We start from the raw sequence: 144,179 nt of genomic DNA, 5'->3' as shown, positions 1-144,179 counted from the left end.
CAATACATCATTTGTTTCTATTATAAAATTCGTCAATGGAGTAGAAGGAGTTGGCCACTAGTAAGTCTTTCAGACTTCTTTTAAACTGATCTTCATTTGTAACTAAATTTTTTATGTTGCTGGCAAATTATTGAAGATCAGTGTTCCTGAGTAGTGGACCCCTTTTTGAACTAAAGTAAGTGCTTTTACGTCCTTGTGCAGATCATTTTTGTTCCTGGTATTGTATGTATGAACTGAGCTGTTTTTTGGAAAAAGAGATATATTATTTAGGACAAATTTAATTAAGGAGGCAGTAGTTAGTATACCCAGTTCTTTGAAGAGGTTTCTACATGACGTCCGTGAATTTACTCCACAAATAATACGTATTACATGCTTTTGGACTCTGAAAACTTTTATTTGACTTGAAGAGTTACCCCAAAATATTATACCATATGACATTATGGAATGAAAGTAGGCAAAGTATGCAAGCTTTTTCATTTTTATGTCGCTTATGTTACCTAATATTCGAATTGCAAATACAGATTTGTTAAGGTGTTTCTGCAGCTATGTGGTGTGTTCCTCCCAACTGAATTTATTATCAAGTTGTAATCCCAGGAATTTAAGACTGTCAACTTCTTCTATCTGCTCTTCTTCATACTTTATGCATATACTGGGTGGAAACCCCTTACAGGTTCTGAATTGCATATAGTGAGTCTTTTCGAAGTTTAATGTCAGTGAGTTGGCTTTAAACCATTTATTAAAATCCATGAAAATATCATTAGCAGATCTTTCTAGAACTACACTCGGCATACTATTTATTGCAATACTTGTGTCATCTGCAAACAAAACGAACTCTGCTTCTGGCAGTGTAACTGATGAGAGATCATTAATGTACACAAGAAAAAGCAATGGCCCTAAGATGGATCCTTGTGGGACACCACATATAGTTTCTTCCCATTCTGATGATGACGACTTAATTCACTATTCCCTTGCACTGACACCCTTTGTTTCCTGTTAGCGAGGTATGACTTGAACCATTCTGCAGCACTGCCCGTGACACCATAGAATTCTAATTTATTTAAAAGGATGTTGTGGTTCACACAATGAAATGCCTTTGACAAACCACAGAAAATACCTACTGCTTGTAATTTGTTATTCAATGAATTAAGTACATTTTCACTGTAAGTGTAAATAGCCTTCTCGATATCAGAACCCTTCAGAAAACCAAACTGTGTTCTTGATAATATGTTATTTGTGGTCAGATGGTTGAGAAGCTGCCTGTACATTACTTTTTCTAAAATTTTTGAGAATGCTGGCAAAAGTGAAATCGGTCTGTAGTTTTATGGTATCTCTTTATCCCCTTTCTTGAATAGAGGCTTAACATCTGCATATTTTAGCCACCCAGGAAATGTCACAGTTATAACTGATTGGTTACACAAGTAACTTAGAATTGTACTAAACTCAACAAGAACATGCCTTAATTAACTTTGTTGATATTTCATTATAACCGCTAGAATGCTTTGTTTTTAAAGATTTTATTATGGAAGTTATTTCTTTTGGTGATGTGAGTGACATATTCATGTACCTGAAGCTATTTGTAAAGGCTAGTTTCAGATATTTACTGATCCTGACAATCCCATTCTATCAGTAACGGATATAAAGTACTTGTTAAATAGATTTGCCACACTATGCCCATCGGTTACTAATGTGTCATCTACCCTTAATGCTATTTGCTCCTGTTCCTTTCTGGTTCTACCAGTCTCCTCTTTCACTATATCCCATATTGTTTTTATTTTTTTCCCTGACATTGTTATCTTCTTCTCGTAGTGCATTTGTTTAGATGTCTGAATTACTTTTTTTTTAAATATTTTACAGTATTCTTTGTATGTAGCTAAGTCATCAGCATTGGAGCTATTCTTGGTCGACAGATACATTTTCCTTTTTGTCTTAGAGGAAATCTTTATTCCTTGTGTAATCCATGGTTTTATTATAGACTTCTGTATAATTTGAGTAACTTTTAGAGGAAAACAGTTTTCAAACATGATACTGACATTATTCATGAATGTGTTATATTTTTCATTCATGTCATCAGCACTATAAACATCTTTCCAGTTTCTAAAACACTCAAGTTTTGGTTGACTGACTACTCTCCTGTACTCCGATTTAGCAGTCTTTGTAATCTGCTTAGAATTTAGATCTAAAACAAGGAGCTGCATGTCATGATCTGATAGTCCATTTATTACAGGTTTTATGATATGATTTTGTTCCTTTGATTTGTCTATAAAAATGTTATCAATGGCTGTCCTTGAGGATTTAGTGATCCTAGTTGGAAAGTTTACAGTGTGAGTTAGATTGAAAGACAACATTACTAACTGCAGTAAATGATTACTGGAAGATTGCATTATAAAATCTGTATTAAAATTACCAACAATCAAAATTTCTTTGTTTCTTCCTGTTAAATAACCCAAAAGAGCTTCTAGATGATTTATGAATAGATTATAATTTCCTGCAGGTGCTCGGTAAGTAGTTACTATTATATAGGATCTGTTATGGAACTCTACTTCTGTTGCACAGCCTTCTAGATGCTGCTCTAAACAGAATTTATTTATGTCAATGTTCTTGAATTTATGGCAGTTTTTAATAAATGTGGTAACTCCTCCTCCATCCATATCTACTCTGCAGAAGTAGGAGGCTAGCTTAAATCCTGAAATACCTAACATATCTATACCAGTGGTCACTTGATGTTCAGAGAGGCAGATTATGTCAATTTGGTTAGATGAATTCATTTCATCAATGCAAATGAGTAGTTCATCGACTTTATTTCTGAGTCCCGGAATGTTCTGGTGTAATAAAGATAACTGATACTGCATACTAATGGGATTATAATTGCTTTGGGGAAGAGGAACTGGCAGTTTCTGATTACTTTCTGTTAAACATTGTTTAAATGGAGGCTGTATGCTAAAATCTGACCCCTGTTCATCTGTTTTCTCAAACTGTGTGTGTCTGCCAATCTCTCTTAAACCTGTTTTCTTTCCCCCTTCCCTATCCTAAAAGAGGCATCCCTCTTACATCTGTGACCACTGGTATTTTACCACTTGTGACAGTGTCCCCCCTTAAGTTTTCTGCAATCAACCCAGACAGTTTTCCCTTCCCTTTCCTATTGAGGTGAAGGCCATGCCTAGTGTAGTCCCACTATCGATAGCATCCACAGGAATCAAACCGATATGGGACCCTATATCCGTCCTAAGCAGCCACTCCAAGTTCACCCTCCCGACGGAAGAGTTCAAATAAGGCCGATCATGGCGTCTCAACACAGACACAAATCCCACACTCGTATGCTTCGTTGCTGATGCTATCTTCAGCAGGTCACTCTCTATGGAATATTCAGAGTCTCTGTCAGTGCTATTTCCCGGACCACCCACTATAACCACGGCATACTCCTTCGTGAAATCTTTGCATAAAGAACCTACATCCTCTCTTACCTGACCCAGATCTGCACTAGGCTTCAAAAAGTTTGTGACCTGGTACTCTGGACCTACATTTTCCTGCAGTAGTTGGCCAACACCTCTACCATGAGAGCTACCTAACAACAGAACTTTCTTTCTCTTTACAAATTTCCCTACCTTTTTCAAGACCTTGAAAGCTTGTTGTGCCCTTTCTACAGCTTCAGCTACACGAGACTCATCCGATTCTGACTGAGGCAACAGGTCAAATCTATTTTCAAGATTTATGACAAAGCTGTCTGATGCTCTCCTTTGCCTGTTCCCCCTATTACCTGTTGCCACTTCCCACCTCTGTTCACCCTTCTCCCTCTTTAACCTGTCCAGATCCTCCCTTGCCTTGTCTAGGTCAGCTTGAAGAGCTGCAATCTTCCCTTCCTGTTCCAGTATTTTCCTATCTCTACTGCAGATCCTACAATACCACTGGTGAGCTTCATTTATGTCCCCATTTCCCACGCCACTACATTCGCCCCAATGAAAGAAACTACAGCACCTATCACACCATACCCCGGAACTAACGATCCTACGGCATATCACACACTTCTCACTTATGGTAAAAACAGAAATCGTATAAACTGATGTAACTACTGACTAAAACGTAAACAAAGGACCCTAGAAACTATTCAGGCAGATATAAATAAATTGAAAGAGTACTGAATAAAAAAAAGCTGGTGATATTACATATAAGTTTAATTCGCTGTTTACTTACGATACGGGCGCGTGAAATTAAGCCTAAAATCCGTGCTATAGGCGCAAGAGGGAAAATAAACTTCTTACCCCGTTTAATCTTCTTTAACAATTCACTAACACTTCCACTAATGTAACAAAACTTATATTTATACCCACAGGAAACGTTTACCTATAAGTTTAATTCACTGCTTACTTACGATTCGCGCGCGTGAAATTAGGCCTAGGATTCGTGCTACAGGCGTGAGAAGAAAAATACGCTTCTTACCCCGTTTAATCTTATTTTATACTCCACTAACACTTCCACTAATTTAACAACACTTAGTTTACATTTATGACAACTGTAAACGTTTAAAAACAGCTTAATAACTGCTTAATGAACTGTGGTATCGTGTTGAAGCTGCATGGGCAGCTGTACCTATACACGCCATCCAAGCACTGTTTGACTCAATGCCCAGGCACATCAAGGCCGTTATTACGGCCAGAGGTGGTTGTTCGTGGTACTGATTTCTATGCACCCAAATTGCGTGAAAATGTAATCACATGTCAGTTCTAGTATATTTGTCCAATGAATACCCGTTTATCATCTGCATTTCTTCTTGGTGTAGCAATTTTAATGGCCAATAGTGTACGTTTTACTTTATTCTATCTCAAATTTTCAATATTCCATTACATTGTATAATCCTTTTTCTTTAAGAGACAAAGGAGTTACAGACATTGGGTGCGAGTGGACATTGATTGAAATCTTTCGGCAAAGTTGAAAATTTATGGCGGACCGAGGTGTTAATCTGAGTCTCCTGCTTGCTAGCCAGATGCTCTGACCACTACGCCATCCGGACACAGTGATCAGAGCAGCTCCATGGACTACCCTAGCACGCCTCCCATCAGATCTAAATTTGCAGCTTATCCACACACTACTTATGTTGTGCGCCTTGCCCTTACCCTATTACTCGTGGCATTTAGACGATTTCCGGAAGAGTTTGAGTCCGGTGTGCATCTGCACTGAAGAGATCACCGGTCGTCTCGCCATAATTATGCACATTTCATCTACTATTCATGGTTGCTGGATTGTCATCTGCCTAAACTTAAGTTTCCTTTATAGTCTGCTATTTGATTTCTAATTATTTGTCCAAACAAGATTAGTACTAATGATACTTCATTATGTAGCCCCAGTTTTTCCAGATGCACCCTTCTTGCGATTTTGGGAGATAGTGTTAGCCACAACAAGACGAAATTTATTGCAAAACTGTCTCTTATTTCCCTCAGACCTCCAATAATTCTTTCCATTCTCTCCCTTAGTACAGTATTTCAGTGACGTAGTACCATCAAGTTATATTCATATCTTCCTATTTATTTTGTGAATTACTCAGTTGCATCACAGTATTTCAGTGACGTAGCACCAACAAGTTACCTTCATATAGTCTTATTTATTTTGTGAATTGCTCAGTTGCATCATTCACTCAAATTTCGTGATATTAGATTCCGATGTGTGCACATGAACGTGAAAACAATTGTTGACGTCAGTTCTTAATCAGTTCTGAGAAGAACAACTCTGTCTCTGAGTTTTTCACATTAATTCACCTTCGTTCTTGCTACTCATACCCATCTCAGTATAAGTTACGCCATTCATACCGTTGCTACAATCATCTGGACATAAATAGTCGTATTTGCGTTTCGTTGCAGCAATACCTAATTACACTCATCTCTCTCTCCAGTTTGCAGTACAACGTTCACACTTACAGCTTTCGATATTGCACTTCATAAAACATTAGCTTAATTTTTTAGTGCTAGTTACAGCTTCCTGCTTCACACTTTGACCGTCTCGTCAAAGAAATCAGAATCGATGACTAGCCTACTTTCAAAATTATTTTCGAAGAGGTCGTAATCATAACAATATTCATTAGTTTACTCATCCTGAGCGTTAAGGGGCGATCTGGTTTAACAACTTGAATGAAGTTGAACTTATTACCCGAAATCGTTTGTGAACAATTTTTGTCGTCGACTACCTGTTTCGGTAAGCATAACCATTTACCGAAGTCTGAAGGTAGTAACCATACTTACCGAAACATTACTCGACAATAAAGGTTGTTTACAAGCGATATTGGATAAGAAGTTCATCTTCTTTCAAGTAACTAAGAATATTTTTTAGAAGACTGCGCTAGTCGACAATACAATTTTTGTGTATATGGTACAGCGCCGGCGGATGTGGCCGAGCGGTTCTAGGCGCTTCAGTCTGGAACCGCGCGGCCGCTACGCTCGCAGGTTCGAATCCAGCCTCGGCCATGGATGTGTGTGCTGTCCTTAGGTTAGTTAGGATGAAGTAGTTCTAAGTTCTAGGGGACTGATGACCTCAGATGTTAAGTCTCATAGTGCTCAGAGCCATTTGAACTATTTTGCATATATTAATGACTTGCGCCTGTAATTTAATGGATTACTCATACTATCTATCTATATCCGGATCCCGCTGCAGCTACTGCCGCGTCAGGGTGGTGACGAGTCCTCTCCATTTGGCTCGGTCCTCCGCCCACTTTTCTTCCTCCACTTGCTGCCAGGTCACACCTCTCCTTTTCACAGATATTCTCACTCCCGTTTTCCACCTTCTCTGGCGCCCTCTGGGTCTTTTTCCATATATCTTTAGTTCTTATATAAATTTGGGGAGTCTCTGTCCACACATCCTCTTAACATGCCGGCACCATCTTAATCTCTTTTTTTTCAATTTCTTTTCTCATACTTTGTTGTTTAAGATCCTTTCTGAAATCTACGTTCCTTTCTCTGTCCATTCTTGTTTTTCCCTTAACTGTTCTGAGAAATTTCATTTCCCCTGCTTGCAGTCTGCTCCAGTCCCTTTCTGTCATTTTCCATGTTTCTTCTCCATAGGTGACAACAGGGTAGTAATAACTCTTATACATAAGGAGTTTTGCTCATACTACTTTCCCGAATATTGGTGTGACTTGTGCAACTTTCCAGTCTCTGGATATGGATCTTTCGTCGAGCGTGTGGTTGTATATTATTGTGGAGTATGGAGCTATTTCACCAGCATACTCTGAAAGCAACCTAATTGGTATACAATCTGGACCGGAAAATTTGCTTTCATGAAGTGATTTAAGTTGTTTCACTACTTCGAGGATATTTATTTCTAAGTTACTCCTGTTGGCAGCTGTTCTTTATTCGAATTCTACAGTATTTACTTCCTCTTTTTCGATGAAGGAATTTCGGAAGACTGTGTTTAGTAACTCTGCTTTGGCAGCACTGTTGTCGATGGTATTCCCATTGCTATCGCGCAGAGAAGACATTGATTGTGTCTTGCCACTAGCATACTTTACACACGACTAGCATCTCTTTGCATTTTCTGTCAGGTTTCGAGACAAAGTTTCATTTTGGAAACTATTATAAGCATCTCGAAGTCCGCGCTAAATTTCGGGCCTCTGTAAAAGATCGCCATTCTTGGAGATTTTTCGTTCATTAAATATGGCATTTTTTTCGTTGTCTCTGCAACAAGTGTTCTGAAGCGTTTCGTGTACCAAGAGCGATCAGTTCCGTCGTTTGTTAATTTACTTGGTGTAAATCTCTCAACTGCTGTCGATACTATTTCTTTGAATTCAAGCCACATCTGGTCTGCAATAACTTTGTTAATTTGGAAGGAGTGGAGATTGTCTAACAGGAAGACGTCAAGTGAATGTTTATCTGCTTTTTTGCACAGGTATACTTTTCGCTTATTTTTGGAGGATTTAGGAGTTAAAACATTCAATCTCGCTACACTGAACCTGTGTTCACTAATCCCTGTTTCCTTCTTGATGCCCGTTATTAACTGAGGATTATTTGTTGCTAAGAGATCAAGTGTTTTTTCACAAATGTTTACTTTTCGCGTGGGATCATGAACTAACTGCTCGAAATAATTTTCAGAGAATGCGTTTATCACATTTTCGGATGATGTTTATGCGTACCGCCGGATTTAAACACGTATTTTCGCGAACATATAGAGCGTAAATTAAACTCACCACCAACTATAATTGCATGAGTTGAGTACGTGTTTGAAATTAAACTCAAGTAATCTTTGAATCTTTGAGTTGACAGGTCGATAAGAGGATCCAGTTATTATTTTATCTCGGTTTCCAAGAATGACCTCTGCCCATACTAACTCACAGGAACTATTTACTTCAATTTCGGTACAAGATAAACTACTTCTACCAGCAACAAACACACCGCCGCCAACTGTGTTTAGCCTATCCTTTTGCAACACTGTTAGGTTCTTCGCAAAAATTTCACCTACACCTACCTCCGGCTTTAGCCAGCTTTCGGTGCATATAACGGTTTGAGCATCAGTGCTTTCTATTAGCTATATGTATATGTTCTTTCGGATAAGACCGAAGGAACAGACACCATGGTGGATCGTGACAGTCGAGAAGAATAAAATTTCAATGAATTACAAACATCAGCTGTGTACAGGACGTTGATAGAAATAAACTGGCGGAGTTGGAAATGTGTGCCAGACCGGGATATCTGCTTACTAGGCACGCACCGTATCCTCTAAGCCGCCGCGGACACAGTAATTAGCGTGGCTGCGCGGACTTATCCTAAGCACGCTCTCCAGCAGACCCACATTCTCAGCTTACTCCACACACTACGAAATTAGTGTTGCTTACCCATAAACCTCAACGCTCATGGCAAGGACTATTCCCGCACGAGGTCGAGCGGGAAATGATCCTTGGCTTGTGATCGCCGAAATTGCGAGTGTATGACTGGGGCGTGCTTAGGATAAGTCCGCGCAGCAGCACTGATTCATTATGTCCTCGCAGGGTAACACAATACACATATAGCTAATACACTCCTGGAAATGGAAAAAAGAACACATTGACACCGGTGTGTCAGACCCACCATACTTGCTCGGACACTGCGAGAGGGCTGTACAAGCAATGATCACACGCACGGCACAGCGGACACACCAGGAACCGCGGTGTTGGCCGTCGAATGGCGCTAGCTCCGCAGCATTTGTGCACCGCCGCCGTCAGTGTCAGCCAGTTTGCCGTGGCATACGGAGCTCCATCGCAGTCTTTAACACTGGTAGCATGCCGCGACAGCGTGGACGTGAACCGTATGTGCAGTTGACGGACTTTGAGCGAGGGCGTATAGTGGGCATGCGGGAGGCCGGGTGGACGTACCGCCGAATTGCTCAACACGTGGGGCGTGAGGTCTCCACAGTACATCGATGTTGTCGCCAGTGGTCGGCGGAAGGTGCACGTGCCCGTCGACCTGGGACCGGACCGCAGCGACGCACGGATGCACGCCAAGACCGTAGGATCCTACGCAGTGCCGTAGGGGACCGCACCGCCACTTCCCAGAAAATTAGGGACACTGTTGCTCCTGGGGTATCGGCGAGGACCATTCGCAACCGTCTCCATGAAGCTGGGCTACGATCCCGCACACCGTTAGGCCGTCTTCCGCTCACGCCCCAACATCGTGCAGCCCGCCTCCAGTGGTGTCGCGACAGGCGTGAATGGAGGGACGAATGGAGACGTGTCGTCTTCGGCGATGAGAGTCGCTTCTGCCTTGGTGCCAATGATGGTCGTATGCGTGTTTGGCGCCGTGCAGGTGAGCGCCACAATCAGGACTGCATACGACCGAGGCACACAGGGCCAACACCCGGCATCATGGTGTGGGGAGCGATCTCCTACACTGGCCGTACACCACTGGTGATCGTCGAGGGGACACTGAATAGTGCACGGTACATCCAAACCGTCATCGAACCCATCGTTCTACCATTCCTAGACCGGCAAGGGAACTTGCTGTTCCAACAGGACAATGCACGTCCGCATGTATCCCGTGCCACCCAACGTGCTCTAGAAGGTGTAAGTCAACTACCCTGGCCAGCAAGATCTCCGGATCTGTCCCCCATTGAGCATGTTTGGGACTGGATGAAGCGTCGTCTCACGCGGTCTGCACGTCCAGCACGAACGCTGGTCCAGCTGAGGCGCCAGGTGGAAATGGCATGGCAAGCCGTTCCACAGGACTACATCCAGCATCTCTACGATCGTCTCCATGGGAGAATAGCAGCCTGCATTGCTGCGAAAGGTGGATATACACTGTACTAGTGCCGACATTGTGCATGCTCTGTTGCCTGTGTCTATGTGCCTGTGGTTCTGTCAGTGTGATCATGTGATGTATCTGACCCCAGGAATGTGTCAATAAAGTTTCCGCTTCCTGGGACAATGAATTCACGGTGTTCTTATTTCAATTTCCAGGAGTGTAGAAAGCACTGATGTTCAAACCGTTATTACGGCGACCACAAGCCAAGGTTCATTTCTGCGCGAATACACACATACGCTCGAACTCATGCGGGAATAGGCCTTGCCCTCAGCATTGAGATTAATGGGCAGGCAGCACTATTTTCGTAGTGTGTCGAGCAAGCTGAGAATGTGGATCTGCTGGGGGGGGGGGTCCTTCTGAACAGTAAGTTGCAAGGCATCCCAGATATGCTCAATTTTGTTCATGTTTGGGGAGTCTGGTGGCCAGTGGAATTGTTTAAACTCAGGAGAGTGTTCATGGAGCCACTCTGTTGCAATTCTGGACCTGCGGGGTGTCGCATTGTCCTGCTGGAATTTCCCAAATTCGTCGGAATGCACAATGGACCTGAGTGGATGCAGTTGATCAGGAGGATGCTTACGTAAATGTCACTTGTCAGAGTCGTATCTAGTCGTAACAGGGGTCCCATATCACTCCAACTGCACATGCCCCACATCATTACAAAAACCTCCACCAGCTTGAACAGTTCCCTGCTGACATGTAGGGTCCATGGATTCATGAGATAGTCTCCATATCCGTACACGTCCATTCGTTCGACACTGAAACGTCACTCGTCCGACCAGGCAACATGGTTCTACTCATCAACAGTCTAGTGTAGGTGTTGACGAGCCCAGGCGAGGCGTAAATCTTTGTATTGTGCAGTCTTCAAGGGTACACGAGTGGGCCTTGGGCTCCGAAAGCCCATATCGATTATGTTTCGCTGAATGGTTCGCACGCTGACGCTTACTGATGGCATAGCATTGAAATTTGCAGCAATTAGCGGAAGAGTTGCACTTCTATCACGTTGAAAGATTCTCTTCAATCGTCGTTGGTTCCGTTCTTGTAGGATCTCTTTCCGGCCGCATCGATGTCGGAGATTTGATGTTTTACCTCATTCCTGATATTCACGGTACACTCGTGAAATGATCGTAAGGGAAAATCCACACTTCATCGCTACCTCGGAGATGCTGTGTCCCATGGCTCTTGCGCCGACTATAACACCACGTTCAAACTCACTTAGATCTTGATAACCTACCATTTTAGCAGCAGTAGCCGATCTAACAACTGCGCCAGACACTTGTTGCCTTATACAGGCGTTGCTGACCGCTGCGTCGTATTCTGCCTGTTAACATATATCTGCGTTTGAGTACGCATTCCTATACCGCTTTCTTTGTCGCTTCAGTGTATGACTAGGTACATGATTCTCATGGCTTGCGATGCCCCACACGCACGTGTGTAGCAGAATGTATATGTTCGTTCACGAGATCTAGCTTCTATTTGCGGTTCTATATCTGTGCGTAAAAGACGTGGCATATCGTGTGCAAATATGTCAACGAAAGTAATTAAAGTAACCTCTTTGTAGTTGCTGGCCCTCTTGAGAAAAAAATGACAGTCACCTATCCTGCGGCAACGACAATAAATAATTAAAGTAAAGATAAGAAAATGACTAAAATTGAGAGAAGTCTGAAAAATGACCTTAAACTTGCGGACCTTGGGCGCAGTTTCTGAAAGCAGAAATAACAAAGCATTTACAATATTAAAAAGTCTAAAAGCGACTAATATTGCAGAAAATGTCCAAAATCGCGTTTTCTGGCGGATGAACTGTACCTGGATGTCAAACTCGAAAGGCAGATGCTTACGCAGTGCTCTCTAACCGCAGAAACAACGGGAAATGCCGAAAAATGATATAAAGAGCAAAATGTGTAAAACTGTCTTCGCAGGATTGAAATCCAAGACCTACTGGACGTGAAAGTATGAGGAGTCAGTTATTTTTGCATAAGATAAATGACAAAGTTTGTCGCCATCAAAACTTACCATAACCGGCTGGTTCTACTTCCACACCATGTGAACTTAATGTATCTTCCAGTTCAAGTTAGAATTTTGCGCTATCTCTACATATGTGAAATGTATTTTTGCTATTTACAACTTCTACATGGAATTATCTGATACAGAAAAAATCGATCCCTAGATCTGCCTGTGTCTGGCCGGATACTACCAACTGACGAATCTGTTTACGTCTTGTTAGTTAGTTACATGTTCCACAGACTATTTGAAGGATTTTTTTCATCGGAATGAAGTGGAACAAGTCAGTTTACAAGGTATGTATACACGATCAGTCTTAACATTAATGAACCCATTATTTTACTGCAATTACACTTTTTTCAGGCTACCAGTTTTTAAATAGAAATTCATCGGGATTGTCCAGGAGAAATAATTTTAGGTTAAATTGCAAGGTTAATTGCAAGAGGACGTGCTACTGGGTATTAGAGGTACTGGTGTGTACAGCAATCTGGACCACCACCTCTGAAGGTCTCGGTGTATGGTGGTACAACATGCAATGTATGGTTTCCATGAGCAGTAAAAAGGGCGGAAATGATGCTTATATTAATCTCTATTCCGATTTTCTGTGCAGATTCCGGAGCTCTCGGAACCTCGGTGGTGCAAAACTTTTTTGATGTGTGTAATTTGAAAAACATCATTAACTATTTTCTCTGTTTCTTTCTCTCTAATTTTATTGGTACACTCGTATCGACCGCAAAATGTACCAGTCCTCTCTGTTGAATGTTAAATGGAAGGTCCTTCACATATGTATAGAGTAGGAGTGGACCCAGAATTGAACCCTGTGGGACCCCCTTTGTGGTTTCTCCCAAGTCACTAATAATTTCTATTCTTCCAACGTTGTTTGAATTATTCACCACAACCTTTTCCATTCTTTTGTTAAGTACGATTCAAACAAGTAGTAAGTAAAGCAATCGATTCAATAAAACTTGGAAAATCAGAAAAGAAAACAATCAAAATACATAAACCCCTTTCTGTGCTATGCAAATCCTACTCGACACTGCTACCAGTGAGTGGAGTAAGGAATGAAATGCATTTACTGTTTAGTAGAGTGTAAGCTATATTAGCCATTGAGGAAGATCGTATTGTAGTTCCTTCGATCAGTCGTCTCATGAACGCCAAAATGACATTTCTTGAGATAAGCGACAACGCGGTAGATAGTTAAAATCGCTCGCTACAGTTAACGCCATTAGACTTTATGGGATACCTACAGATTCTAAATAGAGTAGGCTAAGGAACTTACTCCTCTGCTTGCATCGATCTACGATAGTTCTCTGGAGAAACGAAGCGCTCCTAGGTCATTCCCGTGTCCAGGGAGGGCCGTCATAAAGACGCACACGATTTCAAGCCTATATCTCTGACAGAGGTCTGTTGTAGAATTGTTGAATACGTTTTGTGCTCGCATGGTGTGACATAACAGGAAGACAAAACTTTCGTCTGTGGAATCAAGAAAGATTACGTAAACAATGACTGTTTGAAACCCATCTCGCTTTATTCGATCACGAGATCGACAAGGCAGTAAATACAGGCGTCCAGATTGATGCTGTGTTCCTTGACTTCCGGTAGGCGCTTGATACAGTAAAACATTGACGCCATGTTAGCAAACTACTAGCGTGAGGAATATCTAACCACGTTTGTGACTAAACAACTCGTAGCAAATAGGATACAGCATTTCATTCTGTAACGGAGGAAAATGTTCTGACTTAACAAGTAACCTCAGACGTATCCCAAGGGAGTGTGAAAAGATCGTTACTGTTCGTAATACATAATTTACAAATCGACTAGTGGATGAAGACGGAAGCTCCCTGAGTCTGTTCCTGTGTGATGTTTTCGCTAAGATAAAAAAAAAAAAAAACTGTAGCAAAACGCAGGAACACGAACAGTGGAACGCTTGTAACAGGGATTGGCATTTAATCTTCATTACTGTAACAAATGTAACGCATTGCGCGTAAATACGTAGAAAGATTGGTTATTGTTTGATTACACAACTTCGAACAATCAATGGTAGCAGTCACATATATTAAATATCGAGAAATACGCGTCCGGAGCGATTTGAAGTGGTACGGCCATCTAAAACTAATCGTAGGAAAGGCAGATGTCAGACTGAGAAAAATCCTCATGTAGTGTAGTCCAAGCGCGAAGGAGGTAGCTTACAAAATCCCTAGTTTCCCCGAAACTTCAGTATTGCTCATCTGTCTGGGATCTATACCAGAGATAATTCATAGAGCAAATAGAGAAGATCAAAAGAATAGTAGTGCGTTTCTTCACGTATTCGTGTTAAAGCAAGAAGGAAACGCTCACCTAACTCGAGTGGCAGACGCTTCAGGAGAGGCGTTGTGCATCGCGATGTGATTTACTGTTAAAATTCCGAGAGTAATTTTCTGGAAGAGTCAGACAATATGTTGCTTCGTCCTATCCATATCTCCCGAAATGACCGTGAACGTAATGTGATAATGGTACACGAAGTACCTTCTTTCACAGAGAAAAAGAGACTTGCGGAATATACAGGGTGGTCCATTGATCGCGACCGGGCCAAATGTCTCACGAAATAAGCGTCAAACGAAAAAACTACAAACACGGAAACTTGTCTAGCTTGAAGGGGGAAACCAGATGGCGCTATGGTTGGCCCGCTAGATGGCGCTGCCATAGCTCAAACGGATATCAACTGCGTTTTTTAAAAATAGGAACCCCCGTTTTTTATTACATATTCGTGTAGTACGTAAAGAAATATGAATGTTTTAGTTGGATCACTTTTTTCGCTTTGCGATAGATGGCGCTGTAATAGTCACAATCATATGGCTCACAATTTTAAACGAACAGTTGGTAACAGGTAGGTTTTTAAATTAAAATAGAGAACGTAGGTACGTTTGAACATTTTATTTCTGTTGTTCCAATGTGATAATGTACCTTTGTGAGCTTATCATTTCTGAGAACGCATCCTGTTACAGCGTGATTACCTGTAAATACCACGTTAATGAATTAATGCTCAAAATGATTTCTGTCAACCTCAATGCATTTGGCAATACGTATAACGACATTCCTCTCAACAGGGAGTAGTTCGCCTTCCGTAATGTTCGCACATGCATTAACAATGCGCTGACGCATGCTGTCAGGCGTTGTCGGTGGATCACGAACGCAAATATCCTTCAACTTTCCCCACAGAAAGAAATCGACGACCAATCCACCTGTCCACCTTCAACCGCACGCGAGCCATGTGCCGGACATCCATCATGTTGGAAGTACATCGCCATTCTGTCATGCAGTGAAACATCTTGTAGTAACATCGGTAGAACATTACGTAAGAAATCAGCATACACTGCACCATTTAGATTGCCATCGATATAATGGGGGCCAATTGTCCTTCCCCCATAATGCCGCACCATACATTAATCCACCAAGGTCGCTGATGTTCCATGTGTCGCAGCCATCGTGGATTTTCCGTTGCCCAATTACGCATATTATGCCGGTTTACGTTACCGCTGCTGGTGAATGACGCTTCGTCGCTAGATAGAACGCGTGCAAAAAATCTGTCATCGTCCCGTAATTTATCTTGTACCCAGTGGCAGAACTGTACATGAAGTTCAAAGTCGTGGCCATGCAATTCGTGGTGCATAGAAATATGGTACGGGTGGAATCGATGTTGATGTAGCATTTTCAGGATCGACGTTTTTGAGATTCCCGATTCTCGCGCAATTTGTCTGCTACTGATGTGCGGATTAGCCGCAACAGCAGCTAAAACGCCTATTTGGGCATCATAATTTGTTGCAGGTCGTGGTTGACGTTTCACATGTGGCTGAAAACTTCCTGTTTCCTTAAATAACGTAACTATCCGGCGAACGGTCCGGGCCTTTGGATGATGTCGTCCAGGATACCGAGCAGCATACATAGCACACGCCCGTTGGGCATTTTGATCACAATAGCCATACATCAACACGATATCGACCTTTTCCGCAATTGGTAAACGGTCCATTTTAACACGGGCAATGTATCACGAAGCAAATACCGTCCGCACTGTCGGAATGTTACGTGATACCACGTACTTATACGTTTGTGACTATTACAGCGCCATCTATGACAAAGCGAAAAAAGTGGTCCAACTAAAACATTCATATTTCTTTACGTACTACACGAATATGTTATATAAAATGGGGGTTTCTATTTAAAAAAAACGCAGTTGAAATCATTTTGACCTATGGCAGCGCCATCTAGCGGGCCAACCATAGCGCCATCTGGTTTCCCCCTTGAAGCTAGACAGATTTCGTTCTTTGTAGTTTTCTCGTTTGATGCTTATTTCGTGAGATATTTGGCCCAGTCACTATCAATGGACCACCCTGCAGAGATTGATGGAGGTGTATACCGGACTGAAACTATGTGTAGGATTATAACCGGTATGCGAATCGTAATCTTTGTTGAGATCTTAAGCTCTTCCAGGGAAATAACAGTAATTATTCCACTGGGGTGCCCAGCCAGGTGGCTAAGCTCTTTGCCCCATGCCTTACTGTGAGTGAAGCCACTGTCCCTGTTGATCAGACTGTCGGTCGCTCTTTTATCAATAGCCTCCTTTCCAACACGAAACAACGAACAGAAAAAGTTTGACTGTTCTGCCAGTGGACGACTGCAGACAACTTGCGATAGAAGAGGTCGCATTTGAGAACCGAAAACTGTACAGGACGTAGATAGAGCGAAATGCAGTTACGTCAACTGCCGTCTGTTTCAGGCGGGACGACGGAGAAGAAGAGCAGAAGAAGATTCCTTCCGACCAGCCGCCTCCATACGCCGAGCCACAGCCTCAGACTGCACCTCCGCCCAGTACTGCCAACGTTCAACAGCCAGTGTGTACGTATACGGTGCTAGTATCCAGTGGTAAAAGAAAGATACTGCTTAATATTTACTTTCCTTTTTCCATCCGGAAACCAATAATAGTTTTTCAACCTAGTGTTAGGCCATGTTCAGGGCTTCTTGTCCAATCCGTTAAAATTGCATCTCGTTACCATGACACCATTTGATCACTTTTGTTTTCACCGGAGCCACGCCTTTTCTTATGCGGTTCAGCGTCCTCCACGTTTTCCAGTTTGTGTGGGAGACGCCAGGCACTATACGGTATTACGAGAGCTTAGTCGTACAGGCTCGCACTCAGTGCCAAAGAGCAGGATGTAGACCATCGATGGTTTGTCTGAGCCTCTCTGTGAATTCGTGAGGTGTTCTTCAGCAGCTGAGACTCGCAATGCCAGAAGCTTAGCGAAGCTTTGGTGTGGGTCCGCTTTTCATACATCCTGTTGTGATTAGGCATGCTTCAGTAAGGTTTATGTCGACCTTCTTCGCATGGATAGACCCAGTCCATGCAGGGCAGGCATGTCCAGCGGTAGGGAAGGATAGCGCTTGGCCAGTGGTTTCTGGATAGTAGGTTTTGCTCCCCATTTGCTGTTTACGAGTTTCCGCAAATTATTCTTACTGGTAGCCACATTCTAATGGTTATTTTCGCTGTGGTATCTATGTGTCAGGGAACTTTCTAACGCCACACCCAGATAATTCAGTTCATCTGTATGTTCCAGCGTGGTATTATTCAAGAAAGCATTGTGCTTCCGCTTTGTTTGCCGAGATCGAAGGTGGAAAGCTCTTACTTGAGACTTCGAAGGATTCGGTTTAAGGGAGTTACTTTCATAGTATTCTGATAAGACTGTGAGTGCTTTCTCCAGCTTCTGCTCTACCTTCTCGAAAGTCCTCCCCTGAGCTGTGATTGCCAAGTCATCTGCATACAGGAAATGCTTAGTATGATTTGGTACTGGCTGACCATTAGTGTAAAGGTTAAAAATGAAGGGGGCCAGAACGCTTCCCTGGGACAGCCCATCTCCTTCGTTTCCCTATCAGGTCTTCTTTCCATCGAGAACGACACCAAATTTTCTGTTTTTGGAAGGGAGACTCAATGATCTCGACAAAATGGCAATCTATCAGTTCGTTGCAGATTGTATAGAAGAGCAACCGTGTGGAGAGCTGAGATCGACCAATGCTAGCCCTAGAATCTTTTTACTTTCGCACCTTTCTTCTGTGTGTTCTGTCAGGTACAGAAATCGGATGGTGCATACTTTGCCGGACCTAAAAGCAGCTTCTTGAGGGATACGTTTCAGGTCGATAGAGTCTGCCATGCGGTTGAAAATGAGCCTCTCATGCAATTTGTACAGGTGAAAAAGAAATGAGACAAGACCATGCTTTCTTTCGAGGCTTCAGCAATGCCTCTATCCTTGCCTTTCCCCACGTCTTGTGGATATTGTTAGTTTTGTGACAATGGTTGAAGAGCTGCAGGATACACGTTTTTGCGCCCAGGCCAAAATGTTTTATCTGCTCCATGCACATACAATCCACCCCAGCCGCTTTACCGTTTTTCATAGTACTGAAGCCCTGGTTGAGTTCTTCGTAGTGAAAGGCATTGAGAACGTATGGGTTTTCCATTATAGGATCCAGCTGATTTTTAGTTTTTGGTGTTTTGGATTGGACTTTTCATTCGAGAGCAGCTGGAGGGCCAAAAGCAGTCTGGAGCCTTTCTGGAACACCGCTGAGCTTTTTAATAAGATTCCAGGCTATTTTGCTCCTGTTTGTCATGTCCATCTTTTGCAGAGTCTCAATCCATCTACTGTGCCTCGCTTCACTTAGTATTTCCAGCAGTGCTATACTGAATATTACGGTTTCTTCATGGAAAGGGTCCTTCTGATATAATTTCTCATATTTAGCATGGAGCTTCTTAGAACCATGTGAGAGTCCTGGAGTGAACTGCCGTGTGCAAACGCGTGGTGTATGGTGTCTTGAGATTCTTTGCAATATTTCTACAAATGCCTAGTAATATTCATTTGGTCTTCCTAAAGTTAAATCTTCTGCAGAAGGGCACTGCAGTGGTCTTAACTGTGGCATATACCTGTATCCCAATTGATATGTGCTGGGTTCGAGGAATGGGCTGCTATACCATTTTAATACAGCAGCGTTGTAGCCACGCTACCATATTTTACACAGCCGGCCGGTGTGACCGAGCGGTTCTAGGAGCTTCAGTCTGGAACCGCGCGACCGCTACGGTCGCAGGTTATAATCCTGCCTGGGGCATGGATGTGTATGATGTCCTTAGATTAGTTTAAGTAGTTCTAAGTTGCAGGGGACTGATGACCTCAGATGTTAAGGCCCATAGTGCTCAGAGCCATTTGAACCATTTGAACCATATTTCACACGTAAAGGAGTAGAGAAGTTTTGGGTCATGCTCACACCTCCAGCAGATGACCGTTCTCATTTGTTCCGTTGTAGCATCAGTTAATGCTGCGGCCGTTGAAATTCCCTACTGCGGATTTGGCATTTTGGTTGTTGACCTTTTTTTTTTTTTTGCGGTAAGAAAGTAATTTCTTTTACTGGAAGTTTGTACGCAGCTGTAACTGTGAAGTTTTCCACTTTCTAGTTTTCGTATTTCAGTGCCATTATTTGGGGTTTTATCGACAGAGGTCACGATTACGTCTGGTATAATGAATTTGGCACTGCCGTGTTTGGGGTCTGGTGCTTCCACAGTAATCGCATTCCCTGTATTTCTTGCATTTTCGCTTCGCCGCCCCTGTGAGTTTCTTGAACGCATAATACGACCCGTTTATGTGTTTGGCAGTGTGACGACAACATGACTTCTTTGGTCCTTGTCATTACCTCGAGCTTTATATTTACAGTCGTCGCAGTTGACTCTGAGAAGTGCCTATTTCGGATCTCGTCAACGATGAGGTCATTAGAGACTGATTACAAGGTCGGACTGAACAAGGTGAGGGATCGAAATCGGCCATCCCATTTCACAGTAAGCAGCTTCGTATTCATGTAAAGCGATGTGGGGAAATCAGGAGAAAACTGAATCTGGATGGCCCTACGGATATTTCAACCACCGTCCTTCCGAATAGGAATCCACGGGCCACCTTCCTCGGTACCCTGAAAACAAGTTCCAGAGAAACACCTTAGAGCATTTGTCGCCACGATGTCACACGAACACGTGTTTCTCTAACAATAATGCATGTTCTCCCGCGTTCCTCGCTGGCTGAGAGTACTGCACTGAATTTAAATATTCTGTAGTTTTGTTGGACATATTGTATACAAAAACAGCATATGCCTACAAAATTGCACAAGTTAATTCATACGCATACAGGTGAAAGCGATTACTATACATATTTAAAATTGCAGATAGTTCATACATTTAAATATTTATATAATACACTTCTTATATTTAAACATTCTTCAATGGAGTAACATCATTCATGCGTTAAATATGACTTTAAAAATTTTGCATAGTTTTTGACATCAGTATTCGTTTGTATGTGCTTGTTAAGTCTGTTATAAAATTAAACACCCACGTGGACAATATCTTTTTGCTACGTGGATGCGCTGATTTCCCTCAAATTTAAGTTCCCGTTTTGTTTGGCATAGTGATCATGGATACAACACTATTTTTGCAGTCTCCTGTCCTCATCTGTTACATTTTTTTAAAAGGAAGCAATAGAGAAGAAAGGAAGATTAGGATTCAACCTCCCGTCGACATCGAGGTCTTTAGAGACGGTGTAGGAGCTCAGATTGTTTCAAGGATGGTTCAGAAATCGGTCGCGCCCTTTTAAGGAAAGGAGCGATTTAGGGAAATCACGTAAAACATAAGTCCAGATGGCCAACGCGGATATGAAACGTTGTCCTCCGGAACGCCATCCCAATATGCTAACCACTGCTAACCAGTTCTCTACCTCGCTCGGTAAAGAAATAAACACAAGGTTTCCGTTACATATATACACGGTAAAGGAGTAGTACGTACTTAAACAATACTCTAGATGAATCTCTAAGTTTATATCCAAACACTATCCTAACGACAATTTGTTGCAGCCTGAACTTGCAGATAGCTGCTTCGTAGTTTCCCCAAAATGTGACCCATAATTTAAGGCGAGAATTAAAGTAGGCGTGGTATGCACCCTTTACTGTTTTCTGCTTTTCTCACTTTCAGGATTTTAGTGAACAAATAAGACAGCAAGTTTGCTCAATTTTGAATCAAATATTGTTTATGCTTATTTCATCTAATGTTGGTTTGCAGGTACAATCGTAAGAATATGGTTTCTACACTCTTAGCATCTGGTTTATCGTTGTGAGAGGTAACCAAGATGTACATATTATTGTCCGAAGTATGTACGTATGCTTGTCCCAAGCATCGCGAGATTTTTTTGTTTATTTTATGGTGGTTATTCTGTGCCCAGTAGTTAAGTTGTTTTGTGACAGTGTTTACTAGTACCTGTAACTCTTTTTTGTTTCCCCATTTTAACAGAACTATGTGTGTTTTCTGCTAATGTGACAGTTTTATGGGCTCCACATTTAAGCTCAGATTATTGATGCGTAAAGGAACAGAAGTGGTACATTTCCAAGCTTTCAGGTATACCATATTTAATTAGATTTTACTCTGATATGTGTTCAGAAATAATTTCAACATTTATATTAGTGTGCTGAATGCTCGCAAACGATTACTCAGGAAGGAACTGATCCAGCCGTTGGATAGACCGCAGACTTCACAAGCGTCGACAGCGGAATCTTATGATCTGCCATTTCAAAAGCTTCTGATCGCTTGTAGTTGGTGAGGTCGTGTGTTTGGTGTCTTGTGCAGTGGTGGCGACTGAGGTGGTGATCGGGCCTGAGTCGTGCTCCCTGGTGTGCCCCTTCTGCCACGCGGCCGTGAAGACCCGGGTGGACGCAGTCAGCAACAGCAGGACACACTGCAGCGCCTGCATCCTGTGTCTGGTGGGGTAAGGCGCTCTTACACCTGTTGCCGCTCGCGGGTTTATCATGCTTTCCTTACTATAGCATTTCGTAGTTATCGCTTTGCTTTTTTCTGATAGTGCGGTTTTCTAAACGCAAACGACGTTTTAACTTCGGAAGTAACATATGAACCGGCCTTCACACGTTCAGTAATACTGTCAGACCATCAATATATTAACCGTCTGTGAGCGCGTATTGACCTATTGTCGGTACTTGAAGTATTGATGGTCTTCAATGTGTTCTCAGTATTGTAGAACTATAGACCTATATCTCTAACTTCGATCAGTTGTAGAATTTTGGAACACGTATTATCTTCTAGTATAATGACTTTTCTGGAGACTAGAAATCTACTCTGTAGGAATCAGCATGGATTCCGAAAAAGACGGTCGTGTGAAACCCAGCTCGCGCTATTCGTCCACGAGACTCAGAGGGCCATAGACACGGGTTCACAGGTAGATGCCGTGTTTCTTGACTTCCGCAAGGCGTTCGATACAGTTCCCCACAGTCGTTTAATGAACAAAGTAAGAGCATATGGACTATCAGACCAATTGTGTGATTGGACTGAAGAGTTCCTAGATAACAGAACGCAGCATGTCATTCTCAATGGAGAGAAGTCTTCCGAAGTAAGAGTGATTTCAGGTGTGCCGCAGGGGAGTGTCATAGGACCGTTGCTATTCACAATATACATAAATAACCTTGTGGATGACATCGGAAGTTCACTGAGGCTTTTCGCAGATGATGCTGTGGTGTTTCGAGAGGTTGTAACAATTGAAAATTGTACTGAAATGCAGGAGGATTTGCAGCGAATTGACGCATGGTGCAGGGAATGGCAATTGAATCTCAATGTAGACAAGTGTAATGTTCTGCGAATACATAAAAAGATAGATCCCTTAAAATTTACCTACAAAATAGCAGGTCAGCAAATGGAAGCAGTTAATTACATAAACTATCTGGGAGTACGCATTAGGAGTGATTTAAAATGGAATGATCATATAAAGTAGATCGTTGGTAAAGCAGATCCCAGACTGAGATTCATTGGAAGAATCCTAAGGAAATGCAATCCGAAAACGCGGAAGTAGGTTACTGTACGCTTGTTTGACCACTGCTTGAATACTGCTCAGTAGTGTGGGATCCGTACCAGATAGGGTTGATAGAAGAGATAGAGAAGATCCAACGGAGAGCAGCGCGCTTCGTTACAGGATCATTTAGTAATCGCGAAAGCGTTACGGAGATGATAAACTCCAGTGGAAGACTCTGCAAGAGAGACGCTCAGTAGCTCGGTACGGGCTTTTGTTAAAGTTTCGAGAACATACCTTCACCGAAGAGTCAAGCAGTATATTGCTCCCTCCTACGTATATCTCGCGAAGAGACCATGAGGATAAATTCAGAGAGATTAGAGCCCACACAGAAGCATACCGACAATCCTTCTTTCCACGAACAATACGAGACTGGAATAGAAGGGAGAACCGATAGAGGTACTCAAGGTACCCTCCGCCACACACCGTCAGGTGGCTTGCGGAGTATGGATGTAGATCAATACATACTGAACGTGTGAGCTCAAGTATTGACCATTTGACAGTATTCTCCATTCTTATGATGCTTACAGAGCTTCATGAATCAACCACAAGGCGGTAGTGTGCACTGTTTATGATTTCACTTCGCCGTTGTCTAGGCTACAGTAAAGCAAACCACTGATTCAATTTTTCAAGTAGTTTTTTAACTATAGTGGTAATCGTTGTATATACCAAATTAGGATGGTCAACGGAGGATTCTCTATGAAACTGCTTACGTTATGAATTTGAGAATATAGTACAGGATGGTGAATTACAAAGCAGTTCGGAAAAACTCTTCCACTACGAAAACTACGTCAATACACACATAAAAAGTTTTGCATCACCTCGGTTCTTAGTGTTCCGGAACAGAAAATTGGCTTAGAGATCAATGTAATCATCATTTCCACCCTTTTTATTGCTCATGAAAACCACGCATTGCATGTTGTACCACCATACAGCGAGACCTTCACAGGTGGTGGTCCAGATTGCTGCACACACCGGTTCCCCGAATACCCAGTAACACATCCTCTCGCTTTGATGCATGCTGTATTCGTCGTGGCGTACTATCCTCACGTTCATCAAGGCTCTGTTGGTCCAGATTGTCCCACTCCTCAACGGCGATACGGCGGCGATCCGTCAGAGTGGTTGGTGGGTCACGTCGTCCAAAAACACCCCTTTTCAATCTATTCGAGGCATGTTCGATAGGGTTTATGTCTGGAGAACATGCTGGCCACTCTAGTCGAGCGATGTTGTTATCCCGAAGCAAGTCAGTAGAAGATGTGCACGATGGGGGCGCGAATTGTCGTCCATGAAGACGAATGCCTCGCCAATACGCTGCCGATGTGGTTGCACTATCGGTTGGAGGATGGCATTCACGTATCGAACATCCATTACGGCGCCTTCCATGACCACCAGCGGCGTACGTCGGCCTCACATGATGACACTCCAAAACAGCAGGGAACTTTCACCTTGCTGCACTCGCTCGAATGTGTGTCTAAGGCATTCAGCCTGACCAGGTTGTCTCCAAACACGTCTCCGACGATAGTCTGGTTGAAGGCATATGCGACACTCGTCGGTGAAGATAACGTGATGCCAATCCTGAGCGGTCCATTCGGCATGTTGTTGGGCCCATCTGTACGCGCTGCATGGTGTCGTGGTTGCAAACATGGATCTCGCGTATCATGCAGCCTATTGCGCGCAGTTTGAGTTGTAACACGACGTCCTGTGGCTGCACAAAAAGCATTATTCAACATGTGGCATTGCAGTCAGGGTTCCTCCGAGTCTTAATCCGTAGGTAGCAGTCATGCACTGCAGTAGTAGCCCTTGGGCGGCCTGAGCGAGGCATGTCATCGACAGGTCCTGTCTCTGTATCTCTTCCATGACCGAACAACATAGCTTTGGTTCACTTCGAGACGCCTGGACACTTTCTTTATTGAGGGCCCTTCCTGGCACAAAGTAACAATGCGGACGCGATCGAACCGCGGTATTGAACGTCTAGGCATGGTTGAACTACAGACAACACGAACCCTGTACCTCCTTCCTTGTGGAATTACTGGAATTGATCGGCTGTCGGACCCCCTCCGTCTAATAGGTGCTGCTCGTGCATGGTTGTTTACATCTTTGCGCGAGTTTAGTGACATCTCTGAATAGTCAAAGGGAGTGTGTCTGTGATAAAATATCCACAGTCAACGTCTATCTTCAGGAATTCTGGGAATCGGGGTGATGAAAAACTTTTTTTGATTTGTGTACTTTTCATGTATACTTTGTAGGTGGGCCAGGTAGTCTGGTGGTTAACTGTGTAACTGTTACCTTGCAAATTAATATACGGGATCAAAAAGTCAGTATAAATTTGAAAACTCAATAAACCACGGAATAGTGTAGATAGAGAGGTAAAAATTGACACACGTGCCTGGAATGACATGGGTTTTTAGTAGAACCAAAAAAAGGAAAGTATTGCGAGGCGCTTGAAAGATCTCTTGCACGCTTCGTTTGGTGATGATCGTGTGCTCAGCCGCCACTTTCGTCATGCTTGGTCTCCCAGGTCCCCAGACCTCAGTCCGTGCGATTATTGGCTTTGGGGTTGCCTGAAGTCATAAGTGTATTGTGATCGACCGACATCTCTAGGGATGCTGAAAGACAACATCCGACGCCAATGCCTCACCATAACTCCGGACATGCTTTACAGTGCTGTTCACAACATTATTCCTCGACTACAGATATTGTTGAGGAATGATGGTGGACATATTGAGCATTTCCTGTAAAAAACATTCTTTTTGCTTTGTCTTACTTTGTTATGCTAATTATTGCTATTCTGATCAGATGAAGCGCCTTCTGTCGGTTATTTTTTGAACGTTTGTATTATTTTGGTTCTAATCAAACCCCTTGTCATTCCAAGCATGTGTGTCAATTTGTACCTCTCTGTCTACTTTATTCCGTGATTTATTCAGTTTTCAAATTTATACTGACTTTTTGATCACCCGGTATTCAAGAACTCTCAATCGGAAACTAAGATTAACCTCTAGTAGCTGGGGGTCAAAGTTGTGTAAAATTTTGCAATTGATACCATGGCTGCCTTTTCACTCTAAAATTATTTATTTGTAAAAACGAATATTTCAGTTTTGACCGTGTGGCCACTATTATGCGGAAATAATTGCACTTTAGCAAATGTCAAAACTTAAAAATCATCTAACAAGACGTATTTCAGGAGCTTGTTTCATTATATTTTCCTCCCAATTACAGGCTCCTTGTGTGTACTGCACTCTGTAAGTTGCATTGTAAACATGTTGTTTTTATTCTGCTCAATTTTTGCTTACTTTCGTAATGTGAGGTGGGGTGAATGTTTCCATATTTGTTTTTGTTTCATACAAAGCAAAACCTAATTTCGTCGCATGGTGTTCTGTAGACTCTCACTTACTTGTTACTGTTTACAAGTCCGTGTGTGAACTGCTCTATTAAAAAGCATTGTATGTATTTTGCCCATATACTACTTTAGTTTTGTTCGCGCTTGTGTTTCATACTTCCTCGCATTTAACGGTGCCCTTCAAAATTTTCATTGGAGAGGACTTGTTGCCATTAAAATGTACTCTTTATAGTACCTGTTAACAACAGGTGAACACATTTGCGTAACTACCGTTACATTTTTTTTGCTCTTACTAGAAAGAATGCTCTAGTCACTAAGACTACAAAGTATACTCATCTACATCTACATCCATATTCTACAAACCACCGTTAAATGCATGGTACTCTGTGGCGAGAAGCAACACCATTCAAAGACGAGTTACATTCATTCCGTGACAAGGTGTAATAAAGGTGAATACCAGTTCTATTAAAAGTGCTAACATGGTTATCCATTTTATGCGACAAAAAGAGGGAAGAAAAATAATATAGAATACGAGCAATAAACAGACAGCTATTGATAAACTTGCAGCGCTCCAAGTGGCCTGACAGTGAACCAGGTTCGTACTGCGGGAAGTCCCCATATGAGTTCACCCACGTGGCCTACACTACTTGCCCGTGACCAAAGGAGTGCTGAGGAACCAGCACGAGCGCCTGTGCTCCTTGAGACGGTGTTGGAACGGCCTGCCTTAGACGAAGACGAAGGAAGTGTCGACTACAAGATTTACCTTGCTGATCGACTGTGGACGCGAGACAGCGCTCAAACATGTAACAAGGAAAATCGCCAAACAACTATGTGATTTGAAAAGTTATTTTATTTTATTTTCATAAGCAGTTTCAGCTGTTCAATATGCCATCTTCAAGAGTTGTTGTCAAGTCTTCGAAGGATGCACTTGAAATACGAACTCACGACATTCAGATGATGCTGGTTCCAGTATGCCAATATCGACACGTATGAATGTATATAGAGGAGTTGCATATGGGTACTGAAGATAGCATACTGAATTACCGAAACTGGTTGTGAAAATGAAACAAAATAACTTCTAAAATCGCACGGCTGTTTGGCGATTTTCCTTCTTAAATACAAGATTTGTGTTCTGCTGGAAGGAATACGTCACGCCCAAGAGAGGTCAATCTCCAGCAGAACTTTCACTGTTATATGACTTTATCATGGTATTGCTTATAAATACAATCTTTTGGCCACTACTGCAAGTTGTCTGCATCAGGATGATATAATTTGTGAATCAGCTAAAAGTTGCACCCTTTTTATTTCCTGAACGGTTCAGTGTACTGAAGCGATGTCCTCGACAAATGATAGCATGCGGTGGGGCACGTAAGTTTGTTGTGTGGCTAATACTCTTAACTGTTTTAACAAAAGAGATACTGAAGCAAGTTTTTTGTATGGAACAATGTATTAAAGGTATTTAAAATTCTTCTGTCAAAATCACATATTTAAGTCACCATACGCGATTTTTTATGTTTATACAAAATATTGTCAGTCGTATGTAATGAAACATATTTACAATTTGGTCTGCTTTACAGATATAGAAACAGTTATTTACAAAATATACTGAGGCGCGATTTTACTTTATGTAATTTATGTTCAAGTTTCGCTTGCAACAGAAAGTGGTGTTTGATTGAACATTTCTGAGGTATTTCTTAATTTGGTACTACTAGTTGTTGCCTAATCTCACGTTCGTTAACAGCATCACACGTTCCTTCATATGAAATACGTCATAAAATAGAACCATTATCCTGGCTAAACAGGTCAGACGGGGTAGACAGAAAAATTCTCCAAGGAACCAGAAGATGAAAAAACAAAACAAATAGAAAACAAAATAAAGAAGAAATATAGTGAGCAGTACCATGCAACAGAGTAAGGGGTGAGTGAGTGAGTCGGTAATAATGTGGAGAAAAGGTGGAGGATATATATATATATATATATATATATATATATATATATATATATATATATATATATATACAAGAAGAGAGAGAGGGAGGGTGTAATTGAGTATTTTTTAAAAATGTTTAACTGTTTAATGATTTTGTATAGTGTCTGTATTCCAACATGTACTTGGTTATTAACAAGCTGTTTATTGCGTGTTGGAGCTTTGTATATCTGCCAGTTTTCTTGAAAAGGGAGGAACTGTCTGTTTTTACTGATTTTTATAATCTGTATACATTTTTCTATTTCGTTTAGCCTATGACATTCTTGTTTGTGGCAGTTTACAAATGTTGAATGGTTTGTGTGGTATTTCCATAATCAGATGTGCTCTTTACGCCTTGTGTCAAACGTACAGGCTGTCAAACTCATGTGGATAATTTCGCAAACTGTGCAACTGAGTTGGAAGATACCAGACTGTTGGTACGTGACTGGTTTTGCTTTTAGTTTTGGGGTGTGTTTCTGTACTGAAGTATTTGTTTTGTAGTCAACATTTGGGCCCAGCGTTTCAAATTTATTACCTATACTGACCGTATAGTCTAATTTAATCATTTTCAAAATTTCCTGTAGATTGTTCCAGTTTACAGGGTTGATTGCTCCCCTGAGTCTGCGACAGCTGTGAGCATGTGGGTGCTATTCTGTCATTCTGCACAACGGATTAATCTGAGATGTACCCTTTACCCTGTGTCTCCTGCAAGATGCAATTTCCACCCCCACACTACTACAGAAATCAGACAGACGCTCTTAACGTTCTAAAGAGAAATGTCTGAAAAAATTTCAGCAATAACTATCTTCTGGAGTCGTCTGCTGAAAGGAAATGACACAAAAATTCACAAAATTTCTTACGTAACTAGTCAGATACTTGGGTACTGGAGTAGTGCTAGTTAGTGTAAGAAAAACATGGAACTAACGAAAATTGTTATTTATTTTGCTAAAATTCTGAGAAATCACAATGGCACATTTAGTTATGAACAAGCTATTCCCGGTTTCTTTTCGGAATGTGAAGTTACCTCTTAAGGATAGGATTCGCTAATGAAATTTCTATATAAAGTTTGATTGTTATTGACTCGGCAGAATGGATGAGAGCTGTGTCTACTTAACTTGAATAATTATCCGTTATGATGTTGCTAGGTACGGTCAAGGCTGTCGTGTGTGAAATGCAGTGAAGTGTACTGTTGTGGAGGAAATATAGGGCTTGCAAGAGCTGTAGCGCAGAATACTGTAAGCTGCGATGACTGCTGTCTGCGCCGCTCGCTGCTGACAAATACAATAACTCTCGTTCTATCTGGATTGACCTTCGCCAATCAATCTCTCCCTACGCCTTGATGAAGTCAAGGACTCCTATTCGCCCCTAGTCTAACTACTGGCATGGTACACCGGTCAGATAACCAGTCCACCACAATGCCACTTAAAAATTTGCTCGCAGGCGTTTAACTATAACTCTGTCCATTCACACTGTACAATAAGTGTGGCGGCCAACACATTGAACAACGCTTAATCGCAAGGACTCACTATAGAGTTGCACTCCAATTTGCTCTCGACAGAGGTACTCTCCCAGTGAAGTACTGAGGAGAGACTTGTTCCTCGCTCTTTGAGTACATGTACGAGCGCGCACGCTCTCGTTACGTGTTCTCGCTCATAGAGCGACAACAGAACGGCCCCTCTTCACGCCAGACGTGAAGGGGTATATCTTTCGGTCTCTCCCATTACTCCTTCAGCTCAAGGCGTCAGGAATATCGTCTGCCAATAGGCATTGCTCTTCAAAACGGGAGAATGACGTTTCGTTTAAGGCGACCAATCCGGAAATCTGTAGCATCGGCGTTTGGCGTTTGCTGTCTCCCTGTGAAAATCTCTGAAACTGCGTGCTATATTTGTAAAGAATGAGTAGGCTGGGCGCTCCCACACAATGTAGCGGAATTTCCTTTTAAGCCGAACACGGGGTCGTTCTTCCTTTCACTCGAGCAAACGCTGTCCGCTCCACGGGCGGTCGAGGTTGACTCGTCCTCTGAAGGGACCGGTCTCCCAGCGTGCGGTCTGCCTCTCTCGAACTAAAAGCTCCTGTGACCGTCGTGTCTGGGAATGTATGTGTGTACGCCAGCCTAGAGTATTTCAACCAAGGTACGCTCACTTGTTATTTGCATATCGTTTACATGAATTCATGTAACATTGACTGTATATTATCGAGTTTGGGTTCGAAAGAAGCGTCTTGATGTGCGGAATATGATTGTGAGGGCGGAACATGTAAGCAATGAAGGTCAGGAGACCAGGACGTCATACATAGCTATGTAAATTTTTCTGTTGAAATGGTTCATCTGTAGTGTCTTTATTTTTCTGTTTACCTACCATTGTTTCTTTGTACTCATTTTTAATGCTATCTTAAAGTGTTTTAGCGGGATCTTACTATGTTTAGTATGTATCTGATTGCAGCTTCTCTGTGATTCTGAACATGGTCTGCGGTTCATTTATTTTTGTGTCTTTCGTTATGGGTTTTCTAGAGATGCCAAATGGCTGTGATTATTTTCTTATAGTTACATCCTTGATGTCGAATATGTTTTCTTTTTATTCTTGTATTGTAAACTTTATATTCTTATTTATGTCTGTGTCTAATTGTTGTATTTTGCTGTGAAGATCATCTAACCTGCATATTGATGAAGATATCTATGATGTACTTCTTTGTAGCAGAAATCGAAAGCTCTTGAAAACACGAATACAGTGATATAACGCTTGTTGATACTGACATTCAAAAATATTCCAGAAATGTGCTGAAACAAAAAGGAAAGCGAGCCGGAATCAGCTATTGCCGTATGAACTCTGACTCTCAAGCCAGGCATCGCTCTGCATCAGGGTTTTCAAATATTTATTTGTAGGCAAAAAGGCTTTTCGTTTGACCATGACAGAGTACACACAAAGACACTTGAAATAGTTTTGCCATCCCCTTCTGATACGGTAGAAATTAGCATTCAGTATTATTTAGATTCGTGCAGTTGACGATGTACTAAGTGTTCACTCAAAGCAAAGTTCTGACGCTGTGGCTGACGGGAGTAGTTGTTTCGATGGAAGTCGAATGGCCTTCGTCGGTACCCACAGCTTTCGTGGAGCACTTTGGCCAACAGACGACGCTGTGCTCTGTCAGTGCATCAGACTACTCGTAAACGAATTTATCAGTTTCGGTTATTGGGGAGTGGATGCCCTCTGTACATGATTGTAATCACAGGGTGGCTTTAACACAGAACAGTATGGCTACAACAGTGTCATTGTGCTACTGCACAATACTGGGAACTAACGCGGGTGTGAACAGAAATAGGGGTATATCAGTCCCAATTCATGTAATGCCATTCGACTTCTATGGAAACGACGGCTCCCGTCAAACGCAGCTCCGAGAGTCTTCTTAGAGTTAGTAATTAATATCTGGGTCGTATAAAGTAGAACCAAGAGAAAATACGTTCTGTCGTAGTAGTGCAGGCCTGTATTCATGCTGTATATAAGACGGAGTCTGACATGAATATACATCGTAACAGCTGATTCCATGCATTTTACTTTTCCGCTTTTGCACATTTCTCAGATACTTTTGCAAAAAGTTTCAACATCAACCTTACCGACTGTTATGTCACCGTACTCGTCTTTTCCAAAACGTTCCATTAAAAAAACATATTTACTTCAATGTCTCAGTTGATACAACATTAAGAGTAATACATACATCAAAACAAAGAACCCTATCATACACGTATGCCAGGAACCTGATTTCGGTATTTTGAACCATTCACGAAATTAAAGGGATTCACCCTGCATTTACTACTGGGGGAGTGCTGCGCAAGGTCATTCATCTGCCGCTACCCTATGGCATGACGTTTTATGCAACCCGCAGTGTTACACACACATTAAAACAAGTTTTGCATCACCCCGGTTCCCAGAACTCCTGACGATAGAAGTTAATTGTGGATATTGTATCACAGACCCATTCTCTTTGACTGTTCAGCGATGTCACTAAACCCGACCAAAGATGTAAACAACCATGCATGAGCAGCGCCTATTGGACGGAGGGGGTCCGACAGCCGATCAATTCCAGTCATTCCACAAGAAAGAAGGAACACGGCTCGTGTTGCCTGTAGTTCAACCATACCTAGACGGTCAATACCGCGATTCGATTGCGCCCGCTTTGTTATTTTGTGCCAAGAAGGGCTCTCAATAAAGGAAGTGTCCAGGCGTCTCGGAGTGAACCAAAGCGATGTTGTTCGGACATGGAGGAGATACAGAGAGACAGGAACTGTTGATGATATGCCTCGCTCAGGCCGCCCAAGGGCTACTACTACAGTGGATGACCGCTGCCTACGGATTATGGCTCGGAGGAACTCGTGTTACGACTCAAACTGTGTACAATTGGGTGCATGACTTCACGCCCGACGTCCATGGCGATGTCCATCTTTGCAACCACGACACCATGCAGCGTGGTACAGGTGGGCCCAACAACATGCCGAATGGACCGCTCAAGATTGGTACCAGGTTCTCTTCACCGACGTACGTCGCATATGCCTTCAACCAGACAATCGCCGGAGACGTGTTTGGAGGCAACTCGGTCAGGCTGAGCGCCTTAGACATACTGTGCGAACGCAGTTGGCGTGTTGGCCGACTGCTACTGACATCCAAGACGATGGGAGAGCGTATCACCTGCATTAGTCGTCACGAGTCATCCTGCCATTCCAGATAGTTGAAAATGACAACGGCCAATGATCGTACAGCAGCCAGTTTCTTTCACATATGGAGGAAATGCCCTGTAGTCTCCAAGACTAGAAAGTATACGTGAAAGGGCCTGGGTACCCGACGGTTCTACCAGCGACCACTTACTTTAACGGACTGTCAAATACTCTTAGAGCGATGTATGCTCATAGGCAACTCACTCATATGGAAGTGCTGTGTTGATGGGATACTGGTACTGTCCGCCACGATCAAGAGAGTACGTCGGCTTCTCATGTGCCTCGGATGTCTTCAGATCCTGTACCAGCCGTCGACTTGAGAGTAACACGTACATGATGTAATGTTCTAGCCTGGCAACACTGGATACGCAACAGCTTTGCAGACTGGGGATCTTACCGTACAGAATGGCTTGCACTGAGTCTGCAGTGCTTTGGCGTAGAGCCTCCGCTCCATGCTCAAGCGAATCTGGAGTTGATATTTCTAGACATGTAATGTTCTCACGTTACGGGTATTCGTGCATCTCTCCTGCACTTACCGTCGAATGGAGGGTAGGTCGATATGCTCTACTAAAAGATGTGCTTGATATCATGCCTGTAGATGTAATAGGTATTTTATCCCTGCTAGACATTTGCAGTGACGCATGTTCTCCCAATATGAAATACCATAGGCGTGAGTATACAGTGTGTATAATTAATAATAGTGAAAACTGATAAGGCTAAAATATACGATATAGGAGCAAGAATGCTTCGGTAAACACAGATCAGCAACGATCTGTTTGCGAGGTAAATGTGAATGCGTGGTTACCAGCAGTCGCTGACTTCGCTACGAAACGTTATCCTAGTTAGTACAAATAGATTTGAAATATAAACGTTTCGATTAAATCTCCAACTATCTCGGCAAAAATCGTCCATGACCTACTACAACAGCACGTTACATGTACATTCAAGGTACATTCATTGTACATTCGTACATATCATAAGAAAGTGTTCCAAGAGTCGTTCTCACTTTTAAATGCAGTAGTGCACTCGATGCTCACGAATGTAAAATTAGATTCGAGTGCGCACGGAGGCTTTCCGGCAGTCGTTCTTCCCGCGAACCATACGTGACTGGAACAAGAAAGGGAAGTAATGACAGTGGCACGTAAAGTGCTCTCCGGCACACACCGTTGGGTGGCTCGCGGAGTATAAATATAGATGTAGACGCTTCAGTGAGTACAGGATTCTTTCCACCACTCCTGAATATCTCGAATATTTAGACAATACTGTGCATTTCTGAGCTCCAGCTTTTTAAGTTTATCAACGGAAGTGTTTATACTTCATCCCAGACAGGAAAATCTGACGGATTGAGGTCAGACGATGTTGAAGACCATGATTCAGGCCTGCTCGATCTGTCCATTCTGGACCTTATTGGAGGGTTAGACGTCATCCCAGATGAGCTCAATACGTCCGCTGCTCCAACATATACCTACGTGGGGCATTTAATAAGTAATGCAACACATTTTGGGTTTGAAAGCAGGTTGGTTTTATTCGCTATCCAATATACCATAGTACTCCTTACTCTTCGGACTAAAAAACCCAATTTTTAAATACAATCTCCGCTCACGGCGATTGTCTCACCACGTCTAACTGGGAGGACCTATATGCCAGTATGGTAGCACTGTACTGGTCGACGTCGGAGCGAACATCTTGCCTCATCAGTAACTCCCTCATCAGCCACGTACTACCTCCTGCAGAGTGCATCTGTCATTAGGCCAAACAGACGGAAGTCTGTAGGTGCGAGATGTGCGCTGTAAGAGGGATGAGGAAGAACACTTCACTGGAGTGTTGTGAACTCTTCTGGGGCGCACGAACTTGTGTGAGGCCTAGCGTTCTCTTGGAGAAGGAGAAGTTCGTTTGCATTTTTGTAATGATGTTTGGTTTGTGGGGAGCTCAACTGTGCAGTCATCAGCGCCTGTACAAAATCTCAACTTTTTCGCAGTACATTTTCATAGACAGTCCAATCTAGCTACTGTCACGAAAGTTGATGATTATGATGATGATTATGATGATGATGAAATGATGAGGACAACACAAACACCCACCCCCGGCCAGGAATCGAACCGGGGACGCCGTGATCCAGAGGCAGCAGTGCTAGCCATTAGACCAATAGCCGCGGACTCAATGTGAAACTATGCACTCTACTGTAAGTTTCGTCTGATCTTCGATCTTTCTTCCGGTACTCGTCCAATCCAGACGTGTAGTATATGCGTTGTAAAGTATACAGACAGAAATATCGGTAGCGCCACTTCATCAAAGTAAACGTCCTTCGCAAGCAAATACATTCGTCAGTGCTTGAACAGAACCCTGTTGGCAAGCCAGGCGCATCGCATCATGGCTTTTTTTAAGTACTCTAACCCTACGTACGTGTACCAACGTGTACCACGACTCATCAATGCAGGTGACCCTTTCACATACTGTGAACATCCAGTTGTGCGTTTGAGCATAGGTGCAAGTGAAGAAGCGTTGGCTTTTATTTCTCACTTTCCCCGTACATTTTATCCATATCACTACTTCACGTGTCAAAATTTTTCTAAGATACTTTCTGTTGTAAACGGTTATTGCTGGATGAATGGTTATCTGGAGAGAGGTTTGCAAACAGAAACTGGGGAAAGTTAACCAATGTGAAACTATGCACTCTACTTTAAGTTTCGTCTGTTACAAAATTTTTCTGGGTCACCACCAAATTCATAAGCTTTTGACAATGTTGACTGGAATACTCTCTTTCAAATTCTGAAGGTGGCAGCGGTAAAATACAGGGAGCGAAAGGCTATTTACAATTTGTACAGAAACCAGATGGCAGTTATAAGAGTCGAGGGACATGAAAGGGAAGCAGTGGTTGGGAAGGGCGTGAGCCAGGGTTGTAGCCCCTCCCCGATGTTATTCTATCTGTTTATTGAGCAAGCACTGAAGGAAACAAAAGAAAAATTCGGAGTAGGTATTAAAATCCATGGAGAAGAAATAAAAACTTTGAGGTTCGCCGATGACATTGTAATTCTGTCAGAGACAGCAAAGGACTTGGAAGAGCAGTTGAACGGAATGGATAGTGTCTTGAAGGGAGGATATAAGATGGACATCAACAAAAGCAAAACGAGGATAATGGAATGTAGTCGAATTAAATCGGGTGATGCTGAGGGAATTAGATTAGGAAATGAGACACTTAAAGTAGTAAAGGAGTTTTGCTATTTGGGGAGCAAAATAACTGATAATTGTCGAGGTAGAGAGGATATAAAATGTAGACTGGCGATGGCAAGGAAAGCGTTTCTGAATAAGAGAAATTTGTTAACATCGAGTATAGATTTGAGTGTCAGGAAGTCGTTTCTGAAAGTATTTGTAGGGAGTGTAGCCATGTATGGAAGTGAAACATGGACGATAAAAAGTTTAGACAAGAAGAGAATAGAAGCTTTCGAAATGTGGTGCTACAGAAGAATGCTGAAGATTAGATGGGTAGATCACATAACTAACGAGGAGGTATTGAATAGGATTGGGGAGAAGAGAAGTTTGTGGCAGAACTTGACTAGAAGAAGGGATCGGTTGGTAGGAAATGTTCTGAGGCATCAAGGGATCACCAATTTAGTATTGGAGGGCAGCGTGGAGGGTAAAAATCGTAGAGGGAGACCAAGAGATGAATACACCAAGCAGATTCAGAAGGATGTAGGTTGCAGTAGGTACTGGGAGATGAAGAAGCTAGCACAGGATAGAGTAGCATTGAAAGCTGCATCAAACCAATCTCACGACTGAAGACCACCACACCAACAACAACCAAATTCATTAAAATGGTGAAAATTTAATAGAAGAACTGAATTAATCACTGAATTGGTAACTATAAGTAACGTGTTAATATTAATAAAAAGATCCAAGTGAGCATATGGAATGAGCACATGTAAACTATTTAAGTACGATCGTTAAATAAAATAATTTAGGGAAAGCAGGAGCTTAAGCCTCAACAAAAAGAATAAGATAATCAAAGAAAGACTACATATATAAGGCCTGCCTTTTGTGCGGGTCGGTCTGAGAAACAGTGATCGCAGTTTAACATAGTTTATTATAATAAACATCATATTAAAATTCACAAAATAATTATAAACTAAGATCTGTCGTTGCCTCTTATGTAATTCATTATCTCACTTGCTATTATATTGAGAGTTGTTGTGCACAACGGTGATAAATGAAAACGAAATCCTCCTCACGCATGGGAAAAGTTCACATAAACATACACGATTCACCCTCAAGAATAGAGACAAAAAGAATTATGCCCATCAGATTAAGCCAGAGGCTCAGAGGTTCATCCCTCTCTCTGTGACTGAATTAATGTGAATAAGAATGCTATGGAACACTTTCAAAAATGTGTGTGAATTCCTAAGGGACCAAACTGCTGAGGTCATCGGTTCCTAGACTTACACACTACTTAAACTAACTTATGTTAATAACAACACACACACACACACACACACACACACACACATGCCCGAGGGAGGACACGAACCTCCGGCGGAAGAGGCCGCAAACCTTTTCGACAAAGAAATTTATCTCCATTACCTTGCACGTCAAATTAAGCTTCGCTGGAAAGAAACACCCGCAAATACCGTAAATGTTCATGAACAAAGCAAAATTATTAAGGCTCGTGAAAACTTCAAGTCACAGATATGCAAACAACGAGGTCTTCGGTCGCATCGGATTAGGGAAGGGAATCGGCCGTGCCCTTTCAAAGGAAGGATCCAGGAATTTGTCTGAACCGATATAGGGAAATCACATAGAACCTAAATCGGGATGGCCGGACGCTTGCGTGTTTGAACCATTGTCCTCCTGAATGAGAAGCCAGATAGTTAACCACTGCGCCACCTCGCTCGGTGACACAAATCCCTGAAGATTGACCATTCATCCTGTTACACTGTATACCCTGCAAGCCATCTAGTGGTGTGTGGTGGAGAATGTTTTGTGTACCACTCTCACTTCTCCCCTTTCCTGTTCCAGTCGCTAATGGTTCCCGGGAAGAACGATTGCCGGCAAGCGTCCGTGAGGGCTCGAATTTCGAATTTTATCTTCGAGGTCTTTTCGCGAGGTGTACCTAGGAGGTAGCAAAATATTTGTCGACTCTTCGAGGAAAGCACACACTCGGAACTTCTCCTGCAGCCTCTGACACTGGAGTCGGTTCATCATTTCGGGGACGCTTCAGTGGTGACTGTATGACATATTGCAATCATACAATAAAAGTTCTTTATGTATATGCAGTACGTTGCATTTGTTTATGCTGAGGGTTAATTGCTAATCCCTGCACGAAGCGTCCATCCTCTGTAGGTTTTCCTTCACGGATCTTGAATGTTGTCTGATATAACATATATCTTCTTTTCTTTCTTTTGCTACTGCATTATCCCGCATTGTGCGCAGGGTCGGCAGGGTTAAGTACGGATTTGGCATGGTTAAGTTAAGGGGTGGCCGGATGCCGTTCCTGCCGCCACCCCATACCCCTGGGGACGGAATTAGTTTACGCCAGCTGTCTGCGTCTAGTGTAAATCGTGAAACAGTGTGAATTAGTTTCAGATGTCTGCGAGTCGTGTAACTGAGGCGGTATTCACCTAGTAGGATGTGGGAAACCGCCTAAAAAGCAGTTCAGGCTGGCCGGCACACCGGCCGTCGTCGTTAATCCGACGGTCGGTTTCTATCCGGGGCCGGCGCGCCTACCCGAGTCCACGAAGCAGCGCGTTAGCGCTCTCGGCTATCCTGGCGGGTTGATACGTCATATATGCACCGCGGTTATTGTGGAAACATCTACATCTACATCTACATACATACTCCGCAATCCACCATAGAGTGCGTGGCGGAGGGTACCTCGTACCACAACTAGCATCTTCTCTCCCTGTTCCACTCCCAAACAGAACGAGGGAAAAATGACTGCCTATATGCCTCTGTACGAGACCTAATCTCTCTTATCTAATCTTTTTGGTCTTTCCGCGAAATGTAAGTTGGCGGCAGTAAAATTGTACTGCAGTCAGCCTCAAATGCTGATTCTCTAAATTCCCTCAGTAGCGATTCATGAAAAGAGCGCCTCCTTTCCTCCAGAGACTCCCACCCGAGTTTCTGAAGCATTTCCGTAACACTCGCGTGATGATCAAACCTACCAGTAACAAATCTAGCAGCCCGCCTCTGAATTGCTTCTATGTCATCCCTTAATCTGACCTGATACGGATCCCGAACGCTCGAGCAGTACTCAAGAATAGGTCGTATTAGTGTTTTATAAGCGGTCTCCTTTACAGATGAACAACATCTTCCCAAAATTCTACCAATGAACCGAAGACGACTATCCGCCTTCCCCACAGCTGTCATTACATGTTTGTCCCACTTCATATCGCTCTGCAATGTTACGCCCAAATATTTAATCGACGTGACTGTGTCAAGCGCTACACTACTAATGGAGTATTCAAAAATTACAGGATTCTTTTTCCTATTCATCTGCATTAATTTACATTTATCTATATTTAGAGTTAGCTGCCATTCTTTACACCAATCACAAATCCTGTCCAAGTCATCTTGTATCCTCCTACAGTCACTCAACGACGATACCTTCCCGTACACCACAGCATCATCAGCAAACAGCGACACATTGCTATCCACCCTATCCAAAAGATCATTTATGTAGATAGAAAACCACAGCGGACCTACCACACTTCCCTGGGGCACTCCAGATGATACCCTCACCTCCGATAAACACTCACCATCGAGGACAACGTACTGGGTCCTATTACTTCAGAAGTCTTCGAGCCACTCACATAATTGGGAACCAATCCCATATGCTCGTACCTTAGTTAAGAGTCTGCAGTGGGGCACCGAGTCAAACGCTTTCCGGAAGTCAAGGAATATGGCACCCGTCTGATACCCTTCATCCATGGTTCGCATGATATCATGTGAAAAAAGGGCGAGTTGCGTTTCGCAGGAGCGATGCTTTCTAAAGCCGTGCTGATGCATGGACAGCAACTTCTCTGTCGCAAGGAAATTCATTATATTCGAACTGAGAATATGTTCGAGAATCCTGCAACAAACTGCTGTTAAGGATATTGGTCTGTAATTTTGAGGATCAGTCCTTCTATCCTTCTTATATACAGGCGTCACCTGCGCTTTTCTCTAGTCGCTCGGGACTTCACGTTGGGCAAGAGATTCGCGATAAATGCAAGCTAAGTAAGGAGCCAATGCAGTAGAGTACTCTCTGTAAAACCGAATTCGAATCCCATCAGGACCTGGCGATTTATTTATTTTCAACCCATTCAGCTGCTTCACATCCCCAGGGATGTCTATCACTACGTCCTCCATACGGGAATCTGTACTATTGATGTACAGTTTTCACAGAATGGATTGAGAATGTATTGGTAGTCAGGGATTCATATAGTTAGCCAATAATCAGATTGTAAAAATACTCAGAAAGTGTATTTCTTGTGCAAAAGTACACTTTTTAAATGGGACAACGCTTATTGACATTAACAAACTGAAAGTGGAGTATATTAGAATGTCAGTGGTGTCTGTTGCAGGACTCTAGTGCGAGTCGTTTACGAAATATCGTGGTAGCACACACTAAAGAACAACTGAAGTGCGTACACTAGTTACGTGGATTCTGACTAGTGACGAGACAACTGACCATCAAAGGTTGTGTTCAAAATGAACACGCTTCCAGCCTGGTCTGGAACGTCTGCTGCACACGTGCTACCAGTTCAGAAGAGATGTCCGAGCAGGCTGCAGTATTATGTCGTTGCATGTCATCAGGTGAAGTCTAGTTCCGTAGGACCAAAGGGAGGAGCTAATCGCCATGGTCATGGACCGCGTTAGTATCTGAAATTACAACAGAAAAATAATAACAGATAGAATGAAATGTTTATGAATCCTAGAAAGAGAAGCTATAAGTTTATATAAACGCAATCAACAATATAACACAAGAGTCAGCTTAATTTTTCAGGGAACCCTTCTACAGAATAGAATGAGTGGCCCATGACGAAACTCTTCAGTTTAAATTTGAAAGGGCGTGGATTACTGCCAAGATATTTGAATACTTGTAGTATATTGCTGAAAATGAATGCAGCAGTATACTGCACGCCTTTCTGCACAAGAGTCAACGAAGTACGGTCCAAATGCTGATTGGATTTCTGCCTAGTATTAACTGAGTGAAAGCTGCTAATTCATGGGAATAAGCTGATATTGTTGTCAAAAAACGACGTTAAAGAATACATATACTAAGAGGCCAATCTCAGAATACCCAGACTAATGAACAGGGATCGACAAGAGATTGACGAACTTACACCACTTACTGCCTGTTCAAATGATTCAAATGGCTCTGAGCACTATGGGACTCAACTGCTGAGGTCATTAGTCCCCTAGAACTTAGAACTAGTTAAACCTAACTAACCTAAGGACATCACACACATCCATGCCAGGACAGGATTCGAACCTGCGACCGTAGCGGTCTCGCGGTTCCAGACTGCAGCGCCTAGAACCGCACGGCCACTTCGGCCGGCCTTAGTGCTGTACCGCCCGTTTATGAGCCAAAATTATCCTTTGACAATGGGAAGAGTTACGCCAAAATATCATACCATACATCATAAGCGAACGAAAATAAGCAAAGTAGATTACTTTTCGTGTCGAATTATCACTTGCTTCAGATACTGTTCTAATGGTAAAAATCGCAGCATTAAGTCTTTGGACAAGGTCCTGAATATGGCCTTTCCACGACAGTTTACTACATCTGAACACCTAGAAATTTGAACTGTTCAGGCTCACTAATCATGTGGCCATTCTGTGTGACTAAAACGTCAGATTTTGCTGAATTGTGTGTTAGAAACTGTAAAAACTGAGTCAACTGTGATTTAGAGTTAGTTTATTTTATACAGACCAAGAACTTATGTATTAAACTGCACTATTTGAAACAATGCCAGCGTTGCATACAACATCCTCTACTACCAAGCTAGTTTCATGATCAAACAGAAATATTTTAGAACCACCTGTAACACTAAAAGGCCCCAGTATTGGTCCCTGGAGCACTCCTCATTTAACCGTACTCTACTCCAACCCCACATCATAGCCATTCTCAATAATGTGGGGAATGACCATTTGCTGTCTGTTCTTAAAGTAAGAGGTGAACCAGTTGTGAACTCCTCCCCGTATTCTATAATGGTCTACCCTCTGGAACCGTATTTTGTGATCGACACAATCAAACGCCTCAGTTAAATCAAAAAAGATGTCTAGCGTATGAAATTCTTTTTAAAATGCATCCAGTAAATCACAGAGAAAAGTGAATACAGGATTTTCAGTTGTAGTTGGATTCCCAATGCAGACAGCATCTTTCAGCTTCACCCACATGCATCAAATCTGGGGAAGGAGCTGGGCAAGGTCCAGGTACTCTGTATCCAATCAAACGATTTGGAAACTAGATTAAAACTGTGTGCCGGACCGAGACTCGAACTCGGGACCTTTGCCTTTCGCGGGCAAGTGCTCTACCAACTGAGCTACCCAAGCACGACTCACGCCCCGTCCTCACAGCTTTACTTCTGCCAGTACCTCGTCTCCTTCATTCGAAACTTAACAGAAGCTCTCCTGCGAACCTGGTAGAGCACTTGCCCGCGAAAGGCAAAGGTCCTGAGTTCGAGTCTCGGTCCGGCACACAGTTTTAATCTGCCAGGAAGTTTCATATCAGCGCACACTCCGCTTCAGAGTGAAAATCTCATTCTGGATTTGGAAACTGTTCGTGATGACGTGCTGTAGTTTCCTCCTAGGCTACGAGGGAACATGTTCTAGCGTCCGTGGAAGATAATCTGTTAGGAGGCTGCGACACTTGTGGATATCAAGATTTCCGTCTATGAAAAACTCGCCTACGAACTGATGGTTCAATATCCCACACCACACGCTTACATTCCGTGGACGCTGACGTTCCACCTGCCAATGAAGATTGTCAGCAGACCAATAGTGTAAGTCTCGGCTGTTTATCCAGCCATGATTGGTAAATGTGGCTTCATCAGTAAACAAGATACTTGATACATCTGGAGTATCCTATCTTATCACCCATGCACAGACGTTAACACGATTCTCATAATCGTTTCCAAGCAGGTCTTGATGGAGAGAGATGTGATAGGAATGGAGAATGCGTAGTACACTTGGCTGACATGCGCCACTTCCTCGTACGACTGTGCAGGAGCTAACATGCAGATCAACTGCATCAGCAGCAAGTTACTGTTATGTTGTGCAGGTGTTACGCTACCACTTTCACGTAACTGTTGAAGAGGCTGATAAATAATTCCCTAGACGGTTGATGTCTGTTGGGATATCTTCCCTCATACACCATACAAAAACCAACTGCATTCTTCCTACCCCCCCCCCCCCCAAAGCATGTCGGCTTTTTCTGCACTGGTAAATCCTATCATCCACTCACTATTTACTGCTTGGACTGTCAAATTGCAGTGCACCGAGGAACACACGAAAACACTGTAGGCACTCACGACAACATCGTACCTAGCAACTATGCAAGTTAAACGGTACAAACAAGTGTTGGTGTGGAAACTTTTCAAAATAAACGACTTTCACTAGAATCTTGCAACAAACGCCACTACTTTTAATTTTTTAATGTCAGTAGGCATTGTTCCGTTTAAAAAAGCGTATGTTTGCACAAGAAATATGGTTTCAAAGTATTATTGCATTCGGTTTATTGGCTAACAATACGAGCCCATGACTACAAATCCATTTTGTGAAAACCGCACTTCAATAGCCGTTTTCATTTGCGTATGGAGATACGCTATGTGATCGAAAGTATCCGGACACCTGGCTGAAAATTACTTATAAGTTCGTGGCGCCCTCCATCGGTAATACTGAAGTTCAATATGGTATTGTCCCTCCCTTAGCCTTGACGACAGCTTCCGCTCTCGGAGGCATACATTCAGTCTGGTGCTGGAAGGTTTCTTGGGGAATGCCAGCCCATTCTTCAAGGAGTGCTGCACTGAGGAGTGGTATCGATGTCATTTGGTGAAACTGGCATGAAGTCAGCGTTCCATAACATCCCAAAGGTTTTGTATAGGATTCATACCCGGACTCTGTGCAGTCCCGTTCACTACAGGGATGTTATTGTCGTGTAATCACTCCGCCACAGGCCGTGGATTATGAACAGGTGCTCGGTCGTATTGGAAGATGCAGTCGCCATCCCCGACTTGCTCTTCAGCAGTGGGAAGCAAGAAGGTGCTTAAAACATCAACGTAGGCCTGTGATAGTGTCACCCAAAACAACAAGGGGTGCAAGCTCCCTCCACGAAAAACACGACCACACCATAACACCACCGTCCCCGAATTTTACTGTTGGCACTACACACTCTGGCAGATGACGTTCACCCGGCATGCGCCGTACGCACACCCTGCCATCGGATCGTCACGTAGTGTACCGTGATTCGTCACTCCACATAACGTTTTACGACTGTTCAATCGTCCAATGTTGACGCTTTTTACATCAACCGAGGCGTCGTTTGGCATTTACTGGCTTGATGTGTGGCTTATGAGCAGCCGCTCGACCATGAAATCAAAGTTTTCTCACCTCCTGCCTAACTGTCACAGTACTTGCAGTGGATCGTGATGCAGTCTGGAATTCCTATGTGATGGTCTGGACAGACGTTTGCCTTTTACACTTTACGGCCCTCTTCAACTGTTGGCGGTCTCTGTCAGTCAACAGACGAGGTCGGCCTGTACGCTCTTGTGCTGTACGTGTCCCTTCACGTTTCCACTTCACTATCACATCGGAAACAGCGGATCTAGGGATGTTTAGGAGTGTGGAAATCTCGCGTACGGATGTATGACACAAGTGACACCCAATCGCCTGACCACGTTCGAAGTCCGTGAGTTCCGCGTAGCGCTCCATTCTGCTCTCACGATGTCTAATGACATAGAGGTCGCTGATATGGAGTACCTGGCCTGGCAGGAGGTGATGGCACAATGCACCTAATATGAAAAACGTATTTTTTTGGGGTGTCCGGATACTTTTGATCACATAGTGTATGTCGCGGTTCAACTTGACGCAAATGTCAGCAGACTTGATCTAGAAAAACTAAAATTGCATAACATTTACCGCTATCTTTGAACACTGACAGGCATAACAGTCGTCAAGTGTGTTGGATTACATGTTCACTACAAGTACAACATTATGCGATTTCATGTAAGTGTCGCTGTCTGAGTATTTCCTTTCGTTCGTCATAACCTACAGATTTATTGTCCATTGTAGCTGCTTCTGCGCTAACAGTGTTTTTATAACAGTCATGCACATGTAATATGAATGGTTCAGTATCTCGATCCTGTATTCGTACCTCTGATAAAGCTGTGTGTTCTTCTCTGTAGAAAAACTACAGTATATGCATATAATAACTTTCTCTATTTTGCAACTATCTTTGCTCACTTATCTGAATGTACTGATTATGGTGCATTTCTGTTTCAGAGGCCTGTGTTGCATGTGGATTCCTTACTGTATGGACAGCTGCAAAAGCAAGATACACTACTGCCCTAACTGTGGTGCTTATATTGGCACGTATGACAAATGATGTGTTCGTGATAACACAAAATATGTAAAATTTTTATTAATTATTGTTACAGAAACGCATGAATTTGGTGTTTATGACACTGCAACTGCATGGCCATTAATAAATATTTATTGTTTGCAAATTCTTAGTGAGCCATTCGTCAGTCAACATTTCCGTTCTAAAGCTACTATAAAGCAAACAGAAACAGAGGGTGAAACTATCGCAATAAATGATCATATACTAACGATTTTCCTAATCTATAGAAATATTTGTGGCAACCACAGAGATTTCAGAAATCTTTAGTTATTCACGCTCAGCCAGAATCTGTATTAGCATCATCAATATACTCAAAATATTTTTACGCAGTCACTGTCACGTAAAAAAAGTTTAATTTCTAAAGAGAGCATTGTCATATTACGAGTCTGCTTATGCAACTAAAACCAGTGTTTCATATTCGAAGCTTATATTGTGAAGCCAACACTGCTAAGAAGACAGATTGTGTTTAATTTGTGTAACTACATTCGCTCACTGAATTGATCCGATGATCTCTTTTGCATTTCATTTCGGGAAATTGTCTATTTTATGTCATTATGACAAATAAATCCAGCGGAGATGAAATGGTGAGTACTTTGATACAGGAAACTAAAAGACGTAAAGATGGATTCTTACGAACTTGTGGTCACATTGCAAATAAATTTCCAAATAATATGTACTGACACTACAAACGAACATGACAGTTACAGCATAGATAATACACGTGGAGAGTAAAATAAGAACTGTGTGCTTGGAGTCTTTTGTGGTGGCACGTCTGAATAAAATCTTCTCGGTTTCCAAGCCATATCAGTTCGACTGAAATTCTCGAGCTATCGGTGGCTATCTCCGCCCTCTTCGTCAGTAGTAAAACCACTGACTGCATGGGCTGATTTTTCTTCTTTATTGTTATTTTATCCTCCTCCCCCTCCCCTCGCGACCTATACGGGCGAGGGGGTGGGCTGTCAGTGGTACAGGCAACTGGGTCTTCAGCCAATGGACAACAGAAAAGTAAAGTAGACGAAAAAACAAGAAACAGGTAGCGGAGATATATACACTGAATTTAAAACTTAAAGGCGAAAACTGAAATGGATCACTGGAGAAATAAGATGGATGACTTTTTGCACTGGTGGTTAAAAACAGTAATAATAAAATGTACAATAAAATACAATAAGTGCACATTTAAACATGTTGCTGACAAACTGATATGTGAAAATACACTCCTGGAAATTGAAATAAGAACACCGTGAATTCATTGTCCCAGGAAGGGGAAACTTTATTGACACATTCCTGGGGTCAGATACATCACATGATCACACTGACAGAACCACAGGCACATAGACACAGGCAACAGAGCATGCACAATGTCGGCACTAGTACAGTGTATATCCACCTTTCGCAGCAATGCAGGCTGCTATTCTCCCATGGAGACGATCGTAGAGATGCTGGATGTAGTCCTGTGGAACGGCTTGCCATGCCATTTCCACCTGGCGCCTCAGTTGGACCAGCGTTCGTGCTGGACGTGCAGACCGCGTGAGACGACGCTTCATCCAGTCCCAAACATGCTCAATGGGGGACAGATCCGGAGATCTTGCTGGCCAGGGTAGTTGACTTACACCTTCTAGAGCACGTTGGGTGGCACGGGATACATGCGGACGTGCATTGTCCTGTTGGAACAGCAAGTTCCCTTGCCGGTCTAGGAATGGTAGAACGATGAGTTCGATGACGTTTTGGATGTACCGTGCACTATTCAGTGTCCCCTCGACGATCACCAGTGGTGTACGGCCAGTGTAGGAGATCGCTCCCCACACCATGATGCCGGGTGTTGGCCCTGTGTGCCTCGGTCGTATGCAGTCCTGATTGTGGCGCTCACCTGCACGGCGCCAAACACGCATACGACCATCATTGGCACCAAGGCAGAAGCGACTCTCATCGCTGAAGACGACACGTCTCCATTCGTCCCTCCATTCACGCCTGTCGCGACACCACTGGACGCGGGCTGCACGATGTTGGGGCGTGAGCGGAAGACGGCCTAACGGTGTGCGGGACCGTAGCCCAGCTTCATGGAGACGGTTGCGAATGGTCCTCGCCGATACCCCAGGAGCAACAGTGTCCCTAATTTGCTGGGAAGTGGCGGTGCGGTCCCCTACGGCTCTGCGTAGGATCCTACGGTCTTGGCGTGCATCCGTGCGTCGCTGCGGTCCGGTCCCAGGTCGACGGGCACGTGCACCTTCCGCCGACCACTGGCGACAACATCGATGTACTGTGGAGACCTCACGCCCCACGTGTTGAGCAATTCGGCGGTACGTCCACCCGGCCTCCCGCATGCCCACTATACGCCCTCGCTCAAAGTCCGTCAACTGCACATACGGTTCACGTCCACGCTGTCGCGGCATGCTACCAGTGTTAAAGACTGCGATGGAGCTCCGTATGCCACGGCAAACTGGCTGACACTGACGGCGGCGGTGCACAAGTGCTGCGCAGCTAGCGCCATTCGACGGCCAACACCGCGGTTCCTGGTGTGTCCGCTGTGCCGTGCGTGTGATCATTGCTTGTACAGCCCTCTCGCAGTGTCTGGAGCAAGTATGGTGGGTCTGACACACCGGTGTCAATGTGTTCTTTTTTCCATTTCCAGGAGTGTACTTTCCTGTCACTAGAATCTGGAAGGACATGCCATGGTATAGGAAGTCAGTTGTTGAAGGGGGAAAGGTTGGTCGGTGAAGAGATAGGACTGTGGTATAAGGTGGACGACTATAGTTCAATTCTTTTATCTTGGCGGTTCGCGCATGCCCCCTTTTGCTCCTACAGAGACGTGCTCCCCGCATTCCGTGCTGTGGGCGATTTTGTCATCACTGCATTGCTCCTCTGTGCAGACAGATGGTGTTTCGACTGCTTTGACACACTTTATCATTCGATTTCACAAAGACTATTTGGCCCAAAAATTTGATTTTTACACATCTTATTGACTGATGCCTTCCGCCCATAAATGACTTAATTTTGTTTGGATGTTCAACGCAGTTATTGTGCAGCATTAGATGTAGTAAACCATTGCACGAAATGTTGAAGAGTTTGCAGAGGTAAAAGTCATAGCGTATACTTTCCATATGGTCGCTTTTAGTTGCCACTAGAAATTTCAAAAAATTACATTCAAACGAATAAAAGTCATGAAGTAAGACACTGCGATATTGTTCTTTGTTAAGGAAAATATTAAGCATCGAACAACATTTGAACTCACAACCTTTCGCTTAGCAGCCAAACACTTAAACCATTATGTTAACGCAGCTCGTCATTCTATAGATTTCCTGCACGACTTTAAAATAACTCGGAAAATACCGACAAACACTGCTGGTATGACTATGAATTACTCACGTTTCGTCGAAGTACAATAGGAAATAAACAATTACCGCTGTTCTTTATTGCGAAAAAGCGGTTAGTGAGAATGATACAAACACCTTTCCTTTCTATCGTCTGAACTGGAGGCTTATTGCTTAATTAATTAATAGAATATGAAGCGATTGGTATAAATAATGCTTCTTCCAAACTTTCTATAAAAGAAAGTCTGCTATCAAGACATTGCTTTTGTTCAATTACTTTATTTGTGACTGAACGTTTCTAAAACTGAAGACACTCGTCCGTGCTCTGCAGTGCAGTCGAGCTCTGGCAACGTCGTTCTCTGTTAATTGGCTGACTGTGTTTTGTGACGTCAGATGCGCGGAACGAACCTAAACTCGGCCGCCGTCGTAAATGACGAGCACTTAAGTGCAGAGATAGGATAGAAGTGCCTGTTGGGACAAAAGAGGGGGGGGTGGAGTAGAGGTGGAAACTGATGACACCGACAGTTGTTGGGCTGGGGCTGGCACGGTTTTCTGCTTATACAGGGTGATTCAAAAATGCATGTAAATATTTTAAGGGTGTATTTGTGAGGTAAATATAAGACAAAAATGTTCTATAAATGTTTTTCCATAAACGTTTAATTCCAGAGTTATCGTTAAATACGAAAGTCATGTCCGTATCAAAACGACGGCAGTGCAAGCAGCAGGATGCCATATTCTGGTACGTAATTCACATACGTATCTCCCAACAGTTGATTCGAAACTGCATGAATAGTGTTTGTTTTTGTTTGCACGTGATGTTTACTCCTACTGTACGGAAGATGGCGCTGATGTTGTTGGTAACGGAAAAGTACGTCCTGTCGTTCATTCATCGTCGGAAGGCTAAAGGTTTCGTGCACATGATGTACTCAAACAGTGAGTATGCTGATATGCACCTTGTGTATGGTGCAGCAGATGGAAATGCACTTGCAGCAAGACGAAGGTACAGTGAGCTGTTTCCAGGAAGACGGTTACCAAGTCATCAGACGTTTGTATCTGTGGACAGACGTATGCGGGAGTATGGCATTCGTCCTGGGCCACATTCAGGTCGACCACTTGAGCATGCAGTGAACGTCGAGGAACATGTTTTGGACCTGGTAGACCAAGATCCATCTATCAGTACGAGACAAATTAGTGCAGCTGTACGACTTCCACAATCTACTGTATGGCGGCTGCTTCGGAGACAACAGTTGCATCCATTTCACCTGCAAAAAGTGCACGAATTGACACCTGAAGACTATCCTCGCCGTCAGCAATTCTGCCAGTGGTTACAAGAGCGTCATTTGAATGATCCAATGTTCATTCGGCGGATATTATTCACAGATGAGGCCATGTTTACTCGTGCGGGTGTAATCAATTCGCATAATATGCACCAGTGGGCTGTCGAGAATCCTGGCGCGAGAATTGTGCGTGGATATCAACATCAATTCTCCATAAACATTTGGTGTGGTATTGTGGGGAATTACTTACTCGGACCTCATGTTCTGCCTCCAAGGCTGAATGGGCACGCGTACTGCGAATTTTTGGAGGGAGAATTGCCTGGATTGTTACAGGATGTCCCTCTTGCAACACGAGCCACCATGTGGTTTATGCACGATGGTGCTCCCGCCCATTACAGCCGCAACGTAAGGGCGTACCTCAATTCTGCGTATCCACATCGATGGATAGGTCGCGGAGGACCAATTGCTTGGCCAGCCAGATCACCTGACCTGAACCCTTTAGACTTTTATTTATGGGGCCGACTAAAGACATTGGTGTATTCTTCTGCAGTACCGAACAGAGAAGTGCTACAACAAAGAATTGAAGGTGGTTGTGAAATTATTCGTGGAGAGTTGAACGGACTGTGTAATGTGCAGAGATCATTGATGCGACGAGCACGGGTCTGTCTGCAAGTTCAGGGACAGCATTTTGAACATGCATTGCATTAAGATTTGTGCAAATACAGTACAGTACAGTCTGTAAAATGCTTCAATTTTCCTTAGTTATTGTGCATTGCTGTAGTTCAATCAACAGGACCTAAATTAATACAGTGTTCGCGAGGAATTGTTTCAGTTTGTTACGTCACGTTTATTTATCAGTTTGCGTTGTTAGTCCAAATGCACTGTAATTAAACTGTGAACTCTGGGAATTAAATACCTTACGTTGTATTGAATGTATTATCCTGTTTTGTTCATAACTCTGTAATAAGCCAAGTATGGAAAAAATTGTATAGAACATTTTTGTCTTATATTTACCTCACAAATACACCCTTGAAATATTTACATGCATTTTTGAATCACCCTGTATATGCAGCCTCTGGTGTCAACTGGAGAAGGCGGAGACGACGCGTGCGCGCAAGGTGAGATGGGGAGCTGCCATGAGCTGCCTAACTCGGCCCTCCTGACTGCTACCAGAGGCTGCAGTGGTGCTTATACAGGCGGAAAACCGTGCCAGCCCCGTCAGTCATCTAACGACATGCCGGAGGTAGCCGTCCAAAGCTCGAGAATTTTATTCGAACTGACTTGACTTGAAAAGCGAGAAGATTTTATCCTAGTATAAGAACTGTTGGAGCCCAGGTTGTCGTCGACATCAAGGTTAGGCGTGGATGAAGACAATAACTAGCCTGTGAGCTACTATTAGCTGATCTTATGTAACATGTATATATGTATATAATGGCACATACTGAAACTCCCCCGGCCGGCCGCGGTGGTCTCGCGGTTCTAGGCGCGCAGTCCGGAACCGTGCGACTGCTACGGTCGCAGGTTCGAATCCTGCCTCGGGCATGGATGTGTGTGATGTCCTTAGGTTAGTTAGGTTTAAGTAGTTCTGAATTCTAGGGGACTAATGACCACAGTAGTTGAGTCCCATAGTGCTCAGAGCCATTTGAACCATTTTTGAAACTTCCCCTTAGAAAAATTTATGAATAGCTGTGCTGATAAACCTCTTACATTATTTGACTTTCAAACGGCTGAGCAGAACTGAACGTACTCAGACATTTCGCTCTTTACCTATTCTGATCAACACTAAACTGACACACAATATTTTTAGCGCAACGCAATCTGACTTTCAAAAATCCCTACAAAGGAATGGCCCTGACTAACAATAACCTATACCTTTCACGAATCACTTACCTCACAAAAACCTTCGTTACTCAAACTACTGCAATACAGCGTGCGCCAATACTGCCAGCTGAATAAAAGATTCTAACTACTGAAGGCACTAACTACTGTTAGGCATAGTAAGCAAATGAAAGATTTTGATAGAGAACAAACAATGTATTTACCTTAATAGTTTTCAAAAATCATATATATATATATATATATATATATATATATATATATATATATATATATATATATAAGTTCATGACATCCAGTCTTACAAATTTACTGCCTCTGATGGACACACGTCCAGATCATCCGCTCTCAAAACTCCGCCATCTCTCTCACCACACCCACCACAGCTGCCGGCTCACCTCCAACTGCGCAACGCTACGCGCTGTTAACAGCCAACTGCCCAATACTACAATAGCGAATATTCCAACAATGCCAACCAGCCACAGACTTCACACACCACAGTCAGTGATTTTCATACAGAGCGCTACGTGGCGTTACCAACATAAAAACCTAAACATCGTACTTACAATACTTCTCTCCTCTCCCATTTTAGATAGGAAATTCAAAATAGAAATTACCTCACTTCCGAATCCACTTCCTCTCCCTCGCACAGGGATTTCCACCTGAAATGTTCTGGGTAAGTGTCATCACATAGGAAACTGTTGTGTTGGCAGAAGAGCCAACACCGTGTTGCTAGTGGAGGCCGAAACGCACGCGTTTTAGCTCACGCAGGCTGGCGTGAGGAGGGAAGTCTACTGACGTGAGGTCTGGAACATGACAAGGAATTAGAATTCAGAAAGCGGACGTAATTAGTTTGATACTTTAATTTAATCCATTAATGATGAACGTCGCTCTTGACGGTACATTATTCACAATATTATCAGTTCAGAATACGTTCTTGAAGAATATGGCGCCTTGCTAGGTCGTAGCAAATGACGTAGCTCAAGGCTATGCTAAACTGTAGTCTCTGCAAATGAGAGCGTATGTAGGCAGTGAACCATCGCCAGCAAAGTCGGCAGTACAACTGGGCGAGTGCTAGGGAGTCTCTCTAGACTAGACCTGCCGTGTGGCGGTGCTCGGTCTGCAATCACTGATAGTGGCGACACGCGGGTCCGACGTATACTAACGGACCGCGGTCGATTCAAAGGCTACCACCTAGCAAGTGTGGTGTCTGGCGGTGACACTACAGAAACAGTGGGAGAGTTTCCTCAAGACCTGTTCAAGATGATGGACATACAGCTTTTCACTTTTTGGAAAATGAGTTACATACTTACTATAAAAAAAGAGAAATTCTCTTATACCTATAATCAACATCACGTAAAAAAATCGTAACACAGGGATGCACAGACAGACTGTGCATCGAGCGTTCGTATATGTATTCTCAAAAATATTATTGAATCCCAATCATCAACTACTGCAGAAGATTTTATCAGCTACTGATAGTTTACCCCGTAAGAAGGTCAGTGATCGTACCTTGAGACAAGGCAAAATCAAACTCCGTCGCCGGCCAGGGTGGCCGAGCGGTTCTAGGCGCTACAGTCCGGAACCGCGCGACCTCTACGGTCGCAGGTTCGAATACTGCTTCGGACATGGATGTGTGTGATATCCTTAGGTTAGTTAGGTTTAAGTAGTTCTAAGTTCTAGGGGACTGATGACCTCAGAAGTTATGTCCCATAGTGCTCAGAGCCATTTTTTGAACCAAACTCCGTCTTTGTTTGTAACGAAATTCAACAACTGAATTAAATGAACTAAAAAAGGAACGGAATCAGTGATGAAATCAATGAAACGAAATGAAATGATATCAGACACGCATTTATAAATGTTAAATTTGCAGTGATATGAATATGTATTGACAAATCAAAATGCTCTGTACATTATGGGTTCGATACGTACACTCGTGAAATGGTTGTATGGGTATTTCCCACTTCATCGCTATCTTGGAGATGCTACGTCCCACCGCTCGCGCGCGGACTACAACACCATACTCACTTAAATCTTTGTAACCTGCCATCGTATCAGCAGTAGCCGATCTAACAACTGCACCAGACACATGTTATCTTATGTAGGCGCTGACGACCGCAGCGCCGTATTCTGCCTGCTTACATATCTGTGTATTTGAATACGCATGGCTATACGAGCTTCTTGGCGCTTCAGTGTATGACGTTAGCTCATACTTGCTTCAATTTATTTTACTGTATATCACAAGAGCAGTCTGTGTCTGCCGATGCCCTAATCGTGACATCCAAAGCCCACTTACAGCACCGTACTAGTCAATATGAAGATGCCTTGCATTGAACCTTCTAATAGATTACAAAACTATCCTATGAGCAAAATGGAAACAACGGAGACGTGCTAGGACAGTGGATGGAGCATAAAGAAATCGAGCTGATTCGTGGTGCCAGGTGTAAGGATTATGCATGAGATCTCGGTGAAGTGGTCGTCAGGTTGGAGGTATTACCGAAGCAGTAGAGAGAATTCTTCGAATTGATGAAGACTCCAACAGAAACACTCTCAGGATCCAGAACACACCTCATTGCAGGCTTGTGTAGGCTAAGAAAGCAACATGGTAAAATTGTGTTCCTTCGCTGGAAATACCACAGATACCACAGATCCATCCACCAGCTATCTGCAACGTAGAAGATACCACAGAATGCATAGAGGAAAAAACTGAGTTCCAGCAATACACAGGAACTAGGTGGTTTTCGTGGTGCATATACCACAACAAATTATGGAAATGGAAGAGGAGGTAGATGAAGATGAAATGGGAGATATGATACTGCGTGAAGAGTTTGACAGATCACTGAAAGACCTAAATCGAAACAAGGCCCCGGGAGTAGACAACATTCCATTAGAACTACTGACAGCCTTGGGAGAGCCAGTCCTGACAAAACTCCACCATCTGGTGAGCAAGATGTATGAGACAGAGGCGAAATTCCCTCAGACTTCAAGAAGAATATAATAATTCCTATCCCAAAGAAAGCAGGTGTTGACAGATGTGAAAATTACCGAACTATCAGTTTAATAAGTCACGGCTGCAAAATACTTACACGAATTCTTTACAGACGAATGGAAAAACTGGTAGAAGCCGATCTCGGGGAAGATCAGTTTGGATTCCGTAGAAATATTGGAACACGTGAGGCAATACTGACACTACGACTTATCTTAGAAGAAAGATTAAGGAAAGGAAAACCTACATTTCTAGCATTTGTAGACTTAGAGAAAGCTTTTGACAATGTTGACTGGAATACCCTCTTTCAAATTCTGAAGGTGGCAGTGGTAAAATACAGGGAGCGAAAGGCTATTTACAATTTGTACAGAAACCAGATGGCTGTTATAAAAGTCGAGGGACATGAAAGGGAAGTAGTGGTTGGGAAGGGAGTGAGACAGGGTTGTAGCCTCTCCCCGATGTTATTCAATCTGTATATTGAGCAAGCAGTAAAGGAAACAAAAGAAAAGTTCGGAGTAGAAATTAAAATCCATGAAGAAGAAATAAAAACTTTGAGGTACGCCGATGACATTGTAATTCCGTCAGAGACAGCAAAGGACTTGGAAGAACAGTTGAACGGAATGGATAGTGTCTTGAAAGGAGAGTATAAGATGAACATCAACAAAAGCAAAACGAGGATAATGGAATATAGTCGAATTAAGTCGGGTGATGCTGAGGGAATTAGATTAGGAAATGAGACACTTCAAGTAGTAATGGAGTTTTGCTATTTGGGGAGCAAAATAACTGATGATGGTCTAAGTAGAGAGGATATAAAATGTAGACTGGCAATGGCAAGGAAATCGTTTCTGAAGAAGAGAAATTTGTTAACATCGAGTATAGATTTAAGTGTCAGGAAGTCGCTTCTGAAAGTATTTGTATGGAGTGTAGCCATGTATGGAAGTGAAACATGGACGATAACCAGTTTGGACAAGAAGAGAAGCTTTCGAAATGTGGTGCTACAGAAGAATGCTGAAGATTAGATGGGTAGGTCAGATAACTAATGAGGAGGTATTGAATAGAATTGGGGAGAAGAGGGGCTCGTGGCAAAACTTGACTAGAAGAAGGGATCGGTTGGCAGGACATGTTCTGAGACATCGAGGGATCACCAATTTAGTATTGGAGGGCAGCGTGGAGGGTAAAAATCGTAGAGGGAGACCAAGAGATGAATACACTAAGCAGATTCAGAAGGATGTAGGTTGCAGTGGGTACTGGGAGAGCTGCATCAAACCAGTCTCAGGACTGAAGACCACAACAGCAACATACCTCAACGGGCCACTCAAGAGTGAGACACTGACTACGAATTATTACTTCGGCTTCAAAGATTTTGAAAGAGCTTTCGAAATTAATTTCAACTAAATCTGTAGCAACAGTCATTAAGAAACAGGAAATTTACTCAACACTACTGCACATTCTTCCGTCAGAGAACTTGGTGTTAGAAATTGTACCCACCAGATTTCAGCCATCGTGACTATGAAGTGTGGATGGGAAGACCGATGTGGATAGCGTTAGTAAGCTGCGCGGCGACGGGTGCTTAAATATTGTCAGGTGTCTTTGATGACCGTATCTGGCACGTCTCATATCTTATCATGCAAAATACGTTGTGGCGAAGAAAAAAGCCAGTGGGCGACCGGAGTTTACGAGGATAGTGCGGCACTGAAAAGTTTCTACTCCAAGTAAGTTCGCATTTCCAACACTGCTAAACAGTGATGTTCTCGCCTTGAATGATGTTACTCTATATAACAATTGTACACGACAATTTTTACAGGCTTCATTTGCAGAAAATGTTCCTGTGCTTACTTTCCAGCACGCAGTATTTACTAGCGCAAGCCAGACCGTGTGAGATAAATTTTGCTCATTTTGTTTCTACCAGTCTTCAGAAGTTTGTGAGTGACGTTCCGTTAGAGCTCTTACTGTGCCCTTACTGTAGATATGTTATTGTGACATGCTTCATACGCAGGTGAAAACCATCGACAGGTCGTCTATTTCAGCAGTGTCAACAGCTGGTGTGAAATTTTTGTTGCAATTTGTGACAGTAAATTCAAAAAAGTGCTAAAAGATTTTCACTTCATGTCGTGATGTTATCGCAAACAGTATGCAGAATGTGGTAGAAACAACAGTTTTGGTTGCGGAATTGATTTTATTGCTTTCTTTATTCATGCTGCGCGTTTCGTCTAATACAAGTCATCTTGAGATTGACCAGTACAGTGTTGGTAAGTGGGTTTTGGATGCTATGATTAGGGCAGCGCCAAAAACAGACCTCCCTCATCCCCCCTTCCCCGTCACAAGCAAGTATCTAACACCCAATAACCTTGCAGGTCTGTGTAGCACAGACCAGTGGCTACGAGGCAGGATCGGACATGTACATAGTCCGTCACATGGCACATACGCCGTGGCCATTGTTCTTCATTTTCCGGTGTCATACACTATCCTGATTCTGCCTTGTATCGATTAGTGTCTACAACACAGACCTGCAAGGTCATCGGCTGTTACGCTTTTAAAATATGACGCGAGCACATACTTCCTGCAATTTATTTTACTATATATGACAAGAGCAGTCTATTCTGCCGATACCCTTATCGTGGCACCCAAAACCCACTTATCAACACTATAATAGTAAATCTAAAGATGCCTTCTATTGCGCGAAACGCGCTTCATGAGAAAATAAATCAGTAACATCAGTTCAACGAAGAATGTTATTTTCACCACAAAAAAGTGGTGTTCATTTCGTTCTTTACAATGAGACTGACCTGTCACAGGAAAGTGAAGTGACTAAGCCTAGGTATACAGACAACTCGAAATTACTCTACAGAGGTCGTAAAAGATGTACAAGTAGACAACAGAAAAACAGTCTTGAACTGGGATTATTGACAGAGAGGTAAGACTCAATAAATCGCGGTTTCCATAATTTAGAAAAAAATCATAGAAAAACAGCATCAATTGGAGAAAAAGTTGAGATATGTCACACGGAAGCTGAGAGTATTGTTATCAGCTTATGCGTACACTTTATCAATACATTTTCACAACACGACCGAACGTGAAGGCTATCAGCTAGCGTTATCTGTCCAGTACAAAACAGACGACTGCACGTTTGCACAAAATGTGTTTGTGTTATAACAGAGCACACTAGACCAATACACATCTGCATTCGATCCTTCCAGTGTTCAGCTATGCAGGTGGCGCGCAGCACTGGAGGTTTGACACCCGGGTCTTCACGCGAGGAATGCTGGGATGACTCTTCCGAAATTCCAGTTTCCGATCTCCTGTCCATCCATGCAGTTATATGAATAATTTTAACCCTAACTTATTTTAATATGAAATCTTCTGTGATAAGGATGTGATCAAGGGGCATTAGTTTTTTTGCTAAGCATTTTTCCTACTCTTACACTTTTCTGCAAATTCTGAAAAGTTTTATGTTGTAGTGAACAGAATACTCTATCTTTGTGTTTTTTGATCACGGAATCTGAAAATAAATCTCTCATTTATTAGCTTTTGTTTCATGTTTTGTATAAAATATTTGTTTTTTGTATATTACAGGGAAATATGAAAAGAAATGAAAAATATCATATTCATTAAGAGGGTGTCGTCGCTTTTTAGGATGCCTCTAGTACTTTATTACAGGACCGATCCTTTTCACCATCATGGTGGAAACTCACACCAAGTTCATCGCTCACATCACTCAATTCGGCGGGAAGACATGGAAGTGTAGCTGCAAAAAAAAAAGCAAGCAACGAAAAACCGGAATTTCCCAGTGACGCTGCAGCTGTCCGTACGAGCGAATCAGATCATCCAATAGATTTTTTCTTTTGTAATTTCCCACTATGAAGTTTTACAGTAAACGATTCGAAACATTCGTAAAAGTTTGCCGTGCTATTTTCTTCTTGTTTTTTATCATTATCTGAAACCTAATGTCTAAAAAATTCTCTGATCTGGGAACCGATAAATACGTCTGCTTTCACTCTTTAGAAACTGAACCAAAAGCAGTTTTGACGTAAGTGAATGAAGCACAGTCATCTCTCAGTCCAGAGTTCACAGAAACAGTTTTCAGAAAGTTCTTTGTTATCAAGTGCAAGGAGAATTATAGAGCATATAAGCCTATTACGATATAATCCATGTTTTTTCATGGTGACTTCACTGTTTACACGGATAATTTCAGAGAAATAAGTCAATTTTTTTAAATGACGCGTCTTTTACCTCGCAGTCCGTGTGTCAGTCCAACCACATGTAATTCGTGTGATTAATATCAATTTTAAATTAAACTATTCTCCACTGTTTCCCTTTTGTAATTGACTGTTAGGTGTGTCAAGATGGAGCGCCATCAGTTCAACGTGATAACAATATGAACTTCCACAGAAGACGGCAACCTGTTTGAAGTACAAACAGATTAATCCTAAAACAGATAAAGCTCCGTAACCATACTCCGATAAACATTACCTTACAGTGACGTTTGTCACTTGCCGCTACAGCGTTGCCACATCGGCCACCGGGTACCGCCCACAATCATGGCAGGCCGCTTCATAAATGCTGCTAATGTGTAACGAGGAACGATGTTGTAAGTGGTCGCCGAGAGGTAGGTCGAAAATGCGAGATGCTCTGTCGACAGTTGATTTTAAGTGACAAATGACTGAACTGCAGCAGCTAACTTAAGCACAGTCTCGTCATGCGCAATGGATCTAAGAAATCGACGGCAGAATTTATTTCACGCTTGCTTTGTTCACTGCGGTTAATAGTAACCTCTATGAACAAACTCTAGCCCGAAAAATATTCTGACACTGGCTACGAATGTTGACACGTTACCAACCCATGAGAAGTCCTTGGCACTTGGCTGCTGATTATAGGGGACACGGGCATATTACAGACGAAAAAGAATGATGGTAAGAAAAATAAGAGCAAATAAAGAAGTCAATACCATGATGAAAATGACGAGGTAAGGTGTTAGAAAATTATGTATATACAGGGTGGTCCATTGATAGTGACCGGACCAAATATCTCACGAAATAAGCATCAGAGCCGGCCGGTGTGGCCGTGCGGTCTAGGCGCTTCGTCTGGAACCGCGTGACCGCTCCGGTCGCAGGTTCGGATCCTGCCTCGGCCATGGATGTGTGTGACGTCCTTAGGTTAGTTAGGTTTAAGTAGTTCTAAGTTCTAGGGGACTGATGAACACAGATGTTAAGTCCCATAGTGCTCAGAGCCATTTTTTAAGCATCAAACAAAAAAAAACTACAAAGAACGAAACTCGTCTAGCTTGAAGGGGGAAACCAGATGGCGCTATGGTTGGCCCGCTAGAAGGCGCTGCCATAGGTCTAATGGGTATTAACTGCGTTTTTTTAAAAATAAGAACCTCCATTTTTTACTACATATTCGTGTAGTACGTAAAGACATATGAATGTTTTAGTTGGACCACTTTTTTCGCTTTGTGATAGATGGCGCTGTAATTGTCACAAACGTATAAGTACGTGGTATCACGTAACATTCCGCCAGTGCGGACGGTATTTGCTTCGTGATACATTACCCGTGTTAAAATGGACCGTTTAGCAATTACGGAAAAGGTCGATATCGTGTTGAAGTATAGCTGCTGTCGCTGCTAATCCGCACATCAGTAGCAGACAAATTGCGTGACAATCGGGAGTCTCAAAAACGTCGGTGTTGAGAATGCTATATCAACGTCGATTACACCCGAACCATATCTCTATGCACCAGCAACTGCATGGCGACGTCTTTGAACGTCGTGTACAGTTCTGCCACTGGGCACAAGAGAAATTACGGGACGATAACAGATTTTTTGCACGCGTTCTATTTAGCGACGAAGCGTCATTCACCAACAGCGGTAACGTAAACCGGCATAATATGCACTATTGGACAACGGAAAATCCACGATGGCTGCGACACATGGAACATCAGCGACCTAGGCGGGTTAATGTATGGTGCGGCATAATGGGAGGAAGGATAATTGGCGTCCATTTTATCGATGGCAATCTAAATGGTGCAATGTATGCTGATTTCCTACGTAATGTTCTACCTATGATACTACAAGATGTTTCACTGCATGACAGAATGGCGATGTACTTCCAACATGATGGATGTCCGGCACATAGCTCGCGTACGGTTGAAGCGGTATTGAATAGCATATTTCATGACGGGTGGATTGGTCGTCGAAGCACCATACCATGGCCCGCACGTTCATCGGATCTGACGTCCCCGGATTTCTTTTTGTCGGGAAAGTTGAAGTATATTTGCTATCGTGATCCAACAACAACGCCTGACAACATGCGTCAGCGCACTGTCAATGCATGTGCAAACATGACGGAAGGTGAACTACTCCCTGCTGAGGGGAATGTCGTTACACGTATTACCAAATGCATTGAGTTTGTTGGACATCATTTTGAGCATTTATTGCATTAACGTGGTATTTACAAGTAATCACGCTGTAACAGCATGCGTTCTCAGAAATGATAAGTTCAGAAAGGTACATGTATCACATTGGAACAACTGAAATAAAATGTTCAAACGTATCTGCGTTCTGTACTTTAATTTAAAAAACCTATCTGTTACCAACTGTTCTAAAATTGTGAGCCATATGTTTGTGACTATTACAGCGCAATCTGTCACAAAGTGAAAAAAGTGGCCCACCTAAAACATTCGTATTTCTTTACGTACTGCAGGAATATATAATAAAAAATGGGGGTTCCAATTTAAAAAAAACGCTGTTGATAACCGTGTGACCTATGGCAGCGCCATCTAGCGGACCAACCATAGCGCCATCTGGTTTCCCCCTTCAAGATAGACGAGTTTCGTTCTTTGTAGTTTTTTCGTTTGACGCATATTTCGTGAGGTATTTGGCCCGGTCACGATCAATGTACCACCCTGTATGTATAAGCAAAATAATATCGAAGCCTTTAGAGTAGATTTACAAATAAAAAGAATTCGCTGCATGCAGCAAGATTCGAATCAACCCCCTTCTACACGTAAGACTTACACGCTAACCGCTGCAGCACGCTAGTAAAATGCTTAAATTTATTAAATTCATGACTCTGTTGACACAGTCGCAGCGATATATTGCATCCTTCACAAATTCGGTTTCACGCAATGTCGAGCGAAGCTTAATTTATGTTAGCGGATTTCTGTGATTAAAATAACTGCGTATGTGACGCTGAATCGTGCCGTATGTAGAAGGATCCATTAGCGTTTGGTTAGTGATGCGTATGAGACGTGTATATTTCGTTAGCATCATTGTGTGTGTGTGTGTGTTTATGTTTTTGGTATGATTATCATGTGTGATTAAATACGAAGTAAGAGGGCTGGATGCATGATTCAGAATCCAAACACACTGAGAAAGAAAACCATAGAAGTAAATGGAAGTGAATTGACCTATTGTTATGGCAGTTTGGAAACGGCGAATGGTTCGTTCGGTCGTGACGTTGAGCGCTCTGATTGGAGGAAACCAACTCCAATACGTGAAGTGTCAACTATCAAGTAATTTTAATCAGACTATAGTATTCGGACTTTCAAGAGTGAAAGCCGTTAAATTCATCTTTTTTAGAACTACAATACTAGCAGCAGGGCTTACTAGTGTTCCATTTGAGAAGCAAAGATCATACCGGTATCTCTGTAATTTATGTAGGTACAAAAAGGACCATATGTCGTTCAGTGAGGACTTTTCACAATTCATTTGGGTGAAAACAGAGGTACAATATCGTCAACTGTTCTCAAAATGCCCCCAGGGGCTCAGCATTCATTTGCTGGGTACGGGCTTGGCGACCCCGGGGTTCCTGAGCTGGGGACTGGAAAGCGCCGCTAGTCCTCTGTCACCGTAAGCTCTGGGCATACTTCAACGACCACCGTGCGGCGCGGCGGTGGAATGTTGTGTGTCTCAGGGAGTGGGGATCTTGGCTTTACCGCCCGGATCGCGAGGATGGAATAAACCTCTATAAACAACCCCTCAATCTCAAGGTGTGCTGCGCGCCGATAAGATGCACGGCTGTTGAGGTGGAACAGTCGTTAGCGGGCAACCTCTGGGGAACCTGCCGCACCTCAGTTGTATAGGGCTTACCTAGGCACGCGGGGCTCTGTCTAGGTGGACTTCTAGTTCCCTAGCTGCTCGTGGGACCGAGATGGAACCCTCGAACTTTTATTCTTCTCCTGCCAGCGGAAAGGGTGGACCGCTGGTGGGTTCTAACACCCAATCCAACAAGAGGGCTCGTGTAGCCAGTCCTCCTGATTCAGTTACTCGTAACAGAATGCAAACTGCTTCGCAGAATGTGTTTCTCATAATTAAAAGAAAAGATGGGAGTTTCGAAAAAGTTTCGCCATTTTATATCCAGAAGGGCTTAGAAGGTATTGCTGGCACATTAAAGTCTGTAAAGCGCTTGCGAAATGGCACCTTGTTGGTTGAAACATCTAGCTTCCAGCAAGTCCAGAACCTTCAGAAGGCACAATTTCTTGGGGAGTTTGCGATAGAGACTGAATTTAACAACACCTTGAACTACAGCAAGGGTGTTGTGACTTGCAGAGATCTTGTTGACATTCCCCAAGACGAACTGAAGGCTGAATGGTCCCGGGAAGGAATCGTCGACGTGCAACACGTTATGAAACGGGTGGATGGTACTCTCATAAAGACTGACTCATTTATCCTTACATTTAACAGCACCAAATTGCCAGAGCATGTGAAGGCCAATTTTCCTACGTCTCAGTGTACGGCCTTATTACCCCAACCCCATGCGGTGTTTTAAATGCCAACACTTTGGACACACTACTCTCGGCTGTAGAGGGGAAGCCATTTGCGGGAATTGTGGTAAAGCCGCCCATGAGGGAGTTGGTTGCTGCTCTCCTCCCAAGTGTGTCAACTGCTCTGGGGATCACCCTGTGTGGAGTAGGGAATGCAGAGTTTTCCTTGAGGAACGGAAGATCCAGGAACTAAAAACTACAAAACGCATTCCGTATGGTGAGGCGAAGAAAATTTACAAGTCCATGCAGCTGCCCACGTTCGCTGCTTCCTTTTCTTCCGTTCTCACGCAGCCAGTCTTGAAAACCGATGCCGCTACATAAACGGAGGTTGCTACTGTCAGCACTAGCACCTGCGTTTGTCAATGTACGTGTGCTGCTGCCGTTCCTGTGAAGCCTGCTGCTCCTCCCCAGCCTTCTGACCAGGCTGTGGAAGCTGACATCATGGAACTTCCTGCCCCTTCCCGCGTCCAGTTATGTGCACTGCCCAGCGCTGCTACACCCCCTACTGCTTCTGAGGTTTTGGCTCCAATGCCACCTCAGGCCAGAAAATCGAAGCCAAAGACAAAGGTGAAGACTCGCCCACTAAAGGAGACTGAAGTTATACAGTCTGCTGATGTGGATGTCATTCTCTCTGACGTCTCTCTCGACTCCTCTTCTGAGACGATGGAGGTTGATGTCAAACTGGGGCAATCATCTCGCCCCAAAACTGAGCCTCCACCTGTTGTGGGCTCTCCTCCCCGACAGAAAGTGAGAATGAAGGTACTCCCACCCTGATAGATGGCTCCCATTATACAGTGGAACATGAATGGATTCCGGGCACACGTGGAGGAACTGAACCTCCTAGCACGGCAACGCCCCCTGTGCTTGTATTTACAGGAAACGCATTTCAAACCATCTGATGCTCCTGTACTAAGGGGCAATACGTTATATCGCAAAGATGACCTGACTGGAGAAAGGGCCAAAGGCGAAGTCGCTGTGTTTGTCAATAATGACCACCACTCCTCTGCTCTCCCCCTGGATACTGACCTGCAACCAGTTGCAGTTGAAATTCATTCACCTCGGAGGCTTACCGTTTGCTCCCTTTATTTACCCCCTCTGGATGCAATGACCTTAGACGTTCTCACAGATCTTCTCGACCAACTCCCTCGCCCATTTCTCCTCCTGGGAGACTTCAATGCCCATCATGTCCTGTGGGGCTCCACTTCTCTTTGCGTTCGAGGTCGAATTTTGGAGAGCCTCCTGACATCTCAAGTGTTGTGCATCCTCAACACAGGTACTCCGACTCATTTCTCTACTGCTACAGGGTCATTCTCAGCCATTGACCTATCTTTCTGCTCTCCAACCCTCACCGACTCTGTTCTCTGGGAGGTCATTGACGACCTTCATTCCAGCGATCACTTCCCTATCCGCATTCATCTCCTGGATAGGGTATTGCTGGAGCAGCGGCCACCATCGTGGATGATTGGCAGGGCTAACTGGCCACTGTTCACTCGGTTGGCTGTCTTTGACCGCCACAATAGCGTACAGGAATGGGTGGATCACATCACGCTTGTGATCCATCATGCTGCTGACCTGTCCACACCACAGTCTTCTGGCACTCTTAAGCGGCGCCTTGTGCCTTGGTGGACAGAAGAGTGCCGTTCAGCCATCCGGGACAGGCGTGCGGCTCTTCGCCGATTTAAATGCCGCCCAACAGCGGTCAATCTTACCGCCTTTCGAATCGCGAGAGCCAGGGCACGCCGTGTCATTAAAGAGAGCAATAAAAGGTCATGGCAGGAGTTCCTGGACTCCATCAACCATTCCACTTGTTCCACAAAAGTATGGGAAGCCATCCGGAGGATTTCCGGTAAACGCAGCCGTTTACCAATCGCTGCAGTCCTGAACCAGGGATGCCTCCAAACGACACCCCGAGCCATTGCTCAGACGCTGGCAGAACATTTTGCACAAACTACTGCCACTGCAACCCAGGATCCAGCGTTTCGTCACTACCGTGCGACTGTCGAAAGAGCGAACTTGGACTTTCGGTCGAATAGTTCTGAGGCCTACAACTTTTCGCTTCGCACGCCTAATAAGATGCGTGTTTTGTCGCGCATATTGTGGGAACAAGATGGTGTTTGCATTAGGCTGAATGCATTCGAGTTTCTCTCCAAACTCACTGTGGCAGCGAGCTGAAGCCTTCATTATGCCGGCCGCGGTGGCCGTGCGGTTCTAGGCGCTACAGTCCGGAACCGCGGGACTGCTACGGTCGCAGGTTCGAATCCTGCCTCGGGCATGGATGTGTGTGATGTCCTTAGGTTAGTTAGGTTTAAGTAGTTCTAAGTTCAAGGGGACTGATGACCTAAGATGTTAAGTCCCATAGTTCTCAGAGCCATTTGAACCAATTTTGAAGCCTTCATTTAGTAGTTACTACGAACACTTTGTGCAAGATGTGAACTGTTCGTAAAATGCAGCAATCAACTGGGCAGTGAGTAGTCGCTATACTTAATAGTCTCCTTCTTATTTTTATAGAAGGAGTTCAATCTCTAAATACAGTTCATTATTTTAAGCACATCAAGTACACTACGAAAATCTCTTGTTTCCTTTTGCTATATAATACACTATTCGGGATCCATTCGCAAATAATCTGCTTGTGAAACAAAGTGTAGCTCAGAGGCTTGGTGTCGCGATAGGTATTGAAGTAGCCTAAATTTTTGTGTCTCTGGTCTTATTTGTGGGTCAGTCGACAGCGCACGTACAAACTGAGCAAACCCCGCAGCCAGTTTCTGAATACTTCATAGTATTTCGATAGGACAATGGCCGCATCAAGCATATTCTCCGCGATATAAGTTGCCAAGTCATTCAAAACGCACTATTAGAAATAATCTGCGACAAATCTAGATGCCAAAGACAGAATGCCATAAGATGCTGGACATCAGTGTGAGTCTAAGGGGCCTGGTTAACAGTCAGAGAAACAACAGAGTGAACATACCGTACTAGGAATAGCAAGTTTTCAATATATTCATCATTAAGTGCGTAGACTGTTAGGCGATATGTAATTGTTACATCGGTAATGTCTCTTTCAAATTCAAATAATTTTATTTGGTAACTTCATTTCGCGTTTGTAACAAAGACTTATACTACCTGCACTAGTAATAGTTGTACAGTTGACAGGCATCGTTATTATTTCAGTACCCGTAAAAACGTGTTGGCTAAAACTTGTTTACAGTCTAGCTTTACAGAACTGGAGGACCTTCTTGAGTAGCCAGAGGCCTACCACACTGCAAGTCGCATGGATATCCACATCTCGCACATACGGAGTATATTTCGGTTCTATGTAAAAATGTAACTTGTTCACGAAAGCTACACCGTAGCCACATGGATATCCGAAGGCTGCTGACAATCCGCTGTATCTATAAGAGTTGTCATAGACATGTTTGAAGTTTTACTTAAGATAAAAAAACAAACGTCCAGAGGCTGAATTTGTTCAGTGGTTCCAGGTGGTATTAACTGCAATGTCACACACTTTCCAGAAGGACTAGTTTGCTATAAAGGAGTTCGATTTTTATATGCAGACCAGGAATCAAGTAACAGTAGGTTATTTTGACAAGCTATTGGCCAAAAGCAGTCTTCATACCTTAGTTGTAGGTATCTTATGTCCGCTTTCCCGCTCTTAATTGTTTAATTGTTGTGACGTAAGTATTCCCTAATGCCCTTGCAAGATCACACACACAATAAAGAGCTGTAGAGATGCAGACCACCTCTAACTTCTCGCAGCATAATAAATAACTTTCCAGCCAATTTACCATCCAGATTAACAGTCGACAAATTGTATACTAATTCGATAATGCACTGATGTTAGTTTATCTTGATACAGCTCTGTTGGTATCTCTGACTTCCAGGTTTCCTCTTATATGCATTTCCTCTTCAAATCTCGACTGGTTGGGGTTGAAAACAGATTCCTTACTGAACAATGGCGTAAGTTTGTTTATCTCATCTACAAATATTCTGGTCATTTCCGCAGTTTGCTGTGCATTGTCAAGTTGACGGTTTGTTTGAAATTTCGTTATGTTACAACTTCCAATTGTGTAGCACTCTTTGAAGTTCTAAGACGACCATCCACTGCTTCCCTTTAAATAATTGTTATCTATGTCGGGCGCACTTTGATGTGCGTAACGTGGTAGGTCATCTATATCTACCGCGATTACTCTGATATTCACAATAAGGTGCCTGGCAGACGGTTCAATGAACCACCTTCAAGCTGTAAGCGTTCTGCCAATGAATCGCAGTATTTGGTTTGCTCTACCCACAATATTATCTAAACTACTGGCCATTAAAATTGCTACACCACGAAGATGTGCTACAGACGCGAAATTTAACCGACAGGAAGAAGATGCTGTGATATGCAAATGATTAGCCTTTCAGAGCATTCACACAACGTTGGCGCCGGTGGCGACACCTACAACGTGCTGACATGACGAAATTTCCAACCGATTTCTCACTCACAAACAGAAGTTGACCGGCGTTGCGTGGTGGAACGTTGTTGTGATGCCTCGTGTAAGGAGGAGAAATGCGTACCATCACGTTTCCGACTTTGCTAAAGGTCGGATTGTAGCCTATCGCGATTGCGGTTTATCGTATCGCGACATTGCTGCTCGCGTTGGTCGAGATCCAATGACTGTTAGCAGAAGGTGGAATCGGTGGGTTCAGGGGGTAATACGCAACGCCATGCTGGATCCCAACGGCCTCGTATCACTAGTAGTCGAGATGACAGGCATCTTATCAGCATGGCTGTAGCGGATGGTGCAGCCACGTCTCGATCCCTGCGTCAACAGATGGGGACGTTTGCAAGACAAAAACCGTCTGCACGAACAGTTCTACGACGTTTGCAGCAGCATGGACTATCAGCTCGGAGACCGTGGCTGCGGTTACCCTTGACGCTGCATCACAGACAGGAGCGCCTGCAATGGTGTACTCAACGACGAACCTGGGTGCAAGAATGGCAAAACGTCATTTTTTTCTGATGAATCCAGGTTCTGTTTACAGCATCATGATGGTCGCATCCGTGTTTGGCGACATCGCGGTGAACCCACATTGGAAGCGTGTATTCGTCATCGCCAAACTGACGTATCACCTGGCGTGATGGTATGGGGTGCCATTGGTTACACGTCTCGGTCACCTCTTGTTCGCATTGACGGCACTTTGAACAGTGGACGTTACATTTCAGATGTGTTACGACCCGTGGCTCTACCCTTCATTCGATCCCTGCGAAACCCTTCATTTCAGCAGGATAATGCACGGCCGCATGTTGCAGGTCCTGTACGGGCATTTTTGGATACAGAAAATGTTCGACTGCTGCCCTGGCTAGCATATTCTCCAGATTTCTCACCAATTGAAAACGTCTGGTCAATGGTGGCCGAGCAACTGGCTCGTCACAATACGCCAGTCACTACTCTTGATGTACTGTGGTATCATGGTGAAGCTGCATGGGCAGCTGTACCTGTATACGCCATCCAAGCTCTGTTTGACTCAATGCCCAAGCGTATCAAGGCTGTTATTACGGCCAAAGGTGGTTGTTCTGGGTACTTATTTCTCGTGATCTATGCACCCAAATTGCGTGAAAATGTAATCACATGTCAGTTCAAGTATAATACACTCCTGGAAATGGAAAAAAGAACACATTGACACCGGTGTGTCAGACCCACCATACTTGCTCCGGACACTGCGAGAGGGCTGTACAAGCAATGATCACACGCACGGCACAGCGGACACACCAGGACCCGCGGTGTTGGCCGTCGAATGGCGCTAGCTGCGCAGCATTTGTGCACCGCCGCCGTCAGTGTCAGCCAGTTTGCCGTGGCATACGGAGCTCCATCGCAGTCTTTAACACTGGTAGCATGCCGCGACAGCGTGGACGTGAACCGTATGTGCAGTTGACGGACTTTGAACGAGGGCGTATAGTGGGCATGCGGGAGGCCGGGTGGACGTACCGCCGAATTGCTCAACACGTGGGGCGTGAGGTTTCCACAGTACATCGATGTTGTCGCCAGTGGTCGGCGGAAGGTGCACGTGCCCGTCGACCTGGGACCGGACCGCAGCGACGCACGGATGCACGCCAAGACCGTAGGATCCTACGCAGTGCCGTAGGGGACCGCACCGCCACTTCCCAGCAAATTAGGGACACTGTTGCTCCTGGGGTATCGGCGAGGACCATTCGCAACCGTCTCCATGAAGCTGGGCTACGGTCCCGCACACCGTTAGGCCGTCTTCCGCTCACGCCCCAACATCGTGCAGCCCGCCTCCAGTGGTGTCGCGACAGGCGTGAATGGAGCGACGAATGGAGACGTGTCGTTTTCAGCGATGAGAGTCGCTTCTGCCTTGGTGCCAATGATGGTCGTATGCGTGTTTGGCGCCGTGCAGGTGAGCGCCACAATCAGGACTGCATACGACCGAGGCACACAGGGCCAACACCCGGCATCATGGTGTGGGGAGCGATCTCCTACACTGGCCGTACACCACTGGTGATCGTCGAGGGGACACTGAATAGTGCACGGTACATCCAAACCGTCATCGAACCCATCGTTCTACCATTCCTAGACCGGCAAGGGAACTTGCTGTTCCAACAGGACAATGCACGTCCGCATGTATCCCGTGCCACCCAACGTGCTCTAGAAGGTGTAAGTCAACTACCCTGGCCAGCAAGATCTCCGGATCTGTCCCCCATTGAGCATGTTTGGGACTGGATGAAGCGTCGTCTCACGCGGTCTGCACGTCCAGCACGAACGCTGGTCCAACTGAGGCGCCAGGTGGAAATGGCATGGCAAGCCGTTCCACAGGACTACATCCAGCATCTCTACGATCGTCTCCATGGGAGAATAGCAGCCTGCATTGCTGCGAAAGGTGGATATACACTGTACTAGTGCCGACATTGTGCATGCTCTGTTGCCTGTGTCTATGTGCCTGTGGTTCTGTCAGTGTGATCATGTGATGTATCTGACCCCAGGAATGTGCCAATAAAGTTTCCCCTTCCTGACAATGAATTCACGGTGTTCTTATTTCAATTTCCAGGAGTGTATATTTGTCCAATGAATACCCGTTTGTAATCTGCATTTCTTCTTGGTGTAGCAATTTTAATGGCCAGTAGTGTATGTGATCGTTCCAATTTAGGTTATTTGTAATTGTAATCCCTAAGTATTTAGTTGAATTTACAGCCTTCAGATTTGTGTGACTTACGGCGTAATAAAAATTTAGCTGATTTCTTTCAGTACTCATGTGAATAACTTCACACTTTTCCTTATTCAGGGTCAATTGCCACTTTTCGCATTATATAGATATCTTATCTAAATCATTTTGCAAATCGTTTTGATCATCTGATGACTTTACAAGACGGTAAATGACAGCATCATCTGCAAACAATCTAAGACGGCTACTCAGATTGTCTCCTATCGAGGGCCTATAACACTTCCTTGGGGTACGCCGGATGTTACTTCTGTTTTACTAGATGATTTTCCGTCTATTACTACGAACTGTGACCTTTCTGACAGGAAATCGCGAATCCAGTCGCACAACTGAGGAGATACTCCTTAGGCACGCAGTTTGATAGAAATGAAATGAAATGTCGTGTGGCTAGGGCCCCCCATCGGGTAGACCGTTCGCCTGGTGCAGGTCTTTCGATTTGACGCCACTTCGGCGACCTGCGTGTCGATGGGGATGAAATGATGATGATTAGGACAACACAACACCCAGCCCCTGAGCGGAGAAAATCTCCGACCCAGCCGGCAATCGAACCCGGGCCCTTAGGATTGACAGTCTGTCACGCTGACCATTCAGCTACCGGGGGCGGGCCTTTGGTTAGAAGACGCTTGTGAGGAGCGGTGTCGAAAGCCTTCTCGAAATGTAAAAATATGGAATCAATTTGACATCCCTGTCGATGGCACTTATTACTTCATGAGTATAAAGAGCTAGTTGTGTTTCACAAGAGCGATATTTTCTGAAACCTTGCTGATTATATGTCAATAAATCGTTTTCTTCGAGGTACTTCATAATGTTCGAACACAGTATATGTTCCAAAAGCTTACTGCAAATCGACTTTAGTGATATATGCCTGTAATTCAGCGGATCACACCAACTTCCCTTTTTGGGTATTGGTGTGACTTGAACAATTTTCCAGTCTTTAGGTACGGATCTTTCTGTGAGCGAGTGGTTGTATATAATTGCTGAATATGGAGCTATTTTGTCAGCATACTCTGAGAGGAACTTGTATACAATCTGGACCGGTGGCCTTGCCTTTATTAAGCGATTTAAGCTGCTTCGTTACACCGAGGATATCTACTTCTATGTTTCTCATCTTGGCAGTTGCTCTTAATTGGAATTCAGGAATATTTACTTCGTCTTCTTTGGTGAAGGAGTTTCGGAAAACCGTATTTAATAACTCTGCTTTAGTGGCACTGTCATCAGTGGCTTCACCGTTGTTATTCCGCAGTGAAGGTATTGACTGTGTCTTGCCACTGGTGTGCTTTATGTATGGCTATAATCTCTTTAGGTTTTCTGCCAAATTTCGAGACAGAATTTCGTTGTGGAAACTATTAAAAGCATCTCGCATTGAAGTACGCGCCATATTTCGAACTTCTGTAAAACTTTTCCAATCTTGGGGATTTCGCGTTCTTTTAAATTTGGCATGCTTTTTACGTTGCTTCTTCAACAATGATCTGACCCGTTTTGTGTTCCATGGGGGATCAGTACCATCACTTATTAATTTATGTGGTATATATCTCTCAATTGCCGCGCGACACTATCTCTTTGAAAACATTCCACAACTTTCCTACACTTGCATGATGCACATCCAGTAAATAGCATCGAGCATCCTTCGAAAGTGCAAATACCAGTTTTTACAACAACTGCTCCTTGTCCTTCTTTGCATATCTTTAGTTCTACTTATGTCCTACACTGTCATATTGATGTGGACCTATTCGAAATCTGTTAGCCGGCCGGAATGGGCAAGCGGTTCTAGGCGCTTCAGTCTGGAACCGCACGACCGCTACGGTCGCAGGTTCGAATCCTGCATCGGGCATGGATGTGTGTGATGTCTTTAGGTTAGTTAGGTTTAAGTAGTTTTAAGTTCTAGGGGACTGATGACCTCAGCTGTTAAGTCCCATAGTGCTCAGAGCCATTTCAACCATTTTGAAATCTGTTAATATTTGTTTTTGCACTATGTTGCGGATGATCTTCCATGTGCGTAATTATGTTTAGTACCCGCTTCTTGTAAAACAGTTGTCTTATACTACATTTCAGTAGAGACGGGATTTGTGGCTTCTTATCCGACAACTACACAGCTGGACAAGTTTTTCAGTATCAATTTCACTTGTTAGGCACGTATCGTCATCATTATACATCACACGCACGTCTTCCGCACACTCGAGCGTATACGGTACTACACATTCCACTGCCACACCTTGCAGAAACGCTAATATTGCATCTGCCACTTGTTCCTCAGTCTGCAAAATTCCTTGGGTTCCTTTCTGACGAAATGTCACGTTCGGCAGCTGTTGTTGTAGATATAATGCAATGTTTGCTTTGTTTATCGTTGCCATTGCTCTACTTTGTATCAACACCACTAACACTGTAGAACTGTTGTGAGCTACTCATCGGCTAAGCAGTTCAACTACGCTCCGTGGCTTCATGCTGCGCTCACCATTGGATACCTCCAGTCCTGCCCCCTGTTACCATTAGCAGCCAATATTGTGGTTGCATGGTAATCAATATGTGGGTCGTCGGACGCCGTAAAAATCATTGGCCTTTTGAGACCTCGCACTCAAGGGGTTCCTTGTAAGAATACTGCATGTAATACTGTATAAATGAATGATCCACACAAATAAAATAATTCTAAGTGAGCAAGTAACTGTGCCGAAGATAACTGACCCACCTCCAACTGTACCCTTATTATTAATAAATTATAAGATCATTTCTTCATGGTTCCTTTAAGAGAACTATTGTACATATACACGGTGGCCAGAAACAGCATGAAAAGCTAGTGTGGGTATTGCAGGGTAGGCTGTGATGAGAAATAATTATTAAGAAAAAAATTTGATACATTGAGCCATTTCTGAGTTAATTAACACTGAAGTTAGCCAATCAGGCCGTTGCGCGTGGAAATCCAAGCGGCTCTCCAAAGACGGTGTCACCAAATAAAAATTGGAAATGTGACGAAGTAAGAATCGAACCTGAACCCAAGGCTGAACAGTCACATATGCTATCATCGATTCTGCACTTTGAGAACAACTGACAGAAATTGTATCTGGAGCGCCGTTTGAATTTGCACTTGCAGTGGCCTGATTGGCTAATTTCAATGCCAATTAAGTCGGAAACGTCGCAACGTATCGAATATTTTTCTTAACAGTTATTTCCCAGCACAAGTTACCCCGCAACACTCTTATGTACTTTCCAGACTATTTCTGATTATCTTGTGTATATACAGCGTGTCTCTCCTGAGTCGTCAGGCGCATTTTCTCTTCTCTTTCGGCAGTTGTTTCCAATTAATTTTTTGTAATGTGTAGTTGGAGTCAACCAAACAAATACTGCCCATCACGTCTTTGACGACGCCCATCTAGGGTGACCACTTCTGTAGGAATGGGGTGAGCAGCAAGAGTGCCCTAAGGGATGTACATTTCAGAATTTTGGGGGACAGAGTACAGCATGAAATAAAATCCGTAGTAATGTTCTCTTCTTTCTCTTATTCACTTAAAAAATGGTTTCCACAAATACAATTTAAAGTTACCTAACATAAAAATTCATATTTAAATTATTGCAGAATTATAAAATGTAAATATTTTTGACCTGATTTATTTTTAGAAAAACATATATTATTTCTTGCAAATTAAATTCATGCACCATATTATTTCTGTTTAAAAGAATATTTCTAGTTCCTTCTTGCACATGCCCTAATTTCCTGAAACCTGTCTATACTATTTGTCCACAACCTTAGTCTGTGGCTGGAAATCCTTTCAACAGATGCATTTGCTGGTGGAATTGAGAATAAAAACTCCAACAACTTAGTAAGGCTGCCATTAGTTTGTTTTTCTACTGGAAGAACATTAGAATTGCAATCCATTTAATTGCACAAGATTCTTTACTTTTGTTATATACTGTAATACTGTGTCCTTTACTAGTAAAAAATCTTAATGCAATTCAACTGCATCTATTTTATTTTAGAAATTTAGTCCCTGGAGCACTTTAAGAATAGAGCTGAAATCAATCTCCTCCTCCAGAGGCCTGATACTCATTTTACAACTGAAATATTTACTGAAAAATAAAATCTAGATATCAAATACTCTGGTTCATACCATTGTATAAACCTAAACTCCATTGACTGGATACTTTATGCTTTCAGAAGATTAAGGTAGGTCATAGTTTTGAACCCAGAAAACATAGCTGATATTATGAAAACACACACAACACTGGTGTAATATTCTAGAACATTTATTATTTCTTAAACAAACCGATTTTCGGCTGTTATGCCATCATCAGCTTCAAAGATAAGTAAGTGGTGCAGTCAAATTTTGTGGATTAAAGATTTTAAATTAGTGCATGTACAGAGTATTTCCATTTCCAGACAAGAAAAATGTTATTGATAGCATTAGAAATAATATGATTGGTATTATTTCAGTGTATATGCGATGTAAGATTATTTAGATAAGATAACATATGTGACACATTAGCTAATGGACTATAGAAAAATTAATGCAATTGTAGAAGGAAGAACATAATTGAACAATAAACGTTCGTGGCATATTCGAAGGGTGTGGCTGTACAAAATAATCCTAAATTACAAACAGATAAGATATAATAGTGATATTAAGGCGCGTCTGATTATGCACAGTAAAATTCTTTTTAACACAACAAAAGAAATTATAGTAACTGAAATGCATGTGATTAAGAGACGTAATTTGCAATATGGCTTGGATGGGATTATGAATAGTATCTGTAGTTATAAGTGGTGAGTAAGGTAACAGTGTTTAGTCATTCAGTATTAAGCTGGGTTTATAGACATGTGTTTATTAATTTTGGATTTTGGATTTTTCCTCCTGATGTTGCAGAACTGTTTAAATATTGCCCCACAACCACGTATTTAAAATGGAACGAAGAGTTCTGTGAATAGACGGATGGTGTCGCTATGGGGAGCCCCTTAAGCCCGGTTAGAAAGAACTCCTTTACGGAAAAATTGGAGGAGGGGGCATTGGAAACTACGAAGAAGAAACCGAATATTTGGTGCTTCGATGATACATTTGTTTTGTGGGGGCATGGCAGGGAGACACCGGGGTCAATCTCAAGATTTAGTTTACCAAGGAGGAGGAGCAGATAGAAGATTACATTTTCTTGACCTGTTTGGTTTCAAGAAAGAAGATGGTAGCTTTGGCCACGCGGTTTACTGAAAACTCATGCACACAGACACCTTTACCTACACCGGGATTCGAACCACCACCCACAAAAAAAGCGTTGAATCATAAAATCGTAGGCGGATAGAGCAAGAAAAATCTGCGAACCAGAGCTGCTTGGCGCAGAAGGTGTACGTGGATTCTAAAAAAAAAATAAAAAAAAAAAGACTCGAGGAGCGCAGGGCAATTGCGGAAGAGGAGAGACTGACAGATCAGCTGTAGCGGAACATGCTAGGAGACACCGCCACATTCATTTTGACAGGACTCAAGTACTGGCAGCCACAAGCGGATGCCACCAAAGGCTATACAGAAAGGCCATAGAGGTTGTGAAACGCCCCAGGAATTTCTATAGGAGGAGGGCGAGAAATTGAATGAAATTTGGATTCCGTTGCTGAACAAGATGCGTACCAGTTTTCTACCATGGGATGATAGCAAAAGCGGACGACGGCAGTCGACAACGGCCAATTGAGTTCGCGTATGCAAAACATGTGGCTTCATGCCACTGCGCGGAAGCTCGGGAAAGCGGAATTTTGCCGTAGACAGTAGCGAGACAGTGTGTATAGGTCATCCAACAAAACTACAATCCCCGAGAAAATGTCCCCGACCACGGCATAAAATGGTTCAAATGGCTCTGAGCACCATGGGACTTAACTTCTGAGGTCATCAGTTCCCTAGAACTTAGAACTACTTAAACCTAAAGGACATCACACACATCCATGCCCGATGCAGGATTCGAACTTGCGACCGTAGCAGTCACGCGATTCCAAACTGAAGCGCTTAGAACCGCACGGCCACACCGGCCGGCGACCACGGCATACTATCTCGGCATGTTTAATTAATTGTGATTATTAATTTCTGTTATTTCAAGATAGTTCATCTTCCTTTTTTTGTGGATGAGATGTAATACTTCATATTTGACCTTGTAATGACTTTCTTTAGGCAGAAGTCTGAAAAAGTAGAGTCTCCTTTTCTAAGTTTCCAGCCTCTGTAGTGTTCCTTCAAGTGGGTACATATTGCCCTGCCAGAGTTACCTACATAGAATTTACTACAGTTACAAGTAATTTTATATATTACACTCTTTTCCAAACCTTGAGTGCTGACTCTGCTTTGGGCAAAAAGTGTCCAACAGTACTGTGCACATAAAATGAGGCTTTTACATTCCTGGATTTAAGCTTCCTGGCCATCCAGTTAGACTTTTCCTAAGTATGGAACTGTGCATTATTTATTGAATTCTTGAGGCAGTGGGTCAAGAACAGGGCAAAGAAGAGAGTACACCTGTTGTTTCTGCTTTCTGTGCTTTATGGAGCACACTAAAGTAGGAGGACAGTCATTGTTTGACGCTATTTGTTTGATGGGATTTAATTACATTTGGAAGTTGTCTTCACTCATAGGTATGGATATTAGTCGATGTATCACAGAATGAAAGGTACCATGTTTATGGATCACTGGATGTAGAGAATTGGCCCGTGGTAGGTTTCCTATAAATCTTGAAAGTATGAATATAATCACATGGTTTGATAACACACGTAATTATGTCATTCTAGGATTGTGTGGGATCTTTCTGTATCTATTGGAAACTGGTAGCATTTAGAAAATCTTCCACTTTATTAATACAGTTACAATTATCCATGAAGACAACAGCATTTCCTTTGTCTGAATGGACTGCTATAACATTATTGTCAATCATTCTGTTCTTGAAATTGGTTAATAGTTGTTCCTTAGCTAGTGGGGCACTAGACATGAAGTTAGATATTTCCAATTCACTCACCGTTTCTAACTGCAGATACTACTCACAATCCCATCCAGGCCATGTTGTAAATCACCCCTCTTACTCATACGCCCAGTTTCTTTTATTTCAGTTAATATAATTTCTTTTGTTATGTTAAAAATTTTTACTTTGTATAACCACAGCTGCTTCACTCAACTGCTTAATATCACTATTATATGTGTTTGCTGTTTAGGATCTGTTAAAGACAAGATTATTTTGTCCATCCACATCCTTGGAATATGGCATGAAAGTTTATTGTTCAGTTATGTTCTTCTTTGTACAATTGTTTTAATTTTTCTATAGTCCATTACGTAAAGTGTCACATATCTCATCTTAGTTAAATAATCTTACATCATATTTACACTAAAACAATCCCACTTATTTTATTCCGAATTCTGACATTAACATTTTTGTAGTCTGGAAATGGAGATACTCTGTACGTGCACTAATTTAAAATCCTTAATCCACAAAATTTCACTGCTCCACATATTTACCTTTGTAGCTGATGATGGCATAACAGCCAAAACCTAGTTTATGAAAAAATAATAAATATTGTAGAATATTACACCATTGTTCATAACATATAAAATATTCTACCAAGAAATGACAGGAGAGTCAATCAATGCACTGTCTGATATTCGTTGTTTTAACTGTTATTTAAGAGATTTCATTAAACGAAACTCTTCAATAGCCAATAAATTATCCCTTTCTAAAGATTCCACAGTCACATGACATTTTTAAACACTTATGCAAAAACAACAATTAGCAAAATGTCCTACATACATCCTCATTACCATTCTGGACATTCTGGAAAAACTTTGGTATGGCTACTGGACACTTATCTCCCCTGTGATACAAAATAACATCTTATGACTATAAAGAATTATAGTAGTCTATCAACAGTTGGATAAATGCTCAGCCATCTTGGGCAGAAATGTCTTAAAATGTCCATGTATTCAGTACCACAAAATTTAAAAAATACCTCCGTCAAACCCTTGGTTTTTTTTTTTGAGTGGCGGGAGAAAAAGCTATACATTTTTGAAACAAAATTTTCTAAATCAGAATTTTATGAATTTTATGAACTGAGCAACTTGCTAGGATTAAAAATTATTTTCATTTGGTAGTAAATACTGAATGTTTATTCCCAAAATTGACATATGCACTGTCGGCAGTGTGTGAAGAAATGGTATCCAGGTTTAATCTGTGCATTGTTAATCTGCCTTTAATTTGATCAAAACTAGCGTTTGCAGACTTATGACTGAAACTATATTAGCCTAACAGCACAGGTACTTCATTTTCAAGAAAACTGAAATATCTAGTGATAATTGGAATCAAAATGTTCAAATGTGTGTGAGTTCCTAAGGGACCAAACTGTTGAGGTCAACGGTCCCTAGACTTACACATTACTGAAGCCAGCTTAAACTAACTTGCTAAGAACAACACACACTCTCACGCCCGAGGGAGGACTCGAACCTCCGGCGGGAGGGGCCGCGCAATCAATGGCATGGCGCCTCAAACCACGCGGCCACTCCATGCGGCTCACTGGAAACACTTTAGTATGTCCACGATTAGCGGTATCACTTGATACTGAGTAAATCATCTTTCTATGAAGATCTTTTAATGTGTTCACTTACTGAGAAGGTGCAATCTCACTGATAACTACTGATGCTACTTTTGTTCTTCCCATGGAAATGTTCCTAGCAATTTCTGAATCTGGAAATGTCATAGACAACAATTTTTAGTCACAATTATAATAACGAAAAGGCACGTTGTTTAGAACATTGTGATATAAATTGATCAAGTCAGAAGCTGTAACTTTATCCTGATGCATGCTGTTTTCAGAATTTAACGCAAAAAATGAAGTTGTTGTCGTGTTCTTGAATGAGACGTTCACATTCTTCTTGTGATCTTGCCCATTTGCACATTTAGTAGTGTCATTAAAGGATCTCTGACCAACATTAAATATCTTATTACATGTTGTACTCATGGCTTTGAACCGGTTACTTACACATTATGCCAAGAATGGTGCATTCATTTCCCACTTCGAATAGATTGAAACCTCCCCTTAGAAAAGTTTATGAAATACTGGGCTGATAAACCTCTTACGTTATTTGATTTTCAAACAGCTGAGATGAGCAAAACCGAACGTACTCAGACATTTCCCTCTTTACTTATTCTGATCAACACTAAGCTGACACCCAATATTTTTAGCGCAACGCAATCTGACTTTCAATAATCCCTACAAAAGAATGGCTCTGACTAACAAAAGCCTATACCTTTCATGAATCACTTACCTCACAAAAACCTTCGTTACTCGAACTACTGCAATACAGCGAGCGCCAATACTGCCAGCTAAATAAAAGATTCTAACTACTGAAGACACTAACTACTGATAGGCATAGTTAGCAAATGAAAGATTTTGATAGAGAACAAACAATGTATTTACCTTAATAGTGTTCAAAAATCAATATATATATATATATATATATATATATATATATATATATATATATATATCAGTTCATGACATCCAGTCTTACAAATTTACTGTCTCTGATGAACACACGTCCAGATCATCCGCTCTCAAAACTCCGCCATCTCTCTCCCCACATCCAACACTGCTGGCGGCTCACCTCCAACTGCGCAACGCTAAGCGTTGTTCATATGCAACTGCCCAACACTACAATAGAGAATATTTCAAAAATGCTAACCAGCCACATACTGCACACAGCACAGTCAGGGATTTTCATACAGGGCGCTACGTGGCGTTACCAACATAAAAACCTAAACAGCCTACTTACAAGTACACAGATAAACGCTTTTTAGTTCAGCAGGAGATACTTCCCCATTTAGTCCTCTCCTTTTTGTCACTGTCTCCTTGCGAATTATATTCACTTTCGGAAACTTCTATTTTCGCTTACAACCATAGATTACAACAGATTAGATTAACGTGTGTAATGTAGCCTACAAATACAACAACTGAACCACCAATCGAAAAGATGAGATGAGTAACATAAGGCGATCGATTGATTATCTGAATAAATGCCCGGAAAAAATTGAAGAAAAGTCTAAAATACATTGTGCGGGAGAAACCATTTCCTGCTCGGGACACTTTAATAGCATCGAAAGGCAGGACTGCCCGCGAGATTAGTCCAGTGCGTTCCTTATATCGATGCGTGTTAGCAGGGACAGCAAAACACCAAGAAAAACCAGTACTCCCCCAACGACAGCACCGCACTGGCCCGCACCAGCTGCTACTCCACGTGGCAGCGCTGCTCAGTCGCTGCTGTAGAGCTCATTATTCTCCGTGTTTTACTGTTCACACATATCGGTAAACCGAGTAATGCACTAGGCCAATTTGAGACTGCTCTATGGGATGGGCATTTAAAATTTTGTTTTAAAATTAATTTTGTTTGTAATGGGAAACAAACCGAAGCTTTTCATCCTCACTGGGCTTCGTATGATGGACATTATGAGCATAATTGTATACCGAGTAGGTTCCTTTCAGATTACGCTGATACAATAGCTCCCTACTTAGCAATCATATACAACCGCTCGCTCACAGATAGGTCTGTACCCACAGATTGGAAAACTGCGCAGGTCGCACCAGTGTTTAAGAAGGGTAGTAGGAGTAATCCATCGAACTACAGACCTATATCATTGACGTCGGTTTGCAGTAGGGTTTTGGAGCATACACTGTATTCAAACATTATGAATCACCTCGAAGGGAACGATCTATTGATACGTAATCAGCATGGTTTCAGAAAACATCGTTCTTGTGCAACGCAGCTTGCTCTTTATTCGCACGAAGTAATGGCCGCTATCGACAAGGGATCTCAAGTTGATTCCGTATTTCTAGATTTCCGGAAAGCTTTTGACACCGTTCCTCACAAGCGACTTCTAATCAAGCTGCGGGCCTACGGGGTATCGTCTCAGTTGTGCGACTAGATTCGTGATTTTCTGTCAGGAAGGTCGCAGTTCGTAGTAATAGACGGCAAAACATCGAGTAAAACTGAAGTGATATCAGGTGTTCCCCAGTGAAGCGTCCTGGGACCTCTGCTGTTCCTGATCTATATAAATGACCTGGGTGACAATCTGAGCAGTTCTCTTAGGTTATTCGCAGATGATGCTGTAATTTACCATCTAGTAAGGTCATCCGAAGACCAGTATCAGTTGCAAAGCGATTTAGAAAAGATTGCTGTATGGTGTGGCAGGTTGCAGTTGACGTGAGTGTGAGGTGATCCACATGAGTTCCAAAAGAAATCCGTTGGAATTCGATTACTCGATAAATAGTACAATTCTCAAGGCTGTCAATTCAACTAAGTACCTGGGTGTAAAAATTACGGTCCGCAGCTCGTGGTCGTGCGGTAGCGTTCTCGCTACCCGCGCTCGGGTTCCCGGGTTCGATTCCCGGCGGGGTCAGGGATTTACTCTGCCTCGTGATGACTGGGTGTTCTGTGTTGTCCTTAGGTTAGTTAGGTTTAAGTAGTTCTAAGTTTTAGGGGACTGATGACCATAGATGTTAAGTCCCATAGTGCTCAGAGCCATTTGAACCATTTTTTTTTTTAAATTACGAACAACTTCAGTTGGAAAGACCACATAGATAATATTGTGGGGAAGGCGAGCCAAAGGTTGCGTTTCATTGGCAGGAAATTAGAAGATGCAAGTCCACTAAAGAGACAGCTTACACTACACTCGTTCGTCCTCTGTTAGAATACTGCTGCGTGGTGTGGCATCCTTACCAGGTGGGATTGACGGAGGACATCGAAAGGGTGCAAAAAAGGGCAGCTCGTTTTCTATTATCACGTAATAGGGGAGAGAGTGTGGCAGATATGATACGCGAGTTGGGATGGAAGTCATTAAAGGAAAGACTTTTTCGTCGCGGCGAGGTCTATTTACGAAATTTCAGTCACCAACTTTCTCTTCTGAATGCGAAAATATTTTCTTGAGCCCAACCTACATACGTAGGAATGATCATCAAAATAAAATAAGAGAAATCAGAGCTCGAGCAGAAAGGTTTAGGTGTTCGTTTTTCCCGCGCGCGAGTGAAATAGTAGGGAGATAGTATGATTGTGGTTCGATGAACCCTCTGCCAAGCACTCAAATGTGAATTGCAGAGTAATCATGTAGATGTAGATGTAGATAATTTATCTGGGCTGACTCCAGCTCCGCGCTGAAAATCGAAATCGCGTATACCAGTGAAAATGCGCCTGACGACTCATAGGGGAGACACCCGACGCATTCTCAGTTTGATGATGGGAAGGTGTGTGAATACATGTAGAATTATCTCATGTCTCCTGATAATTGTTGCTGCCCAAAAGTATGATTGCTTGACAAGAATATACAGAATCAATGTTACAAGAACCACACCAACACACAGATTTCGATCACAAAATATTCATTAAACCCGTAAAAAATACAACATATCATTCGGTGTATGAAGAATGTATATTGTTTCGTCCGGCTACGAATCAAACGCAATATATGGAAAATAAATTCTGACCCACACTAATCGGAACTGTGTTCGGAACATACAACTTACAACAGCCCAGTACATATGTGAGAATTTGCACCAATATGGCTCTCCATGCTACAAACTACAGTAAACATTACCCTGTCTTCCGCCACTCGTACACAGTTGAATGCAGGTCGCAATTATCAGTTTCACACACAAACATACACACCCTCAGTCATTCCCCTTCTCACTGAAAATACAGGGTGGACCATTTTAATCTATAATGGGGAATAACTCACGATAGAGATGAGACACAGAAAAGTGTTCAGAATGGTTCAAATGGCTCTAAGCACTATGAGACTTAACATCTGAGGTCATTAGTTCCCTAGACTTAGAACTACTTAAACCTAACTAACCCAAGGACATCACACACATCCACGCCCGAAGCAGAATTCGAACCTGCGACCGTAGCAGCAGCACGGTTCCGGACTGAAGCGCCTAGAACCGCTCTTCCACAGCGGACGGCTCAGAAAACTGTTCTAGGTTGGTTGGTTGATTTGGGGGAGGGGACCAAACAGCTAGGTTATTGGCTCTAACGGATAAGGGAAGGATGGGGAAGAAAATTGGTCGTGCCCTTTCAAAGAAACCATCCCAGGATTTGCCTGAAGCTATTTAGGAAAATCACGGAAAACTTAAATCAGAGCGGCCGGACGTGAATTTGAACCGTCGTACTTCCGAATGTGACTCCAATGTGTTAATCACTGATCCACCTCGCTGGGTGAATTGTTTCAGATAAAAGTTGTAGGTGGCAAAGAGGGAGACGTTTTGCTACGGCCGCGACATCGAAGTTGATTTTCAAGGTGGTTTGTTCGTTAAAACGATTTTTTTTTTAAATTGGAACCCTAATATTTGATATAAGATTTGAAAAGCGCGGCAAAATTTTTCGTATAAAATGATACGTCATTTAAAATCATGGCAATATTCAATGAAGGCCAAATAATCAAACATGTTTTTGAGAACTTCCAGCATGCTGGAATATCTGTTGATCAGCAACTTCTGTTAATCAGTACAACGAAAATCCAGCCAAAGTTGCAAATTTCAGTTTTTTTATTCACTTGATGACTTGTTTCGGGCCGGGACTCATTTTCAAATCATCGTAACGTAGTCAAAAACGGTATTTCCCGAAAAGGCAAAAACCATGTAAAAATGTGGAAACGAACAGCTAGAGCTCATAAAGATGTTTTTAGTTCCAGTAGAGATAAAGTTGGAATAGAAGAGGGATACAGAAAAATGCAATGTTAGATACAAATTAGAAAGGGCGTAAGGCGTCACGTATGATAAACAATAACCATGTTCTTTAAGGTAATCTTTGAAGTCATTCGGAGGTTCAAATTTATTTCATGGAAACCCCTCTTGCGACATCGGATTTGGGAAAAGCGAGTAGAAATTTGAAACTTAAGTTTTAATTAATGTTTTTATCGCAAAAATAAGTACATCACAATGTATTAATGTTATTTTGACGTTTGCAAGATAGAATCAACATAAATAAAAGGTCCATCATTGATTTACAAATAGTTGAATGAATCCCATCGTACCAAATTCCTCAGGATGCCCTCCCAATTTGTATCCAACATTGTATTTTACTGTATCCCTACTCTGTTCCGAGTTAATCCTTATTAGAACTAAAACATATTTGCTTGTTTGACCTTCACTGAATCTTACCAGGACCTTGAATAATGTATCATTTTATACGTAAAATTTGACGCGCTTTTCAAATTTTAAATCAAATATTAGAGTTACCATTTTAAAAAATCTGTTTAACCTCCGAATTACCTTGAAAATCACTTACAAGATCATGGCCATTAGTAGCAAAGCGTGACCCTCTTTGCCACCTACAATTTGTATCTAAAACATTTTGATTTATCTCATTTGTATACCGAGCTGTTTCCCATTATGGACTGAAACGGTCCACCTTACGTGTCAGAACAGCCACATTTCCTCCTTACAACCTCGCCAGGTTACAGACAACTATGGAATTAATTCACTAGAACTTTCTGTTAGACTTCAAACTATGGGCGATTCAGCACTGTCGCCTTGTAAAATTCCTATTGGCACCGGTTTCGGCAAAGACCAACGTCAAGACGAACCACTGCACTTGATATCGGCGTGGCTACACCAGAAACATGGACTAGTGGGTTCGGATTGTCGCAGCAAGTACGACTTGCGAGTGCATGGATGTGTAAAACATGTGCAATTGTAATATAAGAAATCTAAAAGGCAACTTTCGAAAGTCACTACACATACAACATACGATGTACTGTGAGTCACAGTGACAAAGGAGAGCGTGCGAAAGCATTCAGATGAGATACCCTGTAGCAGAAAGCTTTTAATCTCATCTCTGAAATAAATTTACTGGTAGAGGCGCATTTTTTGTATGCTAGTAAATGATTTGTGTTCTATGTAGTATTAAATTTTTATTTCACATTTCGATAACAAAAACTGCTTCTAAACGCTGTTGTTTGTCCTGTAACTTTGATTTTTTCTTCAAGATACCTAATAATAGTTACCTTCTTCGGGCGCTATTGGTGAGAATTCAAGACGATCATTTCAAAGATACTTAGGACTGCTCTAGGCTAGGCATTTGAGCTGGCTGCCGCAACAGAAGCTGCGAAATGTGTCACTGTCGCTCTTAATGAGTGACAGCAACAAATGGTTCAAATGGCTCTGAGCACTATGGGACTCAACCGCTGAGGTCATTAGTCCCCTAGAACTTAGAACTAGTTAAACCTAACTAACCTAAGGACATCACAAACATCCATGCCCGAGGCAGGATTCGAACCTGCGACCGTAGCGGTCTCGCGGTTCCAGACTGCAGCGCCTTTAACCGCACGGCCACTTCGGCCGGCAGTGACAGCAACACGAACACTATAATTTATCTTTGTAACAAAAGATATTTTTAGATACATTTTGCCTACATCTTTTGTTGCCGTCGATTTAAGACGTTCATTTTGAAGTTAGCGCTGTACATTATCAATACATGTTGTAGCTGGACTCGCTTCTTTAACAGGAACGGCTAAATGTACTTTAGCGGTCAATGTACGGTGTGGGAAGCGGCAATTGGCTGTAAAAAATTAAAAGTGTGAAGTAATACACAAAAGTAGCAAAACGGATTCGCTAAATTTCGGTTTCGCGATAAATCACACAAATTTAAAAACTGTAATTTCAACTATACACTACAGTTACTGTAAGTAGGCTGTTTAGGTTTTTATGTTGGTAACGCCACGTAGCGCTCTGTATGAAATCACTCGCTGTGCTGTCTACAGTCTGAGGCTGGTCGGCATTGTTGCAATAGTCGCTATTGTAGCGTTGGGCAGTTGGCTGTTAACAGCGCGTAGCGTTGCGCAATTGGAGGTGAGCCGCCAGCAGTGGTGGATGTGGGGAGAGAGATGGCAAAGTTTTGAGAGCGGATGATCTGGACGTGTGTCCATCAGAGACAGTAAATTTGTAAGACTGGATGTCATATATATATATATATATATATATATATATATATATATATATATATATATATATATATATATATATAATGACTTTTGAACACTATTAAGGTAAATACATTGTTGGTTCTTTAACAAAATCTTTCATTTGCTAACTATGCCTATCAGTAGTTAGTGCCTTCAGTAGCTAGAATCTTTTATGTAGCTGGCAGTATTGGCGCTCGCTGTATTGCAGTAGTTCGAGTAACTAAGATTTTTGTGAGGTAAGTGATTCATGAAAGGTATAGGTTATTGTCAGTCAGGGCCATTCTTTTGTGGGGATTATTGAAAGTCAGATTGAGTTGCGCTAAAAATATTGTGTGTCAGTTTAGTGTTGATCAGAATAAGTAAAGAGAGTAATGTCTGAGTACGTTCAGTTTTGCTCAGCTGTTTGAAAATCAAATAATGTAAGAGGTTTATCAGCACAGCCATTTCATTAATTTTTCTAAGGGGACGTTTCATTACTAATAACGTAAGATGGAACGATCATATAGATATTGTAGGTAAAGCAAATCAAAGACTACGATTTACTGCAAAACACCGAGAAAATGCAACAGAACTAGTAAAGAGGCTGCCTACACTACGCTTGTATGTCCTCTTCTTGACAGAACACGGAGAAAACGCAACAGGTTTATTAAAGAGACTGCCTACACTACGCTTGTCCTTTCTATTCTGGAGTATGACTGTGCAGTGTGAGATCCGTATCAGACAGGATCGACAGAGGACGTCGAAAAAGTTCAAAGAGCGGCAGTTCGTTTGAGAGAAAGGGCCACGGATATGATTTGGGGTAGGAATCATTAAAGTAAAGGCGTGTTTCGTTGAGGAAGGACCTACACATGAAAGTTCAATAACCAATTTTCTCTTTTTGTTGGCGTCCACCTGCAGAGGGAGGAATGATAATCTCAATAAAATAAGAGATGTCAGAGATCACATGGAAAGATTTAAGTGCCAGATTTTCCCCGCGCGCTGTTCAAGAGCGGAGTGGTAGAGAAATATGTTGAACGTGGTCTCTGCTAGGCACTTAATTGTGAATTACAGAGTAACCATGTACTTGTAGATGTATGAGCCGAAGGGTAATGGGCCCAAAATAGCGGCCGCCTGCACGCTGATCATACATTTCCTACGTAGAGCTTTACAGATACCTAATAGTTTTTCAGTGAACTCATAACGATTTGCACTCAAAACTGAACTTTGGTGAATTTTTGGACACTTATTTTTGACATTAATGAAGGCGGTTGCAATAAGAGCTTTTTCTTTCAGGATGGAAATCGGGAAGCAGGACCAGCCGAAAGCTGTCTACGACCAGCCGCCACCTGCTTACGACCCGCAACAAGCTTTCCACCAGCATCCCCAGGCTGTCCGCGAGCCGCCGCCCCCTTACGATGGACCCGGAGCTCGACCAGCTGCTGCTAATGCGCCCTTCCCGTTTCCTCCACCTGCTACAACCACCGTTATCCAGCAGAGTGTGGGTATGTATTTGAGTGATGGGCACACACTCTCATAGTACAGATCCCGAAAATACTTTAAAAAATGGGAAAGCAAATTTGAGAATGAGCAAAAACACCATTGTTTTGAGCCAAATAGTACAATTTACTGTTACAAATCCCCGTGTAAATCTGTCTTCGAGGCGTTCACCAACCCTCGCTGGTGATGTGATGCTCGACGTGGAGGTAGTTTCGTAGAATAATGACGGTGTTAAGATACTGTCCATCAACTATACTTAACTGCCAAAGGTAGGAAAGGTGGAGTCATACTTTACTGATAGTCAGCGGACCACGGTCTGCTTTGTGCTCCATATCTGTCGGCGTTTCCTAGGGTAAAGGCATGTGACAGGATTGTGATTAGTCCCCTGGATAACGAGATTTGATCAGCACCCTCTTTAGTGCTGTTAGGGGCGCTGTAGCCTATGTGGCAACTTACGAGTCACACCTGTTTTCTCTCATCGTCGCAAAACAAAAAAGACGTATCGCATAGCCAGACAGAAACAGTTACACTAACGCAACCCAGTACGGAAGAAGCAGAGATGATGTTGAGTCCAATAGCTTTACGAGACTCTGGACTACAAGACATTATTATTATACCGCTTGTAAAACACTAATAAGACCTATTCTTGAGTACTGCTCGAGCGTTTGGGATCCATATCAGGTCGGATTGAGGGAAGACATAGAAGCAATTCAGACGCGGGCTGCTAGATTTGTTACTGGTAGGTTTGATCCACATGCGAGTGTTACGTAAATGCTTCAGGAACTCGGGTGGGAGTCTCTGGAGGAAAGGCGTTTTTTCGTGAATCGCTACTGAGGAAAATTAGAGAACCAGCATTTGAGACTGACTGCAGTATAATTCTACTGCCACCAACTTACATTTCGCAGAAAGACCACAAAGATAAGATAAGAGAGATTAGGGCTCGTACAGAGGCATATAGGCAGTCATTTTTCCCTCGTTATGTTTGGGAGTGGAACAGGGAGAGAAGATGCTAGTTGTGGTACGAGGTAGCCTCCGCCACGCACCGTATGGTGGGTTGCGGAGTATGTATGTAGATGTACATTGAGATGACAAAAGTCATGGGATATCGATGTGGACATATACATAAGGCGGTAGTATCGCGAACACAATGTATGAAAGGGCGGCGTATTGACGGAGCTGTCTTTTGCAGTCAGATGATTCATGTGAAAAGATTTCCAACGTGATTAAGGTTGCACGACAGGAATTAACAGACAATAAAGGCAGAATGGTAGTTACAGCTAGACGTATGGGACATTCCATTTCGAATTTCGGTAATGAATTCAGTACTCCTCGATCCACAGCGTCAAGTGTGTCAAGAATACCAAATTTCAAGCATTGTCCCTCACCACGGACCACGCAGTGGCTGACGACCGAAAGCGGCAGCGTTTCCGTACATTAGTCAGTGCTAACAGACAAGCTACACTGCGTCAAATAACCACAGAAATCAATGTGAGATATGTGGCGAGCTTATCCGTTAGGACAATGCGGCGAAATCTGGCATTAATGGGCTTCTCTCCTGGGCTCTTGATCATATTGATTTGACCCTACACGATTGAAAATCTGTGGCCTGGTCAGATAAGTCCCAGTTTCAGTTCATAAGAGCTGATGTTTCGAGTGTGGCGCAGACCCCACAGAGCCATGGATCCAAGCTGTCAACAGGGCACTGTGTGAGGAGGTAGTGGGTCCATAATGATATGGGGTGTGTTACGTGGAATAGACTGGCCCTTCTGGTCCAGTTGAACCGATCATTGACTGGAAATGTTTATGTTCAACTGCTTGAAAAATATTTGCATTCATTCGTGGAATTCATGTTCTTAAACAACAATGGAATTTTTGTGGATAACAATGCGCAATGTCACCAGCCCACAGTTATTCGTGATTGTTTGAAGACCATTCTGGACAATTCAAGCGACTGATCTGCCCACCCAGATATCCCGACGTGAATCCCAAGGGACATAATCGTGAGGTCTGTTCCTGCATAATACCCTGCACTGGCAACACTTTCGTATTTATGGACGGCTATAGAGACAACAGCACTGAAAGACCTGAGTCAAAACAAGGCCCTGGGAGTAGATAACATTCCATTAGAACTACTGACGACCTAGGGAGAGCCAGTCCTGACGAAACTCTACCATCTGGTGAGCAAGATGTATGAGACAGGCGAAATACCCTCAGACTTCAAGAAGAATATAATAATTCCAATCCCAAAGAAAGCAGGTGTTGACAGATGTGAAAATTACCGAACTATCAGTTTAATAAGTCACAGCTGCAAAATGCTAACACTAATTCTTTACAGACGAATGGAAAAACTGGTAGAAGCCAGCCTCGGGGAAGATCAGTTTGGATTCCGTAGAAATATTGGAACACGTGAGGCAATACTGACACTCCGACTTATCTGAGAAGAAAGATTAAGGAAAGGCAAACCTACATTTCTAGCATTTGTAGACTTAGAGAAAGCTTTTGACAATGTTGACTGGAATACTCTCTTTCAAATTCTTAGGGTGGCAGTGGTAAAATACAGGGAGCGAAAGGTTATTTACAATTTGTACAGAAACCAGATGGCAGTTATAAGAGTCGAGAGGCATGAAAGGGAAGCAGTGGTTGGGAAGGGAGTGAGACAGGGTTGTAGCCTCTCCCCGACGTTATTCAAACTGCATATTGAGCAAGCAGTAACGGAAACAAAAGGAAAATTCGGAGTAGGTATTAAAGTCCATGGAGAAGTAATAAAAACTTTGAGGTTCGCCGATGACATTGTAATTCTGTCAGGGACAGCAAAGGACTTGGAAGGGAAGTTGAACGGAATGGACAGTGTCTTGAAAGGAGGATATAAGATGAACATCAACAAAAGCAAAACGAGGATAATGGAATGTAGTCGAATTAAGTCGGGTGATGCTGAGGGAATTAGATTAGGAAATGAGACACTTAAAGTAGTAAAGGAGTTTTGCTATTTGGGGAGAAAAATAACTGATGATAGTCGAAGTAGAGAAGATACTAAATGTAGACTGGCAATGGCAAGGAAAGCGTTTCTGAAGAAGAGAAATTTGTTAACATCGAATATAGATTTAAGTGTCAGGAAGTCTTTTCTGGAAGTATTTGTATGGAATGTTGCCATGTATGGAAGTGAAACATGGACGAGAAATAGTTTGGACAAGAAGAGAATAGAAGCTTTCGAAATGTGGTGGTACAGAAGAATGCTGAAGATTAGATGGGTAGATCACATAACTAATGAGGAGGTACTGAATAGAATTGGGGAGAAGAGAAGTTTGTGGCACAACTTGACAAGAAGGGACTGGTTGGTAGGACATGTTCTGAGGCATCAAGGGATCACAAATTTAGAATTGGAGGGCAGCATGGAGGGTAAAAATCGTAGAGGGAGACCAAGAGATGAATACACTAAGCAGATTCAGAAGGATGTACGTTGCAGCAAGTACTGGGAGATGAAGAAGCTTGCACAGGAAGGGATCACAAATTTAGAATTGGAGGGCAGCATGGAGGGTAAAAATCGTAGATGGAGACCAAGAGATGAATACACGAAGCAGATTAAGAAGGATGTACGTTGCAGTAAGTACTGGAAGATGAAGAAGCCTGCACAGGATAGGGTAGCATGGAGAGCTGCATCAAACCAGTCTCAGGATTGAAGACCACAACAACATAGAGACAACTTGGCTGATTATTTCTGCAGGGGACTTCCAAAGACTTGCTGAGTCCATGCCACGTCGAGTTGCTGCAGTAAGCCGGGCAAAAGGAGGTCCGATACGATATTAGGAGGTATCGCGTTAGTTCTGTCACCTTGGTGTAGATCCTTTGCACCAAATGCAGAACATCAGGAACAAATAAAAAGAACGTACAGCATGATATCTGTAGCGGTCCAAGTTATATATGTGTAGCAATCCTGTTCATTCAGTGATTGCATTTTCCCTAACAATATATAACTTGGCAGAGCCCTTGGTTGTAGGAGTCTGCATTCTTGTAAGCGTAGGCTTCTGCGGCCGTTGTCTTCTTCAATAAAATTCTTCAGGGTATCAGACCGCATCGTCATAATTTAAAATGCGCCAACGTTTCGGCCAGTGTTGCAGCTAACCTTCATCAGGGCCTGTACGTTAACTGCTAAATGAACACACTTGGTTCCTTAAATAGCTGCACGAGAAAACCGTGTCGTTACTAGATTGGCTGTAAAAGGAGGAGGAGGAGGGGTGAAAGGTATGCTTTATTGGTGTTTCCTTTATTATCTGTCATTGGCTGAAATAGCTGTTTTCTATTGGTCGTTATATTAATCCACCCCATTGGAGGAGACGGACGAATAGCGAACAGGTGATGGCTGTGACGTCACACTGTTTCCATGCTGTGCAGAAGCCGGCTGCGGCGTGCCATTGCTTTGTGTGCTCGCGACCACTACTGCATGGGCCGCCACGGCTCTGCCGCCGCTCCGTAGCCCTGCTATTGCAGGCAGCCAAGACCTCGGAAGCTTGTACCCGTCCTCTCTATTCATGTTGGCGGGTCTTTTGGCTATTTCTATCGCCTCTCTAATCTTTCTTTTGAAAGTGAGAGGCTGTTTCGCCAGGACGTGGGCTTCTTGAAAAAATATTGGTTTCCCGCACTCGTCTCGGTGTTCCGCCACTGCTGACTTAGTGTGTTGTTTCAGGCGGATATATCTTTCATGTTCCGAGAGCCTTGTGCTAATCGGACGTCCCGTCTCACCTATGTAGACTAATCCACACGCACAACCAATTTCATACCCACCAGCTGTGTGTAGTTTGTCAACTGCATCCTTGGTTGAACCGAGCATGTCTGATATTTTGTTTCTGCTTCGGAAAATTGGTTTGATGTCGGCTTTTCGTAGAATTTTGCCAATATGTTCGGTGACCCCTTGTACATATGGTAGCACAGCAATGCTCTGTGCCTCCTTCTCCTCTTGCCTATTAGTCTTCTCCCTTGTCGACATGGTGCTATCTATCATCTGCTTCCCATAGCCATTAGTTCCGAAGATGGACCTGGGGCGTTCAAGTTCTGTCTTCAGATGTTCTTTGTCGCTTATCCTGTACGCTCTCTTCGTTAGCGTGTGCAGGGCGGACTTCTTCTGCGTGGGGTGATGGTGGGAGGAGGCGTGAAGGTACCTGTCCGTATTGGTTGGTTTCCTGTACACTTTGTGGCCAAGTTTACCATCAGGTTTTCGATAAACTTCCACGTCGAGTAAAGGCAGCACCCCATTCTTCTCTGTTTCCATTGTAAACTGAATTTTCCTATGCTGTTGGTTAAGGTGCTTGTGGAAGTTCTGTAACTCCTCTTCTCCTTGGGGCCAGATAACGAAAGTATCATCGACATAGCGAAGCCAACAATTTGGACGTAATGGTGCGGACTGGAGGGCTGTTTCCTCAAATGCCTCCATGAAAATGTCTGCTGCAATAGGCGATAGGGGTGAGCCCATAGCTACACCATCAGTTTGTTCATAAAATTGACCTCTCCACTTGAAATAGGTGGTCGTCAGACAGTGGCGCACAAGCTCACATATATCAGGTGCCACACGTTCTTCTAGGATGTTCACAGTATCTGACACTGGGACATTCGTGAATAGGAATTTGACGTCGAAACTGACCATCAGATCTTGGTCCGTAACACGCATTTCCTTTAGGAGAGACACATAGTGAGTGGAATCCTTAACGTAGGACTCGGTTTGATGCATTAGGTGTCGGAGCCTAGGTGCCAGTTCTTTCGCTAGGTAGTCGGTCTGCGAATTTATACTGTTTACTATGGGCCTTAAGGGGAAGTCGGTTTTGTGTACCTTCGGTACACCGTATATCCTTGGTGCCTGTGTCACTTGCGGGATGAATCTTCTGGCCTTGTCGAAGTTGATTCTAGAATGCTTGAGCAGTGCCTGCGTCGTTTTGATTACCTTGGCCGTCGGATCTCCCTGAAGTTTCTTGTAGATAGGTTCTGCGAGAATATCTTCCATTCGTTTGTTGTAATCTGTTGTGTCCAAGACTACAGTGGCGTTGCCCTTATCTGCCTGTACCACTACTAAGTGGGGGTTGTCCCTGAGTTCCTTGATGGCATGGTATTCCTCAGCGTTGATGTTTTGCTTCGGTGGCTTTGCTTTATTCAGAACTCTGACCGTTTCCTGCCGAATCTTCTCCGCCTCGGCCTGTGGCAGATGACGTACCGAAGCCTCTACGGATTCTATGATATCTTCTTTTGGAACTCGCTTAGGTGCGACTGCGAAATTCATCCCCTTGGCCAGAATTGCTGTGGTTGCTTCGCTCAAGGTGTAGCTGGAGAGGTTGACCACTGTCCGTCGCCTGTCCAGCGTCAATGTTTCGTCCGTGGCTTTCTGTTGTAGATTGTCGTACTTTCTCATCTGGCGGTTAGTAATACTATTGCTGGTCCTTGATGCTTGCTGAAAGGTTAACCTGTCGACTTTATCCCAGTCTTCCATCTGAAGTTTTCCGGCCAGAAATAGGTGCAGATCACACAAATTCCTGTTGTGAGCATCGAGACTTATGCGGATGTGGCGGATCCTTTCCCATAGCAATGCTTTACTGGCTTTAACACAGATATTCCTTGCCTTGTTCGTTTTTATGTGAGACGTCAATCGCAAAGAATACGGCACAACACTCGTGTCTCTGCATCTCTTCAAAAAAGCAAGGTCATTCAGCAGTTTACATCTTTTTAAACGCAGTGCTTCTAACTTCTTGATGTTTCCGTGGATTTCCTGCCCATACAGGTTGGTTAAATGTAAGCGTAGGCTTCCGCGGCCGTTGTCTTCTTCAATAAAATTCTTCAGGGTATCAGACCGCATCATCATAATTTAAAATGCGCCAACGTTTCGGCCAGCGTTGCAGCTAGCCTTCATCAGGGCCTGTACGTTAACTGCTAAATGAACACACTTGGTTCCTTAAATAGCTGCACGAGAAAACCGTGTCGTTACTTGATTGGCTGTAAAAGGAGGAGGAGGAGGGGTGAAAGGTATGCTTTATTGGTGTTTCCTTTATTATCTGTCATTGGCTGCCTGCAATAGCAGGGCTATGGAGCGGCGGCAGAGCCGTGGCGGCCCATGCAGACATGCGGAGAGCCGCAGTAGTGGTCGCGAGCACACAAAGCAATGGCACGCCGCAGCCGGCTTCTGGACAGCATGGAAACGGTGTGACGTCACAGCCATCACCTGTTCGCTATTCGTCCGTCTCCTCCAATGGGGTGGATTAATATAACGACCAATAGAAAACAGCTATTTCAGCCAATGACAGATAATAAAGGAAACACCAATAAAGCATACCTTTCACCCCTCCTCCTCCTCCTTTTACAGCCAATCAAGTAACGACACGGTTTTCTCGTGCAGCTATTTAAGGAACCAAGTGTGTTCATTTAGCAGTTAACGTACAGGCCCTGATGAAGGCTAACTGCAACGCTGGCCGAAACGTTGGCGCATTTTAAATTATGACGATGCGGTCTGATACCCTGAAGAATTTTATTGAATCTGCATTCTTGTTCACCAGGAGACGTCGTCCTGACAGTCTCCAGGAACTCGCTGGAAATAACGCTACTAGGGTCCTGACTCTGTCTGCTCCATTTGAGCTTAACATATCAGCACCACACAATGGCAGTTTCATAAAAGAAGATCACCTTGCGCCGGCCGCTGTGGCTGAGCGGTTCTAGGAGCTTCAGTGCGGAACTGCGCTGCTGTTACGGTCGCAGGTTCGAATCCTGCCTCGGGCATGGATGTTTGTGATGTCCTTAGGTTAGTTAGGTTTAAGTAGTCCTAAGTCTAGGGGACTGATGACCTCAGATGTTAAGCCCATAGTGCTTAGAACCATTTGAACCATTTTGATTACCTTGCCCGATAATAGTTGGATCCTCGTCTTTTTCGGCGTCGATAATTCCACACTTTTCCATTGCTCGCTTTGCTCCTTTGTCGCGTGGTCGTAGTAATATACACAGCATTCGTTGATGGTGGGGATTATGCCGCCAAAGGCGCAACACAGGTGGCCTGACATGCAGCAACGTTTCTGCTGCCAAGGAACTCCCCCCCCCCCCCCCCCTCCCCGCGACGACATTTGTCATGTTCAAAATGTTGAAAACCGATCTATGGAAAATTTTCGGTTTTACAACTACTCGCTCTTTTGTGATGAACCGATTTTTGACCAACAGGTCCTCGACTTCTGTTGCGATTTGAGAATGGTGTGACACTTTGTTCTTTTGTCCTTCAGAGTTGGTTTACCACACTGGTAGCAACTGTGCCACCTAAATGAGATATATCGTATGATAGTGTATTGTAGCTGTACACAACATACATTGTTGCAGTGTTGTTCCCTTCAAATGCAAAAAATGTGTTACCGCTGTGCCAAGAGCGCCTATGCGTTACATTGTCGGAGGGGCACACCGGGGGGATGGGTTGGGGGGGGGGGGGGGAGAGCAGGAGGTGTGGAATATTTTTAATAATTTGGAAGACCTATGGTGACTTCTAAGCACCCTTAAAACATCCGGACCCTTTTAAAAACCTGCGTAATACCAACTTTTAATTCACTTTCGTGAAAGAGAAACAACGGATTACACTATATTGTCCCTATCCCTGAGAGCTAGGGGCGGAGAGGGAGGGGTGTATGTTTGTTGGAGCGGGGGGGGGGGGAGGGGGGGCAGCGGCCCCCTCTTGCCCCCGGGTATAGGAGCCCTTGTGTTCGATACTCTAGAAATGTGCTACGTTTCTGTGCTCTGGGATTTTAATGCATACCAGGACTGTCGACTAGTACCCACAGAGAAATAAAAGTATAATTACATACTTTATTTTTTCGTGATTATATTTAAAATTTGCGACTAGCCATCGTGTTTCATCCAAATTTAGTCCATTCATTTCATTTTATTGTATTTAATATAGTTGTTAACTCAGTCTACTTCAAATTTTGAACTGATATTTAAAGAACACGAATGGAACGTTTATTTGGATAAAATGTTAACCTTTCAGTAGCACAGAAATTTTCACTGTCAGTGATGTTTTCCTCCTATTATTGTTACAAACACTACAACCTGTAAAATTTCCTGGCAGATTAAAACTATGTATAAGACCATGACTCGAACTAGGGGCCTCTGCCTCTCGTCGGCAAATTCTCATCGACTGAGCTACCCGAACGCGGATTACAATTCCTCTTCGCAGCTCTACTTCCGCAAGTGCCTCGTCTCCTACCTTCCAGACTTTACAGAAACACACTTAAGAAACTTGCAACGTGGACAGCTCAGTCTGTAGAGTATTTGCCCATAAAACAAATGTCACGAGTTCGAATCTCGGTCTTGCACACAGTTTTAATCACCCATGAAGTTTCGGTTCAGTGCACACTAAGCTGCAAAGTGAAAGTTTAATTGTGGAAACATCCCAAAGGCGAAGCCAGGTCCCCGCAATATCCTTTCTTCCAGGAGTGCTAGCCTTTCAGGTTTCGCAGGTGAGCTTTTGTGAAAATTTGAAGATAGGAGACTAAATACTGTTGGAAGTAAAGCTCTGAGGACGGATTGTTTCTTGTCTTGGGTAGCTCAATTGGTAGAGTGCTTGCCCGCGAAAGGAAAAAGTCGCAAGTTTGCGTCTCGTTCCAGGACACAGTATCAGTCTGACAGAAAGTTTAATAACCGCACACACTACACTACAGAGAGAAAATTTTACCGTGCAAACATCATCTAGGCTGTGGCTAAGCTATATCTCCGCAATATCTTTTCTTCCAGGAGTGCTAGTCTTGCAAGTTTCGCGAAAGAACTTCTCTTAAATATGAAAGGTAGGAAACGAGAACTGGCGGAAGTAAATCTGTGAGGACGAGTTCGTGAGGCGTGCTTGGGTAACACAGTTGGTTCAGCACTTTCCCTCGAAAGGAAAAAGTCCCCAATTCGATTCTCGGTCAGGCACACAGTTTTAATCCGCAAAAAACTTTTTAGCAACGGACATCCCACTGCAGAGTGAATATTTCATTCTGGTGGCTAAGCCACGTCCCAGCAATATTCTTTCTTCCAGAAGTGTTAGTCTTGCAAGTTTCGCAAAAGAGCTTCTGTAAAGTTTGGAAGGTAGGAGGCGATTTAATGGCGGAAGTAAAGCGGTGAAGATGGGGGCGTGAGCCGTGCTTGGGTGGCTCAGTCGGTTGAGCATTTGTCCCACGAAAGGCAAAAGTCCCCAGCTCAAGTCTCGGTGCTGTACAGAGTTTTAATCTGCTAGAAAGTTTCGTAGCAGCGGGCACTCCGCTGTAGAGCGAAAATTTCATTCTGGACTACAACCGGTTTTGAGACCTATTCAACCGCTGGTGCCACACATGCTGCTACTATTCGTCAAAATTCATGTTGCATCACGTCAGCTGCTATGATACTATTTACTGTTCGTATCAGTTTTGATTTTTACTACAGACACTGTTAGGTGATGATATTTTTATTTGATTTTATTTATTTTTTCTTTTTCTTTTTGCTCAACAGTGTTGGTCTGAAGCACCCTACCACAAATTGCTCTACTGTGCCAGTCTCTTCATCTCGGAGTAGTACTTGCATCTTTCGTACTCAGTATTTCCTGTCTTCCCTTATAGTTCTGACCTTCTATAGCTGCTTCAAGTAACATGGAAGTTATTCCTTAATGTCTTTCCTGCCATCCTGTCCCTTCATCTTGTCAGTGTTTCGCAAACGTTCTTCTCCTCGTCGATTCTGCCATAAACTTCCACATTTCTTACCTTTTCAGTCCACTTAATCTTCAACATGCTTTTATAATACCGCGTTTCAAAAGCTTAAATTCTCTTCTTTTTTGGTTTTCCCACTATTCACTTTCTCACAGTCCTCCTCTCTAAATGTACTTTCTTAAAAAATTTTTCGCAAATTAATGCCGATGTTCGCTACCAATAGATTTCTTTTGGCCAGAAGCGCCCTCTTCGTCTACGCTAACCTGCTTTTTATGTCATGTTTTCTTCTCTGACATGTGTTATTTTGCTTCCAAGGTAGGAGAGTTCCTTCACTTTATCTTCTTTGGAGTTCTTAATATTGGTAAGGTCATCACTATTCTCTTTTCTGCCACTCCTCGCAACTTTCACCTTCGTGGTTTACCCTCAGGCCATATTCGGCGCTCATTAGGTTTCACTCCATTCAACAGATTTTGTAATTCTTCTTGAATTACACTGAGGACAGAAATATTATCACTGAATATGATCGTCAGTGTCATTTCAGCCGGCATTTTAATCAGACTCCTAAACGTTTCTGTTAGTTCTGTCGTTGTTTCTTCGATGTATGGATTAAGCAGAAGACGCGAAAGACTGCATTTCAAGCTTATACCTTTTTAATCCGAGCGTTCTGTTGTTCATTTTCTACCCTTATTTACCTTCTTGATTTTTGTACAAATTGTACATTACTCCCCTTTCCCTGTGACTAACATCTGTTTTCCTAAGAATGTCGAACACTTTGCATTGTTGAATCCTTTTTATAGCATACAAATCTTATGAAGGTGCCCTGATTTGACCAAGCCTTGCTTTCATTATAAAGCGCGACAGAACGCTCCTTTTCCTAACACCAAACTGATTGTCGTCTACAGATCTTCTACTTTCTTTCTCATTATGCTGTGTTTATTCTTGTTAACAGCTTGGATACATGAGATGTAAAGCTGCTTGTAAGATAATTTTCACACTTACCTTCCCTTTCTGTCATCGGGATTCAGTGAATGACATTTCTTTGAAAATCTGGTGGTATGTCTCTGGACTCACAGATTGTGCGAAACATCTCTAATTACTGTTTGATTGCTACCTGACCCAGCGATTTTAGAAATCCCGAAGGAATGTTCTCTGCCTTTCCCACCTAATTTGATCTCAAGTCTTGCAAAGCTCTGGTAAACTTTGACTCTATTACTAGATCCCCTACGCCTTCCATACCAACTCCAATTTTTTTCTTCTGTCACGTCATTAGACAGTTTCTCCCCCCTCATAGAGGCCTTCAACATTCTCCCACCATCTATCCGCTCTCTTCTCTGCGTTTAGCAGTGAAATTCCCATTGTACACTTAATGTTGACGTCTTTGCGTTTCATTTTATCACAGGTTGTTATTACTTTTGTATATTCTGAATGAGTCGCCCCGATGACCATTTCCTTCTCGATTCTTCCTGCAGCCAATTAGCCTCAGTTTTCCTCACTTCTTGTTTATTTCATTTGTATGTGACGTACACTGCAGTACTCCTGTCTTTTCCTGAACATTTTTATGCATCTTTTTCGTAACCTATATTTGTCTACCCAACCTCTGTGACGGTCATTTGATAGATATCCATTTACGTACAAATGAACTGCGTATTGTGGTAAACCCCATTTATTATCGTTATATCAACAATCTTAGCGAGCCTGAAACCCATCTCATCACTCCATTATACTTCATTATGCGACTTCTTTCCACATTGATTCTTCCTAACGTCTCACTTGAACTTCAGTCTATTCCAAACGCTATACAATCCTGCTAAGTTGAAGAAGGTATTTCAAAGAAGATTTTAAGTTACAAGATCTGTATAGTTACACCCATTTCACGCTACACAATATAAAAAAAATACGAAATATGTTGTTTTGGCTTAAGAACATAAATGTGGCTTATAAACAGCAGAAGACCTGACCTTTTACAGAAATACATCGTGCATGTACTCAACAATATGAAGTTTTCTTCGCTACACTTCCAGTCAAATCAGTGAATGTCAAACGTAGGAAACATGTGTAGAATGTAATACTTAAATTATTTAACGTACCAAATAAGCCACCACAACTGTATCTGAAGGAAAACAACACAGACATTATAAGGAAAGTCGAAAGCAATGAAACAGTTGCCCAACACAGAAGAAAACAATTCCACAATTGTTACTACATCTGAGCCACAAACGGCAAGAACCTTCAACACACTCGTTTTTGAAACAAAAGTAATTACATTTAAAAATATATTCGTATATTATAAAGTCGAATGAAGAGCAAGAATGTGTGAATCAAATGACTCCATACAAAACACTTACGGTAGGTGCTGGTAAAGCCCAGCAGTTTTCAATTTTTACAGCTTTGTGTCAATTAGTAGCAGATGAAGTCATACGTCTGTAACTCATCCAAATTCCATATTTGTCTAATTACTAATTACAGAGAAATTTAAAATTTTTCTAAAACAAAAATTGCAGGATTTTATTCCGCAAAAGCCCCGCAGTGTGGGTCTTTGCCCCATTTGAGATAAACATGGATAAAAGTAGAAAACTTCATAATAAAAACAGTTGAAATAACCATTCGTAACATTGTTGTATTGTAGCCAAGTTACCCAACAAAATACTTAACTGAAATGTCTCATAAATTTGAACATAATGCCTAAAAATACTGCTGCAGAAATAATACTTTCTTCTCCACAAAAGTCAGTAGGGTAACCTGAAAGAGTTTAATCACTAAAGCTAAGCTCTCCAGATATCTAGTGAACAGTGTGCTTTATGACCTCTGATTCTTCTTTACAGTCCCAGGCTCTTGTTCTTCTTCTTCGGATGCTTCTTCACCAATTAGGTCTATATTTATATATGAGCTAGTGTCATTATGAGAGGAACTTGAGTCTGACTCCAAAAAATAATTAGCGGCTCTTTGATCTGTTTTCTTCCTATTTTTTGGCAGCGATCTAATGAAATCTAACTTTCGTTTCTATAACACCCTATTTTATTTCTTTGGCACGCCTTTCTTTCTCCGTATGAAGCTTTTCTTTTCGCGTGCATTCTTCTTCCATTCGTTTTTTACTGGGTGTCGACATTAGAAGCTTAGACTTCAATGCTCTGCAAGAAAGTTTTCCTTGAATCTTTATTTTTGACAGCGAAATTACATCTTCAGGTGAGATAATCTCACGCAGTGTGTGTTTAATGTCATCTTCCGCTGGGGCTACCACAGAAGAATGTGACATTGCTGGAGCTGCGGGGATTTACCCCAGAGCACTTGCGGAACTATGCCCCATTTCACCATTGACAAATGCGATTGTCGATATTGGGAACCAGCAGGAACAGTTATTTCCACGGAAAGCGAAGCTTAAATGAAGTAGCGTCAGCGAGTAATTCATAATCAACTTTTCGAACACTACATTACACAATGTTCAGGTAAAACACCAGCAAAATTACATGTAGGTAGTAGAAAGCAGACTTACCTCATTTTCTCACCTCTGGAGAGACCTGCCGGGACTAATTTTCAAGCAACAATAAGTTAAAATGAGAGAAACCTGCGGCCTGGTGTTCAATTCCTGAATCGATGGCATTCAATTCAGAAAATCGGTGCGGTTTTTACCCCTTGCGTGGCTTTACCCCTATCTACTCTATCTGTCACGGAAAGTGCATCTCATAGCAAGAACAGACAACATAAATATATGCTTCTCATGCAAGAAATATCTGTTTAATGCTTTTTTTTTATTCCAGTCTTTGATCACAATATAAATTCCTTTGGCTATGACCGGTTTCAGTCAGTAATAACCATTTTTAGATCTGTTCTACACAATGTCCTAAGGTGATAAAGCAGTAATGGCATCGTCATTACTGTCTAAAACCGGTCATCGTCGAAGGACTTTATATTTTGATCAAAGACTGGAATAAAAAAATGGTTCAAATGGCTCTGAGCACTATGGGACTTAACATCTATGGTAATCAGTCCCCTAGAACTTAGAACTACTTAAACGTAACTAACCTAAGGACAGCACACAACACCCAGTCATCACGAGGCAGAGAAAATCCCTGACCCCGCCGGGAATCGAACCCGGGAACCCGGGCGCGGGAAGACTGGAATAAAAATCATTTAACAGTACCTAGAGCACTGTTTGTATTCACGACTATGTCGCAGCTGGTGAAATATCTATTTGCATTCACTTGTTTTCAGAGGAGTAAGATACAATTACATACATCTTATTTACAAGTGATTCTTCATGAATAACCTGTAGCTTATATCCCGCTCTTTTTATATTCATTTCACAATAGCTCATGTAACTTTACAATTTGCTAATGCTTGGAACGCAAAAATATAATTGATTAGTTAGTTAAGTACAAAAGTAATTAAAAACAAATTTTAATCGCTAGTTTTCTCGCCGCTAGGGGTGCTAGTATCATTCCATCTGTCAGACAGCAACAATTTTCACTGCAGTGAGTGCCACGACCATATATGTCAGACTGTGGCGTAGCTGTTAATGTACTGCCAGCTGTAGCTGATACACATAACAGTAACGTCATTCGATGAGTTTAAGCGTTTGGTGAACGTAACAACGTACTAAACGTAAAGTAAAATTTAGAGTGTTTATAAACTGGCTAAATCTTCTTTTAGTAACAGAACGCCATGAGCTGGTTATAACGACTAAGTATTAGTGTGAATGTTACATGGATAATTAAAGCTGAACTACATATCATAATTCTTAGAAATTGCACCAGACTTGTATAGTTACAATTAGAGTACGGAACTGGAAGCAATTTTATGACCCACCTGATCTGAGAGTGCATGTAATTTATTCTCGAAGGCATTAGTAAAAACATTAATAAAAAAATTTATGAACTTTCAGCTACTTTAAAGTAAATACGATGTAACTTAGAGACATGTACTGTACTATGCTGTCCGTATTAACACTTCACAGCTTTTCTTGGCTGAGGAACTTCGTGTATTGTCCTTGATCAGGCAGCGAATACACGGAGCTTACGGAGGAGAGTAAAACCATCATTTGCAATATCCAGCAGCTGTGCCGATGCAAGTTCCTTATCTGATGAGAAAATCCATCAAGTGTGAAGTGTCTTTGTGTACATGTTCTAAAAATCACAATTTAAATGAATGCCTTTTCTATCATGACAGAAGCGCCAAATACTTGACCTGGACTCTATTGTATACGTCACTGAGACAGAAGCAGTGGGGATTTGCCAGTTTCAGCACAGACTGCATTCCTGCCAGATTTCCTTCTCCCTCTATCATCTCATATTGAAGAGATACAACATTATCACATTTCGCTCCCCCCCCACCCCCAACCCCTCAGACGTCACCGCAATTGCCCAATGGGTAAGAAGGCGGAAAATTCGAAAATGTTGGGAGATTCAAAATAATTCAGTTATGCTGCAGGGTTTCCTCACCACTGTAGAAGTAGGGTATGGGTCCTGGGGGTAAAATGACACGAAATTCAAAAACCCAAGATGGGTAATTTTCTTATTTGTGTAAAACTAAAAAGTCAAAGATGGCAATTCAAGATGATAGATTTGGGACAACAGGCACAGCACTATGATTCCAGAATCCACAGTGGAGATCATGAAAATACGGATGCAGCTCTGTGAAGTCGAAACTGAAATGGCTATCCAAGATAGCAGACCTGGGAATAAGTGCTCAGCTCACATTGTTGTCAGATTTCCTTGAGTTTCCCCAGCCATATGATGTCAGAATTCAAGGTGGCAGACTTGAGGATACAGGCCCAATATGTATGTTTGTTGGATATCAGAGGATCTAAATGTAGACTCCAAGACAGCCACAGGGTTTTCCTCTGATGTCACAAGTTACTTGTGCTAAGTTTAGATTCTTTTTCTAAGCATGAAATGGCAGGAAAATCAAAAATTACTTTGAAATTCAAAATAGCCAGCTGTACGAAGGGTTTTCCCCCCCACTCATACGATGGTACAGCTAAGTGTCCAATTATCCTAAGGATAAATTGCTGGGCAATTAAAAAATTCAAGATGGGAATTATCCTGTTTGTGAGAAATCACAATGGGCTAAGTAAGTCCCTTGTGTTACAAATAAATATCGAATACAGGGTGACTGATCTGAGACTGTAGCCTGTATGGTTGCCAGATTTTCTGAGTTTTTCCCATTCCTATGTCATCAGAATTTAAAGAGGTACAACTGGGGATACTGATGCAGCCTGCATGATTGCCACATCCGTAAGCAGCCTGTTTATATATTTTTATGTTGGCAGCACTATAGATTGCATTAAAATCACTGACAGCATTCTGTCCCCCCGCGAAGAGACTCTGTGGCTGGTTGAACCCGCAGTTAATAGTTAGCAGTGTTGTAGGATAGCAGTGAGCGAGCGGACGGTTTGTATGGGTGTCTGTCATGGAGATTTAGTGGTGGTTGGAAATGGATTGTGAAATGATGATTGACGTATTTGCTAATGCTTGGGAAATGGAATTATTGATGATTATATAATTTTTGGAAGTGGGTGTCACATGATTAAGGTAAAATCTGCTAAATACATTGTTTGCTCTGCAACAAAATCTTTCCTTTGCTAACCATGTGCCTATAGTAGTTAGAATCTTTCTATTTAGCTGGCTGTAGTTGCAGCTTCTGTATTTGCTGTAGTTCAGGCCATGAAGATTTTCTGTGAGGTAAGTGACTTATGAAATATATTGGTTATTGTTATTATTTCTTCTAATTCAGAGCCATTCTTTTGTGTTAATTAGTGAGCAGTCAGATTGCATTATCCTTGTATATTGTGGGTAACAAATGAATATAATAAATGTGAGCTGTATTTATCAGGGAAAATTCTGCAGGTCAGTGTTGAACGATAAAAACAAGTAAAGCATTCAGCAGTTTAATCAGGCTCAGTTGCATTCAGCAGTTTCAGAAATAAATTAAGAAGTTTCACATCATTTACTGTAAGTACAGAATCTAACTTGGTGGATCTGGGGATACTACCACATGGTTGTAACATTTCATGCGTTCTAAGTTTAGAAGAACACCCTAAGTTTAGAATAATACCCTAATTTTAAAATGGCAGAAAATTAAGAAAAACCACCTGCACCTAATCTTGAAATCCACACAGGTTACTTATTTAAAGAATTGACCCCGCCTCACCCCATCACAGTTGCCAGTCCACTTCTGCTACATTTACAATTACCACCCTAAGTTTAGAAAACCATTTCTCATAAATTCAAAATGGTGTACTTTCACCAGCAGAAAATTATTTCCTGAGTACAGCTGTAGATCATCAACAGTGTATGTTCTTCCAGACATAGATATAAATATTACAAGCCAAGGAGGACTCATGAGGATAACAAGGTTGATTTCAATTCCTCATTGTTTCATTCTCTGTTGTGGGAATCCAAGCAATGTTTTGAGTATTGGGTGATGAATCTAGCGGATTATGATATAAGGATACATAAAGTGTGACATGTGGAAGTCTGGACCAGTCCAGGGAGCATACATGTAACTAATTTTGGACAGTGTTCATTTCACTCAATTGTGTCTGACCATGTTCCAGTCCACAATGGATACAAAATCTGGATACCACGCAGTGTACTGCATAACCTCGACTTCATGTGTGGCATGTTGAATTGCACATTGCATAGTCCTGGTATTGAGTTCAGGGAACTGCACTGCACTCTGTATAATTTGAGTGAATAAGATCCTGAGCTGCAGGGTCTTGGTGCATACCTTGTAACCTGTCTGAGGCTGACAGCAGCAGCATACAGTGGGCAGACTGAAACGAGTGGCGTAAACAAATATTTGCAAGTGAATATCTCCCCCATTCCTATCCTGTCTTATTACACACAAAAGTGACAATTGTCTGACAACCATGCAAATTGCTCAAGTGAGCTATACACTTTGTGTATTTTGGACTACTTTGCATATCATACAGTGTAGGCTTTGAAACATGCATATGTTGCACGATGCCATTGATAATATCATATCGTGAGGAGATAATCTTGCATTATTGCATACTGTGCTTGAACTGTCATTATTTCACTACTGCCAGACGTGGTATGTGTGTTAAAATTCTGTTTTATGCCTCAAATATTGTTAGACAGGATTAGTGTGTCTTTAGAGAGGCTGACCTATCCATTTTCTATATAAGGTGTTGGCATGCCATAAAGTCCTGGATTACCGTTTCAGACCCTTGTGTTACTGCATATTTATTTTAACAACTCATTTTAAGTCAAAAATGTAATCACAGTTTTGATTTTGTGAGTGAATAGTTGAAAGAATGGGTTTGGAATGAAAGAGTAGGCTTTTAGCAAAAATGTTTTGGTTTCAGTCTGGAAATTTTTAATTTTTAACGCCATTCTCATCTGTATACTTCCTCAAGGATGCTAGTCGTGCACTACAGCTACCACAATTATCGTGATCATTTTGTGGCAGCTTACACCTCTCCCCTATGCAGTATTAGCAGGAACTTCAACAAACACATTTTTTAAAGTTTCCATTGTCTTTGGTAATGTTTCCCTCAGAATGATTTTTTTTGTACCACACTTGTAGGCACAACTGGGCCAGTAACCTTTCTCTAATGAGATTGAAAACCCCTAAGCGTTCAGCTCCACTTTTCCTTCACTCTAGCGGTTGTAGGCGCGCAGTCCGGAACCTCGCGACTGCTACGGTCGCAGGTTCGAATCCTGCCTCGGGCATGGATGTGTGTGATGTCCTTAGGTTAGTTAGATTTAAGAAGTTGTCCTTAGGTTAGTTAGATTTAAGTAGTTCTAAGTTCTAGGGGACTGATGACCACAGATGTTAAGTCCCATAGTGCTCAGAACCATTTGAACCATTTTTTTTTCCTTCACTCCGTCTGTAGTCCTGACTGTCAAGGCTGACCAGAAGGCTCGTCTGCTAGTTTGTCGAGCCTGGTTGGGGGTGTGTCCAGTACGGTGGCATATTCGCTGCCACGTATTCTTTGCTTATGCAGTAAACGAATGTCTCAGATCTTCAGAGTAGAGTGTTAAGCCAGGTGAGGGAGACGTGATTGGTCAGGACACAACGCTGCCTCTTGCTGTCGTATAATGTGATGTATCGTCTTTGTTCTGGGCAGCATTCGTGGAACCACCGCGTGTGGGGTCGGAGCCCACACTTCTTGCATGCCCTTACTGCCATGCAACCATCCTCACACGAGTGGAAGTCTCGCCCAGCAGCAACACACACATCATGGCAATGCTCCTGGGTTGTCTCGGGTAAGACGATCTGTCCATTTATTTATTATGTTCTTTTCTCACGTGCACTTCTCGAGGGCATGGAGAAAAGTCATGGCTAGATGATGGTGCTGATGTGAATGAAATTAACTGTAAGTCACGTTTGTTATTTAAATAAAAATAAAACACAAATTTAATTTCTCAATGAAGTCTTCCGAAGTAAGAGTGATTTCAGGTGTGCCGCAGGGGAGTGTCATAGGACCGTTGCTATTCACAATATACATAAATGACCTTGTGGATGACATCGGAAGTTCACTGAGGCTTTTTGCAGATGATGCTGTGGTGTATCGAGAGGTAGTAACATTGGAAAATTGTACTGTAATGCAGGAGGATCTGCTGCGAACTGACGCATGGTGCAGGGAATGCCAATTGAATCTCAATGTAGACAAGTGTAATGTGCTGCGAATACATAGAAAGATAGATCCCTTATCATTTAGCTACAAAATAGCAGGTCAGCAACTGGAAGCAGTTAATTCCATAAATTATCTGGGAGTACGCATTAGGAGTGATTTAAAATGGAATGATCATATAAAGTTGATCGGTAAAGCAGATGCCAGATTGAGATTCATTGGAAGAATCCTAATGAAATGCAAACCGAAAACAAAGGAAGTAGCTTACAGTACGCTTGTTCGCCCACTGCTTGAATACTGCTCAGCGGTGTGGGATCCGTACCAGATAGGGTTGATAGAAGAGATAGAGAAGATCCAACGGAGAGTAGCGCGCATTGTTACAGGATCATTTAGTAATCACGAAAGCGTTACGGAGATGATACATAAACTCCAGTGAAAGACTCTGCAGGAGAGACGCTCAGTAGCTCGGTACGGGCTTTTGTTAACGTTTCGAGAACATACCTTCACCGAAGAGTCAAGCAATATATTGCTCCCTCCTACGTATATCTCGCGAAGAGACAATGAGGATAAAATCAGAGAGATTAGAGTCCACACAGAAGCATACCGACAATCCTTCTTTCCACGAACAATACGAGACTGGAATAGAAGGGAGAACCGATAGAGGTACTCAGGGTACCCTCCGCCACACACCGTCAGGTGGGTTGCGGAGTATGGATGTAGATATAGATGTAATTTCGTCTATTGTTGTTAGTGTTCTCACTGTGTATGATTTCCGTAAAAAAAAGAAAAAAAAAGCTTTCAGTCACTAACTGTAAGTTTTATTTCATAACACGATGCATTTCGAGCCCTGGGGCTCATCTTCAGGTGCTTGACCAGTTTACATTGTTTTTTGAAAATAGATTATTATTTCGTCCTATTACGAGTACGTAGATATAACGTCATACACTGTGTTGCAAATGAAATTACAAGTTTTACAAAACTAAGACAAGGAGAGTACCGTTTGCAGTAGTGCTTATATTGCTTTTAGTCACATCACGTATTAAAATGCATACAAAATCTTTTCGTTTCACGTCACACTTGCGCAAAATTTAAAGAGGAAGGGTATGAAATGTAAATAGGTTATATTTTTATGTATACGCGTACACAGACGGAAAAAAAGTCGCAAGACCAAGAAGGTGTTGTGCGACATAAACGAAGGTTGGTAGGCATGTTTCTACATCTCAAGGATGATGTCTGTCAGATTTAGCGCTAGTCCCATAGGAGTGGCGTTACTAGCGCCGCTATGAGGATGCAAATCAGGTTTGCTTTAAGACACGCTGTAACTGTCGTGAGCACGAGCTACCTTTGAGACTGGACGTGGTGAGTCGATGTTAGTCGAGAACGATTTTAAGCGACGGAGACACTATTGTCAACACCTCACTGAGATTTAAAGAGACCGAGTAATACGACCCCGAGAAGCTCGATGTTTCTTCTGTGATATTGCAGAGAGACTTGGCAGGATTGTAGCCACTATACATGACTCCTGGCAGCGGTAGTCACCAGGAGGTACGATCGCAACAAGGCCGGGCTCCGGACGGCCACGTAGCACTGCAGAGAGGGGGTACCATCGTGTTCCCCCGTATGGCCCTGTCGCATCGTACCGCACCTGCAGCACTAATTTGAGCAGCAGTTGGCACCACAGTGACACAACGAACTGTTGGGGATCGGTCACTTCAAGGACAACTCCGAGCCCGGCGCCATGTAGTGGGTATTCACTGATCCCTAACTACCACCATCTGCAACTTCAGTGGTGTCAAGCAAGAGCTTGTTGGAGGACAGGGTAGGAGGCACGTTGGGTTTTTTGATCATAGTTGGCTCTGCCTCGGTGCCAGTGATGGCAGCATGTTGGCTAGGGGGCCAATTGAGGAAAATTGTACTGAAATGCAGGAGGATCTGCTGCGAACTGACACATGGTGCCGGAAATGGCAATTTAATCTCAATGTAGACAAGCGTAATGTGCTGCGAATACATAGAAAGAGATATCCCTTATCATTTAGCTACAAAATAGCAGGTCAGTCACTGGAAGCAGTTAATTCCATAAATTATCTGGGAGTACGCATTAGGAGTGATTTAAAATGGAATGATCATATAAAGTTGATCGTCAGTGAAGCAGATGCCAGACTGAGATTCATTGGAAGAATCCTAAGGAAATGCTTGAATACTGCTCAGCACTGTGGGATCCGTACCAGATAGGGTTGATAGAAGAGATAGAGAAGATCCAACGGAGAGCAGCGCGCTTCGTTACAGGATCATTTAGTAATCGCGAAAGCGTTACGGAGGTGATAGATAAACTCCAGTGAAAGACTCTGAAGGAGAGACGCTCAGTAGCTCGGTACGGGCTTTTGTTAAAGTTTCGAGAACATACCTTCACCGAAGAGTCAAGCAGTATATTGCTCCCTCCTACGTATATCTCGCGAAGAGACCATGAGGATAAAATGAGAGAGATTAGAGCCCACACAGAAGCATACCGACAATCCTTCTTTCCACGAACAATACGAGACTGGAATAGAAGGGAGAACCGATAGAGGTACTCAGGGTACCCTCCGCCACACACCGTCAGGTGGCTTGCGGAGTACGGATGTAGATGTAGATGTAGATGAAGACGTGCAACCAACCTGTTGTGTTATATTCTATTTTTACTACTGACTGGACAATAAGTTAGAGTGTTTGAATTGGAAATGTTTTATGACGTTTAACTGTGGAGTTCGAAATGGAAGTTAATGACATGCTGTTACAGTCGGTGCCGAATAGACCCCATCAAGCGTATCTGAAATAAACTTTCTAGGAAATTTAGTAGTAAATGTTTTTACTCGTATTTTCTTCTCACCGGAAAACTTTACCTTTCCTTTCTGCTGCGATGGTCGTCTTGAATACTTGAAGTTGCTAATTGTTGAGTGTGTCGCCTAGTGAAAGAAGCTCATAATTCGATGTGGTGAGATGAACTGTTTGTCAAGTAAACAGACGGGCACTGTATTTCATTTGACGTTATTCATATTAACCCAGAATATTTTATTATTAACTGTTACAGTAGCAGGAGCGATAAAATGTTCGCGTCCTCTCTTCGTCAAGACGCACCACAGACCCTCTCTATCTACCGAATTAAAAAAAAAAAAAAGAGTGACAGTCACGTAGCTCTCATCTGACAGTACCTCTGCTGCAGCGCATCGCTTCCTTTTTTATCTTACATATACCGCTTTGGAAACACCTAGCAAGTGTCATCACACTGTCTGCGTGGTACACGTGGAGTCATGGTTTGGGGTGCAATTTCGTATGAGAGCAGGAACGCTCTCATGTTTATCCCGCGCATTTTGACTAAAAAACTGTACGCCAGTATGGTGATTCGACCTGTTGTGCTACCATTCATGAAAAGCATTCTAGGAGACGTTTTCCAACAGGATAACGCTCGTCCACTTACCGTGACATGCTCTACAGAGTGTCGACATGTGGCCTTGACCTGGGCCGGCCAGAGTGGCCGCGCGGTTCTAGGCGCTAGTCTGGAACTGCGAGACCGCTTCGGTCGCAGGTTCGAATCCTGCCTCGGGCATGGATGTGTGTGATGTCCTTAGGTTAGTTAGGTTTAAGTAGTTCTAAGTTCTAGGGGACTGATGACCTCAGAAGTTAAGTCCCATAGTGCTCAGAGCCATTTGAACCGTTTTGAACCTTGGCCTGGCCGGTAACAAGATCTGTCTCCAGTTGAACACATATGGGACATCATCGGCTGAAACTTCAGTGTCATCCACAAACAGCATTAACTATCTCTATTGACAGACCAGGTGTAACAGGCATGGAACTCCATCCCAAAAACCATCATCCGGCGCCTGTACAACACAATGCATGCATGTTTGTTCTTCCTTGAGGGCTTTTTTTACTGGAGTGTCTGTCACTATGGCAGAAACTCTTTTCCTTTTCCCTGCTCCCATACTTTTTCTGGGCTCTGCTTTTTCAAAAGGTCTGACCTCTTCTGGAGGTGGAAACGGTCTTCTCAGCTCGAGTTGATGGACTGTTTTCAGTGTTTGGGTCTGGCATATCCGAAGTGTAGGAAGGCATAAAATCACTGTCAATAAGAATATTTTTGTTAAATGGATTGATCCCAGTTACCTTGAATCCACTGGTTATGTTGTTGGGAGTTGCAGCATTTGGAAGTGCTATTCGCACTATAGACAGGATGTCGTAAATAGTCATAGCCCGTTTATTATTGGTAACTCATGCATCACATGCTCAGTTCACGAACTTTTTAAAAGGCCCATAAACACTTATGTATAAAGGGTGCAGCTTGTGGCTACAATGCGCCGGAAAAGATAGAAAGGTGATTCCATTATCTTTACGCAAGGGTGTTCTTTTGAGCAGCGAGCTTGTAGAACAAATTGTTTCACACATTTTGAAAAGTTTGTCTCCGTCATCCCGAAGGATGAGCTGCTCCATCACACGCAATCGGGCCGTCAAGGATAAAATGAGGCTTGAAGTTGACCCTCGGGAAGATGAAGAATGGAGGCACACTATTACCCAACGCACTAACTGTAAAAGCGATCGTAACAAGTGACCCTCTCTCAGCCGATGTCACTCGCCCTATTTGGCGAAAACCTCTTCAAGCGACTTCACGATCAGGACGCTGGACGGTAGTTACTGCACTTTCGTCAATGTTCCAGATGTCCGAAGGGGTCACTTTTAATCTTTTTAAAATATGTCGAGATTACTAAAAAACAGTTCTACATTATGCTTGTTGAAACTGGTGCACCGGGCTAAACTAGTTGCTTGAGGAGTCCGAATGGGGAGTTGAGGGTGCCTCTTCAAGAATCCTGTGAACCAATCACTTCCCGCCATTTCGGTCTCGGTCCATGTTTGGGGTATTTTGTTGTTGCATGCAATAGCATATCTATACGCAAACCACTGACTTCCTTCGGGAAAAGACCATAATATATGTCACTTGCCTTCATGAGGTATTGTTCAAGCATGTCTTCTTGTTCAGAATTAAATATCTGAAAATAAACAACTCTAGTTAAGTTACCCATAGAGGCATAGTTTTTCTTTTCATTTGTGTGTGTATGTGTGAGTGTGTGTGTGTTTGTGTGTGTGTGAGAGAGGGACAAATCAGTAGGCCTACAGTGCACAAGACGACGTAGAGATAGACACAATAACAATGGCAGGGATAGAGAAAAAACATTAGAAATTGAAAAATAGCTTTGCAAATAAAAATAATTTTAGTTAAGAACATTTCATACCTGAAATCTTTTATCATAGCCAAATTTATCCCAAGGCTTCTTTTTGTCATTAAGTATTTCTAGGACTCCTCCAGGCTGAAGGTTGTGGTCCATTGGCATGGGTTGAGGCTCGTTTCAGTTTCCTGATGTTCAATTGACTGTGTAGGCTGACATGATGCCTGTTTGTACTTAGCACAGTACCTCCACAAAGTTTTTCTTGGCATCCAAAATACCTCACTAGTAGCCCTCACAAATCTTCCCTTTCCTTTTACTTCTAAAACTACTTTTAGTATCGTATCTTTGAAATCATTCCTCTTTCACTTTTTCTTTTATAATTTCGCATCATTTTTATGTTCCTATAGATAAAACAAATGGTTTAAACTAAGGCCGTAACTCTGATGTTCTAAAAACAAAGAAATGAACCAGAATCTGACTACTCAGATCGCTATTTAAGATTATAAAAAAATTTACAGGTTGGTGTTTTCCTTTTAAAACGCTTTTTACCTCGTGAATATGACGATCTTTTGACCTCTGAAACGTATCAAAATATGTTTAACTTCGAAAATTATGTTAAGAATTTTATAAACTCGAAGAATTACAAATATTATTATCATTAAAAATAACAAATCTTTCATCGAGTTTAAAAATACACTCCTGGAAATGGAAAAAAGAACACATTGACACCGGTGTGTCAGACCCACCATACTTGCTCCGGACACTGCGAGAGGGCTGTACAAGCAATGATCACACGCACGGCACAGCGGACACACCAGGAACCGCGGTGTTGGCCGTCGAATGGCGCTAGCTGCGCAGCATTTGTGCACCGCCGCCGTCAGTGTCAGCCAGTTTGCCGTGGCATACGGAGCTCCATCGCAGTCTTTAACACTGGTAGCATGCCGCGACAGCGTGGACGTGAACCGTATGTGCAGTTGACGGACTTTGAGCGAGGGTGATAGTGGGCATGCGGGAGGCCGGGTGGACGTACCGCCGAATTGCTCAACACGTGGGGCGTGAGGTCTCCACAGTACATCGATGTTGTCGCCAGTGGTCGGCGGAAGGTGCACGTGCCCGTCGACCTGGGACCGGACCGCAGCGACGCACGGATGCACGCCAAGACCGTAGGATCCTACGCAGTGCCGTAGGGGATCGCACCGCCACTTCCCAGCAAATTAGGGACACTGTTGCTCCTGGGGTATCGGCGAGGACCATTCGCAACCGTCTCCATGAAGCTGGACTACGGTCCCGCACACCGTTAGGCCGTCTTCCGCTCACGCCCCAACATCGTGCAGCCCGCCTCCAGTGGTGTCGCGACAGGCGTGAATGGAGGGACGAATAGAGACGTGTCGTCTTCAGCGATGAGAGTCGCTTCTGCCTTGGTGCCAATGATGGTCGTATGCGTGTTTGGCTCCGTGCAGGTGAGCGCCACAATCAGGACTGCATACGACCGAGGCACACAGGGCCAACACCCGGCATCATGGTGTGGGGAGTGATCTCCTACACTGGCCGTACACCACTGGTGATCGTCGAGGGGACACTGAATAGTGCACGGTGCATCCAAACCGTCATCGAACCCATCGTTCTACCATTCCTAGACCGGCAAGGGAACTTGCTGTTCCAACAGGACAATGCACGTCCGCATGTATCCCGTGCCACCCAACGTGCTCTAGAAGGTGTAAGTCAACTACCCTGGCCAGCAAGATCTCCGGATCTGTCCCCCATTGAGCATGTTTGGGACTGGATGAAGCGTCGTCTCACGCGGTCTGCACGTCCAGCACGAACGCTGGTCCAACTGAGGCGCCAGGTGGAAATGGCATGGCAAGCCGTTCCACAGGACTACATCCAGCATCTCTACGATCGTCTCCATGGGAGAATAGTAGCCTGCATTGCTGCGAAAGGTGGATATACACTGTACTAGTGCCGACATTGTGCTTGCTCTGTTGCCTGTGTCTATGTGCCTGTGGTTCTGTCAGTGTGATCATGTGATGTATCTGACCCCAGGAATGTGTCAATAAAGTTTCCCCTTCCTGGGACAATGAATTCACGGTGTTCTTATTTCAATTTCCAGGAGTGTATATATAGAACAGGGCAGGTTGGCCCGGGTGGCCATAGTTCCCCGTCGTCTCTGGGCCAACCTGCCCCATCGCCATGTTTACAATAAGTTCTATTCGTCACAAAACCCACTGAAGCAATTTAGATTGTATGCCATATAGAAATAATCCTTAAACTACGACGTTTTATTATACTACTCACCTCTTGCGCCTAAAGTAAGCAAACTTTACATAGCACACATTTATACGACGAGTAGAATTTTACTCACACACGCACAAAAACAGTTAATCAACACAACTTGTCGCAGGTTCGAATCCTGCCTTGGGCATGGATGTGTGTGATGTCCTTAGGATAGTTAGGTTTAAGTAGTTCTAAGTTCTAGGGGACTGATAACCTCAGAAGTTAAGTCCCATAGTGCTCAGAGCCATTTGACTGGACCATCCTCCCCCTATGGCCAACGTGCTCCGGTCTCCCCTACTTGAAAGAATAATGAAAATGTTTCTCGAAAGGCTATACATTACAGTGCCTTATCCACGTATGGGTTGCACATGATAACCAAATATTTTTAAATATTTTGGATTCATGTTGAGTGTCGTTCAGTTAATACATATCAGATGTTGAGATCAAAATGGGGACATGTCACTCATTGTTAGTTGCCAGATATCTCGAAAAAACTGTATAATCTTCAATATATTATTTCTGAACCTTATAGTTACTCCTACATGCTCATCAGGAAGAATTAAATCCTATATTAAAACCTGTAATCGCAGAATAAAGGCAAATTATAAAAACAGTTTATTTTTGAGCAAAATATAATTTTTAATAATTTCACCATGTTCATGCACATTCCTGTTATTTGTATAAACATTCATAATTAAACATTGTATATTAAAATGCACAATATAATGGAAGTCAATATCCTTTTTAGTACTGCCCCTTGTAACATAGGAGAGGTGTTCCCCATTTTTTGCTTATTAAACATGTCTGTTTCTGCTGACTGACACATATGTTCATAAACTTGTCACTCTTGATCACTGTCCCAAACCTCACTTCCACATTCATTGTATTCCTCTCCACCAGTCACTTTATTAATGGCACCTTTCTGTAGAATATTACCAAAATACTCATGAAATTGCAAAAAAGATGTTAAGCAAGCGTGAAATATCCTGTAGTTTCTCATGTGTCAGGGAAATGACGTCCATATGTGCTCTCAGCACATTATGGAAATGAGGGATTGCCCCAGTCTTAATCAGAGGAAATTCCTATTTCATCCTTCCATTGATGTTGGATGAAACAGAGATGCATCTTCACTGAACAGTGTACTCATATATTTTGTATTGTGTTACTATCCCATTTTTCTCCTTTGACAGACTTCTTAAAAAATGAATCTAGATGTTTGTGAAAGTCAACAAATGTGTCTTGTGTGCACAGTTGAACATGCTTGTTTCCTTGCTTTCTGCGAACCATTGGTGGGGAGTATACACTGTATCTTACTCTCTTTTTCGTAATTCCAGACTTGTAAAATCCCTATAACAAGCATTGTAGGAACGCCCACGGTTGGAAACATGTGGAAAAAATTGAAAAATCTACCACTATGAACTATAGTCTACCAAAATTGAACCACTGTGCGATTCCTATTGCGTTCTGTACAGGACTCTGAAAATGTATACAAAACTTTCACACCAGAGGCCACATGTCTAGTTATGAAATCCATAAGGAGAGAAACCACTGCTTTAAGACCCTTCTCTGCGGTTACATCATCATACATATAGATGAAAGCTTTGCGATCAGAAAATCTATGAATACCAAATATAAATACCCATGGCACCCGAAAATAGAACATATTGATTATTGGTAAGTGAGTGACAGTCACGTTCTGAATGAAATCGAATGTGATCATGCGATTTTGTCTTATGATGACATGGTTGGAGACCGTCGCTCTTATTTGAAGACAAATGTTGATGGTGTTGAGGCAGCAACCAGCCACAAATTTATTTTAAGTTCCTTTATTCAGAGGGAACCGTTATCGGTTTCGAATCATTACGATTCATCGTCAGACGGCTTTCATGCGTTCATTACAGCATGTGCTGCGTCTTTTACTGATAAGTTATCCTAAAATATAAATAATGCATAATTATAAGCACGTCACAAAGATGGTTGAGATACAGATTTGCATTGGGATGTGACTCACGTGAAATGTCGGTTTGGAGTAATTGTTTTCATAGTTTTCGTCCAGCAGACAACGTTTGTAGTTTTCGCCGCCTTCACATCACTGCAAACATAAACTTGCATAATTGAGCGCTTCAGATTTGTCTCTGAATGCATTTCCACCACATTTCTATCGTTGCACACGTAAATTTTATCTGAGAACTTCGTCTTAGTCACAGAAGTCTATTCTCTGACTAAGCTGGAGTGTTCAGTGAGTCACATCTCAATGCAAATCTGTAACTCATCCATCTTTTAAACTTCCTGGCAGATTAAAACTGTGTGCCGGACTGAGACTCGAACTCAGGACCCTTGCCTTTCGTGGGCAATTGCTCTACCATCTGAGCTACCCAAGCACGACTCACGCTCCGTCCTCACAGTTTTACTTCTGCCAGTACCTACCTTCCAAACTTTACAGAAGCTCTCCCGCGAACCTTGCAGAACTAGCACTCCAGAAAGAAAGGATATTGCGGAGACATGGCTTAGCCACAGCCTGGGAGATGTTTCCAGAATGAGATTTTCACTCCGCGCTGACATGAAACTTCCTGGCAGATTAAAACTGTGTGCCGGACCGAAAATCGAATTCGGGACCTTTGACTTTCGCGGGAAAGTGCTCTACCAACTGAGCTACCCAAGCACGACTCACGCTCCGCCTTCACAGCTTTACTTCTGTCAGTACCTACCTTCCAAACTTCACAGAAGCTCTCCTGCGAACCTCGCAGAACTAGCACTCCAGAAAGAAAGGATATTGCGGAGACATGGCTTAGCAACAGCCTGGGGGATGTTTCCAGAATGAGATTTTCACTCCACAAGGGAGTGTGCGCTGATATGAAACTTCCTGGCAGACTAGAACTGTGTGCCGGACCGAAAATCGAACTCGAGACCTTTGACTTTCACAGGCAAGTGCTCTACCATTTTTTTTTTTTTTGAAGGGATGGCGGGAAGGGCAGTGAGATCAGGGGTCGTAATCCGAGGCCTGGCCACAGTGTCCCCCTCGCCCGTCAAGGAATCAAGGAATCAGGGATGGTAAGGGGAAATATTTTGTGGGAATTTATATTTATTTATGTATTTATTTCGATTTACTGTTTTTAATATATTCTTAATTTGGTCTTACTTTATACCACAACAAAAATAAATGTACCTAGCACGGCATCGTGCTCTGAGTAAATAAAACAATATCTCGGGACGTTCCTACACCGAGGTAAAGTATATGTGGAAAACGAAAAAAAAGTGCTGCATACATCATTTGACAGAGCACTGAAAGACCTAAGTCGAAACAAGGCCCCGGGAGTAGACAACATTCCATTAGAACTACTGACAGCCTTGGGAGAGCCAGTCCTGACAAAACTCTACCATCTGGTAAGCAAAATGTATGAGACAGGCGAAATACCCTCAGACTTCAAGAAGAATATAATAATTTCAATCCCAAAGAAAGAAGGCGTTGACAGATGTGAAAATTACCGAACTATCAGTTTAATAAGTCACGGCTGCAAAATACTAACGCGAATTCTGTACAGACGAATGGAAAAACTGGTAGAAGCCGACCTCGGGGAAGATCAGTTTGGATTCCGTAGAAATATGAAAACACGTGAGGCAATACTGACCCTACGACTTATCTTAGAAGCTAGATTAAGAAAAGGCAAACCTACGTTTCTAGCATTTGTAGACTTGGAGAAAGCTTTTGACAATGTTGACTGGAATAATCTCTTTGAAATACTGAAGGTGGCAGGGGTAAAATACAGGGAGCGAAGGGCTATTTACAATTTGTACAGAAACCAGATGGCAGTTATAAGAGTCGAGGGGCATGAAAGGAAAGCAGTGGTTGGGTAGGGAGTGAGACAGGGTTGTGGCCTCTCCCCGATGTTATTCAATCTGTATATTGAGCAAGCAGTAAAGGAAACAAAAGGAAAATTCGGAGTAGGTATTAAAATTCATGGAGAAGAAATAAAAACTTTGAGGTTCGCCGATGACATTGTAATTCTGTCAGAGACAGCAAAGGACTTGGAAGAGCAGTTGAACGGAATGGACAGTGTCTTGAAGGGAGGATATAAGATGAAGATCAACAAAAGCAAAACGAGGATAATGGAATGTATTCGAATTAAGTAGGGCGATGCTGAGGGAATTAGATTTAGGAACTGAGACACTTAAAGTAGTAAAGGAGTTTTGCTATTTGGGGAGCAAAGTAACTGATGATGGTCGAAGTAGAGAGGATATAAAATGTAGACTGGCAATGGCAAGGAAATCGTTTCTGAAGAAGAGAAATTTGTTAACATCGAGTAGAGATTTAAATGTCAGGAAGTCGTTTCTCAAAGTATTTGTATGGAGTGTAGCCATGTATGGAAGTGAAACATGGACGATAATTAGTTTGGTCAAGAAGAGAATAGAAGCCTTTGAAATGTGGTGCTACAGAAGAATGCTGAAGATTAGGTGGGTATATCACGTAACTAATGAGGAAGTATTGAATAGGATTGGGGAGAAGAGGAGTTTGTGGCACAACTTAACTAGAAGAAGGGATCGGTTGGTAGGAAATGTTCTGAGGCATCAAGGGATCACCAATTTAGTATTGGAGGGCAGCGTGGAGGTAAAAATCGTAGAGGGAGACCAAGAGATGAATACACTAAACAGATTCAGAAGGATGTAGGCTGCAGTACGTATTGGGAGATGAAGAAGCTTGCACAGGATAGAGTAGCATGGAGAGCTGCATCAAACCAGTCTCAGGACTGAAGACCACAACAACAACAACATCATGCAGAAGGATGTGTCGCTACTCTCCTTACGCTTCATCATCCAGGTACGTCTTCAGGTATTCGTATGTCGTATGTTATTCCACCGAGAATCGAACTTAGTCTTGTCAGCTCACTCAATGGGTGTCTTCTCCTACCTGTTGATGATCCAGCTGCGTGGAGGGTCGCATAGGGCACTCCCTAAGAAATTAGAAAAGTTCTGTCCTTATTTTGGGTTTCGTACGATCTTGCAATGACGTTCTTGTAATTAGTGCCAAAAGTCGAATACATCTTTAGGTTCGTCGTGAAATAAGTAGTATACCACATGTCCACAGATCCACGTGACTGCGTTGCTTTTGGTGCTCGGGAAATACTGTTGATCAGTAAATAGTAGAAACCAAGGTGTAATGTTTTCCGGAGTCACTCGTAGAAAGTACGACAAAATCTGGCGCACCAAGCGCCATACGTCTTCTGCCGCACCACCTGTGAGGCGGTTCTCGTCCGTGTCTGGCATCCCGCAGTCTACAAATAGAGGCGATTCCGCCATATTTATCTTGTGGAGGCGTGATCAGGTGATCTGTTTACCAATGACATGTACCATGTGGATCGGACGTCTGTATCCAGTGTAACCGCGTGTATCGTCCGCCACACCACCTTCCAATTAACCTGAGGGATTTTGGTCTCCACGATGTTTGGTGGGCGCCCCTGCTGTAGGACATGATATATATCCCTCGCTGACGCCTGTTTTGTTGGTGGTACTGCGATACGGACATAGCTGTGTTCAATGTAAAAGTTCCCGAAGTAGTAGAAGGGTGGGGGTATGTCTTGCGTCGTCAGTGGTGGCATAAGGGAGGGCGGAGCTAAGGACTCCAGCAGCAAACCTGTCAAACTTTGCGGGTGGTGGCGCCACCGCTTGATATGTGAGCTGATATATAGGGCCACAGCTCTGTCGTGAACATGGACTAGACCAAGACCTCCCCTTTCTGGGGGAAGGGCCAGCGATTCATAACTGACTTTGAGGAGCATGCTTGTACTGACGTAGGCTCCGAATGCCGCTAATAGACGTCGAGCCATCAGTAACGGTATTGGAAGGACACGTGCTATGTGTGGAAGGCGCAATGCGAGGTAAACATTGACAAAGTGGGTCCTTTGAAGAATGTCGATCCGCAGACGAAGGTTGAAGATCTTGACCCGAATTTGTTGTAATAAGCGGCGGTAGTTAAGCGCCGCAGTGCGCCGTATGTCGTCGTGAAACTCTTTTCCGAGACATTTGATAGTGCCACGAAGCTGTGGGGGCTCGACACACGCTGGGGTCAACCTGTATACTATGGCCATGGCAACCGATTTGGTGACGTTGAGACAGCTGCCGGGAGCCACACCGTACGTTGTAATCCATTCTAGTGCGCTGATTACATCGTCGCGATAGTGGAACACGAGAACCAGGTCGTCTGCATATGCTGTACAGCGAAATGTGACGTCACTTAAGGTGAGACCGGTGAAGCGTTGACGCAGGCCACAGAGGAGAGGTTCCAGTGCCAGAGCAAATAGTAACGTCGACAAGGGCCAGCCTTGAGGCACGGGTCGGAAAATCGGGAGGGACTGCGAGAGACGCCCGTTAACGAGCACTTGGGAAGTCGCCCCTCGGAGGAGGCGCATCACCACGTCTGTGAATTGCTGTGGGTACTGCATGTGCTGGGGAACGGATGTTAGGTACGCTTGATCCACTCGATCAAAAGCTTGGCTAAAATCTAGTGATGCCAACGCTCCCGGGATGGGGCGTGCCCTGGCTAGGGCTAGTATGTCACGGTATCGACACAGTGCTGTGTGGCTGCACCAATATCGCGTTGTGTGGTGTGATGGCCGCCGTCCTCAGTGGTGATGGCATGTATCAGCGCCCGTCTTCGCAGTGTACGTTCTCGAATGACGTAGTACATGGTGTGTCGTTCCGTTGCGAGTCTTGTGTTCGCGGTCGGAAGATCGTCCCTTCGAGGTGTCGGCGCATATGGGCTACGGTCTGTGCCTCCGCACGTTGTACTGTCATCTGTCGTTCCGGTGTGGGTGGCAAGGAGGCGCATTCGCGAAGGACGGTGAAATAAAAATCGAGGGTCTGCCGCCTCCAAGCAGCAGTCTCAAGACCATACGCAATAAAGGTTCTCCGTAGGGTTGGTTCAAATGGCTCTGAGCACCATGGGACGCAACTGCTGAGGTCATTAGTCCCCTAGAACTTAGAACTAGTTAAACCTAACTAACCTAAGGACATCACAAACATCCATGCCCGAGGCAGGATTCGATCCTGCGACCGTAGCGGTCCTGCGGTTCCAGACTGCAGCGCCTTTAACCGCACGGCCACTTCTCTCCGTAGGGCCAGCTTGGCGCAGTTTAACCACCAACTAATCGTTGTAGGGTACATCGGGAGGCGGCGGACGCACATACTCCACGTGTCTTCGATGGCGCGTCGACAATCCGGAGAAGAGAGATGAGCAAGGTTCAATTTCCAGGGATGTCGGCTGCGCCACACCCGTTGGCGACGAAGGGTAACGGCACATATATTGGCCTCGTGATCAGAAAAGGCTACTGGCCACGCCGCCGCGTCACTCACCGTTGCCGCGAGAGAACGGCAGACGTAAATCCTATCGATGCGACTAGACGAGTGACTCGTGAAATGGGTGTATCCCGGTCGATTTCCTAGGACATGTTCCCATGTATCTACCAGCTGGAGATCGCCGATGAGCGTCCCAAGTTCGGGGCACGGTGAATGGCGTGGCAGCAGATCTTTAGGTGCTTGGGTGTTATTGAAATCGCCCCCTAATATCAAGTCATCGTGCCTGCACGGAAAAAGCGGTGCTATTCCTTCTGCAAAGAAGAGCGAACGGTCACGACGGCGATTCGTTCCGGAAGCTGCGTACACATTGATAAACCGGACTCCTAGCACCGTTACGGCCATTCCTCTAGCGTCGGGGAGATATCGGACTTCGTCCGCCTCGAGGCCCTCTCTGAGGAGAACTGCGACTCCACTGTTAGTTGGCGAGGCGTGGGACACATGAGCCTTATGGTTATACATACCCGGGAAATCGGCGACGATGACTTCTTGGAGAAAATGTCAACGTCTGCATATCTTGGGGCAGCTTCAACTTCGTACGTGTCCGAATGGTGTTGATGGTCGTTAAGCGGTAGGTCTGTAGATCGTCTCCTGCAGTGGGAGCCGCCGTCAGCGTCGCCGTGAAAGGTGGGGCCTGTTATCTGCTGGCCGCGTCGGCGCCGTCATCTGTTGTTACTCGGGAGAGGCCGAGGTGTGGGAGGAGAGACCCCTCTCCTCATCCACCGCAGCGCGCCTAGAATCGTTTTCAATGTCCGCCCAAGATCCGTAAACTGACAGTGTCCGCCCAAGATCCGTAAACTGACAGTGGCTGCGGTAGAGCACTAGTGGGCAAAGTGACTAAGTGTGAATCCGCAGTTGTTTCCGGTTGTGTACCAATGGCGGACGCTGTGCTTGTGATCTGTTTGCCCGAGAGAGCGAAAAAGGGGTTGGCAAAATCAGACAAAGTGACAGGTGAGAGCGATCCTTTGTCATCCATTTTCCTCGTCGTCTCGTCGGCCGTCCGGTCGTCAACTGGAGAAGACGTCCGCTGGAGGTAATCGTCTGAGGGTGTGCGACGTCGCTTTTTATGTTTTCTCTGTGACGTTTGTTTGCGGACGTGGGTTTCTGTGTCCCAAAGAGTTTGTGGTTCCCGTATCGCATCCCCCTCAGGGAGATAAGCAGAGGTCGGTACAACCCTAGCGTCGAGTTCCATTCTCTCGTCCGATTCTTCATGTGGAGTCGATGGGCGGCGTTCTTGAATCTCTGCGGAGACCGTGATGTTGTTGGTCAATCCAGGACTGGCGACAGGTGTGCATTCTAACGTTTCCTGTCTTCCAAGTGGTTTTTCGTCTGTCATGACGGTCGATAGTGTCACCCCTGCGTAACTGAGGGGGAGGGCCGTGAGCGTAGGAGGTGGTGCCGTGTCATGTAATGGAATTTGTATAACCCGACGTTGAATACACGCTGAGCGTTCATGACCTTCCTGGCCGCAACAAGAACAAATACGAGGTTGTCCATCGTACATTACGATAGCTCGACAGCCACCTATGACTAAGTAGGATGGCACATGTTTCTTTAATTCATTTTTGACTTGTCGGACGCCATTGAGGATCTGGTATGTCTCGAAGGTGTTCCATTTTTCGGCCACGTGGCTAATTACCATCCCATAAGGGCGGAAAGCTGAGATAACTACGTCCGGTGGCACTTCGAACGGGAGTTCGAAGAATCTTAGTGTGCATAATCCTCGTCCAACATGGCCAATGGTAAACTCTCTGATGTGACCTTCAGAGTGTTTGAACTTGAGAGTGTTCGCGCATCTGTTCACAACTGCGTGACATAACTCATCATCGACCATCTTGACGTAAACAACGCTACTTGTGATGGATAGGTGGATACCGATGACGTGCTGTGTTGGCATTTGAACTTCATCACAGATGAATCGTTCGATTTCAAACGCTCGTGGTCGTCTTGATGGTGGATTTTCTGTACGAATGAGCCATGGTGACTCAATGTCAACAGACCCGAGTATTAGCTGCGGCGAGGAAGTAAACAAACTATGCGCGCTCGCGACTCTGCGGGCGGGACGTAAACAAGACGTCCTCATCGCTCACCGGCCAAAAGCAGACTGTCCATCTGAGCTACCCAAACACGAGTCACGCCCCGTCCTCACAGCTTTACTTCTGCCAGTACCTCTTCTCGTACCTTACAAATTCCACAGAAGCTTTCCTGCGAACCTTGCAGAACTAACACTCCTCGAAGAAACGAAAGGCAAAGGTCCCGAGTTCGAGTCTCGGTCCGGCACACAGTTTTAATCTTCCAGGAGGTTTTATATCAGCACACGCTCCACTGCAGAGTGAAAAGCTCATTCTGGTATGGGTAATGTTTTTAGGTTTTCAAGATGGCAAAACTTTTGCAATAACTAATAGGTATGGGTAACCTTTTTAGGTTTCCAAGATGGCAAAAAGGAGAATGTAAGGGAAATAGACAGAAGATGAGCTGAAGGTCGACATGCCAGCATACAGAAACGGTGACCGTGGACTTAAATAATGTGCTCTTGTATATGGAGTGCCCAAAGCTACCACAAGGATACTTGAAGATAGCAAAAACGTATTCTCCAATGAAGTTAAGTTATTCTGAAGACAATAAACTTTTACATCTAAGATGGCGAAAGGTATCGCAGTTCGCCTCCTTTTGTTTGAAGAGGGTTTTCTTGGATTTACTCTTACTATAAAATATGTTCGTAAACTTGCATTCGACATAGCAGAGAAATGTGAACTATCTTCTTCTTTCAACAGAGAAAAGAAAATGGCGAGTAAAAGGTGATTTATTCATCTATGAGATGAAATCCACAACTCTCCCTCCGTCAGCCAGGAGGAACATCAATCTACATCTACATCTACGTTCATACTCCGCAAGCCACTTGACGGTGTGTGGCGGAGGGTACCTTGTGTGCCTTTATCGGTTCTCCCTTCTATTACAGTCTCGTATTGTTCGTCGAAAAAAGGATTGTCGGTATGCCTCTGTGTGGGCTCTAATCTCTCTGATTTTATCCTCATGGTCTCTTCGCGAGATATACGTAGGACGGAGCAATATACTGCTTGACTCCTCAGTGAAAGTATGTTCACGAAACTTCAACAAAAGCCCGTACCGAGCTAATGAGCGTCTCTCCTACAGAGTCTTCCACTGGAGTTTATCTCTCATCTCCGTAACGCTTTCGCGATTACTAAATGATCCTGTAACGAAGCGCGCTGCTCTGTGTTGGATCTTCTCTATCTCTTCTATCAACCCTATCTGGTACGGATCCCACACTGCTGAGCAGTATTCAAGCAGTGGGCGAACAAGCGTACAGTAACCTACTTCCTCTGTTTTCGGATTGCATTTCCTCAGTATTCTTCCAATGAATCTCAGTCTGGTATCTGCTTTACCGACGATCAACTTTATATGATCCTTCCATTTCAAATCACTCCTAATGCGTACTCCCAGATAATTTATGGAATAACTGCTTCTAGTTGCTGACCTGCTATATTGTAGCTTAATGAAGAAATGGCCAGAAGAAATAAGTTTAATAGAGAAAATGGTTCAAATGGCTCTGAGCACTATGGGACTCAACTGCTGAGGTCATTAGTCCCCTAGAACTTAGAACTAAGTTTAATAGAGAGGATGTGAATCAGTTCTTCGATTTCCTTGAGAGTAGAATTACAGCTAACAGTGTATTTAACGTCAATGTAACTGGATTTACAACGGTTAAAAAAAGGCAGCAAAAATTCTTCTCGCAAAAAGGCAAACATCAAGTCAGAACTATCACAAACTGGGGTTGACAGGGTTGTGGTGAGCGTAGGAAGCCATTCCGCCTGCCGAAGTCTGACACTTGTCCCACCAGAGCGGAAGTATTGTTGCGGGGGGGAAGAAGTGGCGTTTTCCCCAGGAAGTTCTGGCACTTCAAACGTGCTTTTTGGTATGGCACAGTTACTTCGAAACAGGTATTGTGCTGGCAGATTACCAATGTCGGCAGCGGGCATACACTTAACACTTGTGACCTTGTGTCGAGCATCGTCTACCAGTATCAATTTATCCAGAACTAGAGAGCACTCGTTCAGGACGTTGTGAATCTCGGAAGGCCCAAAGGTAGAACCGATCGCCGTGCCATCCTCTATCGATAGGCGTCACTGGATCCCCATGTGCTCAGCACACCGCTCTCCCAGCCGTTGTCAGTTTTCGTGACTGGAGCCGCTGCTTCTCGATCAAGTAGCTCCTCAGTATGCCTCACAAGGGCTGAGTGCACCCCACTTGCCAACAGCGCTCGGCAGACCAGACGGTCATCCATCCAAGTGCTAGCCAAACCCGACAGCACCTAACTACGGAGATCTGCCGGGAACTAGTGTTAGCTCTGCGGCAAGGCCATCTGCCAACGAAGTATGCACTTCTCAAAAAATGAATTGGGTGTTGTGTACATAGTTCTGCATAGTCAGTGCGTACACAACTTTCCCACTAGAGCGCGCCCCGCTAAGCACAACAGCGCAGGCGCAGCGCTCGTCCATCTCCGTACTACGAGATGGCGCTGCCTTAGAGATGGATCAAATTCTGCTTCCGCCGATCTGCGTATTAATATGCAACGCAGCCAATGAGATTGCTGCTAACGTAGAACCTTTTCTCCTCGCGGATCACACTCGCGCAGTGGTACCTGAACGTGCAAGGTATTATAACGAGTGTACAGACCTCCGATCAGTCAGTCTGCATTTGTCTGCATTAGTCTGTACCAGTCTGCATCAGTCTGTACCAGTCTGCATCAGTCTGTATCAGTCTATAGTCAAGCTTCAGTCTGCGCCTAATAAGATTATCATATTCCTGTACATAGCCATGAAGATAAATGAATAGACACTTTGTCAAGTATCAGAGATATGTGAGAATAAGATTAACGTACCAAGATCAAAGGAAATTCAGATTGTCAATTGTAAACAGCATCCAGAATCAAGTTACGTAATGTCTATGCTTTTTATTATTTTAATAAATGTGTGTGAAAATGAATCAAGTTCTGTTTAAAGTTGGTCACCGTCAATCTGCTGCTCTAAGCGTGCAAGTGGCATTTCTCTTGTCTGACCTAACGGCAGAAGATAAACACGCCACGATAAGACCACGAGACATATTGCTGACACTCGCCTACTTCGTTAGAGCGACAAGTCAAATAATCTGATGGTGTGTGTACCGAAGGTCTTACAGTACGCACACCACAATGCCGATCGTTTATTTTCACACGCACGTTCACTACCTCACGGCTCCAACGTCGATCATCTTACATAAAAGTAAACAACATTTAAAATTCACCTATCCTTTTCTTAATGGTAAGTTGTAGAGCATCAAACTCCTGATCTGCATACTCTAATTATGAATGCAGTTCTGTGAACATTACAACATTCATGTCAAATAACGTTATCAGAACAAAGTGTTTCACCTTACTTACCCGCAAGGAACACGCACAAAACGACTACTTCAAAATGAGGTACGAACATTCAGTTTAGTGTCTACATCTACTATAGTAGCTCAAGATATTAGTACACGTGTTTATAATATATTCGACAAACAGAAGTTTAACAACCATGTCTCTAAATGGAAATACTCTTGTCTTAGTCATTGATATTAACATCGCATCGTTTTGGTGAGCAGGACTAGTGTACTTCGATTCAGTACTGCAGAGGGCCGCGAATCTCGAGAGACGTCTTGTTAGAAGTGATACAGCCACATACCTGCCCTGTGGTACACGGAACGCCAGATCATTGGTCACGTTACATAACTTAGCTACATGCACACTCCAGAAATACTCAACGAAAACAATAAGGGTAATTAAAGCCAGAACAATAGAAAGTTAGTTTAGCAAATGTTGACTGGACTGGAGTTTCTCTATCTCTCTCTATCTCTCTGTCTTTCTCTGTGTCTCTCTCTCTACTTGTTTAACGGTTCCGACCCTCCGTGACTCCATGAACCACAGCACGCCAATTTCTTGTCATTTCCTCTGTCCTGCACTATCTCTCGTAGCTTTTCCAATGAGACTAATGCCAGTTTCAAATTCATCATATTTTTAAACAGCATATAACGGTTTTTGAAATTAGTGCTCCTCACCCTCTTTCTTCTAAAAACAGTTGAAAGCAAAACTAGGAAATTCTCAAAGAATACTTGGATCACTATAGCCATTACAGCATTTTCATAATGAAAAGAGAAAGCTACAGCAAGGCTACAACAAGTAATGATCCCGAAGTACTTTCACACTATAACATACAGGGTGTTACAAAAAGGTACGGCCAAACTTTCAGGAAACATTCCTCACACACTAATAAGGAAAGGTGTTATGTCGACATGTGTGCGGAAACGCTCATTTTAGTTTCGTCAGTATGTACTGTACTTCCTCGATTCACCACCATAATTTCGTACGGGATACTCTACCTGTGCTGCTAGAACATGTGCCTTTACAAGTACGACACAACATGTGGTTCACGCATGATGGAGCTCCTGCACATTTCAGTCGAAGTGTTCGTACGCTTCTCAACAACAGATTCGGTGACCGATGGATTGGTAGAGGCGGACCAATTCCATGGCCTCCACGCTCTCCTGACCTCAACCCTCTTGACTTTCATTTATGCGGGCATTTGAAAGCTCTTGTCTACGCAACCCCGGTACCAAATGTAGAGATTCTTCGTGTTCGTATTGTGGACGGCTGTGATACAATACGCCATTCTCCAGGGCTGCATCAGCGCTTCAGGGATTCCATGCGACGGAGGGTGGATGCATGTATCCTCGCTTACGGAGGACATTTTGAACATTTCCTGTAACAAAGTGTTTGAAGTCACGCTGGTACGTTCTGTTGCTGTGTGTTTCCACTCCATGATTAATGTGATTTGAAGATAAGTAATAAATTGAGCTCTAACATAGAAAGTAAGCGTTTCCGGACACATGTCCACATAACATATTTTCTTTCTTTGTGTGAGAGGAATGTTTCCTGAAAGTTTGGCCGTACCTTTTTGTAACACCCTGTATATTGTAACATTAGAAGATAATATGTAAAATAAATTCAAAAATGTACACATCTTCTCAGAAAATGGGAGATCGAAATACAAATCTAAATCACTACGTAATGCTGTTAAAAGAGAAACAGGTAAAGAAGCAGCAGAAGGTGACAGTGTTTTTACTTAAGAGAATGGAACCATTATAAATGACAATTCACGTGCAGGAGACATTTTTAATAATTCCATTCTGAAAATAGGTGATAAACTAGATTCAATAAGTTCAGAAGTGAAAGTATATTTTCATTCACTGATGTAGTATACGATAACATTTTGGACTAACCTTGAGTGACCAGACGGGAGTGACCAGACGGGATCGTCCCTTATTTAGGTTAAGCGCTCCGTTGTTCCGACAAAATACACATATATTGTACCGTTTATGATTAAACACGCCATTTATTTTGAAATAGAGTGATTTTAAGAAACGTACAACATTATGAAATGGAAAACAATTGAGGTTATACCCAATGAATAAAGAAAATACACTTTCTGATTAAACCAAATGAACGAGACACGATTTTTGAAGTTCTGTGGTTGGTACTATGCGACGTGTCCACACGCGAACACTTTATCACTTCCACTTTCTTTGCGCACTGCCCGTTGCTTCAGGTCGCCGCGTTTAAAAGTGTGGTTTAGACCGTTAAAATGACCAGTTATGTTACGTGATGTGATATATTGCACACTTTTCACGCAAATGTCAAAAGGAATGTCAGTATTTACTTAGGAAATTAAAGCTAAATTTCCATTTTTGAAATTAGAACGACAAAGCGAGAAATTATTTTGCACGTTTCTTTGCATGTAACAACAATAAACAATAAAATATTTAGTTGATTAGTAATTCAAGATTTTTTAATTTTTTAGTGTGAGTTTTAACAAAAATGTACGATTAACTTTGAAATTGTAGCATAAACAAAGTATTTTAACACAAATCTCCTATAAATAGACAGTATTAAAGGAAGTTCCCACAAAATATCGATTCATTTCTACTTCTAATTAGTGTCCCACATTTAGATTTCGTAAATCTGGTCATCCTAGGGTAACTCCTCACTTCGGAGAAAAAGTGTTTATAGCACAAAAGAAAGCAATCAGAATTGTTCAAATGTGTGTGAAATCTTATGGGATTTAACTGCTAAGGTCATCAGTCCCTAAGCTTACACACTACTTAACTTAAATTATCCTAAGGACAAACACACACACTCATGCCCAAGGGAGGACTCGAACCTCCGCCGGGACCTGCCGCACAGTCCAAGACTGCAGCGCCTAGACCGCTCGGCTAATCCCGCAGGCGACTTTCTGAACAACTGAGAATATTGACCACAGTCTCACAGTATATTTAGCTACTCACGTATTTGTTGTCAACAATCCATTCCAGTGTGATGGTAACAGAGATATTCACCAATAAATTAGTGGAAAGAAAAGTTATCTGCACTTACCTCCAGTGAATCCGACTTGGGCATAGAAAGGAGAGTAATACGTAGTAGCAGAAGTGCAAATTAAAGTTCTTTCTCCTTAACTGCTCCACCTATGCCACAAAGGAATTCTTGAATAGAAATCATTAGTCAGTTACTAAGCTGAACAGCAAGTAGCAGTGCGTATTCTCATCGTGCAACGCGTGCCAGTATTGTACATTCGGAGATTGATTGATGTCACCGCCATCTGTGTACTTTTCACACTGAATTCTTACCTACCGTTAAACTTATGACCATAAATATACTGCTATTCAGACAACATGAATTTCTACTTGTAATACTTGATCAGTTTTATGTGTTTATTGTTTCAGAGGCATTCTTTGCATATGGATTCCCTACGTCGTCGACAGCTGCCAGAGCAAGAAGCACTTTTGTCCCAGATGCGGTGCTTACTTAGGAACATACAACTGATTAATCAAACCAAGACTTGAAACATCCGGCAACACTAAGATCAAATATATACACACTGTGGTTCACCAAGTTTCCGATTATATTTTTTGCTAAAGGACGGTTATCATTTAAGATCGGAGGATGCTAAAGCGGCTAAGGGCCTGTTTTGAACTAATTGTGTTTTTCACTTCCTTAGGTGGTTTGTGAACAGGGCTTCTACATGCTAAAACGGCTGTCTTCAACGATGGCTAATGAAGGTGCTACGAAGGGCAGTAAACGGCATGGGAGGTAACTAGTATGACTTGTTCGTGCTAAATAGGGAAGGGTGGAATGTGTTACACCAGTTGATTATATTGGACATAGAGATTACACAATTCCACTAGCTCCTGCCGTTTTGTAGGCTATCTCCTGTGTTTCTTCACTGGCAGTAAAATGGACAGTGAAGACCATACGAGTAGTTCAGAAAAGGGAAATGACAGAAAATCGGTAATTCTAAAATAAAGTATGAGCCTGTCTTGAGTAGGAGAGGCAAATCATATGCACATTGTGGAAAAGAAATACCCACGAAGATTAAATCAAACAATAAGGTAGGTTTTGACGATGTCTTGTTCTGTTTTATCGCTCTAGCCTTCTAAAATTGTTTACATCTCGAAACTATCTTAGCGCAGGGTATTGTCTTTTAAGAATCGGTGTAACTGTCATCTAGATAGCACATCAATTTTGCCCCCAATGAAGGAACGACTTTGTGAACAATTCTGTGGTGAAAATAAACAAAGACAAGGGACCTTCCTAATGGGATTGATTCATCTCATCCCTGTGAATCCCCGACGACATGGATAGAATTCTGAATAATGTATATAATGTTTCTAATGGTATGGGAAATTACGGGAAATCATAAACGAGTTTGTAAACGTAAGTTCATGTATATTGTTGTTATCAGCAAGAAAAAATTGAAAACTAGGCAAAAAAGAAGATTGAGATTAAAAAGACGTTTGGTGCAACGGAGGGATGGTGAATGATAACAACGTTTAAGAAAGAGCAGCGAAGTAAAGATATCAAAACTATCACTTCCAGTGACGTCACTAGCGCAACAGGATTGTCTTCGAAAACAGACGTCAACAGTCTGATGCAGTACCTATCTGAGGTGCTCAAACATTTTTACACAGAACTGTACCAAGACGCAAAGAACAAATGGTTACTAGAGGTAGAAATAATAAAAATATTGTTTGGTTTACTTAGCTGGTTTAGTACTTCAGAGCTAGTTTATTTAGAAAAGTCTGTGTTTATTTGTTATTTTCGTATCATGGCAAGTTTAACTTGTTTTCCCAAGTCAATGACCAAGTGTTAATGTGAAGCTAGTATATATATATATATATATATATATATATATATATATATATATATATATATATATGTTCACTTTATTTGAATAAAGTTTATTTCGAATAAACTAGAAAGTGCATTTTCTCGCATAGTCACTTTAGCATGGTAACCCTTCAGTTGCATACAAATAAAGCGTATTTGATCTTTTCTCATATACGCTATAGAATAGTACTTCTTTAACTTACTCTTATGATGTGTATAAGGATTATAGTTATCAATACTGTACAGGGTACAGGAACGCTCATTTGTAGTAATACACACACACACACACACACACATCATTTATGTGAAGGTTTTGACACTACTGACTTCCAGAGACGGTGTTAAAACTGCCATATGGTGAAGTTCGTTTTAGAGATGTTACTGAATATGTTGTCTGTGGACATGAATGTACAACTGGCATCTGTCTGTCTATTGCCTAATAAGCTCAAAACAGCCGCACGTTTCATGAATAATGGCTGCAGATTCAGCCAGACCTGCAACTATCTCTTCTGGAGTGTCTACCGACACGTAAAAAGCTTCATTAGCATTCGGATGACAGTTGTGAATAATGTAAACAAAAGATTTTTGGCAATGTTTCTAACACAATATTCATCCCACGGTAGTGTGAACATCCTCTTTTAACATCATTAGTGTGAAAGCCTTCATAGGTTACTAGTGAGAAAATGGTATGTATAGTGTCAGAAAACTAAGAAACGCCACCCCAAATACATCCAGAATGAACGAATGTATCGAGGTGCGGTATTCACCAAGTTATAGCAGACAACATGGCGAATTTCCTGACGTTCATAAGTAGTTTTTATCGTTTATAATCACTGACTCACGACGCCGACTTTTTTTCTTTCTAATAGAACTATACACTTCTTTCTGTGACATTTGAAACAAGCTTATAAGACAACTTCAGCGACATGGAAATGAAATGAGCGTTTGGCGTCATTGACCGGGAGGCTCCTTACGGGGCAGGTCCGGTTGCCTTGGTGCAGGTCCTACTACATTCGACGCGACACTGGGCGACCTGCGCGTCGCATGGGGATGAAATGATGAAGACAACACAACACCCAGTCACTGAGAGGAGAAAATCCCCTACCCAGCAGGGAATCGAACCCGGGCCCTTTAGGACGGCAGTCCGTCACGCTGACCATTCAGCTATCGAGGCGGACTTCAGTGACATAATATGTATGGAAATTGACTAAATAGTATCAAGACAACAATGCAGCAAATCACTGTCCCGCCGTCAGCAGAAGAGTTTCCACCAAATGTCTGCCCTATTATACCAAATGTAAGGAAACACCTGACTCGGTATGGTTCTTGTGTTTATACGTGCGCTTGAAGCCTATCAGTCTGTGGTCAGCTTGTAAGTAGGCTGTTTAGGTTTTTTTATTGGTAACGCCACTTCTGTATGAAAATTACTGGCTGTGCTGTGTGCAGTCTGTGGCTGCTTTGCATTGTTGTAATACTCGCCTTTGTAGTGTTAGGCAGCTGGCTGTGAACAGCGCGTAGCGTTGCGCAGTTGGAGGTGAGCCGCCAGCAGTGGTGGATGTGGGGAGAGAGATGGCGGAGTTTTGTAATTTGTCATGAACTGCTATATATACACTCCTGGAAATTGAAATAAGAACACCGTGAATTCATTGTCCCAGGAAGGGGAAACTTTATTGACACATTCCTGGGGTCAGATACATCACATGATCACACTGACAGAACCACAGGCACATAGACACAGGCAACAGAGCATGCACAATGTCGGCACTAGTACAGTGTATATCCACCTTTCGCAGCAATGCAGGCTGCTATTCTCCCATGGAGATGATCGTAGAGATGCTGGATGTAGTCCTGTGGAATGGCTTGCCATGCCATTTCCACCTGGCGCCTCAGTTGGACCAGCGTTCGTGCTGGACGTGCAGACCGCGTGAGACGACGCTTCATCCAGTCCCAAACATGCTCAATGGGGGACAGATCCGGAGATCTTGCTGGCCAGGGTAGTTGACTTACACCTTCTAGAGCACGTTGGGTGGCACGGGATACATGCGGACGTGCATTGTCCTGTTGGAACAGCAAGTTCCCTTGCCGGTCTAGGAATGGTAGAACGATGGGTTCGATGACGGTTTGGATGTACCGTGCACTATTCAGTGTCCCCTCGACGATCACCAGTGGTGTACGGCCAGTGTAGGAGATCGCTCCCCACACCATGATGCCGGGTGTTGGCCCTGTGTGCCTCGGTCGTATGCAGTCCTGATTGTGGCGCTCACCTGCACGGCGCCAAACACGCATACGACCATCATTGGCACCAAGGCAGAAGCGACTCTCATCGCTGAAGACGACACGTCTCCATTCGTCCCTCCATTCACGCCTGTCGCGACACCACTGGAGGCGGGCTGCACGATGTTGGGGCGTGAGCGGAAGACGGCCTAACGGTGTGCGGGACCGTAGCCCAGCTTCATGGAGACGGTTGCGAATGGTCCTCGCCGATACCCCAGGAGCAACAGTGTCCCTAATTTGCTGGGAAGTGGCGGTGCGATCCCCTACGGCACTGCGTAGGATCCTACGGTCTTGGCGTGCATCCGTGCGTCGCTGCGGTCCGGTCCCAGGTCGACGGGCACGTGCACCTTCCGCCGACCACTGGCGACAACATCGATGTACTGTGGAGACCTCACGCCCCACGTGTGGAGCAATTCGGCGGTACGTCCACCCGGCCTCCCGCATGCCCACTATACGCCCTCGCTCAATGTCCGTCAGCTGCACATACGGTTCACGTCCACGCTGTCGCGGCATGCTACCAGTGTTAAAGACTGCGATGGAGCTCCGTATGCCACGGCAAACTGGCTGACACTGACGGCGGCGGTGCACAAATGCTGCGCAGCTAGCGCCATTCGACGGCCAACACCGCGGTTCCTGGTGTGTCCGCTGTGCCGTGCGTGTGATCATTGCTTGTACAGCCCTCTCGCAGTGTCCGGAGCAAGTATGGTGGGTCTGACACACCGGTGTCAATGTGTTCTTTTTTCCATTTCCAGGAGTGTATTATGACTATTAAGGTAAATACATTGTTTGTTCTTTATGAATATCTTTCATTTGCTAACTATCCCTATCAGTAGTTAGTGCCTTCCGTAGTTTGAATCTTTTATTTAGCTGGCAGTAGTGGCGCTCGCTGTATTGCAGTACTTGGAGTAATGAAGATTTTTGTGAGGTAAGTGATTTGTGAAAGGTATAGTTTAATGTTAGTCAGGGCCATTCTTTTGTAGAGATTTCTGAAAGTCAGATTGCGTTGCGCTAAAAATATTGTGTGTCAGGTTAAGCACAGTCCTGTATAACTTTTATAAAGGGGACGTTTCAAGCTCTTTTAGCAACCAGATAAGCTGTTCGTAAAGCTATTGACACATTCACAACGTAAACGACAGCTGAAGATGTGAATATCACTTATGGCGAATATCGCCAAACTATTAGAGCACACTACCAAGCACTCACGACTTGTCTTTGCATACGTTATAGAGGAAGGTTCTAGGAACCGCAAGTGCGGAGAGTAAAACACACCAAGGAAGAGCAACTGATGAGAGAAATAAAACAATTTAGCAGCAGTAGCACACAATTAAGATGTCACTGAGAGCCACCTAGGAAGTACGAAATGTATCAACCAAACGAGTGTTCTACTAACACTACTTCAATCGCGTTTCTTCCTCTTCACATTTCGTTGCTTCGTGGCAGCGACTTTCAAAATTGCTTACAGTTCTCCGAACGTTATCTACGAAAAGTGCCAAGATATGCGGCACATTTATGCAAAATTTTGTTTACGGAAGAAGCATCGTTCACAAACCGTGGGAAATCAATCTTTGCAATATGCACTAATAGGCAGCTTAAAATCGACCCTCACTCAAATAAGTGGAGAAAAACAAAGCGCTTGGTCCATCGCCGTTTGGTGTGTGTTTTTCAAGACCCTCGTTGTTGGTCCCTGTTTTATTGTTGGGAATCTAAATACACTCAATTATATCAAGTTTCTAAAATATGCTACCGTCGCAGTTACTGAAAGACATCACAATGGCCGTAAGGCAGTCAGTGTTGTGATACCAACACGACGGATGTCCTTCCCATTCCGCACATGCAATGAAATACCCTCTTAAGTGAACATCTGAAGAGCACTGGAACGGTCTCTCAACAAACGCAAAATGTCCTGCATACTTACCAAACTTAATACTTCTATACTTGTATCTGTGGCAAAGACTGAATCAAGAGGTTTATCGGGAAACATCGGCGGCTCCCGAAGGTATGCAATGCATTATAAAACGGCTCAGTGCTGCCGTCAACACCAGATGAACTTCAACGTGCAATATCGTTTCCCCAGAATCACTTTATAGCGTGTAGCGAGGTTGAAGGTCAACATTTTGAGCACTTCATATGACAACTGTGATAATAAACACTCGGAATATCTGAGCTATGTGCTTGTTTACCTTGGGCGTAATGCGGCAGACTTCTGTGGAACATCATCTCCTGACGGCGAGATAGTGGTCTGCGGCACTGTTGTCTTCATACTATTTGATCAAGTCCTTTCCATGTTATGCCGTTGAAGTTCTCTTAGAAGCTCCTTCCAAATGCCTCAAGAAATGTATATATTTCCATTAGCAAAAGAAAATAAAATCAGTGGTGTAATTCGGCGACTATGAACGATAAAAATTACTTGCGAACGTCAGGAAATTCACTACATAGTCCGCTATAACTTGGTGGAAATCACATCTCGACGTATTTATTCATTCTGGGGATATTTCGTGTGGCCTGCCTTAACTGCTTCACCCTTTGTATACAGTGTGTCTGTGCTAACAGTCGTCAGGCGCATTTCTCTGATGTTTCGGCAAATTTTCGTAATTTATCTTGAAAGTCTCTTCGGGTTTGCTGCCGGATCCTAAAATCAACTTGACTCGATATTTCGGCGAACCAGCTGGTCGCCATCTTCAGGAAATGCTGCTTCTGCTGATGAGTCCCGCTGAGAACTGGCGCCAGGTTACAAATCGACGTCCTATATAGGCCGCCGTTCAGTACACGGCGCATGCGCCACCCATCACGGTTTCTGCCTTCCAAGACAGGGAAGTGGCGCCGCCCTTAGTGAAACACTTCTGGCAACGATATATCGCAATCAAGGCCGCACCGAAGAACGTTCAGATTTGATGCGAGATAATACAGGATTCCACGTCTTGCTAAGAGGAAACCCATTGTCTCTGTTGATTAAATTATCAGCCAACCTAATTTCAATCGCCTCTTTATGGGCACTGTTCCAAAAACCGGAAATATTGGCAACTACCACACTTTCATCAGGCAGCAAACCCGAAGAGACCTTCAAGAGTTATTACGCCGGGAAAGCCTACGTAATCACATTTCGTAATTTAGTTTCTTCAGCGCATAGCTGGAGTCATTCCAAACAAACACTACTGACGCGACGTCCAGTGTGGACGGACAACATCGGTTTGTTTCCCATTACACACAAAATGATTTTTACGTGCCCATTCGATACAGCGGTCACAAATCAGTCTAGTGCGATATTAGTGTTATAAGTATGTATTAGCGGGGACACTAAAACACGAAGAATAACGAGTACTCCAGCGGCGACTGAGCAGCGCTGCTACTGCATGGCGGTATCAGCCAGGGTGGGCCAAGTCGGTGTTTTCTGCTCGTGTTAATACATATCCATAAAACAGTTATCGCCCTAGACTAATCTGGGACCGCTCTGACGAATGAGCACGTAGACTTCTGCTTTAAAAATAATTTTGCTTGTAATGGGAAACAAACCGACAATTTCCGCCAACACTGAGAGTCAGTTGAGAGACGTCATCGGCAGTATTTCTTTGGGCTGACTCTCGCTACACATCGAAGAGACGAACTTGCAAATATTTGCCGAGACATCACAGAAAAAGCGCATGGCGGCTCTTAGGAGAGACACACTGTTTAGCAGATATTTCGAAGGGAAATACCTATGGCTGATAGATTACGTCGTGGGGTACAACCATTGTTAGAGAAAAAAATGTCTGATGAGTCATTTTGTATTAGTTATGCCCTTGAAATGTGGCTGCGCGTAGGCGCTCTGCAGCAAGCACGAGCCCTACAAACTGCTTACAATCCAGTCATCTGCTCCTATGAAGGGGGGCAGGACCAGCAAAATTAAAGTTCCTGCTTTACTTTTAAAATATCTTTATTCTATTGTTAGAAATGACTATATCATCTTCCTGGCGTAGGAAGTATGTAGCACACCTTATTATAGACCCTGCTAGTTCGGTGAAATCTCTTCGTCAAAGGGCTATTGAATGCTAAGGGACACCAAGCGACGCCACCACCATTTCGTCTCTAACTTACCAAGTTCCCCATGATGTGATCTATCACCGCTGGACATTTGATGCAAAAACGTTGAAGCAAGACTTATACGAATTGCAAGACTCCGACTTGATGTGACAAACCTTTCGATCGTTTCTGTAATTTGTCCGGCTGGACAACCAGGAATCATACTAGTCCCTTTAAGTTTTTTTTTCTTTTCTTTTTTCCTTCCTTTCTGAGTCATTAATTTTTCTCTCCTGTGCCAACGTCTTCATCTGAAAGTAGCACTTGAAACCTGTGTCCTCAATTTGCTGGATGTATCCCAATCTCTGTCTTCCTCTGCCATTTTTACCCTCTACAGCTCCCTCTAGTCCAGGGAAGATATTACCTGATGTCTTAACAGAAGTCCTGTCATCCTGTTCCTTCTTCTTGTCAGTCCTTTTCAAACATTTCTTTCCTCTCCGATGCTGCGGAGAACCTCTTCATTCCTTACCTTATTAGTCCATCTAATTTTCAACATTCGTCTGTAGCACCACATCTCAAATGCTTCGATTCTCTTCCGGTTTTCCCACTATACATGTTTTAAATGGTTCAAATGGTTCTGACCACTATGGGACTTAACATCTGTGGTCATCAGTCCCCTAGAACTTAGAACTACTGAAACCTACCTAACCTAAGGACATCACGCACATCCATGCCAGAGGCAGGATTCGAACCTGCGACCGTAGCAGTCGCGCGGTTCCGGACTGCGCGCCTAGAACCGCTAGACCACCGCGGCCGGCTCCATGTTTCACTAACAGACAACACTGTGCTGCAAACGAACGTTCACAAAAAGTTTCTTCCTCAAATTAAGACCTGTGTTTGATACCAGTAGACTTCTCTTGGCTAGGTATGCCCGTTTTGCAGTGCTAGTCCGCTTTTGATGTCTTTCTTGCTCCGTCCGTCACTGGTTATTTTGCTGCCTAGGTAGTAAAATTCCTTAACGTCATATATTTCATGACCATCAATCCTGATGTTAAAAGTTTCTCGTTGTTTTCATTTTTGCTACTCCTCATACATATAGTGGGAATTAGTGACGTTCGGTGGTAGGATGAACAAGACTTCTGGTCAGGTGAATACAGGATTATAAATACAAAATCAAACAGGGGTAATGCAGGATTAGGCTTAATAATGAATAAAAAATAGGAGCGCGGGTAAGCTACTAAGAACAGCATAGTGAATGCGTTATTGTAGCCAAGATAGACACAAAGCCCACGCCTACCACAGTAGTATAAGTTTATATGCCAACTAGCTCCGCAGACGATGAAGAGATTAAATAAATCAATGATGAGATAAAAGAAATTATTCAGATAGTGATGGGAGACGAACATTTAATAGGGAGGGTTTCAGGTATATTTTATAATGGTAAGACAGAGATTTAGGAACCAGGTTTTATATTGTAGGATATTACCAGGGGCAGATGTGGACTCTAACCACAATCTATTGGTTATGAACTGTAGATTAAAACTGAAGAAACTGCAGAAAGGTGGGAATTTAGGGAGATGGGATCCGGATAAACTGAAAGAACCAGAGGCTGGAGAGAGTTTCAGAGAGAGCATTAGGGAGCGACTGACAAGAACGGGGGAAGAAATACAGTAGAAGAAGAATGAGTAGCTTTGAGAGATGAAATAGTGAAGGCAGCAGAGGATCAAGTAGGTAAAAAAGACGAGGGCTAGTAGAAATCCTTGGGTAACAGAAGAGATATTGAACTTAATTAATGAAAGGAGAAAATATAAAAATGCAGTAAATGAAGTAGGCAAAAAGGAATAAAAACGTCTCAAAAATGAGATCGACTGGAAGTGCAAAATGGCTAAGCAGGGATGGCTAAATGACAAATGTAAGGATGTAGAAGCATGTATCACTAGGGATAAGATAGATACTGCCTACAGGAAAATTAAAGAGAACTTTGGAGAAAAGAGAACCACTTGTATGAATATCAAAAGCTCAGATGGAACAGCAGTTCTAAGCAAAGAAGGGAAAGCACAAAGGTGGAAGGAGTATATAGAGGGTCTGTACAAGGGCGATGTGCTTGAGGGCGATATTATGGAAGTGGAAGAGGACTTAGATGAAGGTGAAATGGGAGATATGATACTGCGTGAAGAATTTGACAGAGCACTGAAGGACCTGAAGCGAAACAAGGCTCGGGGAGTAGATAGCATTCCATTGGAACTGTTGATAGCCTTGGGAGAGCCAGCCCTGACAAAACTCTACCATCTGGTGAGCAAGATGTATGAGACAGGCGAGATACCTACAGACGTCAAGAAGAATATAATAATTCCAATCCCAAAGAAAGCACATGTTGACAGGTGTGAAAATTACCGAACCATCAGTTTAAAAAGTCACAGCTGAAAAATACTAACACGAATTCTTTACAGACGAATGGTAGAAGCCGACTTCGGGGAAGATGAGTTTGGATTCCGTAGAAATGTTGGAACAGGTGAGGAAATACTGACTCTACGACTTATCTTAGATTAAGGAAAGGCAAACCTATGTTTCTAACATTTGTAGACTTAGAGAAGGCTTTTGACAATGTTGACTGGAAAACTCTCTTTATAATTCTGGAGATGGCAGGGGTAAAATACAGGGAGCGAAAAGCTGTTTACAATTTCTACAGAAACAAGATGGTAGCCGTAAGGGTCAAAGGGCATGAAAGGGAAGCAGTGGTTGGGAAGGGAGTGAGACAGGGTTGTAGCTTATTCCCGATGTTATTCAATCTGTAAATTGAGCATACAGTAAAGAAAACAAAAGAAAAATTTGGAGTAGGAATTAAAATCCATAGAGAAGAAATAAAAATTTTGTGGTCTGCCGATGACGTTGTAATTCATTCAGAGACAGCAAAGGAACTGGAAGAGCAGTTGAACGGAATGGACAGTTGAGGATATAAGATGAACATCCATAAAAGCAAACGAGGATAATGGAAGGTATCGAATTAAATCAGGTAATGCTGAGGGAATTAGATTAGGAAATGAGACAAAATAGGAGATGAGTTTTGCTATTTGGAGAGCAAAATAACTGAGGATGGTTGAAGTAGATCGGATACAAAATGTAGACTGGCAATAGTAAGGAAAGCGTTTCTGAGGCAGAGAAATTTGTTAACACCGAGTATAGATTTAAGTCTCAGAAAATCTTTTCTGAAAGTATTTGTGTGGATTGTAGCCATGTATGGAAGTGTAACATGGACAATAACTAGCTTAGATAAGAAGAAAATAGAAGCTTTTTTCATTGTGGTGCTACAGAAGAATGCTGACGATCAGATGGGTAGATCACGTAACTAATTAGGAGGCACTGAATGGAATTGGGGAGAAGAAGAATTTGTGCCATAGCTTGACTAGGAGAGGGGGTCGGTTGGTAGGACACGTTCTGAGGCATCAGGAGATCACCAATTTAGTGTTGGAGGGCAGCATGGAGGGTAAAAATCGTAGAGGTAGACCGTGAGATGAATACACTAAGCAGATTCAGAAGGATGTAGGTGGCAGTAGTTACTTGAAGAAGCTTGCGCAGGATGGAGGATCATGGAGGGCTGCATCAAACCAGTCTCTGGACTGAAGACGACAACAAGAACAACTTCTCATTACCTTCGCCTTTCTTCAGTTTACACTCAGTGCATATTCTGTACTGATTACACTGTTCATTCTGTTCAGAGGAACATGTAATTCTTCTTCACTTTCGATGAGGGCAGCAGTGTCATCAGCGAATCTTATCATTGATATTCTTTCACCTTGAATTTTAATTCCACTCCTGAACCTTGCTTTTATTTCCATCATTGCTTATTCGATGTATAGGTTGAACGGTCGTGAGAAGACTTCATCCCTGTCTTACGCTCTTCTAAATCGCAGCACTTCGTTCTTGGTCTTTAACTCTCATTATCTATGGCGAGTGTCGAAGAAATGCAGCTGAAGCCTGCAGGGTGTATGCAGAACGGTACCTGGACAGAGAGCATCCAACGAGCCGCACATTGCAA

At 43.1% G+C, this 144,179-nt stretch overlaps 2 protein-coding genes across 2 annotated transcripts in view; both read left to right on the top strand.

The window, feature by feature from the left end:
- Positions 1–45,858, top strand: part of LOC126236382 (lipopolysaccharide-induced tumor necrosis factor-alpha factor homolog) — a 54,724-nt gene extending 8,866 nt beyond the window's left edge. The window contains exons 2-4 of the mRNA XM_049945653.1: positions 17,002–17,120; positions 21,922–22,060; positions 45,635–45,858. Coding sequence (XP_049801610.1) covers positions 17,002–17,120; positions 21,922–22,060; positions 45,635–45,737 — 361 coding nt within the window. The 3' untranslated portion in view covers positions 45,738–45,858. The remainder of the gene's footprint in view (positions 1–17,001; positions 17,121–21,921; positions 22,061–45,634) is intronic.
- Positions 45,859–56,826: 10,968 nt separating this feature from the next.
- On the top strand, positions 56,827–133,873 carry LOC126236377 (lipopolysaccharide-induced tumor necrosis factor-alpha factor homolog). The gene is made up of 4 exons (XM_049945637.1): positions 56,827–56,871; positions 88,346–88,554; positions 108,302–108,440; positions 132,433–133,873. The coding sequence occupies exons 2-4, from the start codon at positions 88,347–88,349 to the stop codon at positions 132,530–132,532; spliced, it is 447 nt and encodes a 148-aa protein (XP_049801594.1). The 5' UTR covers positions 56,827–56,871; position 88,346; the 3' UTR covers positions 132,533–133,873.
- The last annotated feature ends 10,306 nt before the right edge of the window (positions 133,874–144,179 follow it).

Source organism: Schistocerca nitens, chromosome 1 (assembly GCF_023898315.1).
Source record: "Schistocerca nitens isolate TAMUIC-IGC-003100 chromosome 1, iqSchNite1.1, whole genome shotgun sequence".
NCBI classification, from domain to species: Eukaryota; Metazoa; Arthropoda; class Insecta; order Orthoptera; family Acrididae; genus Schistocerca; species Schistocerca nitens.
The sequence above is the reverse complement of the archived record's forward strand: the minus strand, read 5'-3'. Positions and strand labels throughout refer to the sequence as shown.

What these genes read in the sequence shown, in the direction of transcription:
- LOC126236377 (XM_049945637.1), top strand. Translation starts at nt 88,347, where the DNA reads ATGGAAATCGGGAAGCAGGACCAGCCGAAAGCTGTCTACGACCAGCCG. An exon ending in CGTTATCCAGCAGAGTGTGG is followed by an intron (nt 88,555 to 108,301) that starts GTATGTATTTGA and finishes TGTTCTGGGCAG; the next exon opens with CATTCGTGGAACCACCGCGT. An exon ending in ATGCTCCTGGGTTGTCTCGG is followed by an intron (nt 108,441 to 132,432) that starts GTAAGACGATCT and finishes TTATTGTTTCAG; the next exon opens with AGGCATTCTTTGCATATGGA.